The sequence below is a fragment of the Alosa pseudoharengus genome, unplaced genomic scaffold (assembly GCF_046254945.1).
Source record: "Alosa pseudoharengus isolate Yale_2024_CS ecotype anadromous, Long Island Sound unplaced genomic scaffold, YU_APseudo_1.1 YU_APseudo_1.1_scf_1, whole genome shotgun sequence".
NCBI classification, from domain to species: domain Eukaryota; kingdom Metazoa; phylum Chordata; class Actinopteri; order Clupeiformes; family Clupeidae; genus Alosa; species Alosa pseudoharengus.
Window position 1 is genome coordinate 23,201,543 of NW_027468564.1, and position 144,179 is coordinate 23,345,721.

Genomic DNA, 144,179 nt, shown 5'->3' on the forward strand with positions numbered 1-144,179 from the left:
AATTTCAGCATAACATTTTGAGTAGGCCTTGAAGTCAGCCTTTGTTCAGGTCTGACGATTATTTATTTTGGACAATGGATTTGTGGGTATTGAAGTTTATTTGAGCTGCCTGAGACACTGTGTTGCGTTTGTTAGTTAGGACATAGCTCCGCGATAGCAGAGTCAACTCTACTTTCGTTTTGACATGTCTGAGGTATCTACAACTACGTGTTGCGTGACGGTCCGTTGATGCAAGGATAATTGTCTTGTCGGCTATTTTTAGTTAATAAATGAAATTAAATTTGAAAAAAGAACGGTGACCTCTATGTAGATACGGCCATAGACATGACTGGTGCGGTTTTGCATTCACATACCATGAAGTTTCGTCCCCTTCTTCAAACTAACTTTCTCCTTGTCTTCCAATGATTGGAGCTAAGTAGCCTAATCAATAACATGTTAGCTTTAATGGACGAAGCTGAAGTTGGCCGCACATTCAGAATGCGGTGTAGTCAAGTTTCCGTTCCACCTTAAATATTGCAATTTTCTACCGACAGGGGGCAGTGCTGACTGCAAATACGCGATGACACTGGCATTTGCCTAGTAGCAGACGAACATGTAGGCTACTCCTCACAGACGAATAAAAGCCTTTTTTTCTGGTGACTCCATTGTGGACCAATCTTTAAGTAAATGATACATGCTTTCTGTCAAATAAATTGGTTCATATTGCACTTGTTTTGGGGGGGCTTTTCTGTTTCTTCTTTACATGAGCTATATTTCATATTTTACAATTTATGCACTAGATTTGATACCCATTGCTCACACATGATTTGCCGTGAGATATTACACAACATCCCGATACTACAGTCTCTGAGCTTTCATTTGACACCATGTATGGCCAATTTCGTCGTGAAAATTCACCCTTTTATTACAATTAAAATTCCATGAGCTGTTTTTCATATTCCACAATGTATGCACTAGACTTGATACCTATTGCCCACACAACATTTGCCGTGAAATATTACACCACATCCCGATACTACCGTCTCACAGCGTTCATATGACACCCAGCATGCCAAACTTCGTCGTGGAAAATGGCCATTTTTCTTACATTTAAATTACATGAACTATATTTCATATTCCACAGTATATGCACTAGATTTGATACCTATGGTCCATACATCATTTGCCGTGAAATATTACACCACATCCCGAAACTACAGTCTCTGTGCTTTCATATGACACCTTGCATGCCAAATTCCATCGTGGAAAATGGCCCTTTTTCATAGATTTAATTTACATGAGCTATATTTCATATTCCACAATTTATTCACTAGATTTGATACATATCGCCCACACATCATTTGCCGTGAAATATTACACCACATCCCGATACTACAGTCTCTGAGCTTTCATTTGACTCCATGCATGGCCAATTTCGTCGTGGAAAATGGGCATATTTCATAGATTTAATTTACATGAGCTATATTTCATATTCCACAATTTATGCACTAGATTTGATAGCTATAGCCCATACATGATTTGCCGTGAAATATTACACCACATCCCGATACTGCAGTCTCTGAGCTTTCATATGACACCCTGCATGCCAAATTTCGTCGCGGAAAATGGCCATATTTTATTTACATGAGCTATATTTCATATATTACCATTTGTGCACTTGATTTGATGCCTATAGCCCACACATCATTTGCCGTGAAATATTACACCACACCCCGATACTACAGTCTCTGAGCTTTCATATGACACCCTGCATGCCAACTTTCGTCGTGGAAAATGGCCTTATTTCATAGATTTAAGTTATATGAACTATATTTCATATTTTACCATTTGTGCACTTGATTTGATGCCTATTGCCCACACATCATTTGCCGTGAAATATTACACCACATCCCAAAACTACAGTCTCTGAGCTTTCATTTGACACCATGCATGGCCAATTTCGTCGTGGAAAGTCACCCTTTTATTACAATTAAAATTACATGAGCTGTTTTTCATATTCCACAAAGTATGCACTAGATTTGATACCTATGGTCCATACATCATTTGCCGTGAAATATTACACATCATCCCGAAACTACAGTCTCTGTGCTTTCATATGACACCTTGCATGCCATATTCCATCGTGGAAAATGGCCCTTTTTCATAGATTTAATTTACATGAGCTATATTTCATATTCCACAAAGTATGCACTAGATTTGATACCTATGGTCCATACATCATTTGCCGTGAAATATTACACCACATCCCGAAACTAAAGTCTCTGTGCTTTCATATGACACCTTGCATGCCAAATTCCATCGTGGAAAATGGCCCTTTTTCATAGATTTAATTTACATGAGCTATATTTCATATTCCACAATTTATGCACTAGATTTGATACCTATGGCCCATACATCATTTGCCGTGAAATATTACACCACATCCCGAGACTACAGTCTCTGAGCTTTCATATGACACCTTGCATGCCAAATTCCATCGTGGAAAATGGCCATTTTCCTTACATTTAAGTTACATGAGCTATATTTCATATTTTACAATTTATGCACTAGATTTGATACCTATAGCCCATACATGATTTGCCGTGAAATATTACACCACATCCCGATACTGCAGTCTCTGAGCTTTCAAATGACACCCTGCATGCCAAATTTCGTTGCGGAAAATGGCCATATTTTATTTACATGAGCTATATTTCATATATTACCATTTGTGCACTTGATTTGATGCCTATAGCCCACACATCATTTGCCGTGAAATATTACACCACACCCCGATACTACAGTCTCTGAGCTTTCATATGACACCCTGCATGCCAACTTTCGTCGTGGAAAATGGCCTTATTTCATAGATTTAAGTTATATGAACTATATTTCATATTTTACCATTTGTGCACTTGATTTGATGCCTATTGCCCACACATCATTTGCCGTGAAATATTACACCACATCCCAAAACTACAGTCTCTGAGCTTTCATTTGACACCATGCATGGCCAATTTTGTCGTGGAAAGTCACCCTTTTATTACAATTGAAATTACATGAGCTGTTTTTCATATTCCACAAAGTATGCATTAGATTTGATACCTATGGTCCATACATCATTTGCCGTGAAATATTACACCACATCCCGATACTACAGTCTCTGAGCTTTCATTTGACACCATGCATGGCCAATTTCGTCGTGGAAAATTGGCATATTTCATAGATTTAATTTACATGAGCTATATTTCATATTCCACAAAGTATGCACTAGATTTGATACCTATGGCCCATACATTATTTGCCATGAAATATTACACCACATCCCGAAACTACAGTCTCTGAGATTTCATATGACCCCCTGCATGCCAAATTCCGTCGTGGAAAATGGCCATATTTTATAGATTTACTTTACATGAGCTATATTTCATATTTTACCATTTGTGCACTTGATTTGATGCCTATTGCCCACACATCATTTGCCGTGAAATATTACACCACATCCCAATACTACAGTCTCTGAGCTTTCATTTGACACCCTGCATGCCAAATTTCGTCGTGGAAAATGGTAATATTTCTTACATTTATATTACATGAGCTATATTTCATATTCCACAATTTATGCACTAGATTTGATACCTATAGCCCATACATGATTTGCCGTGAAATATTACACCACATCCCGATACTGCAGTCTCTGAGCTTTCATATGACACCCTGCATGCCAAATTTCGTTGCGGAAAATGGCCATATTTTATTTACATGAGCTATATTTCATATATTACCATTTGTGCACTTGATTTGATGCCTATAGCCCACACATCATTTGCCGTGAAATATTACACCACACCCCGATACTACAGTCTCTGAGCTTTCATATGACACCCTGCATGCCAACTTTCGTCGTGGAAAATGGCCATTTTTCTTACATTTAAATTACATGAGCTGTTTTTCATATTCCACAAAGTATGCATTAGATTTGATACCTATGGTCCATACATCATTTGCCGTGAAATATTACACCACATCCCGATACTACAGTCTCTGAGCTTTCATTTGACACCATGCATGGCCAATTTCGTCGTGGAAAATTGGCATATTTCATAGATTTAATTTACATGAGCTATATTTCATATTCCACAAAGTATGCACTAGATTTGATACCTATGGCCCATACATTATTTGCCATGAAATATTACACCACATCCCGAAACTACAGTCTCTGAGATTTCATATGACCCCCTGCATGCCAAATTCCGTCGTGGAAAATGGCCATATTTTATAGATTTACTTTACATGAGCTATATTTCATATTTTACCATTTGTGCACTTGATTTGATGCCTATTGCCCACACATCATTTGCCGTGAAATATTACACCACATCCCAATACTACAGTCTCTGAGCTTTCATTTGACACCCTGCATGCCAAATTTCGTCGTGGAAAATGGTAATATTTCTTACATTTATATTACATGAGCTATATTTCATATTCCACAATTAATGCACGAGATTTAATACCTATTGCTCACACATCATTTGCCGTGAAATATTACACCACATCCCGATACTACAGTCTCTCAGCTTTCATATGACACCATGAATGGCCAATTTTGTCGTGGAAAACCCCCCTTTTAAAGACTTTCAAGGCATATTTTGGATGTTGAGGCATTTCAGCACTATATATTGTCCAGACTTCTCATAATGCGTCTCATAATGCATTTGGCGTTGGAAATTCCACCGCATCTGAAAACTACACTCTCCTCTTTACAATGACACCCTCCATGAGAAATCATATAGCATACAATGGCCGTTTTTTTTTTCAATTAGAAGTTCCATGGCCCATTTCTGTTATTGTAGTTTGTATGCATTGAAAGTGGTCCCTATCATTTGCAGACAATTCCACTACATATGAATAGAAGAGTGTGTCCTCTTTCATATCATATTGGGGGCCAAGCAGCGAAGCAGATTTTGGGGGCCAAGCAGCGAAGCACAATTGTGTTTTTATGTTTTCCTATTATTGGGGGCCAAGCAGTGAAACTGTAAAGGCACCCACTGCGTTTCTACCTTTTCCCTTTTGTTGTTATTGGGGTCCAAGCAGCGAAGCTTCAAAGGCACCCATTGTGTTCGTTCCTTTTCTTATCATTTTTATTGGGGGCCAAGCAGCGAAGCTGCGAGACACACATTGTGATTCTACCTTTTCTTATTATTACACATCTTTCCTCTATCATGGGAGTCTATGGCAGTGTTATGTCTGACAGTTTTACGACAGCCGGCTTTCGGACTGTCGAATGACGTACATCCGGTGTTGTATGTGTTTTACGTTAGTCAAATAAATGAATGGATATGGCGGACATGTGTCTCTCTGATGCTGTTTGAAAACACACATAACAGGCAGCCCATAGAACTGTGCAGTAAAAAGTTGTGAAATTTGGCACACTTCTACTCAGGCCATTGGTCTCAAATTTTGTCCATTTGTCACGAAACATGACACAAATGATCTTTTGACCAAGCCTCACAAATGTTACGAGACAGATTTTAAATTTCAAAAGTATCTGCCCGTGACAGCCCATCAAAAATGGTGACAAAGCCACCAAACAGGAAATCAGCGTATATCCCTTCAGTGCCTAAACATATAAATTCCAAACTTAGTACATCATTACAATCATTAATGCAATAAAAGCTTCAGAGGCCACAAACTTTCACCAATCTTGACAAGACTTGGCATATATGATCTTTAGATAAAGCCCAACAAAAGTTACTTGTCAGATTTTTGAACACTAATGGCGCTAAAGAAACAGCAAGTGAACTCACATGTCAGTAACTCTTTCACAATTCAAACTCAAATTTGGTATGAGGTGTCAGGGCCCTGACCACACCCACCAATTTCCACGCCTCTAGGTCTAATCCTCTGGCGCCACCAACAGGTCAGAATTCATAATTTTCATCAGAGTTACAGGAGATGAGCTTATATCTCAGCAACGCCTTCACATATCGAAACCAAACTTGGTACAAGGAATTGGGACCCCATCCTGAGGACGCGCAATAAATGTGTCATCTTCTGATCACTAAGGGGCGCTATAATCACAGGAAGTAGGCTCATATCTCAGCAACGCTTTCACGAATAGAAACCAAACATGGTACATGGACTCATGGGTTCAATTGGATTGGATTAGACTGGACTAGACTAGACTGGACTGGACTGGATTGGATTGGATTGGATTGGACTGAACTGGACTCGACTGGATTGGATTGGATTGGGACCGGGTCTTGAGTCCGTGTACAAAGTTTGGTTTCTATACCTAAATCCATTGCTGAGATATGATTCTACTTCCTATGATTATAGCACCCCCCCTAGTGGTCAAAAGACAACAAATGTATTGTGCGCCCTCAGGATGGGGTCTGAAGTCCATATACCAAGTTTGGTTTAAATCGGTGAAAGTGTTGATAATTACAGCACCCCTAGTGGTCAAAGGTCACCAACATTTTTAAGAGTCCTCCTGAAGGGGTCACGAGTCCCTGAACTAAGTTTGGTTATGATACATAAAATTATTGCCGAGATATGAGCTCACTTCATGTTTGGCGGCTTCGCCGTCAATTTCGATTGGCTGTTACGGGAGAACGGTTTTAGCTTTAAAGACAAGAAGCACAACCTGTATGAGGCATGGTCAGAAGATCATGTTTGTCAAGCTTGGTGACGATCAGACAAAATTTGTGACCTGTGAAGCTTTAGATTCACTTTCGCTGAAATCCAATATGGCGGAAAATTCATCATGGCGGAAAAAATTACATCATAGGATGCGTCGAACTTGGCTTGGTCCACGGATTCCAATGACACATATTTTTAGTTACATGCGTGAATACATGTCCAACTTTGGCCTGTTGGTGGTGCTAGAGTGCTCGAGGTGCCGACAAGAAACTTGGTAAAATTAACCAGGGGACTGTGCCTAATTAGTGTGCCAAATTGTACAAGTTTTTAGCAGACGATTCTATGGGCTGCCATAGACTTCTATGGCGGAATAATAATAATAGGTAAACATAGAAACACAATGGGCGCCTTCGCAGCTTCGCTGCTTGGCCCCCAACTAAAAAAAACAATATGTGGCTTCACAGCTTCGCTGCTTGGCCCCCAATAAAAGGGTGATTTCCCACGACGAAATTGGCCATGCATAGAATCAAATGAAAGCTCAGAGAATTTAGTATCGGGATGTGGTGTAATATTTCACGGCAAATGATGTATGGGCCATAGGTATCAAATCTAGTGTATACATTGTGGAATATGAAAAACAGCTTATGTAATATTAATTGTACAAAAAAGGGTGAATTTCCAAGACGAAATTTGGCATGCAGGGTGTCATATGAACGCTGTGAGACGGTAGTATCGGTATGTGGTGTAATATCTCACGGCAAATGATGTGTGGGCAATAGGCATCAAATCTAGTGCATAAATTGTGGAATATGAAATATAGCTCATGTAAATTAAATCTATGAAAAAGGGCCATTTTCCACGACGAAATTGGCCATGCATGGTGTCAAATGAAAGCTCAGAGACTGTAGTATCGGGATGTGGTGTAATATTTCACGGCAAATGATGTGTGGGCAATAGGCATCAAATCTAGTGCATAAATTGTGGAATATGAAATATAGCTCATGTAACTTAAATGTAAGAAAAATGGCCATTTTCCACGACGAAAATTTGGCATGCAGGGTGTCATAGGAACGCTGGGAGACGGTAGTATCGGGATGTGGTGTAATATTTCACGGCAAATGTTGTGTGGGCAATAGGTATCAAGTCTAGTGCATACATTGTGGAATATGAAAAACAGCTCATGTAATTTAAATGTAAGAAAAATGGCCATTTTCCACGACGAAATTTTGCATGCTGGGTGTCAAATGAAACCTCAGAGACTGTAGTTTCGGGATGTGGTGTAACATCTCACGGCAAATTATGTGTGGGCAATAGGTATCAAATCTAGTGCATAAATTGTAAAATATGAAATATAGCTCATGTGTTAAATCTATGAAAATGGCCATTTTCCACAACGAAATTTGGCATGCAGGGTGTCATATGAGAGCTCAGAGACTGTAGTTTCGGGATGTGGTGTAATATTTCACGGCAAATGATGAATGGGCCATAGGTATCAAATCTAGTGCATAAATTGTGGAATATGAAATATAGCTCATGTAAATTAAATGTATGAAAAAGGGCCATTTTCCACGATGGAATTTGGCATGCAAGGTGTCATATGAAAGCTCAGAGACTGTAGTTTCGGGATGTGGTGTAATATTTCACGGCAAATTATGTATGGGCCATAGGTATCAAATCTAGTGCATATACTGTGGAATATGAAATATAGTTCATGTAACTTGAATGTAAGAAAAATGGGCATTTTCCGCGACGAAATTTGGCATGCTGGGTGTCATATGAACGCTGTGAGACGGTAGTATCGGGATGTGGTGTAATATTTCACGGCAAATGTTGTGTGGGCAATAGGTATCAAGTATAGTGCATACATTGTAAAATATGAAATATAGCTCATGTAAAGAAGAAGCAGAAAAGCTTCAAAATCTGCCCCCCTCTCCAAACAAGTGCAATATGAACCGATTTATTTGACAGAAAGCATGTTGTATCATTTACTTAAAGATTGGTCGACAATGGAGTCACCAGAAAAAAAGGCTTTTATTCGTCTGTGAGGAGTAGCCTACATGTTCGTCTGCTACCTAGGCAAATGCCAGTGTCATCGCGTATTTGCCGTCAGCGCTGCCCCCTGTCGGTAGAAAATTGCAATATTTAAGGTGGAATCGAAACTTAACTACACGGCATTCTGAATGTGCGGCCAACTTCAGCTTCGTAATTTATGGCGACCTAACTAGCAATGCATCTGTATGACCCTACATGATTTCTGTTCAGCAGTCCGAAATAGCTGTTTTCTAACCAACGCTCATTAAAACGGCAACCTAACTTCATGTTGATGGTCATCTCCGACTGTGTGCAGGGGGGCGTTGTCACACCTGAAAACAGACTGGCAGATCCATAGACTGGGCAGATCAGTCACACACGCAGAGGCGCAAGCGAGGACCATGGCGGAGAAGTTTTAATTTTAAACTCTCCGACTTTCTGCATCTAATAGGCTAAGCTAACTATTCCGTCAGATAGCTATTTGTGTCAAAAGAAATACACTTACAATTTGAAGCATTTTCAAGCACTTTATCCGAAATGCAAGCACTTTTCAAACCTTGAAAACGCAACATCAAAATTCAAGCATTTTCAAGGATTTCAAGCACCCGTACGAACCCTGTGTCATGTACATGCAAGCCATTTCTGTCCACTAAGGGACCGTTCGTTATTTATAAACGGGGTCACCGGAGGGATTTTGAGTGCTTATAACAAAAGTTGCATGACCCTCCCGTGCCTGCAAGAAAATTTTCAACGACCCTCTATCAGTCTTTTCAAAAAAGACATGACCCTCCCCGGCTAATTGTCGATACCTTCCACCCTCGCTACAAAGCGCAATGAAAACACATCGACGCAAGCTATCGTTCTGAACTCACCCTCTGCTTTCTGATCTTACACATCACACTTCACCAAGATGGTGGCCATTTCAGTAGATTTACTCACTAACATTGTTGTGGAAACACAATAAGCATGGAAACTAAATGTACACTTCCTGCAACTGCATTAGCCTACTTGAAATAAGTTACTCCTCTAGTAAGTATTCACATGAATTAAAACAATAAAACATTGAGACCATTCAACAAAGCACACTGGGTAATAATAACAAATTCAACACATGAACTTGTTGCTATGGACTCGTCTCTAGGCTTCCTCAGTCATTGTAGGCTAAAGCTGCCGAAGCTGAACATTATCCATAACTCAATTTGTCAGACGAGCGTCAATTTGGGAGCTTGCTACACTCCTTCCTTCTCAAATGACTTGAAAAGGCCGTTTGCACAATTTCACAAATAATCACAGGGACCGAAAAATACCTAACATGCCAACTTTTTCCGTGTTTAGGCCTGGACTAGGCTTGAACTTTTCCCCACTCTTGCCGTTTTAATATTTTCCCGTAGAATATCCCATATTACTGTAAATACTCTCATAACATTAGTCCTGCATTCTGGCCTGTCTCTGTGTTGTCCTGTTGTTACCCTTTGCCCTTCCAGTGAAACAGATGTATTCAAATCATCGTTTTGCCTGCTTGAATGCGAACTCAGAGTGATATTAACCTAGGCCTATTTAAGTTAACGACGTGGTTGTTGTGAGAGCACGATTTGTTGGCGCTTGCAGTGTTCTGCCGTATAGGCTATGTCTACGTGCGCACCTGCCAGGCTAAGAGCCAAAGAAATACCCCTGTATATTCACTCCAAGTTGACCTACCATAACTTACCAACTCTACATTGTAGACCATAAACTGGCTATTTATATGACCAATGTATTTGTTCAACTTTATGAAGCAGAATTACGCACTGCTACTTGGAACGTAACACATTTTTGTTGGCAGGAGAGAGAATGACAGCGATTAACAAATTACACTTGTTGCTGGTTACCAATAAATAGGGCCTACTATATATTTTTTTGCAAACAACAAAAACAGAAAGGATGGAGACAGCAAAGCTAGAGATGGGCAGGAACAAGGTCAATTGGTAGAAATGCTTGTCAAAACGTTAGGAGCTGGATGTGTGGATGAATGAAGCACAAGTATGCTTTATAATCATGCACACTGTTTAAAGTGAGGCTACACGGTAAACTACAAGTAAACCAAAGTTAAATTTAGCTTTTTTAGGGCTGGATAAAGTTGACCAAATGGATATAGGCTGTTAGGCGTGAATAAAGTAGGCTAATTTGTTGCTCCAACCCTTCCAACGTTAATGGGGACGGATGTTGACATTTTCCGTACTTTGCGTGAGAAACCCGGGAAATCTCCCTTATTTTCATTGTTCAATGTTGACAGAGCTATGGAACGAAAGAGAACGTTATATGGCGACAGAAATCAACAATCAAACAAGCCACTTTGATTTTTTGCTGTTTTCATTAATACAAAAGATGGGTGACCCCCCCTCCTAGACAAAAAAAAGTTAGGTGACCCTCCCCTCAACAAAGAATAAAAAGACATGACCCTCCCCTATTTTCCTCCGGTGACCCCGTTTATAAATAACGAACGGTCCCTAATTAACTAGTGAGTCATTTCTGTGTGAACTAGTTAACTAGTGACAGCCAAAATGCCCACTAGTTAACTAGTAAGGCCCAAATTCTCTCTAGTTAACTAGTTCATATGTTTCATATCTTACTAGTAACTTGTGCAGTGCCCGTTCAAACATAACATGCTATTCCTGTAGCCCAATTGCATGCCTGCAGGTAGGCCTGCTTTAAAAATAGGATGATAGGGAAAAACGTAATTCCAGGTAAGCATTCAATAATGAAGACAGATAATATAATGATATACTAAATGTGAAGTGAGCAGAATTTAAGTTGCATGTGACATTTTATACAAATCAAAATGACATAATCCTAACAGCTGTATAGTCTTAGAGAAAACAAACCATTTTGTAGAATGATGAATCATCATATGAAATTTGCAATGGTGTGACTCAAAAACAGTATCTGGTGGCCTATAAGTGACATCCCAGGTAAAAAAGTAGTATACTTTAGTGTGTTAGAAATATGATTAAAGTATATGAAGTATAAAACAAGTATGCTTACACTTTTTGTACTTTATGTAAAGTATGTTTAATGTGTACTTTTAGAAAGTATACTTCAAAGTAGATGTTATTAAGTTCAACTTCAGTGTACTAAAAGTAAATATACTAATTTATTTAATATTCAAAGTGTTTTTCTAATGTACTTTTAAGTGTACTTTGTTGTTGGTGTATTTTAAATGGTAAAGAAGTTCATTTTGTTTAAGTGTATTAAAGTTAGAGTTGTAATATAGTGTACTTATGGAAAGTATATTTTTTGGTAATAGATTGTTTGTATAGTTTCATCTAACTTTTAATAAAATACTAATGTGTGTAGCCTATAGGTCTGATATGTCAGCTGCATGGATGGCTATGTGCCATAACCTAGCCTACAGAGAGACACACAGATCAATTTTGATCATCAAATAATATTGTTTCTTTTGTTGATTTTGTGTCTTAGTAAGTAGTTTGTGATGTAGTAGAGGTTGTGAGAGGATGAATGTGGCATTTTGTTAAATTTATAGGCAACACTGGGTGGCAGTCCAGTTGACCAATCACGATGGCTGTTTGAATTTGAAATGGAGTGGGCGGGTGTGTGCACCTTTCGAGCAAAACGTGGTGTGAGCAAACATTAACGTTATTTTATAGTCTATACTTGTAACTTTATTTGCAAGACAGATGGACTGCAGAGACCAGAAAATGCATACGTTTACGGTCTGTATAAGGTTACAGGTTTGTCAAAATTAAAGATACTAACGTTATAGATTCTAGTCATGCCAGATACGTTGGTCCTACAAAGCCAGAAGGACTCGTCATATGAGATATCAAGGGCTGACCCAGAGGAAAGAAAATGTTAAAATGAGAGCTCTCTTCTCTTTCTCAATTGTTTCTCCTAGACAATAATGAGATCACAGTGATATAAAAATTAGATTATTGCTTTTGTCTTCCACTTCTCAGGTTTGTCTCTGGAGCAAAAGAGTTAAGTTATCTCAGTTTAGACTCCCTTTAATCTACAAATGAGATCTCAACAATATTTTAAATAATGCTCAGTGTTGTCCAATTTATACATCTCATATTTTACTCAGGCTGATCCACCAGAGAGCTCTCTCTGTAAACTCACACAATTCTCATTTCAGATCTATTTGGTAAATCTCAGATTAGGCTCCATCAGTTCTGTAAAAGAGATGTCTTCACAAGCTTGAACCGTTCTCACTCTAGTCATCTCAGTTTAGTCCTTTTTTGATTTACAAAAGGAATCTCAGCAAAGGCTTATACAATACTCAGACTTTCTCAATTTATATATCTCATATTTTATCAGAGAGCTCTCTAAGTGAACTCATGTAATGCTCATCCAGACCTATTTGTTTTATAAATTAGTCTGATCTGTAAGAGCTCTAGCTGTGGTACAACAATTCTTAAATGATTTTCATTGGCTTATTCGTTTTAATTGCACATATTTTCAAGTTCACATTTGCAAACAGTAGGCCTACTGTAACCATGTGATGTGACCACCACACATGACGATGGCTCTGACAGAGGCCTCTTAAAGGAATTATCCGGAGTAAAATGCACTTTATATCAATTTACGGATGATTGGGAGTACATACGTTGAGTTGACATCAAAATCATGTCATTCGGATGTGTTTTGAGAAAGTTCGATTTTACCGGTTTTAGTCAAAACTCGGTAGCCTGGAAGTGACCCGGGCATGTCATTTCACAGCTACAAAATGCTATTTTTATACCTCTTCTACAGTTCCAAACAACATTACACTTACGTGGTAGTGAGTAGAGGGTCCCTAAAGCCAAACCGAAGTATCCCGAGGTCTTTATGTGGTCGGATAGAGAGTCCAGAATGAATTTCATCAAGCCAGTACCTTTCCGGAAATGTTGCTGCTGCAGCTGCCCTCTTTAGGGGAAAGTCCGTAGGAGTCGATTGCCGAGTGTGGAGTAACACGCTCTGGAAATTCACAATTTCGGCGCCGTTTAAAAAAAAAAAAAAAAAACCATAGTCCAGTATTTCTTTTGAAATTGAAATGAAGTTGTATGCAACAGCAAACCCTGGAGGACGTGATTTCATACATGACTGGTCGACGTGAAAACATGAGGTAAGTGTAATTGATTGTGTATTTGTCATACAAGTCATAAATGCGTGTTCATGTTCTGACAACCTCTCTCCTAGCAGCGATGGAGCCTACAGGATGTAATACCGCTAAATCACGTTTCATGTCATTTAAACGTCGCGCGCATAACGTTGCGGTGACCATTACAGCACTGCAAAAACTGCTTATCTAATAACTTTAATAATATATAAAAGTGTGAAACTTTAATAATATGTGACCTTTATAGCTATGTTGTACTGTCAATTACATGTTATGCCTGTCATGTTAGATAAAACAAAGATGAAAATAGTTAAACGAAAATGTGCTGGAAGTGGCTGTGATATCCCCATAAAGGTACAATCTACTCCAATGAACACCTAAACCTGTTATTCTGCATAGTTTTGTGGTTACCACCCACACACAAAATCAAAAGACGTACAGCCACATTACTGAGTGATTGTTTTTTAATCCTCCAAGTCAAATATACTTCCTTGTTTGTTACTTCCTTGTTCACCCCTATTTAATACACTGGTCAAAAGTTTGGGCTCACTTAGAAATTTCCATTCCACTCCATTATAGAATACCAGCTGAGATCAGTTGCATTGTTTTTTTAATCAGGGCAACAGTTTTTAGATTACATTATGAGCTTACATAATTGCAAAAGGGTTCTAGACTGTTGCGGAAATGGCTGATCTTTAATGCAATACAGTATCTACATTGCCCATTACCAGCAACCATTCATCCAGTGTTCAAACGGCACATTCTGTTTACTAATTTGATATCATTTTAAAAGGCTTACTGAAAAAACATTGGAGAACCCTTTTTCAATTATATAAGCACATAATGTAATCTGAAAACTGCTGCCCTACTTAAAAAATAACAATGCAACTGATCTCAGCTGGTATTCTATCTATAATGGAGTGAAATGGAAACTTCTAAGTGAAACTTAGAAAAGTAAAAGTTGAAATGTGGAGTGAACTGCCCACCTTTCTCAGTGTGACCTTTCAAGTAGGGTCTTCCTCAGACTGGGGTCATAATCAGATTAAGAAGCAGGTCTTTCTTTCCTGAATCTAAAAAGATTAAACATATGAAATTGTGAAACTTACCATCTCTCTTAGGGAATCACAGATGTTCTTGATATGAGGGTATAGAGAGGCTGTGAGTCTGGTGTCAACTGTGCATAACAGAAGTCAGTGCTGGTTACTTTAAGGAGCACAAACCTGTTGGACAGGCTGCACATTGAGAGGCATACTCTATTTTATTCAACTGAGGTGGGATAACAAAATGGAGCATGCCTCTCTCACTGTTTGTAACGCATGCTTGGCTCACAGCATGGGATACATAAGGGAGGTCCAAACGTAGGCAAAAGTACATGTAATATGCCCCCAACTAGATTACGCAGTGCTGCCAAATAATCAATGTCATGCACTTCCTCATTTGACAATGGCTTTAAAATATCAGCCATTCTAGGTGTCACAATAGTGGAGACTCAGGTTGCAGTTTAGTGCTGTTTATTAACAGACATCCAACAGATGACAACTTTGGTCCTGGAGCTAACTTACATGCAGCTGCACATTATCCCATGTATTCCAATACGTGCATTGTATCACAGTGACGTCACACAGGACGCCATACCCAACTAATCAATCCTAGATTGATAGATAACAACTAGACATCACTACATCTCCCCTTTCCAAAAGAGAAAATGAAGAATGTTTTGTCTGCCTCTCTAGTTAACATTTCCTCAGGACTGTTTAACGCACAAAACAACTTTGCATTTTTAAAAACATTACAACATTAAACATCTGTTGCTCTCCTTAACTCCACCCTCGCCATTTTGTCATATTAACAGACAAAATATTTTCTTGTTTTTCTTTTTTTTTTATATTTTTCTAATCAACGTAGGGTTTATTCTGCCCTCAAACAGTCACTGTACGCCCTATTTTCAATATTCCTTTGTTGCTCTTTTCTGAACATAAGAGTCTTTTAAGAGTTTTTGATGAGTCTTTGATTGTCTTTGATCCCAGGGCCGGAGTGGGGCCACTTTTCAGCTCGGTAGTTTCAGGCCCAAGACCGGCCCAATTTTTCCATAGTGGTGGAAATTGGATAAATGAATGTAGTTTTTATTAGTATGGTTCAACAAATGTATAAAGGTTATATAACTAGATGTACCGCAGAGCGGTACAAAATATGACCGCCGACAAGTCCAGCACATTTTTTCCAGAAAAATAAGTCACGCTTGTCAAATTGTGTTAATTTCCTACTTTGTGTTTGTTTGTGTGTGTGTGTGCATGTGGGTGTGCCTGTGTGTGTGTGCCTGTGTGTGTGAATGGGTTAACATGACCCCTGGAGGCAAACATATGCAAAAAATTGGTCATCCTAGGCCCTACGGTTCTCAAGACATTCACAGAAAACTCTGTTGGTGTACGGTCACTAAATGTACACATAAATTAATTTATTGTACGGCCCCCCATGAACGAAAGTCCACAAAACTTGGCATGCATTCGGAGGGTGTCATAATGATCCTACACTTTCAATTTCGTGCAGTTTTGACCATGTCAGCCAGAGATATTGTGACACCTGATTTTTTGGTTTTTAATTTTTAACAAGGTGGCACTATACATGAAATAAGTGGTAATGGGATGGGTTGACATGAGCCCTTAAGACCAACTTACAAAAAAAAGGTGGTCCTCCTAGGCCCTACGGTTCTCGAGATATTCACAGAAAACTGTGTCCGGCCACCTACAGGCCAGTTGGTGTACAGTAACATAAATTAATTTATTGTATGGCCCCCCATGAACGGAATTCCACGAAACTTGGCGTGCCTTCAGAGGGTGTCATAATGATCCTACACTTCCAATTCCGTGCAGTTTTGACCATGTTAAGTCACAGATACCTGTGATTACAACACCTCATTTTTTCTTTTTTCTTTTTAACTAGGTGGCGCTATACATGAAATGAGTGGTTATGGAATGGGTTGATGTGGCCCCTTAAGATCAACATACAAAAAAAAAAAGGTGGTCCTCCTAGACCCTATGGTTCTCGAAAATATTCACAGAAAACTGTGTCTGCCCTACCCTCCTTTCGGGGGTAACAAAAAACGATAGTTACATGCTTTCCATGTGGGGCTACATGCCCACCAAGTTTCGTGTACCCGGTCTTTCAGTGTCCCGGGAATCCTTGACAGAAATTTGGCCATGCGAAAAAGAAAAAAGAAAAACCTATATGACCGCCGCTTCACTGCGTGGCGGTCATAATAATTCACTTCAACTGAGAAGTTAACAAAAAATATTCCACTATTCCACAAGTTAACAAAAACAGAAAGAAAGAAAGAAAGAAAGAAAGAGTTTGAAATGTAGCCTATCCCACGCTTCCACAAAGAGGCCTATTGAACTAATGTTTAGGCTACATGATTTTTGCATGGGTATAGCTACTGTATATTGTTTGGTGATTTAGCCTAGGCTACTCCTTTACTACACCCTCTTCTGAGCAAACAAGGCATATAGGTGTATCATGTAGCACAGGGGTCCCCAACCTTTTATGTACCATGGACCGGTTTGATTCCCTTTTTTTTTCACGGACGGGGGGGTTCGGGGGTTCCATGTTCCATTACTTGAAAATAACTAACTCCAGTTATGTATGAACAGTGAAGGTAACGAACTCTTAAAAATGTGAAAAACGTGAACTTGAAGAAGTGAAAATTGAACAATATGAACTATGAAAATTGAACAACTTGAAGCTACATCTATCAAGTGTGAACATGCTTAACAAAATATGGGAACAAAACATGGGAACTAAACGTGCATTACGAATATAATCAGTGGAAGCCCTGTGCTTGTTTCCCTGCAACAAGAAGGTTCCATCTGGGGGTGATGGAAGACAGTGACACCCTCAGTGTGTTTGAAATGTCCAGTCGATTGCGCAATTTGGTCTTAGTTGCAGTCATTGCAGAAAACCCGGCCTCGCATAGATACGTGGTGGGAAATGGTGGCAACGTTTTCAGCGCTTTTACGGCTATCTCGGGATATTCTGCTTTGGTTTTGATCCAAAAACCTGCCAGAGAGGTTTCCTCATACACACTCTTAAGACCACCGTCATTTGCAATTTCGATCAACTCCTCTTCCTCCTGCGCTGACAAGTTAGGACTATTCGGGATATTGACAAATGGGTTGCGGACCCACTGATTGGTTTGCCGTGGATCTTTGGAGGATGGGAAGTAGACTAACGCTCAAACTCATTTGAAAGTGCAACAAGGTGATCGTGCACCAGCTGCGAGAGAAAGGGCCCGGCCTCAGTCTCTCCCAAAACCCCCACTACTGTTTGGAACATATCAAATACACCCCGTCCCCATAAATCAAGCTTGGCTTTAAATGCAGCGACTTTATCTGCCAGTTTAAAGACAGTCGTCATTCTCCCCTGGAGTGACAGGTTGTGTCATTAAGCAACCCGAATATGCCACACAGGTAAGCAGGGTCGGACTGGGAACAAAATTCGGCCCTGGCCATTTTCTTCTGGACCGGCCCACTACTGGACCGACGACCCCCCCCCACACACACACACAAGCCCACGATACCAAAATCCCCCCCTGATTCCCCCCCATAAATAACAAACACACAGTATCATGCTGTAGCACTATGACGATCTCCATGCATGTTCAGTAGCCTATATTTTTCCTTTAGTCAAGCAGTGACATGTGGTTTAATCAGTGTTGGGCAAGTTACTTCAAAATCGTAATATACAATTATGTAATATACAATTCAGAGACAGTAATATTATAATGTAATGAATTACTTTGAAATGACAGTAATAAGTAATACATAATATATTAAGGAACAATCATAGCCAGAATTTTGTTAAAAGAAGACAAAAGGTCAAAGTCTGGTCAATTGTGATAGAAATGCTGTAACTTTAGGCTTAGGCCAAACAGGCAGATTACATCTTTATAGTTGGCCATATGATGACATACTTAGGTTAATACTGTATTTCACCAGTTAGGGCACCAAAATGGCCAGCTGCACTGTGTAGCCTATCTTGACATGTCTTTAAGTTTTGGGTTACAATATACAGGTAGTGGGCTCTCTGTTGATTTTAATGAGTAGGCTTAAGCCTAAAGTTACATTAGGTACATATTACATAGAAGTTACTGATAACGCTTTACAAATGGTCAACAAATCATTTTTTTTTTTCCCCGTCATCTACTTCCTGAAATTTTGGTCAACGATACCCAGGGCACCGAAACACCGGGGCACATGAAATTTGGTGGGTATGTAGCCCCACTAGACTTTTACGGAAAAAATTTGTTTGGTCCCCAGGGGCCACTCCCCCTCCGCGCTGGGCCCCCCGAAACCCAAAAAATGCAGTTTTTCCTAAATAACTACCTGAACCGTGGCACCGAGGATGAAGACATTTTTATGGTATGTTGGTCTCAAGGGCCCACATCAACCTAGCCCATAATCACTCATTTGTGATTTGCACCCCCCCCCCCGGTAAAAAATGAAAATGCAATATCATTCTGCTTTAATCGCCCCTCTCTTCAGTAAAGACGTTCAGAACTGCACCAAATTGTATGTGTATGATTAACCTGACATTCTCTGGGGGTATGCCAAGTTTCGTAGAATTTCAATCATGGGGGGGTCTAAAAAATTAAGTTATGTGTACATTTAGTGACTGTACACTCATTGGCCTGTAGATGGTGGTGCACACATATACACATGCACACACACACACAGGCACCCACTAGGGCTGCACGATATATCTAAAATCTATCGTTATCGCGATATCAACGCTTGCGATGGACATACCGCAAAGATTACTTAATTTTCGATAAATGTTGATACATTTTCTGTGCCGTGCGCATTCCATGGCCTACAGTCTATGATGTATTCACATTCTGAATGTCAACATATTTGACCAAACCGATGCTGTCATCCAGCCCTAGAAGCCCGTCCCCTACCAGTTTAGGTGTGTGGTGTTTTAGGTGTTGAGGTAAGAGCTAAGTCGTGATGGCTGAAGATAGTGAGTCAAGCGAGGTAGGCTACACTTAGGTGAAGAGGAATTGGTGACTAAAGCACGTCTGTTATATGGAAATATTTTGGTTTTATAAAGGACGACGTATTACAAACACAGCGCCAAATGCGTCCTTCTCCACCGTGTTAAAATAAACAATTTCTTTCGTTGTTGTTATAGGATCAGAAGATAGCCTATCTATTTTCACTGTAAGGCTTGTATTTCATGATTTGCATTTAGCAAAAGCCCCAGACAGCAGCAGAGAGGTAATCAGGATTCGTTATTTGTAAAAGTTGTTTAGCCTACTTCGTTAGCCTGGACTGTGCGATCGCAGCCACTTACTTTCACTTTCTGCTGCCCTCGTAGTCGGCATGCCGGTAGCCTAATAACGTGGGATGCGCAGCGTATGAGGTTAGACTGGGCTACTTAAGATTTTAGATGAGTGACCGCCGCGATATAGCTTAAGTAGGCCTAGTTTTTTTGCTAGGCCCAGCGAAGGCTGGCAATGTGGAATATTCCGCTGGTTGGTGCACAAGTATTCAGATTGGCTGTCTATCCGTCTTTTACGAGGATTTTCTTGGAGCACATCTTCCACACAACTTCGATAGCCTAGTCAGTAGGTATCTTAGCTGTCCACTTTCATCAGGCCATATAAAGCCTAGGCTACATAATATACTGCTCAAAAAAATTAAAGGAACACTTACAGTTTTTCACAATTGTTAAAACCCATTTTTTGAAACCTTCCACCCTTCTCTCCATTCTCAAACTACATTCACAGAATGTCTGACAGTTCTTGCAAAATAAACCACTCGCCTTAAAAGTTTTTCTTATGCTCAGAACCAAACAGTGTCAGAGCACCAATCCAGTGTATGATTGAAGTGTCCCCTTAATTTTTTGAGCAGTATATTTATATTGTTTATGTAGAAAAGTAGACATTTATTTCTGTAATTAGACATTTACCCCCCCCCCCCCCCCCCAACCCTACAGTCTATGTTAGCAGCAAGTATAATGGAGAAAAACATTAAATATTTAAATATCGCAAGTTATATCGTTATCGCAGTACTCAATAATGTTATCGCATATCGCATGTTTTCCTAATATCGTGCAGCCCTAGCACCCACATACTATCGGTATTAGAACGGCCGATACATAATTACAAATTCAGTAGGATTAAAAGAAAGCCAAAATAAATATTCATCATCATCATCATGGCTGCATTTCCAGTATTGGCGATAAGTAGTCGTTTGTCCACTAGATGGCGCATCGTTGCAGTGAGACGTAATTTTGTTGGAAGTTAATCTAAAGTGGGTTGGAAAGACACTACGCTTCCTACAAGGACAAGACTGTAGGCTACAGTAGTTTACCGCAGAGAACGTCTAAGGGTAGGATGATTTCTGCATGACATGTAATTCCCATTTCCTCTTGAAGCCAAAATAAATCTGAGAATGTTTATCGGACATGCTTGTTTTTTACTGCAGGTAGGCTACGTTAATCCTATCAATAGCAGAACGTAGGTAAAATAATGTTACCGTTAGCATGGTTGAGTGATGGAGGCCAATTTGATTATTGATGTATTTGTAGAAAACCATAAATGCGTTTATAGGCTACCAAGCAAATCGATAACAGCACTAATTGTATCTTTCGACTGTCATCTCATTTGCTTATGACCATAACCTAGGCTACTAACAGGAGCTAAGTGAGTTAGCCACAACACGTTCGCTACGTGATGTTTTTTTAATGGAAAATATATAGGCTACCTGAAAGATAACCTGTCTATGATGCATCCTAAACACCGGGCTGGGACATTTCTGCTCAAGGTCTCAAAAAGCATCTGAGTCAACGTTCATTCCCAAACACCCATATAGGCTACTTCAATCCTCTATTTTCAAAGGTGATTCAAGTAAGGAAGAGCATGGCTCAAAGTAAAGTAACTGAAACTACATAAATTCTTCAAAGTGAATAATTTGTGTCAACTCGCCGCAATGTAGATTTATTAACACACCCGTGATGATCTACATCTCCATTTAAACCAGATGTTATAGAGCGCACGTTGAGATGTATTCAGGGCAGGGCTGTACCTACACATATTTGTAGCACTAGAGCGCACGTTGAGATGTATTCAGGGCAGGGCTGTACCTACACATATTTGCACGTGCTACAAAAATCATTCTTTGCGATGGATGATTTAGTACCAACGTTACACCGGTCAGATACAGTTTTCCCTATGGCTATTCCATGAGACTGAGGCGCTTTTTGTTTGTTTGAAGTGCGTTTTTAGGGTGTGAGAGGGGAGTCTATGTGCTTTGATTCCAGCTTGGTAGTTGTAGTCTATGCGATTAAAAAACACGTGTGTGTGAAGTATCCAAACAATGATAACGCTTTCATTATGGCTGCTTTAGCCACAGACCTTGAGCTACTGTACAGTGGGTTGGGTTCCATTTAGAAGTGTCCACTTCATTCGCCCTTTCCGTGATTCACACAGCTACGTAAAATGTATTACTACTGATATGCAAAACTATTAACTTTTCGCCAAGAGGTGGCAGCTTGATACTGTAAGGTGTAAGCCATTGGTTCCAAAGGAGATTTTATTTGGGTCGCCAGTGTAGCCTAGTGACAATTTGTGTTGTGTAATAGGCCTAGCATAGGGCCTACCTTATATAGCTTATAGTCACGGTTTTGTCATAACTCCCACTGTGCATTTTTGCATTTAGAATAGCTCTAAAACCGGGGGGCGAACACGTCGCAGGGGGGGGGGGGGGGGGCGCCAGTGCGTGGATATCTCAATCGCAAAATTAAACAATATTTCTATCGGGCGCCTACCATGGACTAGGCTGGGTGAAAATGAAAAGATTGCGTCAAAAGATTGAGCTTAACCATGGACCTCATAGTTGCAAAATGCAAGGGAACATGAATCAGCATATTATTTGCACAAACAATAACGGACAGTAGCTCTTCAACTTTGCCCGTTAAAATGTGTATGAACAGTCTCGCAATGCATTTCATGAAGGCCCTTTTGGACATGTCAGTTATTTGCACCACTGTGTAAAACGGCATTTTGTTTTAGACTACTGGTATTTAATTTGTGCATTGACAATAAAGCTGAATATCATTTGAACTAGATGACTAAACTTATGCATAGGCCTATGTAGAAGAAGAAACATTCACAAAAATCCATGACATGACCTCTCTTCTTGATAGCTGTTGAAAACTGCATGGAACTGACAGGGATTGTTTTGTTTAATAATAAATAAATAAATACATTATGCTGCTACCTTCTGCTTTTCCCAAATACAATGTAGCCTACAGGTGTACCTTTCATCAGTCCAGTTGCAATGGATGGACTGTGATGAACTGCCCTACTTGTGATTGTTTAGAGATTTTAAAGGTTTTATAACAATGCTACAAATTTTTTGGCCCAGAAACAAATCTATTCACCTTTGCAGCGCCAGTAGTCTACTTTGTGTGCGGAATGTGTGCAAACACACATTCCAAACAAGCATACACAAAAGTTTCAAGAGTGGGGGATGGAGTAGAAGATGGAGACAAATTAATTAATATGATTTATTTTTGCGGAATGGATGTACAGGACTGAGCGGCGGTCATATTTTGTACCGCTATGCGGTACATCTAGTTTACAAATTGTTTACAAATGCTTAAATGATTAATTGTGTGTTCAAACATAGTGAAATGAAACATAATGAAGACTGAAACAGAATAGAAAAAGATATTCAAAAGCTTATGTAAAGTTGATCAAAACGTCACATGCAAGCATATTTCAATACAATAATTACAATAACTGTACATAATGTTCAATTTACCCTGTAAGAAATAGGAAGATGAATGTTATAATTAAATGTACAAGAAGTAAAAATGAAGCCAACAACACATACAGGACATTATAGGACAGAGGTTTCTGTTTGTGGTGCATCTGAGGCTACGGGTGTTTTCACATATAGTTATTATTCAGTATTCTGACTCTGCCCTTCTTCGTACTTCTGTTCAATTTTCATTTTCTTTCAGTATGTCGTCTGGGTTTGTGGTGTATTCGTAGGTTTTCTCCGTCCAATCTTTACCTGTCCAATCAGTGAACAGAGGGAGTGGCTGAGAACGATGATGTTAAGGTTGTGTGTTAGTTTTGGCGACAAAAGGAGAAGGTAAAACTGCAACTTATTGTGATAAACAGAAATAGCAACACCTGCAAACGTCAAAAAATGCAGTTGGAAAAATGCAGAAATTTATTTACAGTAAACGGTATTCATTGTTTCCTGACTGTTGATGCTGTTTATTGTCAGTTTGTGAAGATAAGGAGAAGTAGGAAGTAACGTTTGGAATCTCTGATCAATGTGATTGGTAAGGCTGGACCAATGATTTCAAAGTATGTGACCATCGTGATGCAAGTGTTGCAAACGTTTCCACATAGAGAGGTGAGTTAATTTGAGTGAGGACTTTAATCTCTTTCTGGTGCACTTCAGCTCTGATGGGGCATCAGTTTTCTTCCTACTTCCTACTATAGCTTCCCTGGGGGTCTCAGACCTCACTGCCTAAGATTATGGGCTGTGTAGTTGCTCTGGGTTAGTTAATTAAATCATTCATTATCAAAACCCAATGTGGCCCTTGAGCCAAAAAGTTTGTCCACCCCTGCTCTATATTGTATCATATCAGATATGTTGCAAAAGTCATATTTAGTTCATTTATCATTGCACTTATCAACTGTAGGGGGAGCCCAAGAGCAAATCTTCTTTAATGCTGCTTTAATTATGTCACTTCCCCAAAATGCAATCTTTTTGGTAATTACCACCGTCAGGGATGTCAGGTAGTTCAATATATGTTCAATAATAACAATCAGAAACACAAAGAAGTACTTCAGATAGTTGTTGTCCTCAAGAAATGCAACTGGGAAAACTCCACTCATAAACCCAACCAGGAGAGTCAGATAATCCAGTTTAAGTAAAATCACTGCAAGCACAAAGAGAAACAACCATTTCAGATAATCACCCATTTCTTTCTTTACCATTGTATCAAGTACAATTCCTGAAACACCTAGTCCACTCATGAACCCAATCAGTAAAGTCTGTAAAGAAGGACCACTCAAACTTAGCTCTGTTCTAGACTTGATGTTCTCCCTTAATTTATTCAGTGTAGCAGCTGCATTTGCAATCCTTAGTGTAATTTTACGTTTCATCTGCTCCTTAAAAGTCCACTCCCTTCTTCTTTCCATGTTTTTCATCACTTGATAGAATTCTGGACTTTTTCCTTGTTCTGCTTCTCCTGAGCATCCATCCAGTTTTAGTCTCTTCCGCTCCTGCTCCCATAAAGTTAAAATCTGCTCATGCAGGCCATGGGAAAAGGAGTAGCCCATGCTCTTCCTCAGAAACACCTCTATCTTCTCCAACAGTTCCTTCACTTGTTGGTGTCCTTGTAGATCTCTATTATTAAAGATGTGATATCTTCCACCAACACTTTTCACCAGAGTCTGTAGTCCAGAACTTTCATTCAGAAACTCCTCGACTGATTTTCCTTTCATCTGGTCTCCTCCAGTGAACAAAACAATGGTGAACTTCAGGGCATCCTCACCAAAACTGTTCTGGATCCACTTTACTTCATTGCTGTCTTCTTCTGTGAATCTACCCAGGGGAATCACCAATAAGAAAACATGGGGTGCTTCATTTTCTAAAAGCCATTCACATTCCCTTGTGATGCCTGGTGTGTCAATTACAGTGACGTTTCTTCCTTCCACAACTCCACTTTGACTCTTGCAGTATTTGGTTACTGGTAAAGCAGATGCCTCAGATTTAAATGCCTCTCTGCCCAGGATGGTGTTTCCTGATGCACTCTTCCCTGCTCCAGTCTTCCCCAACAACATCACTCTCAGCTGTGGAAGTTCAACAGGACCTGTGAGAATATAGTGATGATGAAATGCAAGTGTCATAGAAGTCATGCTTTGGTTCATACCACCGCTTTCTGTACAGGAATGGGTTTAGAACAATTTTGATGAAGGCGCGAGCCTGGAGCTCAAACCCAAAAACCCTTGTTGCAACTCTTTTTGTAAGCCTCAATTACCCTTGTTAGAGATTAAAAAAAGAAGACTATAGACATCCCACCAATTAAATATACATATCATTTTACTACAAAAGACTAGTTTTATTAAAATGGTGTAAAATACATTGGGTAATTTTGATAGAGTAGAATACAGTCTCTGAAAATCCTCTCCTAGGGGCCGTTTATACGAGAACGATTGAGAAGGAAGACAACAAAATATTTTATCATAAGTGCCTTTCGTTTACACGGCGACCCCGCCATCGGGGCTTGAAGACGCAAAAATCTGAAGACTCCTTCCAGAGTGTAGAGTTTTGAAGACGACCCGGGTTGCGTCTCCCTCTAAACGGCTAAACCAAAGATCCTTGATTACCTCTCTGGCTAAACTGTCAAATTAGAATGTCTGCGCGTGATGTACCGGGGTTCTATCACACCACCACCCAGCGGTCTGGAATGCATATCCAATCGAATATCACATGCTCTTGCGTCTTCATATAAACATAGATTTCCCCCTGAGAATGCTCGTCTAAACACGAATAAAAAAATGAAGACGAGACGCCACTTCTGCGTCTTCTCTTTTCATCGTCACCGTATAAACGTAGCCCTAATGTATATCCGAAAATCATCAAAATCTCTTTTAATTCACATAAAACCCAATTTTTGGCATATTTGTCTACAAGAGAGAGAAAAATGTGGAGTGGGACCGGTTTTATGGTATTTTATAGAGATGTGAGCTGAAAGGGCAGCCAAACAACATGTGGGATGAATGCGACACTGATACACAGAATCATGACTTTCAACTTTGATTATGCTCTCTGTAATTATGTTAAATTAGATTAAATTCTCTCCTCCTGGCTCTCCCCTATTTTATGCAAAGGGTTTCTCTTTGTACACAAACCATAATGAAACAGGGCTCCATCTGGATTAAGCCACACAGTCAACGCAATGTAAACTAGATGTACCGCAGAGCGGTACAAATTATGACTGCCGCCCAGTCCAGCACATTTTTTCCACAAAAATAAGTCACGCTTGTCAAATTGTGTTCATTTCCTACTTTGTTCCTTTTTTGTGTGTTTGTCATTGAGTGTGTGCAGAGTGAGTGGTTGTTTTTGTCTATATGTGTTTTTTGTGTGTGAATGTGTGTGTGTGCGTGTGTTTGTGTATGTAGGTATGTGTGGGTGCATGTGTGTGTGTGTGTGTATGTGTTTGTGTGCGTGTTTGCACGTGTCGTGTGTGCATGTGTAGTGTGTGTGTGTGTGTATGTGTGTGCGCATGTGTGTGTGTGTCTTTATCTATGTGTACATAAATAAAGCAAATCAGGGAACCACCTACTCTTTGCGATAAGTGCCATGGGATATTTAAAAACCATCTCCTGCAGTACAGTGTCCCTGTCACTCCAATAGGACATTGGGACTGATATACCAACACCGCTTCCAGCAGGAACCTACTCTTCCAAGGAGGTTTCTTATCCAAGTACTAACTAAGCCCGCTTAGCTTCAGTAATTTTAGCAAAGTTAGGGTATCTGCTGGTCTGGCTGCTGGCTAAAAACAAAAGGTGAAAGGCATATAGGATTCTAACTGTCTCACTGAATTGTATTATATACACTTAATTCTCACTGGTATCGGCTAGACAACAAGTACCGAGATTAGTTCATAGATTTCGCATGTAAAATACATTTTATACAACCCCAACCCCATCTTGCCTGTTCATAATTCTGAGAAATTCTTGAATTGTGTGTGCATGCGTGCATGTGCATGCATGTGTACATATGTCTACTGTGTGAGTATGTGTCATACATATGATTACTGTGAATGTATGTGTGTGCGTGTGTATATGTTTATGCACATTTGTGCATATGGAATGGATTAACATACACAAAAAATTGGTCATCCTAGGCCCTACGGTTCTCAAGATATTCACAGAAAACTCTGTTGGTGTACGGTCACTAAATGTACACATAAATTATTTTATTGTATGGCCCCCCATGAACGAAAGTTCATGAAACTTGGCATGCATTCGGAGGGTGTCATAATGATCCTACACTTTTCAATTTCAATTTTGACCATGTCAGCCAGAGATATTGTGATTACAACACCTAATTTTTTGCTTTTTAATTTTTAAGTAGGTGGCGCTATACATGAAATGAGTGGTTATGGAATGGGTTGACATGGCCCCTTAAGATCAACATACAAAAAAAGGTGGTCCTCCTAAACCCTACGGTTCTCGAGATATTCGCAGAAAACTGTGTCTGCCCTACCCTCATTTCGGGGGGGTCCAGTCCAGCGGGGGGGCTACAGATGAAAACGAAAAACAATGGTTTCATGCTATCCATGTGGGGCTACACGCCCACCAAGTTTGGTGTACCCCGGTCTTTCAGTGTCCCGGAAATCCTTGACGGAAATTTGGCCATGCGAAAAAAGAAAAAAAAATAATAATCTGACTAAACCTATATGACCGCCGCTTCGCTGCGCGGTGGTCATAATAACAAGTAATCATATAGGCTACAGCTGTCGCCTACTTTGCCCCTTCCTGTTCGGTGTTGAAGAGAGGTCACTATTGGTTTTCATATTGTTCACGTCACTATTTGCATGAGCCACGACTAGAAAGACTTGCGATAATATCAAACATATCAAAAGACTGACTCCGACTGACTTAAAACCGTTAAGATTGGCACCTTACACTTAACGATCTAGTTGATGGGAGCGCGCCGCGATTCCAGTACAACTCCCATGATTTCTGTCCGACTTTGGAAATTTAGTCGCCGACTGTAAAAACAGACCAAAATCGTACAATGTAAGGCCGCCATAAATCGCAAGGTAATTCAGTCCTACTTCAAGCAGTGCAGTGGGGTGTTTCATTTTTAAGAGCCTTCTCATGTTGGATTTGGTCCTCAATGATTTGAAACCATTTTGTTTTTTTGCAGTACTTGCATTTAGCCTTTACAGTTTTGCTCTTCTGGTCGAAGTGCATCCACACATTGTTCATCTTTCTGCTGCTCATGTTCAGAAACTTCTTGAAATTAACTTCCAAATTGTCTTGACACCACTCTCACTTTTCTTGTCACTTCTCTTTGAGGTGTTTTTGGACTTGGGGGTTGGGGATAATAGGTGGGAGATGGGGACTACCCCCTTACCTCCCAATCAGATAAGCCAGTTACTGGGGTAAGGGGTCAAGGGGGCCCGTCAAGTACATTACCGCGGCAACTTCACTCATGTAGCTTTCCGTGCAGGCACAGGGCAGAGGGTCAAACAGCCAGATATATTACAAAAGAGAAGGGGTTTATGACACTACCTATTCGTTTGTGTCTCATGACGTCACTGTAGCTTTGCGCCGCCATCTTTACGACCGATTCGGGCAGCTCAGCCGCCCAGTGGTCACACAACAGCTGACCGTCTGAGAGCTAACAGCTGATAACCCACCACAAACTGTTCCCATAAAGTCACAATCGCCTCGTTTCCCTTCCCTTCATGTTCTTTAAATGAGTATAAACCATGGAGTGTATAAAATACGTATAAACATATCTTACATTAAAGGACATTATCCAGATTAATGACAGCAAGCTGTGAGCTAAATGACACTAAAATGAGTGGTAGCCTAGCTTGTTAGCTTAGAACTCACTACATGTATATAGTAAGAGTAAAGTACCACCAAAACCATACATTTGAATTGTTTTTACATAATACTTATATTTCCCATGATTAAATATAAATCCTTGGTGGCCAGGTGCCGCACTTTCACGTTTTTGACCCATCCAGCCACAGCATATTGATAGGCAGGGGAGAGCCAGTTGAAACACTTTTTAATTAGACGTAATTTAGTCCATCCCAGGAGAGTTAAGTGTTTAACTTTTCGTGTGTGTGTGTAACTTATTTTAAACCTGGCCGTAGCCATTTCATGATTGGGTGGGAGGGTTGTGATGATCTAAATCCTTATGTTGTGTTGCGTCTTTGCTATGAATTTTAATTGCAGTGTGAACATGTGCAGTGCCCTATGGGGGTAGTGTGTGCTATAGGCTAGCTTTTGTGTTTTCGGTGTAGCCGGCTTCATAGTGGTGTGTTGTTCGCCCAGGCTGATAGCATTTGGCTTTAAGACACTTTATGAATCCCAGTCTTGACATGTTTGGTAGCTGCATGAATTGTACTAAATAAAGAATACTGTTTATACATCTGTGCTGCTTTTTATGTAGAGTATTCCTCTAGTCACAACAATCTGACCTCACATTCTAGGTTTATTACAGTATCATAAATAAATAAATGTTCTTCCTTAAAATACAGGGTCATATGTATTGGCACCCCAATGTTAAATTCCAATAGAGGCAGGCAGATGTTTATTATAGCCTATCTTGTTGTTTTGTAGAAATAGTACACTTGTATGACTTATCCGTTGACAGTATCCGTTGCCTTTCTAAAATATTTAGCAAACTCATCCCCATCAACTTACAATGGGCAATCTTTGAATTTTAACAGTCTTGGTTTTATTAGGAATTCTGTGTGGATTTGGGCATGCCTCAGACTCGTGGTGTGATCAGTATCGGAGCGAAATTGGAGCGGAACAGAGCGGCCGCTCTGGCTTCTAAATTAAGAAAAGCTCTGCTCGCACTCCGCTCCGCTCACTAAATCTGGCCTTGATCATGCAGGACATTTCAGAATGTCGACTGTGTAATCATAGTCATATTTTAGAACCTTCAAAATCAAATAACTGATGCAACTGAGATGGAGGACAACTCCACGTAGAGTAGAACATATTGTCCGAAGCAACTTACATTAGATGAGGAGATATTAGCTGAATGTCACAAATACATTTTAGAAATTGCTTGGCATCATTTATTCAATGACTCTCTACCAAACTTTGAGGAGGACGAATTGTTTGATAAATCAGCCAGTAGGCAGGGATTAAAGTGAAAAAAAATCGTTTGACTGAACTTTTTTCAGGCCATAAGTCATACGTTGTTCATATCTACCTATAAAGATAGCACCCCTTTTGCTGTCGCGACCTATTGGTTTTTAATGTACAAAAAGATGCAAACAGTAAAGTAAAGGGAGTATTCGCCTTATTCACACGGCGGCCATTGTTTAAACCAAAACGAGGCTGCAGGGTACACTTACTAAATAATTAATGCCACCTACAGGTGAATGCATAGAACATAACAATCCCATGGTTTGTGTACCCTGTAGCCTCGTTTTAGCCGCCAATGGCCGCCATGTGAATAAGGCGAATTGATTCTTGATTCTTGATTGAGATTGAGATTGAGTTTTTCTGATGAACAAAACAATATTTCAGTACCATCCCTGACCATTGCTGACTAGCCATTGCTGTTCTTTTCTACTGCAGCAATATTGAAGAAAGGCTTTAACTTACACTCTTGTTTAATTACTTCAGGCCAAAAGTGTTTGCAAATCAAGACTTCCCATTTCCTCATCAAAGTAACGAATCAGAACATTCGAGATATTGTTCATATTTCCATGGTAATTTTGAGTTTTACAGACAGCTCAGTATTCCAATGAGCAGCAATACTGTGTGTGCTCATGCAGGAGGTCTGCGCATTTGACAACGACAATCTGGAGAGGGCGCTTTTGTTTTCAGCAACAGATTGTATAAGGTTGACAAGAGGTTGCGATATGGTGAGGGACAGGTCGTGTTGCGCTATGAAAGAACATGCATAGCCTACTTTCTGAGAGCAAAAACGGTCAGCCAGCCATAGATAAACGTAGCCTACCTCTGTCGTGGTGGCTAGTTGCACCAGGTAGGGAAGATGTCCTGAAGTGCACGAACGTTAACCTTGGCGGTCTTCTGATTGGTGGCGTGCTAAAACGTTTTCCTATTGCATCCATAAACAATTTTCTTGCAGCAAACCGCTTAAAAGCAAACCTGGCACTTTCATTTCTTTACACCATGGCTTGCTAGTTCTCCCCCGTTTTCAACAGCCGCCCATCTCCATCTTATTTTTTTAAACTTATAACACCTGTGCCTTCCTTTAGCAACAACGCATCCATGACAGCTAGTGGCCTTGCCAAATAGACGCACACAAATCATGACGCTAATAAGAGGTTCTGGTAGGCCTACTGGTTATGGTTTTGTGCTATAAATTAATAAAATTTTATAGCGAAGTTTTAAGTTGACTATTTTAAGTGTATGGTTATTTTTTGTCAACATACACTTACAACCTACTGTCGTTAAAAGAGGCCTAAGCAAAATAGGCTACAAGGCATGTCTATGCGTCACAAGCACGACTGACCCCCTTACTCAACAGGTCGCGATGATGACAATATTATTATTATTTTATGTTAACACGCTCAGTCAAAACCTTCCGTCGCAAATTGTGAAAAACAAATTGTTGTACATATCATAACAGACGGGATAATATTTTGCATAGGCTACGGGTTATATTGCGTCGCTTTACACATAATGCTAGTTGCGTTGATTAAAAACTGTAACAATAATAGGTTGCATCGGGTGGCATAGCAGGCTGTTCAAGTCATAGGTGACACCCAAAATGAATGACCTCCCCTGACAAGAGTTCGCGATAGTAGGCTAAGAAATTGTCTACATCAGTGTTTCCCAAAGTCTGGGTCGCGACCCACGGGTGGGTCGCAGGAGATTTTATTTGGGTCGCCAGCACAATTTATGTTGTGTTATAGGCCTAACTGATACCATTTGTCATTTGATACCAGGAAAGCTAAGTTTTCTATTAGGATGTAGATTGTTAACTACCACAGTCACGGTTTTGTCATAAAAGCTCATGAAACTGGCGCATGAAACTGGGGGAAGAACGCATCGCAGAGGGGATGCCAGCATGGATATCTACCTCTCAAAATGAAACCGTTCTGTGGGGCGCCTGCCGTGTACCTCGCAGTTGCAAACTGCAAGGGACATGAATCCGCCTATTTGCACGAACATTAATAGATACCAGCTCCTCAATTTTACCGATTCAAATCAAGTGACCGCGCTGTCAACTAAAGCATCCATAGACCGGACATAAGGCCATTCAATTTGCATACAGTTTCGATTGCAGATGCAATCTTTAAAGTTAATAGCAACCTCCTCACATTCTTATTTCTGATTTAAAATGCACAACAGTACAGGAACAGCTTACTATGCTGACGAATGACGACTGCACAACATGCGAAAATTTCCCCTACTCTCGGATGCGCATTAAAACGTACAGTATCTTTTCAGTAGTCATTTCCAACTTTTCACGCTGATGGTGCTCAAAATGCAACACAACCGTGTTCAAAGCAGGGATCCTATAGCAATGTATGGTTGGGGGAGGCATAGAAAAGTTGGAGAACCTGTGGCCTAAAACAATATTGGTGGTTGCAGGGTAGATTTGAAGTGAAATGGGTCGCGATGGTCTGTCATTTTTAAAAAGTGGGTCGCCAGAAAAAAAGTTTGGGAAACACTGGTCTACATTGATGCACGGAAAGAACCCTGATAGCACAGGGGCGTTGAATCCACGTTGAATCAACCTCTGCCGCTTCAAACAAACGTGGATTCAACGCCCCTCAACGCCCCTTTGCTATCTGGGAACACAGCCTACGCTTCTTCTCCGAATTCGCAAATAGAGCTCACAATGTATCGTATCCAAAAAAGTTAAACGGATTGGCCAACCTCATCAGCTGTCTCGATTGTGTCACTACAACTTTTAGACCGTTAGTCCTCCAGACGTGTTCTCTTTTTTTTTTAAGCAAACGCCCCAGGCCAATAAAACAAGCGTTTAGCTACAACATAAACAAAGCGAAACTCATGGCTGACGTAGCAGCTATCTTCTTGAGCGGTCACTGATTGACACAGAAAGTTCTCAAGAACACTATTAGGTCTTTAAACATTTACCATCACACACATTAATTCATAATATTAGTTGCCTTAAAAAAAGGAAAAGAAAAGGTGGTAGCCCCCCCACCCCTCCTATTTTTTTTCTCATCGGATCTGCATCGATCTCAAATATGGCATTTCTAAAATCAAATTGACGGAAATCCGTCGTAGGACGGAGAACTTTAATCCCTGCCAGTAGGCCTAGTAGACAAATAACTTATGGCCTATGGTCTGTAGCCTACTGCAAAAACGAATGTTGGTGGCTATTTAAACTAGCGGGTGTTTTAACAGCTGCAAGAAATAGAGTCTTCATGGTCACCATGGTTTGTAAATCATACATCCCTATTGTACTGACCAATTCCCTAGCCATGCCCATCAAATGTAAATAAGCCTATTTGCCTATTTGCAGCCATTGTGTAAACCAAAACATAATAATAATAATAATAATAATAACTAGAAAATGCAATTCCAGGGAATTACCATTGCATGTAAATGCAAAAAAGCTGCTGTGTATAACATTATATTACTTACAGTATGATTATTCAGATTACATAGTCTTACCGTATTCTTGAAAACCACTTACTTGGTTAGATGTTAGCTTAGAGTATATGACAAGTCAGTAAAAATAAATTGTCAATTCAATATTGATCAACATTCTTTGTTTTAATACAGCAGAATGATACTCAGAATACACTAATGAACACTTACCAATGTAAGCTTGAAGTAAAAATCACAGTTGTGTATATATATAAAGAACTTGATAATGCCAATCATATTATCCTAAGACAGATCTATTTATCAGTGGTAAAACTGAACTGGCAGCAACAGCTAGAGGCCTCAGTTAATGGTATTAGGTCAAATTTGATGGTGATATATACACTGAAGAATAAAAGTCAGCCCTTCAGATGATCAGTTTTAGACAGAACTTAGGTTAAAATCTTGTTTTTCACACAGCACAGCTCAGGTCTAAAAAGAGAGATCTAACAGCACAGCTATGTTTTACAGTTGTTACAGCACAGGTATGATTCAGAGGTATGAATGATTCACAAGTATACAAGTTACAATGTCTCAGTAGATCTCGGATAAGTTTCAGTATGGTTAAATGGTATGTGCACAGATATGTTGAGATATGGTCACATGTTTGTAAGAATGTATGTTAGTAGGTATGTTGCTAGCAACATTGTCAGAGATGTATGGTTGACAGGTGTGCACACAGACAGGGACACACGTAATGTCATACACGGTCATCACCACTGGTCTGGTCTGGAACCTAAAAGACAAAAGCAAACAAGTTTAACAGTTATACCAAAACAATACAAGGAATGTCTGCAATTGTACAACTGTTCAATACAACTCATTTATTTAAGTGAAGTTGTTGCATTACATTAGGCTGACACATTTTTAACCTAACGACTAACATCGTAAACAGTTTAAGCTTTAAACAATTCTCTCAACAATTCTAGGACAATAAAATAGGTAGAATATAATCCAATTGTTGTACCATCAAGCTACTGGTAGTTAAGCTTAAATACTAGCCTATAGTATTAAATTGCAAACAAAGCAGAATTCTGTGTTTTATTGTTTTCAGTTTAAGGATAGTTGATAGCTAATCATATTTTTTTACATATAAAACGTTAACAGCTTAGAAAACTTTGCAGGCAATGGGTTTGTTGTTGCTGTTGATAATCATATGAGTAAGGACGGATCATTCTGATACTAAGCATCTTGATAACCAACTGCTATAAATTGAACAGCATGCTAGGTCTGTCAGCCACATTTTTTCCTACAGATTACAATGTACTACAACTGGAAAGCTTGATTCTCGGGCCAGGCTACACTTTAATTTATAGACCAGAAATGAGTAGGCCAAGTAAACATTGTAGCCTATGTTGACAACACAAACATTATAGCTCAACTTATGTAGTGTGTTTTAACAAGACTTTAGTCGTATGGTCCATTTCCTAACAGTAGCCTATTCATGGCTTTCATAAGGTCCCTTTCCACAGGAGTATTAATAAAGCACCAATGCATTCATAATTTAGGTGCTTGATTGTATACACCTGTGGAAAGGGACCTGATGAAACCCATCAATAGACGAACTATAGCATACCGTGATAGTGTTCACTTAGGCTACGTAAGAATCAGGAGCGTAGAATGAAAACGTAGCCTGGCCTATTTGATACACAAACAAGCGGTGTACAACGTTAAACATTTGTTAAAAATAAAAACAGGAGCATATTTGCTAGCTTTAACTAAAATGTGAAAGGTAGAAGCTATAACGTTATGACCATCAACAAGTAGCTAACGTTATTCATGCCATGAATGAAACCCATGATGGGTTTCATCAGGTCCCTTCACACAGTAGGCTAGCCTAGCTACAATCAAGCACCATTCTGCCGAAAGTGACCTGATAGAACCAGAGCCTAGTATCTATATGCCTAACGTTACTTCTCTAGTTTACGTTAACGTTGTAGTTAAAACGCTGATGGTTAGTAGGCCTATGAACTAATGCACTAATTAGTGCATTACGTTTGCTTGTCGTTCGCTATCGAAACCTACAGCTAATCGGTCACTGTAAAGTTGACGACATATTAACGTTGATTAACAGTGGGTTTCTTTACATAATACATATCAACGTAGCAAGGTTCTAACGTCAACTATTTCACTAACGTTACCTAACGTTATAACGTTAGTTTAGTTATTTGTGACCCATCATTTCATACATATAACGCTAACGTTACATAATGTTTGACGACATAAATGACTCAAATACCAAAAAACCGGAACACTTACCTTGTCTCTAATTAGAGAAATGTGCCTCTGAAGGTTTACGAGCCAATAAAGTGACCACGGCAGGCGAAGACGTCCAGAAGATTCACAGCTCCAGCGGTAGCTCGCGTTCAGCTGTTAATTATTTTCAGCTGCAGATCACGTCATAATGCTTAAAGTTGCCGCCATGGAGGTCAATGTTAAGTCAATGGGAATTTATTGCTCTTTTATCGTAAATATCTCAAAAAGTATAAAGTTTACAAATGTAAAATGACATTGTACAATTGTCCGTTACAAGACCTTTGTATGAGTGTTTGAATGACGTCAAACGGTACAGTGGTTTTAGTGTCATTAAACGTCGAATTTGGTCGGAAGAAGAATAATAATAAAAACAGATAAGAAGAACAGTGATAATAGTCCATTGCATTTACATGCAATGCAATAATAATAATAAGCTTTATTTGTATAGCACCTTTCATACACAGAATGCAGCTCAAAGTCCTTTCCATTTGGAGCATGTAACACAATAATAGAGTCAGTCAGTCATTATCGATCACTTTCACTTTTCTTCATTGGTGTGGCCGTTTATGATCCAATCAGCAAAATATCATAAATATAGAAAATAACATTTAACACAGTTATTAGAGAAGAGAGTCATTCCCCTTTGTTGCTGTGGCCGTTTATGATCCAATCAGCAACATATCAAAAATACTATTATACTACTATGGATATATAAAGGCTTTGCTGACAAATGCCTGAATCGTTCAGTTTTTGCAGAAAGCACGAAACTTGGTACAGGTATACTACCACCCCTAGTGATCAAAAATTGAAATGGGCCCCAACACATAGCGCCCCCTAGTGGCCCCTATCTTGACTTCAAATATGGCCACCAAAATATGCCCTTTTTTCTACTTTTATAATGCTATGCTGCTTTTATGATGTGTTTATAGCCATCTTTCAGCATTATGACATACATAATGAGACAATCATGCATATTTAAAACGGCAGACATGTTGTATTTTAAGGAAGTAGCCATACATTCTGACATTAAGTCAAAAACTGGGGTGCGTTTACGCTATGTGTGATGTTTCGACTGTGTGACTAAACTCTGCACTTGCCTGGGCTCAATCCTTCTAATTTGTCCCCTAGAGGCTGGCATGCTAGCAAGGAGGCTAAAACCCATGGATGCTAGCGTCTAGTCTCTCAAAGAAACATATGATGCCTTTTGGGAAATTAGCTATTTTGTCTTCTATCCTAGAGTTAGATAAATTAGTACATACACCCAGTAAGAGTTAGATAAATGAATACATAACCCAGTCCAACACATCCTACTGTTAGCCTAATTCAATTGAGGTGGGTGGGGCCAATTAGCATATGCTAAAGTTTCTTTTAAGGCTTATAGTGATCGTTTGAAAAGATCCATTTTGTTTTATTGTAGTTTAACATTTTGCATCCCATAATATGATTATGCCTGTCAATGAAGCTAATTTAAATATGTAATACCTTATGAGTTTAGCTCCCTCCTGACACATTAGGGCTCATGCTAGTCAGTGAACCAGCACTTTCAGGACACTGGCTAGTGCGTTCAGCGCCCAGTCCTTGGGTGTGCTTTGTGGTGGAAACGCCAAAAGCTCAAGACAGGTAAAGTTGAGTATCGTCCAAATAGCAGTTATAATCAAATTCATGGGAGCGAATGGTCTCACCCAAGGAAGTGTGTAAATAGAGAAAAGTAGGGGCCCTAATACTGATCCTTGAGGCACACCTGTGGTGAGGTCATGTGCCCTTTAAGGTAGGATATAGACCAGTCAAGGGCTTTCCTAGACATCCCAGTTCAGATAGTGTAGAAATAGTATTGAAGGCTGCAGATAAGTCTAGTAGAATGAATACTAATGACTTAGCAACTTAGATGAAGACTTAGCTACTCTCCATGCTTCAGTCACAGACAGAAAAGGAGTTTCAGTAGAATGACTCTTGAAAACAGACTGCATAGGGTCTAGCAGGTTGTTCTGATATAGTCGACTTGCTTGAAAACCACTTTCTCCAAAAACTTTGACAAGAAAGGAAGAAGGGAGATAGGTCTGTAAAAACAGGAATGGTTTTAGAGGTGGTGGCAAACGATACATTTTCCATCTTTATCCTCCTTGACTGATTTTTTACTAGTTTCACATTTGGCTAGGGTCAGTGTCACTACTGGTAGCATAAGCCAGTACCTGGAGCCTACAAATGTTGCACAGGTAGTCCAACTCCTCCAAAATGGCACACCAATACGTTTCATTGCCAGAAAGATTGCTGTGTCTCCCAGCGCAGTCTCAAGAGCATGTAGGAGATTCCAGGAGACAGTTGCTCTAGGAGAGCTGGGCAGGATGGTAGAGGGTCCTTAACCCAGTATCTGCTCCTTTGTGCAACAACAAACAGTAAGAGCCCTGCCAGAGCCCTACAAAATGACCTCCTCCAGGCTGCTGGTGTGAATGTCTCTGACCACACTGTCAGACTTCATGAAGGTGGCCTGAGGGCCCGATAGCCTCTGGAAGGACCTATGCTCACTGCCCAGCACCGTGCAGCTTAATTGGCATTTGCCACAGAATACAAAATTGGCAGATTCGCCATTGACACCCTGTGCTTTTTACAAATGAGACCAGGTTCACCCTGAGCACATGTGACGTCTGAAGATGTCTTGGAGAATGTAAGGCTGCCTGCAACATCATTTAGCAGGACTGGTTTGGTGGTGGGCCAGTGATGGTCTGGGGAGGGATATCCTTGGAAGGACGCACACACCTCTACGGGCAAGACAACTGCACCCTCACTGCTCTTAGGCATCAGGAAGAAAACCTCAGACCCATTGGCTGACCCTGTATTGGTGCAGTGGGCCCTGGGTTTCTCCTGGTGCACAACAATGGCTGGAAACATGTAGCGAGAATGTGCAGGCAGTTCCTGGAGGATGAAGGCATTGATACCATTGACTGTCCCCCCACACTCCCCTGACTTAAATCCGATTGAACACCTCTGGGACATTATATTTTGGTCCATCCAACACCGCCAGGTTGTACCACCGACTGTCAAGGAGCTCAGTGATGGCTATGTCCACATCTGGGAGCAGATCCCGCGTCATCTTAGATTTTCGGGGGGTCTTTTTCAATTCAGTCCTCTGTGGATTGATAATTTTCATTCCCAAATAACGAAGTGGCATCCTTTTTGTTCCTAACATTACCCAGTCCATATCAGTTTGAATCCTACCTTACAGGATGCTCATTTAGCGTATCATGGCTTGGACAGCTGTCCGCACCTCACCATCCCACCACAGGGGTCCCCCAGTGCTCAGTACTGGGCCCCCTTCTCTTTGGTATCCACACCACTTCTTTGGGACAGATTATCCATTCACACAGCTTCTCATACCACTGCTATGCAGATGACACACAACTTTTAACTGTTCTTTCCACCTGATGACCCCTTGGTCTCAGCACGGATCTCGGATTGCCTCTCAGACATATCTACATGGATGAAGGCACACCACCTTCAGCTAAACCTCAAAAACCAAACTGCTGGTCCTCCCAGCTAAACCTACTGCTCCCACCTACTCGAATGCCCTCATACAGGCATATATGTTACCCCCCCCGACCGTTGCGCTCTTCAGACAAACATCGTCTAGCTCTGCCACCGGTACGCTCAGGTCAATCCAAACCTTTTTCATCTGTTGTTCCTCGTTGGTAGAACGCGCTACCAGTTCCTACTAGAGCAGGGACAACCCTCTCCATCTTCAAAAAACCCAGCTCTTCAGAGAATATCTCCTATCGTAGCACTACTTACAACTATTCTAACTATTACTCTTGAATTTCCCCTTGGGGATCAATAAAGTATCTATCTATCTATCTATCTATCTAACTAGCTAATTCTAGCACTTACCACCTGACTTGACTGTAGAAAAACGGCACTCACTGATGCACTTTTCCCTATTGTACTCTACTTTTTTGAATGGTTTTAAATTGTTATAGAATTGTTGAGAGAATTGTTTTAAAAGCGTTAAACTGTTTACCAGGTTGTAAGTCGCTTTTTCTAAAAATGCGTCAGCCAAATGTAATTTAATGTAGATATCCAGCATGATGTTTTTTCCCCATTGAGATCTGATGTGTTTTATTTTTTTAAATGTATAATTTTTTTGAGCAGTGTATAGTAAGAGTTATGGTTTGCTCAGAAAGAGAAGAAGGTAGAATAAGAATTTATTGATGATGTAGGTAGTTACTTCAATTAACCAAAATATAGAATAATTGGCTTATTTTCTTACACATAGTGGCCATATTGGAATCTTACCAGATTATACTTGATGCGTCGTATATTATTGAGGTTGTCATGTGATAAAATGACTGTTCAAACTTTGAAATTGTTTTTGGATGATATTTCTATCATGAATAACAATTGAGATGGTCTATATTTTCACATTTGGTATCCGCCATATTGGATTTCAAAATCATGTCAATAGCTTCCTTGGCCCTAAAAATTGAGTATTAGAACTTAAAATACTTTTTTATCTTGTTTAATTTTTAAGTTGTATCAACAATTCTATTAACTCATTGAATGCCAAGCTGTTTTTGGGAGCTTTGTCCTAGAGTGCCAGCAATCTAGACCATTGTTGATGATTTTTGTACAGCCACAGCATATTCTCTGTTATAGCTATGAACACATACAATAGCTCGATTAAAAGGCAAGACTTTAAGCTCTCGGTGGGTGCAAACCGTGTATTTCTACACGCCTCTGTTCCTGAGAAATCCCAAGCTAAACAGTGGCTAGTTTTCATCAAAATCGCTATTTTTTTTCTAGAAATGGAGATATAACGTCTTTCATGAAATACGTAGTGTTGCCTGTTACTTACTTGTGTAAATTTTCCGGGGAGTGATCTGTGAGACCTGGCGAGACTGCCACCTAGTGATAGACCCACGGAAATGGCCTGGTTTTGACCTGACGTGCATGCGTCACTGATTCGACCCAAAGCGGCAACCGAGTTATGATAAACTGTCCAGATAAAATGTCCAGATTGTGCGTTTTCATGAGTTTCACGATCGTCATATATTTCATTTCCATTCATCACAGAGTTCCCAAAATCACATATAAGGTGTGTTAGAGTGTCTAGTTTCGTAATTTAAAAAAAAAGCTAAAAACGTAATATTGCGTTTTTGGCACTCAACGCATGGGAAGGAAAAACGTAATATTACGTGTTTGGCACTCAATGAGTTAAGAATGGTAGCCATATTTGAATTCAAGATGGCGGTCACTAGGAGGCGCTATGTGTTGGGGTCCATTTCAATTTTTGATCACTAGGGGTAGTAGTATAACTGTGCCAAGTTTCATGCTTTCTGCAAAGACTGAACGATTCCGGTGCTTAGCCTCTGTACTACTAGGCTAACAAATGCTTAGTAATAAATGCTTATGTTGATGCAGACTCCAAGCAGCCAGTCTTAGCTTGTTCTTAGCATATGTCACAATTATTTGACTTTATACACAGACATTCAAGACTGGCAGTCTTAACCCCCTTACCCCCACAAGCACGCCATATGGCAACTGTGGCAAGGAAAAACTCCCATATTCCAGGAAGAAACCTAGAAACTTCTCCACTTTGCTTGTGGAGCACTTTGTGTACAATTAAAAGATTAGAATTGGATGATCTAAGTTTCCTTTGTGGTTGATAAGATATCAAAAGCTCAGAGATGTATGAAGGTGCTATGTCATTCAGAGCTTTGTAAGTAATTAACATAACCTTAAAATCAATTCTATAGGAAACAGGGAGCCAGTGCAGTTCAGGCCAACACAGGGGTGATGTGTTCTCTCTTCTTGGTCTTAGTTAAAAGTCTAGCCACAGAGTTATGTATGAGTGCCAATTTCTTTAGATGTTTTTTGGGAAGACCAGTGAAAAGTGCATTGCAGTAGTCTAATCTGCTAGTGATAAAGGCATGAATGACTTTTTCTGCATCTTGTTGAGTTAAAAAGGGCCGCACTTTGGCAATGTTTCTCAGGTGGAAATAGGCTGTCTAAGTAACTTTACTGATATGGGGCTTAAAACTTAACTCTGCGGAAGCATATATATGGAAAAGAGCAGGGGACCAAGGCAGCTCCCCTGGGCCACACCAAAAGGCAAGAAAAATGTTTTACAGACACATGATCTCCTAGACTGATATAAAAATCTCTGTCAGTAATGTAGGTTTGAAACCAGTTTAGAGCATTATCAGAGAGACCCACCCACTTTGCAAAGCGGTGAATTAGGATGCTATGATCAATGGTGTCAAATGCCGCACTCAAATCTAGAATAATAAGGATTGAGACTTTGTTTGAGTCAGTAGCCAGTCTAAGATCATTGACTATTTTTATTAGAGCCGTTTCTGTGCTGTGATTTGATCCTAAAACCTGATTGAAATTTTTCAAGGATACTGTTTTCGTTGAGGAAGGTATTTAACTGATTACAAACGGCTTTTTCAAGTACTTTGCTCAGGAACGGTAGGTTTGATATAGGCCTGTAGTTGCTCAGATTAGTATGGTCAAGATTCAACTTTTTAAATTCTAAATGTATCAACAGTAAGGCAAAACAAATAGCCTAGTAGCCTAATGAAACATACAGATTGATGCAGTATCTTTGTAGCCTAACAATATTAAATTAATCTGTCACTATGCCTATGTTTGCAAAGAGGAGAACATTTTAATTTGATTCACAATACCATTACAAAACATTGTGAAATGTTCAAAGAGTACGTTTTAAAGTCCGCACATCCAAATGTCTGACCTAGGAGCAGGACAAACAAACGACCAGACAAAAAAGAGAAAAAGTCCGCTTCAACCAGGGTTTTCTGCTCCCACTTGTTTTTATCAGACGTGATTACCCGAAACGTCACAGAAAAATAAAAACAAGTGGGAGCAGAAAACCCTGGTTGAAGCGGACTTTTTCTCTTTTTTGTCAAAACATTGTGAAATGCCACAAAAAATGGTTTGTGAATAGGTCTTAGTGAGTAAGGAGTCCTCTCAACTTCTTTTAAGCTGTCCCAGAGGTGGAAAGTTGCGATTCGTTGGGGGCAGGGCCGGATTAACAATTCATAGACCCCTGGGTACAAATGTCTGATGGCCCCCCTGCCATCAGACATCTGTCAGTTAATAGGCCTATATTGTGAAGATTTTTCTTGCCATCTAAGGCACGAGCGCATCTGTGAGGCCAAGCCTCACCAAGTAGTCCGTTTGTTTACAACTAACATTACATTTAATTAAACTGAGTATAGGCTATGACGAAATAGTTTTCAACATTTTGAATATCAGTGTCGGGTGAATTAGGAAATGTTCTCAAAGTAGCCTTATGGCTGAAAGCTGTTTGGGATCCCCCCTGCCAAGCAATATAACCATACAAACGCGCGGCCTGCTCATTCATTGTTTCAAAAGGAGTAATTTCGGCTTTGTCAGAACTTGCCATTGTAGGCTATGTAAAAATACTTCCAAAACTAACAAAAAATATTTTTCTTCTTTTAGTTAATTGAAAGTTTCCAAAAAGTTAAAAACAGATGACATGATGCGCGTCACTGACATAATGTGCAAATAATATTGCCCAGATATTCCAATATATTCTAATACATGTGTTTATTTTAGAGTGAAAATTTGAACGTCATTTTTGAGCAATTTTGACAGCCTTCCACCTAACCCAGGTGAGTTGGGGATGCTAAAATGCGTGTGAAATAGCACCATTGAGTAGCCTATGCAAAATAGCCTTAAAATCGTTCCGGCGCCACTCTATTGACAGGCTATGGATAACAGGCTGGTTGCAACAATAGCAAAGTATGCATATGTTGCACAGAATTTACAATTAAATTTAGCTTTTGTGCATGGTAGGACTAGGCAGGCACATTGCTAGGAGCTCAACAAATTGGAAACTTAACCCTCTAACCGCCCATTTCGCAATATTGTAACAAGCGTCATTACTGAATATAACAGACGATAGACGTGAGTACAGTGTAAAATCTCATTTGTACTCTTGACCACTAGTTGACAGACACCCAGAGCTTCGATTCAAGCTCAACCTTTTTTTTCAAAGTTTTCAGGAAGCATGTGAAAAACACGCAAGAAACACACAAAGAAGACGTGCATTTCCTCCATAACGCGGAAGCGATGCGGGCCATAGTTTTGCACAAATTGAAGCAGAATTACACCAAATGTTGAAAAAACAATATACGTGTGATGAAGTCTTGGATCTATTATTCACCTATTCTGATTCTGAAGGAGAATATCTGCCTTTTGGAGAATATGATCGATCATCTATTGACTGATAGTCACAGTGCGTCTGTGAATGGAGGTGCATCTTTGCGACAGTGTCCACTAAGCATACCATGCTTATTTCGACCCTCTGCCCAACATAGCTGGAGGTGCCAGTGGCAATAGTGATGATAGTGTCCGTAATGGACGTGCTATAGACAGCAGGGGTTGAAAAAATAGGGCTCTGAAGAACTACAAAGTCACCCGCGATATGGAACTGATTTGACCAGGCTACTTTATTGTATGTGATTAAAATAATAGTTTACTATTGTTGGTTTACATGTGACTGTTTTCCTGTTCATTTGTTATGTCGGTGAAATGACAAAAAAGAAAGTAAAACTGCTCAAATATGTTCAACATCTAGTATTTACTGAAATGTGCATAATTCACGATGGTTACCATCCAGTGACGTCATAACATGCAAATTAGATGAGTAAATTTACCCCCTTCATAAACTTCTGTTCATACTCTGGGGCCTTTTGAAATTTTGAAGTAAAAATCCAATTTATTCTTTTCAAACCCAGACATGAAATGTCCTATGTAAGAGGGGATTCAGGGGTTTCTCCAGGGGCATCACTAGACCTTATTCACTGGGGCACGTGCCTTAGTAAAAGTCTCCAGTGCCCCAGTAAAATTATAGCACTGCTTCAGCTGGAAACGGCATTCATGAGTGCATCTCGTGCCTGCTTTAGTCATGACTCGAGCCTGTCACTTACCAGCCAATAAAAAACAAACAAGGAAAAAAAGAAAGGGGCCATAATAGCCAATCAGGAAATAACACCTCTGTAGCTGGGTAAGATTGAACGCAACAACCAATGAAAATCGTTCACATGATTCTTCCGAGTGTTTCGTTGTACAGTGGAAACCGCTGGAGCTCATCACATCACTTTGAGCGCAAAGTAAGTCGTCCCCTGTTTTAATGTTACAACAAATTCACAACTTGTTTGACAGAAAATATGACAAAGTTGATCGACGTTAGAGAATGTTGCCCACATAATTAGCATCTATTTTTCAATGCTTAGCAAATTTGTAGCCTAAATTTAGCAACAGTTTACCAGCTTGTGCTCTCTCCCTGACACACACTCACACCATGCGTAGTCTGCATGCACACATGCGGACAATTAATAATGATTTACGTATAGTGTAGAGAGAGTCCTGTAAATGTAGCCTATACTGTTTGTGAAGCTGTCCTACTGTAAAACTAAACATAGCCTTCTGATAAATTATTCAGAGATGGACATCAGAAAATTCTTCCTGAACAGAGGCAGAAGGAGAGAAACAGTGAGGAGAGATGAGGAGGACGAGGGAGGTATGATAATTGCCCACATTAACGGTAACATTAACATTTATGTTAAAGTGCCAGGGCCCAGTTTCCCGATAACGCTCTTACGAGGGTTTTCGCTCTTACGAGGGTTTTCTACGATTCATCTTACGATCGTTCGTTTGGTTTTTCCGACTGTTTCCCGAACATGCTCGTAGCGTGAACGCGCGTGCACTGCTCTTAAGATGCTCTTAAGGGGAGCTGTCCACGTTAATAGTTCTGAAATATCCTCTGATTTGACGGTGATGTCAGGTGACTGCACGTCACAGCTATAGCCTACCATTTAAACTTCGGATCTACACATTAATTCACATCAATACGAAAATAGAAACACTTTGACATCTGCATGTAAGCATCCCAAGTAGGTTATATACCACACAGAGACATAAATAATTGTAATTATTTTAAGATTAGATTGTTGCACCATGCAATAATTTTTCGCTGTGTCACTTAAGAACACGTTTGAAGATAAGAAAGAAGTCGAGTAAGAAAGAGAGGAAATGTGTAGGCTTAGATTTTGATGCAGTAGGCTACAGACTAAACCACATGTTGCTTTCTCTGCTTTTTACCTCATAGGCCTAATAAAATATAGCCTTCACTTAGCAAAGATAATGTCAAACTATTCTGGCAACGTCTCATTTCATAACTTGATTGCATTTTTGTCCGCTTTTCATCACATTATTATGACCATTAAATGTAGGCTATTTTGCACGCTAAAATCTGATTCATCACAGGTAAACACAATAAAGAATGGGAACGTAAATTGGATAATGTATTCTAAGTTGTAATTCCTCTGTATGTCCTGTTGGTGACCTCAGTGAGAAGTACTGTTAAGACGCTCTTAGCCGGTAACGAGTACTCTGGAGCACCCGTAGATCTACGAGTGTTTTCACGACGCTCTTAAGCTACGATGGTTTCGGGAAACAGTCGGCAAATCTTAAGACGTTCGTAAGAGGGACTTTACGACGCTCTTAGGCTTAAGATGCTTTCGGGAAACTGGGCCCAGTGCTGTGATTTGATCAATGGTTTAATGGCAAACTTAAATACGTTTGCTGCATTTGCAAATGTAGCCTATAATAATCTAGACCGACTCTGTGTAGATTATAGGCTACATTTGGAAATTATCACCAAAAGTCAATATGAAGGCTTTAGTAGGCTATTTAAGCTACAAAGAACTGCAGTATTGCCAGGATGACTATGCCTGGGAGGATGCCTAGGAGGGAAGTATATCTCAATTTTGACTAAAAAATAAGCTTTCCCTCGTGTTAGTAGGAAAGCCTATTAAATTCATGCAGTGAGTATAGGCCTACTTATGCCTATGTGTTTGGATGTTGCTGGATAGTGGTTCTTACAACAATTGAGGGAGAGAGTGCTGGTCCTACAGTATGACAGTGACAATAATGATTTTGAAGCTTGTAGCCTACCCGTAGGCTAGCCATTTATTTCATATTGCGCGCACATTTATTATTATTTTTATTTTTTTTATGTATTGGGAGTTGGGGGCCTGTGCCCCAGCAAAGCTCTAGGTCTAGAATCGCCCCTGGGTTTCTCCACCGAAAAATGTTTAAAAGTTGGTCACGCAACTAGGCCTACCCAAAATGGACAGGATGTGGACAGGAAGGAAATGAAAGTAATCTACACTGGTGTAAAAGGCATGTATGGTATCATAGTTTTTGTAAAGGTCTGATATTCTTAGGCCTATGAATGGTGTGCCTTCTCACAAAAGCATAGTCACTGAAAAGGTGCGGTCTACAATCATTGTGGAGACTTGGAGAGGCTTGGTAGGTATATAAGAAACATTTGAAAGCTGTGATGACAAATAAAGATGTTTCCATTGATTATTTAAAAAGGGTATGAATAATTTTGGACACACCATTTTTCATTGTCTTACAACCTTTTGGCATGTGGCAGTGTAATTTTCAGTCAGAACAGACATATTGGTTAAGTGAAAACCATATTTACCATACATATTTAAATCCATATGTATAAAGTTGTATATGTATATGTATCCATGGATAACTTTACTCCTTTACTTTACTCCTTTACTCCTCCTGTGACTTAAAAACTCTATGACTTGTCTTTAGATTTGAGAGGGTTTGAGACTGTAGTCTTTCAAAAATCTTCCCCAAACCTTTGAAAAGTCTTTTGGTGGCATAAAATGTACCTTCAGAGTGGGGAAATTGGTGGTAGACATGCCAGAACAACCACCCATGCACCAGGACACTCAGAATCATCAGCAACATCCATGCAGTACCTGAATTTACAGTGAATACAAAAATACAGAACACATAAATAAAAAATGTTATTGCAATGTGTGTGGGGTGTTCACATGTGTAAATACACATTTAATGCAATACACATAATCACCACTTAGTCATTACAAAAGGACAATAAAGAGGCAACATATTTTACCTGATCTGCTCCACTGAAGTGAAATGACTTTTTCTAGTGACACTTTTGGTTTCTGATTGTGTCTGACTAGTTTATGTGGAGTAAATGCTGGTGTCTTGTAGTGGTCTGCCAGATGAGTCACACAGTAGGAGGCTTTGCAAGTTGTACAATATTTTGCAGCATTGTTGAGATTCCCAATGCATATGTCACATTTGTTGCTGAGTTTGATATCCTCAAACTGATCACTATAAATAAAATGTAAGTGTTGTCAGTTTTAATAGCTTTAAGGTCTAAATTCAATCATAAATTGTATAAATGGTTATGCAATACAAATATTCATACACAAAGAAGAAATAAACTAGCAAATAAGGACATACTGTAATACCCCCAATTATCACCACTTTTGTTCAGAAATTCTAAAACAACAATGTTTAACACTTCAAAATAGCATTTGCTAAATTAACCTTACATTTTTCAATAGCCATAGGTGTGTAGATTTGAACAAAATCTGTTTTGGTTCTTAAAGGGAGCATTTACTGCCTGAAATATCCGATTTTGTTTACCACGCTCGGAGTTATAGTGCTGGCCTGATGGGTCGCCTATTTACGCCATTTCAACGGCACATGAACGGTTAGACCGAGAATTCTCGTCATGAAATTAAAATTCCACTGGAGCTCTAAACGTTTGTGTACACGCAGCCTTATAACACTGTTTACAGCTCTTCGAGTCACGGTAAAATGTAATTTTTGGTACATAGCTAATTTAGATACACCTATGGTGTGGGTGGTTGCGTTTCTTTAGGAGTCCGCCGTCTTGGTTTGTATAGAAATGGATGTTAAGTGACACAATCATGCAAGACGGCGGAAATACGGGACTGACGGTAATAGGGGGAGTTCCGATACATTGGTGCTGTCCGATGAAAACCATGTAAAAAAAACCATGTGAAATTCTGTCATCTGATTTTTCAGTATCTCCATTTATTGTCAGAGCTGTCCATCAAGCCACCTATCTCCTGCTGTGGTGGAAGCTATTAGTCTCACATGTTTTTCTCAAAAAGACTCTCTGGAAGCTACATCATAGGATTTTTTGCTTTAAGGCCTGTTGCTATGCATCTTCCAGTGGTGGCAGTATTGAGCCAAATTGCTTGCTTGCACAAAATGCACAGACAGATGCACAACAAGTTTACTGGCCACTACCGGAGCTTACGGATGCTAAAAAACTTCAGTAATTTTTGTGTTATTTATTGTCAATAAACTACTGGTTTGACAATGTCTTGCAGAATTTCCTTTAGTGGACTGCCAGATAAGTCACACAGAAGGAGGCTTTGCAAGTTGCACAATATTTTGCAGCATTGTTGAGATTCCCAATGCAGGTGTCACATTTGTGGCATCTTCAAACTGATCACTATAAATTAAAATGCAAGTGTTGTCAGTTTTAATAGGGTCTATCATATCCATCAGTAACATCATAAATTGTATAAATGGTTATGCAATAAAACATTCACTGGAGTTGGGGTCAATTTCTTCTGATCTGTCAATTTCACTAGCCTGGTAAACCAGACCCTGGAATCTTTCAGATTAAGGGTCTGGCCACGAGTAAGGAAAATGGCCCAATTCGAGGGGCGGCACCAAGCATGCATTTGAAACTCTCACTGCACGCAGTTGGATAACGCTTAAATTCACGGTGTGACGTATCCAGTTCTTGCAAAGGAACGATTTGAGGGCGATTTTCTGCTCCTCTTTTAGTTGAAAAGCCAAATCTAAATCCTTTATTGTAGCGGCCAAAGCCGTTTCAAACAACTGGTGTTCATCGGTAGCTATCTTGCAATGTTTTCTAGATGATTCCGGACGTCGCAGCACCGTTGTCATCAGTGCAGCTCGCCTTTGTCCCGCCTACACCGATTTGATTGGTCCCTCTCGCTCGAGAGGTAGAAGAAATTTGGATCATTGCTCGTGGCCAGAGTATCTTGCGGGCACAATTCAAATTGTGCTCTCGCGAGAACTCTGGATTTCCAGGGTACAATTTCACTGATCATCCAGACAAAAATGTTAGATCTCAAAGAAGTAACAAACTGACAAACAAGGACATACAGTGGGGAGAATATGTATTTGAACCCATGCTAAAGTTGACTAAAAAGAGGAATATAAAATAATCTGTTAGAAATTGATCTTAATGCCTTAATTAAAAAAAAATGATTAAAAATCCAACCCGAACACCAATTTTAGTGAATGAAGAATGTATCGTAAATAAATAAATGTTCTTCCTTAAAATACAGGGGTAATAAGTATTCGACCCCTATGTTAAATTCCTATAGAGGCAGGCAGATTTTTTTATTTTGATAAAGTTCCCTTGGCCTTTGGAATTAAAATATCCCTACATCACCCTTGGCATGGTGTTTTTTTTTTTTTTTTTTGTTAAGTCTATTAGGGACCGTTCTTTATTTAGAAATGGGGCCACCGGAGGAAAATAGGAGAGGGTCATGTATTTTTATTCTTTGTTGAGGGGAGGGTCACCTAACTTTTTTTTGTCTAGGAGGGGGGGGGGTCACCCATCTTTTGTATTAATGAAAACAGCAAAAAATCAAAGTGGCTTGTTTGATTGTTGATTTCTGTCGCCATATAACGTTCTCTTTCGTTCCATAGCTCTGTCAACATTGAACAATGAAAATAAGGGAGATTTCCCGGGTTTCTCACGCAAAATACGAAAAATGTCAACATCCGTCCCCATTAACGTTGGAAGGGTTGGAGCAACAAAGTAGCCTACTTTATTCACGCCTAACAGCCTATATCCATTTGGTCAACTTTATCCAGCCCTAAAAAAACTAAATTTAACTTTGGTTTACTTGTAGTTTACCGTGTAGCCTAGCCTTTAAACAGTGTGCATGCTTATAAAGCATACTTGTGCTTCATTCATCCACACATCCAGCTCCTAACGTTTTGACAAGCATTTCTACCAATTGACCTTGTTCCTGCCCATCTCTAGCTTTGCTGTCTCCATCCTTTCTGTTTTTGTTGTTTGCAAAAAAATATATAGTAGGTCCTATTTATTGGTAACCAGCAACAAGTGCAATTTGTTAATCGCTGTCATTCTCTCTCCTGCCAACAAAAATGTGTTACGTTCCAAGTAGCAGTGCGTAATTCTGCTTCATAAAGTTGAACAAATACATTGGTCATATAAATAGCCAGTTTATGGTCTACAGTGTAGAGTTAGTAAGTTATGGTAGGCCAACTTGGAGTGAATATACAGGGGGATTTCTTTGGCTCTTAGCCTGGCAGGTGCGCACGTAGACATAGCCTACGGCCGAACACTGCAAGCGCCAATGAATCGTGCTCTCACGACGACCACGTTGTTAACTTAAATAGGCCTAGGAGGTTAACATCACTCTGAGTTCGCTTAGCTGGTTTGATGTTCATTGAGTTCAAAATGGTGTATTGGACACAAGGTTAGACAAGGTTATATGGCCGCCGAGTGAAGGGACTTGCCAAAAAGGACTTTGGTACTACCGCAAACTTGGTCCAAAACATATCATGTGTAGTACCATTGGAGAGCTCTGTTTTTTTTTTCTGTATCATGCTATGTGATCCATATATGGACACTTCCTTTGTATTAGCAACCAATGGCGAAAGTTCAACGGTGAGTCTAGGCTGAGAATGGAATCTCATTGGCTGTGTTTCAAGGCTGTTTTCTCAAAATGAGTTTCCTCTCCCACTCTGAGCACGAAATCTCCACTTCAGAAGCACTTACATACACCAAACTTTCTAGTCTTATGCTTAACTATATATTAGAATAGTGAACACAATGAAAACATAATTTCATAAATCAAGATAACTAAGTTACTGTACAGTATCTATTATGACTGAGTTCATTTGGCTAGGTCATTAACACTGACTTTGCTTGAAGCTGGTTCATTTTATTGATTTATGTAAATTACAAAGTAGCTTATGATGTAGTAAACTACTTTTGTGAAATTCATGTAACTACGTTCTGAACATCTCGCACTGCCATCGCCCGATGTCATTTCTGAGTCATATCACTCTCTGTCTCTCTTTTAACTCATTGAATGCCAAGCTGTTTTCGGGAGCTTTGTCCTAGAGTGCCAGCAATCTAGACCATTGTTGATGATTTTTGTACAGCCACAGCATATTCTGTGTTATAGCTATGAACACATGCAATAGCTCGATTAAAAGGTGAGACTTTAAGCTCTCGGTGGGTGCAAACCGTGTATTTCTACACGCCTCTGTTCCTGAGAAATCCCAAGCTAAACAGTGGCTAGTTTTCACCAAAATCGCTGTTTTTTTCTAGAAATGGAGATATAACGTCTTTCATGAAATATGAAGTGTTGCCTGTTACTTACTTGTGTGACTTTCAGGGAAGTGATCAGCGAGACCTGGCAAGACTGCCACCTAGTGATAGACCCACGAAAATGGCCTGTTTTTGACCTGACGTGCATGCGTCACTGATTCGACCCAAAGCGGCAACCAAGTTATGATAAAATGTCCAGATAAAATGTCCAGATGCGCATGTGCGTTTTCATGAGTTTCACGATCGTCATATATTTCATTTCCATTCATCACAGAGTTCCCAAAATCACATATAAGGTGTGTTAGAGTGTCTAGTTTCGTAATTTAAAAAAAAAAAGCTAAAAACGTAATATTACGTTTTTGGCACTCAACGCATGGGAAGGAAAAACGTAATATTACGTTTTTGGCACTCAATGAGTTAAATGCCTATTCCCTGAATGGTAGGCTACAATTACTAGGCTATGTGTTTTATATAAAGGCTAATATCAAAACAAAATAACCCAGGCAGTCTCATCTAGGATATAACACAGGTTGTGTTAAATAGAAATAGACAAGTTGGTTCTATTTAGGGAGGTGAATGTGTGTAAACATCTGTAGATGACTCAGAAATGACATCGGAAGACAAGGAGTGAATAGTGGCAAGAGGCAAGCCGAAGGCTGCTGACAAGGGCCCGACGCTATTGTAAAGCAATTTACAAAAGATTCACTGAACAAAAATGCTGATGTGGTACATGAAAATTTAGCTAAAAATGTGGAGAATGCAATGCAATCAAGCATTTTGGACGATATATTGTCACAAGCTGGCAGAATAGGCAACAGGCCGATGTGCGTTTTATTTGGAGACTGTTTTGCGAGACAGAGACTGTGTTTGCTGCTGATATTCTGGGGATAGGCTACAACATAGCCAATGTACGACTTTAGCCTTTTAATATATTTGCTGCATTGGATCAGTCTTTCTAGAACAGGCAAGGGCTTTCTAGCCTCACGTCAGCAGCGCTGCATCACCCATATAGTCAAGTCAAGTCAGTTTTATTTGTATAGCGCATTTAACGTGCACAGAGTGCAACCCAAAGCGCTCCTACATATAATATAGCCTACATTAAAACAACCAGCGGATGGTGGGCGGGTGCGGTTTTGAAAATTGGTCAAAAAACGTTGGTGCTGATGGATGGCTGATGGATGATAAGTTTTGCTATTCAGTTATGGTTGAAATAATAGCCCATCAGCGCATCTAAGTTGAAATAATAGCCCATCTAGCGTGTGTGCCTCTCTCTCGCTCAGAGGGGAGGGAGAGGCTGAGGGTCGATCCAGCATGGATTCTAAACTCTGTGGTGGATAGGATCTACAAGTAGGTGTTAACAATACTACTACGCTAGGTCGAAGTACTCCTAAGTGCTATTGCGCCACACATTGTAGTTCTCCTGTTTATTTGCTTGGAAAATCGCCACGCTTCATGTTGCATGGCCGTAGACATTAGGGCTGCACGATATATCTAAAATCTATCGTTATCGCGATATCAACGCTTGCGATGGACATACCGCAAAGATTACTTAATTTTCGATAAATGTTGATACATTTTCTGTGCCGTGCGCATTCCATGGCCTACAGTCTATGATGTATTCACATTCTGAATGTCAACATATTTGACCAAACCGATGCTGTCATGCAGCCCTAGAAGCCCGTCCCCTACCAGTTTAGGTGTGTGGTGTTTTAGGTGTTGAGGCAAGAGCTAAGTCGTGATGGCTGAAGATAGTGAGTCAAGCGAGGTAGGCTACACTTAGGTGAAGAGGAATTGGTGACTAAAGCACGTCTGTTATATGGAAATATTTTGGTTTTATAAAGGACGACGTATTACAAACACAGCGCCAAATGCGTCCTTCTCCACCGTGTTAAAATAAACAATTTCTTTCGTTGTTGTTATAGGATCAGAAGATAGCCTATCTATTTTCACTGTAAGGCTTGTATTTCATGATTTGCATTTAGCAAAAGCCCCAGACAGCAGCAGAGAGGTAATCAGGATTCGTTATTTGTAAAAGTTGTTTAGCCTACTTCGTTAGCCTGGACTGTGCGATCGCAGCCACTTACTTTCACTTTCTGCTGCCCTCGTAGTCGGCATGCCGGTAGCCTAATAACGTGGGATGCGCAGCGTATGAGGTTAGACTGGGCTACTTAAGATTTTAGATGAGTGACCGCCGCGATATAGCTTAAGTAGGCCTAGTTTTTTTGCTAGGCCCAGCGAAGGCTGGCAATGTGGAATATTCCGCTGGTTGGTGCACAAGTATTCAGATTGGCTGTCTATCCGTCTTTTACGAGGATTTTCTTGGAGCACATCTTCCACACAACTTCGATAGCCTAGTCAGTAGGTATCTTAGCTGTCCACTTTCATCAGGCCATATAAAGCCTAGGCTACATAATATACTGCTCAAAAAAATTAAAGGAACACTTACAGTTTTTCACAATTGTTAAAACCCATTTTTTGAAACCTTCCACCCTTCTCTCCATTCTCAAACTACATTCACAGAATGTCTGACAGTTCTTGCAAAATAAACCACTCGCCTTAAAAGTTTTTCTTATGCTCAGAACCAAACAGTGTCAGAGCACCAATCCAGTGTATGATTGAAGTGTCCCCTTAATTTTTTGAGCAGTATATTTATATTGTTTATGTAGAAAATTATACATTTATTTCTGTAATTATACATTTACCCCCCCCCCCCAACCCTACAGTCTATGTTAGCAGCAAGTATAATGGAGAAAAACATTAAATATTTAAATATCGCAAGTTATATCGTTATCGCAGTACTCAATAATGTTATCGCATATCGCATGTTTTCCTAATATTGTGCAGCCCTAGTAGACATTTCTATCAACTACTCGTGCAACTGTATTTAAGTCGGGAAAACGTGGATGTTTTTGATTACTTCTACGGCTAGTTACGGCAAAGCCTGCTAGCATAGCAACATGCTAACACAGTCCAGCCGCGCACCAGAGCGTTTGAGTGCACGTACCGACACGGGAGAGGTATGACTCAACTCGTGAAAGTTAAGGTAAGAACATATATTACTACTGACATTGGGTGGCGTGTTCCTTTAAAGGAGCCACACCACTTTTATGACACTATGGCATATGAATGCTGTTCTGTTGACTAATCATGATATCAAATTTTATACCTTGTCTATAGTGGCTGGTGAAAGAGTTGAGTGGCTTTTTTTTCAATGGTGCTTCTAAGAGGCCCTGCCTCTCTGGGATGCTCTTTTTCATACCCAATCATGTTGCCAGTTACCCTAATGAGTTGTGAAACATTCTTCTTTTTGTTTTCTTTATCATTACACAACTTTTCCAGCATTTTGCAACTTTTTTTGAAACATGTTGCTGGTATCAAATTCAAAATTAACATAATATTTTCCATGAAACAGTCAAATTTGTCATTTTCAATATTTGATATGTTGTCTGTATCCTTTTTGCAATCAAATATGAGATTCAGGGCCCTATTTTAATGGTCTAAAACGGAAGTGTCTTTGCACAAAACGCAATTCACTTTATGGGCGGATCTCAGGCGCTGATGCTATTTTACCGGCGGGATATTTGACTGTTGCGCCCGACGCAAATCTAAAATGGGGTTGTCTGAAGTAGCTACATTAATCATGGGTGTGGTTTGGGCGTAACGTGCAATAAACCAATCAGAGCGTCATCTCACATTCCCTTTAACAACAGGCACGCTTGTTCCATAGCTGATTGCTATTATGGTGGCGTATTTGCCAGGCGCAGCCAGGAGCGTTCACAGCGCTATAATCACTGTTCAGTTGGGAACAGTTAGCTATTGATTTTTCATCTTGACAAAATGTAATACAGAATTGTCACGAAGACATACTTTCCGATGTTTTGGGATCATTCTCACTGAATCACGAGGTTATGAATGCATGGTGATATATTTGCAATGTACAATGTAATCTAACATTACCTCTCTATAGACAATGCATATCTTCTGTCAGTTAATCTCTTCTCTCCCGTGCTGCCGCTGGGACATTTGGGTTAAATGGCATCGGCATGCAGTTCAACATCACGTCTCCTTAAAGGTGCCATGTGTAATGTCCGCCAAAAAATCAATTCATACTCCACATTCCATAAAAGATGGGGCAGTATACCTCCAGAATGTGAGTTGGTCTACCCTAGAGTAACAACCGAGACACGTGTATTGCAGTTTGGCTGGCGGTTATGTTGCCCGCATACCGCCTCACATGGCCGAAACTGGTATTATGACACCTGTCGGGCTGTGGCTAGTAATTTAGCATGCTAATTTAGGTTGATCTCTCTGCAGCACTATACCTTGTCATTTTTTTAATGACATCATCGTCCTTATTTCTTCTCATTCTTTTGATGCGTGTAGCTCATTTTTTGGATATTTTTACCTCAATTCTTACACATGGCACCTTTAAGTCCTCTAACATTTCCTAATTTATGTCATCAACACATCAGTGATTCGTGAAAATGTGTACGCTAGATTTATGCCTATTTTTTCACATGGACACCACACTGATTTCCCTCGAGTGGTAATATTTTTCTTTGAAATTATGTATGGTTTACAGAAATTGGAACTACATTGTATAGATGAGAGGAGCTAAGTGTGCGTTGCGCAGCACAGGCGGCCAAGCAAGGGCTTAGTTTAAGTTGACCTAACTTTCAACTCTGCACAGTATCCCATTAACTGTGTGACAGTAGACTATTTACAATATTTTCTGTAAAGCAGAGTTTGTAAACACGTTATCATCAACTTAATTCACGCACAACATTTATTTGAGCAGGAGAGAGAATAACAATGAATGGATGCAGCAACTACAGAAATTGTACAGAAATTGTAACCATACTTGCTGCTTTCTTGTACTATCTGTTGCTGGTTAACAGCACATGAAAAGCTGATTTAAGCTAATTCACTAACTCAAGACTTCAAGGCCATCATGGATATAAAACGTTTTTTGAAAATAACGATGGAGGGAACATAGCAAAGCTTGGAGTTATTTCAGATGGGCTACAACAAGGTAGGCAAAATTATGGTGCTTAAAACCTTACACAACGGTAAATTGGAACAAAACTAAAAGTAACTTTAGCCTTTATAGGGCTGTAGCCTATAAAGTTGTCCAGATTAATAGGTCGTAATTAGGCGTTGTTGTAAAGATATTGCATGTAGATGTTGTACTATATAGGCTACTAAATATTTAGGTCACCAATGCACGAACAAAACCGGGAAATGGACAAATATTATCAAGGCTTTGAATGTTTCCGTCTGTGCACGGGGGTGTCTGTAGATTGGTGTGCAACGCATTCATTCATGCAGGCCTGTGGTCATGCATGCGCCCTTAAAATAGCATCTGCATTTTCGCCACAGACTTTAGACCAGGGAGTTCCTGGTCTGTGGCGGAATTGTTTTCTGAAACTGCAAAATATCAACAGTGAACGTTTGTGCCGGAACACGCCCCGTCTTTTCGCTGAACCGCCCCCGTGGGCGCAATCGAATTCCCTAATTTACAGGCATGTACCTGTGGAGGGAAAATTCCAATATGCGCTGACTGCAAAATAGGAAAGACAAACGCGCGAGTATACAAAGTCAATTGCGCCGGGACGGAAGATAGAGCCCTAAGAGATTTACAGATTATTACATTCTGTTTTTATTCGCATTTTACACAACGTCCCAACTTTTTCTGTTTTGGGGTTGTAGTTACGTCGTCTCCAGCAACTATGCTTCTTATTATGACCGCCGCACAGCGATTTTTTTTTCTTTTTCGCATATCCAAATTTCCGTCAAGGATTCCCAGGACACTGAAAGACCGGGGTAGACGAAACTTGGTGGGCATGTAACCCCATATGGATAGCATGGAACCATCATTTTTCGTTTTGATCTGTAGCCCCCCCGCTGGACTGCACCCCCGAAAGTAGGGTAGGGCAGACACAGTTTTCTGTGAATATCTCGAGAACCGTAAGGTTTAGGAGGATCTTTTTTTTTTTTTGTATGTTGATCTCAAGGGGCCATGTCAACCCATTCCATAACCACTCATTTCATGTATAGCGCCACCTAGTTAAACACAAAAAAGTAAAAATGAGGTGTTTTAATCGCAGGTATCTGTGACCTAACATAGTCAAAACTGCACGAAATTGGAAGTGTAGGATCATTATGACACCCTCTGAATGCACGCCAAGTTTCGTGGAATTCCGTTCATGGGGGGCCACACAATAAATTCATTTATGTTACTATACACCAACTGGCCTGTAGGTGGCCGGAGACAGTTTTCTGTGAATATCTCGAGAACCGTAGGGCCTAGGAGGTCCACCTTTTTTAAGTATGTTGGTCTTAAGGGGGCATGTCAACCCATCCCATTACCACTTATTTCATGTATAGCGCCACCTAGTTAAAAATTAAAAAGCAAAAAATTTGGTGTTTTCATCACAATATCTCTGGCTGACATGGTCAAAACTGCACAAAATTGAAAGTGTAGGATCATTATGACACCCACCGAATGCATGCCAAGTTTTGTGAACTTTCGTTCATGGGGGGCCTTACAATAAAATAATTTATGTGTACATTTAGTGACCGTACACCAACAAGGATTCCCGGGACACTGAAAGACCGGGGTAAACGAAACTTGGTGGGCATGTAACCCCACATGGATAACATGGATAGCATGGAAGCATCGTTTTCATTTTGATCTGTAGCCCCCCCGCTGGACTGGACCCCCCGAAAGGAGGGTAGGGCAGACACAGTTTTCTGTGAATATCTTGAGAACCGTAGGGCCTAGGATGACCCATTTTTTCCGTATGTTTGCCTCCAGGGGTCATGTTAACCCATTCCATGTGCACACATGTGCATAAACAGATACACACGCACACACATACATTCACAGTAATCATACGTATGACACATACTCACACAGTAGACATATGTATGCATGCATGCACATGCACAAACACACATACGCAGGCAAACACACAAGCACGCACACACACACACACACACACACACACACAGATAAACATAAACGTGTACACGCACACATGCACACTATTCAAGAATTTCTCCGAATTATGAACAGGCAAGATGGGGGTGGGGTTGTATAAAATGAATTTTACATGTGAAATCTATCAACTAATCATGTTTTGGTACTTGTTGTCTAGCAGATACCAGTGAGAATTGAGTGTGGCTAATGCAATTTAGTGAGACAGTTAGAATCATATAGGCCTTTCAGCGGGATTTATTTTTGTGTAAAAAATGTGCTGGACTGGGCGGCGGTCATATTTTGTACCACTCTGCGGTACATCTAGTTACTTTTGGAATCTGATCCCTTATCATACCTGTTCATCCTTACTCGTCGCTCGATTTATCGTGACTAAATTTAAGATGGCTGCAAACGCTAAACTTCGTGAGGACTGTCTTTATAAATCGTCTTCTAAGTAAACTACCAGTGTTTTTTCAAAGTTCTCAATGTCTCGTTTTAAATGTCAGGGCTAGGGCTGGGCGATAAAACGATGGCGATATGGATCACAATAGACATGATAATTAAAAGAAACACGCACCTCCCGCCGTTGTCCATAAATAAATAGGCTAAATATATCTTGCATTCTAGTATGTGCAACTCTACCAGAGTAGACGATAGAAGTAGGCTTACCTCAACAAAGACTCTCAATGAGTCCTTGCACCGTGCACTCTCTCTCTCTCCCTCTCAACAGGCGCATCCCTACAGCATGCACATGTAATCCAAACATTCACAATCGTGCAAGACGACTGGCTAAATTGCTATTAAATCTGGTTAGCATCATTAGCACGCTTTGAAACTTAAAGGAGAATTCCCGTGTGATATTGACCTAAAGTGTGTTGAAACATGATACCGAGTGTGAACGTATGTCTCATAGCCCATCTCGGCTTGTCCCCTGCACTCCAAAATCTGGCGCTAGTTAGCCGATGCTACCAACAGCTTTTTCAATTGTGGTGCTTCGGCATCGGGCTAGCCATGCAAATAAATCACTGTTTTACACCATTTACGAGGCTCAATGTATCTCCACACTTCATTGGTAGACTACCGAAGGCCCTGACATTTAAAACGAGACATTGAGAACTTTTAAAAAGCACTGGTAGTTTACTTACAAGACGATTTATACAGACAGTATCTTCACGAAGTTTAGCGTTTGCAGCCATCTTGAATTTAGTCACGATAAGTCGAGTGACGAGTAAGAATGAACAGGTATGATAAGGGATCAGATTCCAAAAATAATTCCGTGGAAATGCATGGATTCCAGTTGCTGCTACTGGAAGAAACTGGAATCCATGCATTTCCACAGAATTATTTTGCAGTGCAGTGATTTATTTGCATGGCTAGCCCGATGCCGAAGCACCACAATTGAAAAAGCTGTTGGTAGCATCGGCTAACTAGCGCCAGATTTTGGAGTGCAGGGGACAAGCCGAGATGGGCTATGAGACATACGTTCACACTCTGTATCATGTTTCAACACACTTTAGGTCAATATCACACCGGAATTCTCCTTTAAACACACATGGGGAAACTGAACAGTGTAACCAGTAGACTATGATAAACTAGCAAATTAAGCTACTTTGTTTACAATATTTCCAGGCTTCAATTCAGTGCTGCTCATTCAGACTTATGTGCACATTTACTTATTTGAGTGTTTTTCATGATTGTGTTGCTATTTCTTTTCCCTGTTTGCTTTGATTGATAACTGAGGTGATTCAAATCAGAGGAAGGTTAAGTTTAAAATAAAAGTGTTTAAATTTAACTTTTTTCCCCTTCTGGTCCTTATCTGAAATAGATAAAAAAAATAAAATAAAGTTGAGCCTCATAAATGGTGTAAAACAGTGATTTATTTGCATGGCTAGGCCGATGCCCCCATTGAAAAAGCTTTTGGTAGCATCGGCTAACTAGCGCCAGTAGGGGTGGGCGATATGGACAAAAAATAATATCTCTATTTTTTGTGATTTTGACGATAACGATAATTAGTCGATATCATTTTAAAAAAAATTTGTTAAAGTCTGAGTTACTTTACAGCTCATTATTTATGAATAGCATCATTATAATAATAACCAATAACCTAACCTGTGACTTTTTAACCAAATCAACCAATGCATTGTCACTCTATGACACATTTCCAATTCTGCCCCCACTTGTGTGTGTGGCAATGACATGGTCTAGCCAGCTACATTAGAAAAGATGAATAGGCCTAACAGTTTCCCAAGAGAAAGTCTGAAGCTGAAGTTCCTTTCAAACCTTTACATAGGATTCACTGTAAAACTAAGAGCAGACCAACAGAGTAGCCTACATCTCAGTTATTTCCTTCTGTTTTGTTTTAGAGCAATCATGTAGGCTAGCATTCCAAGTTACAGAATAGAAACGAATGTGTTAGCTTATGGCTAATGTATATGAGAAATCCCATAGAGATGCTAACAGTTAGCATAATCGGTAAACATAGATATTTAGAGCGAACTTCAATCCATTTACAAAAGTTACATGAGAATAGTTATTTGTTTACAACTGACTATTAAAATACTCAAAGGCTAATGTTTTCTCTCCATATAATACCGTGTAGGAAAAAACGTGACTGTCTCATCAATGCTACTTGAACAGAAGTAGCCGCATAAAATCCCAAGTAGGCTACTCTCGCTGCACAAAATAAACATTAGGCTGCGTGGGACAACGTTGTGACCCACTAGTGATCACGTGATACTTGCTCTGCTGCACTTCTCCCGCATAGCCTACCTCCTGGGAATGTATGAGTCTTCAGTGCGTGATTTCGAGTGTTTTTCCCCATAAGTATTTTAAATACTCGATAATGTAAATTTGCACATCGTTAAAACAACAATCACGCCACCCCTAAGCGCCAGATTTTGGACTGCAGGGGACAAGCCGAGATGGGCTATGAGACATATACGTTCACACTCGGTATCATGTTTCAACACACTTTAGGTCAATATCACACCGGATTTCTCCTTTAAGTGAGAGACAGAGAATCACACATATGTGTGTACACCTCAAGATTATCCTACATAAACCCATAAAGAGTAAGTAAATTAATGGGAGAAGAACGAGGAGAACACTCACACAACAAACACACACACACACATCCCAGATAGCAAAGGGGCGTTGAGGGGCGTTGAATCCACGTTTGTTTGAAGCGGCGGAGGTTGATTCAACGTGGATTCAACGCCCCTGTGCTATCTGGGATACAAGATCAATAACACACTAAACACACACACACACAAATTAAGAATACTCACTCATGTTTAGAGTGTTCTGCTGGTCCACTGCTAAATTCCGGAGGATTATGCTTGGACACATCACTCTTCATGGACCCATAGCTGACCACTGAAGATGGGAGTCTGTATGTCTGTGATCTGGAAGTGGAAAGCGCAACACAAAGCTTATTCTTATCTTAAACTCAATAAAGTGATGAATTGTTAGTTATGTGCTCCAATTAACCAGAGTAACCAGTATTGCTACATTGGGTGTGCCAATTAACCAGAGTAAGTATTGCTTCAACACAATTTGGGGGGGGGGGGGGGGTCAGCAGGAACCTCTTAAATATTTAGTGAGAAGGGGTGTGGCTGGTAATCAGGGGTGGGGGGAAATGTTTAAATTCTGGCAGTTAAAATACATATCCCTATCCATTTTAACGCAGTTTAACACATCTGTATTGAATTGAATTGACTTTATTCTCATGTCAGGCATGAAAATTGTCTTCGGTCTCACAGTATAGACATAAATCCATAAAACAGTGTTCACTGAGACACAACATATCCACAGGATAAATAAATAGGGCTTGGCTGCACAGCCACCCCCTGGCAGATGTGCAGCTTCAGTATGTACCTAACTAGGCTATGTTTATTTCCCCCCCAGTTTATTGACCATACTAATTGCATTTGGTATGAAAGAGATTTTTTCTTTGCCATAGGTACTCTACAGCGCCGCCCTGAGGGAAGCAACTCAAACTCAGTGTGGAGGGGATGAGTTTGAGATCATCTAAGATTAATTGGACTTTCCTCTACCGCGGCGCCGAGATCATCTAATGTTTTTTGTTGGTGACCTATAATCTTCCCTGCTGTTTTGACAATTCCAGTCAACCTGTTTTTGTTGCATGTCACAACTGACCCCAAGTTTTTAAAAAACTCTGACGCGTTTCGGCAAACAAGCCTTCATCAGGGAGTCAAACAGTTCTCAACAGGAAAGGAGAGGTTTTTTAAAATAATAAGTCAACCAATCAGGACTCTCCACATTGCAGATGTGCTAGTCAGGTGACAAGTGTAAGAGTATACAACAACCAGCAGGTGTCATCCTTACATCCCTGTGAGAAATAAATGTTGTATACATCCATGCATACAGAAAAGTTAACATTCAGACACATTATTGTCAAATTAAAAACTAATATGTAGAGAGTGAACCCAAAAACCCCCCAATAAAGACTCTGAAGTCAAGGTCCTCATTTAGGCCCGGATATTTAGTGGCCTGCAATTTATAAATCCAGAAGGTTTCCTTCTGATTTACTGTCTCTGTCTATCACCTTTCCTCAAGGTCAGTGGAATGTGATCAATCCCACAGGCCTGTAAGGTGGACGGGTCACTACTATGATGTTCCATGTAGTGTCTTGCAATTGGATAGTTAATGTTGCCAGTGCGGATTGCATATTTGTGTTTAGCCAGTCTATCTTGTAATCGTTTTGATCTTCCTACATAGAAAACATTTCATGCAGGGCACTCCAGTCTATAAATGACAAAAGAGGTTTTACAATTAATGAAATGGTTAATAATGAGTTCTTTTTGGGATACAACATCCTGGAAAGTTTTGGTCTGCATCACATTAGAACAATGATTACAGTGGTGGCATTTGTAACAACCCTTGGGCCTGGTGCCCAACCATGTTTCTTGGCAATCTGGTTTGAGGTAGCTGTGGACCAGTTTGTCTTGCAGAGTAGGGCATCTTTTAAAACTTATCAGAGGTGGTTCAGGGAAGAACTGGGTCAGTAGGCCATCACTCCCAATAATACTCCAATTCTTTTTTATAATTATTTTAATTTGTTCAGCCTCTGTGCTGTACTTAGTGACAAATATTGGTCTGTCTTTTGTCTGTTTGTGTGTGTTTCTTTTCAGTAGAGATGACCTGGCAGTGTGTTTTGCTCTAGAGTAGGCATTCTGGAGAGTAGTGTTCTTATATACCCGTTCCAAAAATCTTGTCATCATCTCTTTAGAATTACGATCAAAAACCTCATCTTGGTCACAAATTCTTCGGACTCTTTGGAACTGCCCAAAAGGTACATTCTCTTTAAGCCAATTGGGGTGGAAGCTTTTAGGATGTAGAATGGTCTTTCTGTCTGTTGGTTTCCTATATATAGAGGTATGTAAAGACCCTTGTTCATCTTTAAAGATAGTAAGGTCCAAAAAGTGAATAGAGTCTTTACTATATTCCAGGGACAACTTAATGTTATGGTTAATGCTGTTCAGAAATGAATGGAATTCTTTTAACTCTGTTTCTGACCCAGACCAAAGTAAGCAAACATCGTCAATATAGCGGCCCCACCACACAATATACTTATACAGAAACACATTCTTTTCACAATTTAAAACAATGTCTTCTTCCCATTTGCCCAAGTAAAGACCTGCATATGAAGGGCTATAGCACACCCCCATGGCACACCCTTTTATCTGTTTAAAAATCTTGTCCTGGAAAATAAAGATGTTATTAGTCAATGTACATTCTGTCAATGAAAGCAGAAAGTCAATAGGTGGCATCTCCGGTGCTGGTCGTAGACTCAAGAAATGTGAGAGTGCTTCAAGCCCCTGTTGGTGTTCAATGTTGGTATACAATGCTTCCACATCCATTGTGACAAGAAAAGTTTCAGTGCCTACATTTTGCAGTTCTTTGATCTTGTTTAAAACATCAGATGTATCCTGAACATATGCAGGGAGGGAAGGTAAAAAAGGTTTAATGAAAAAGTCAATGTACTTAGATACTGATTCAGTGAGGCTTTCATTTCCTGAGATGACTGGTTCAAAGCAGCATATTGAACCAATGGGCAGAAAGTAGATTTAGGCTTAAACTGCCATCTACTGGAAAAAGAGTCTGTCTGACCTGTGTCTGTGAAGCTCGCAGAAGTGGTGGCATTCTGCTTGTACCATGTCTTAAGGTGTAGATTCCTGTAGAATCGGAAGAGGTAGATCTTTGTATCAAACAACTTAGCAGTTTTTTTTATATTTGGAAACGAGCAGAAGGTTCAACAGATTCAAGGGCATCGGACTGGGGGGAAAAGTGGGAAGTACTAGGGCCCCAATGGAGGAGAGGGCCCTTGAAAAGTGGAATAAGGGGGGGCACAACATTTTCACCAGACATTAGTATTAACTCAGGTACTGTAATCCACACATAAAAAATCCAAATAAGTCCATAAGTAGAGTCATGTGTAATGAAGTGGAATGACACAGGGAAAAAGTATTGAACACACTAAGAAAAAGCACTAAAGCAAGGAAAGGGAAGGAACAAGCTGGAATCTGTAAGTAGTTAGAGAGGAATTATCCCTTCTATCTGTGCAAATTAATATAAGCTTGGTTAGTAGCCTACATATAGATGGGCTATAAAAAAGTTTTTCATTACCAAGGTGTCACACAAGAAACACTTCATGATGGGTAAAAGCAAAAAGCTCTCCCAAGACCTTTGCAACCTTATGGTGCTGATCCACTAGCACTACACTACATGTTGTCGTGTCGCATTTCACTCTATTCCCATGGGTGACGTCAAGTGACTTTAACGCGCCCGCAAAGCATTCCGGGAAGGCAGCGCTGCATTTGAAAAAATTACGCTCGTCAAAAAGCTGGCCGATGCCCATCTTTATGCAAATTAATCCGTTGAATGCCACGTGACTATCCAATGAAAGCACGAGGTTCTAGGTCCTTTGTTCTACCACAATGGTGCCTGTGAAACTTCGGTTTCGCTTACAAGACAAATTAATGTTTTAACGATCTCTTCCACGACCACCTAGTAGTCCATAAAACAAACAAAACTAGGATTTGGATGAATATTGACTGTTGGTGTTTCTGATGAGGATTTGAGATTGCATTGAGTAGTTTAAATAAAAAAAGATTTCAAAATGGCTTACATAGTTTGTATAGGCTATTAATGTGTTGAATACTGTTAAGTACATGCCTAAAATGATGGTCCATTTGTGGAAAAACACTTAAGGTACGTTAAAACGAACTGAATATGAGCTGCTAACTGACATTTTAAATGACTGAACAAGGGGAGGCAGCGCGACCCGATGCGCATGTCATGTCGTGCTAGTGGATCAGTACCGCTATTGTTGCAAAACATGGAAGGAACAACACTGCATTATCAACTGACCATGCACAGGATCTCCTCGCAAGATTTCTGACCAGGGAGTCAGAAGGATAGTCAAAAGAGTAGTCCAAGAGCCAAGGACCACTCGGAGAAATCTCCAGAAAGACTTAAATTCAATTAAATCCAATTAAACAGTTCTGGAAGTAACTAAAGATCAGGATTCACAAGAGGGACCCCTGAAATCTGTTTAGAACAATGGGCCAAAATCACAGCTGATACTGTGACTAATAAGTTTTGTCATACAAGAATTGTCTTGAAGCTGTCATTACAAACAAAGGCTTTTCCACAAAGTAGCCTATTGTTGTCCGCCTGCACGATTCATAAGGTAACCACAAATTGTTGTGCTGCTGGTGCAATGTCTTTCTCCAAGAAAGCCAAGTCAGGTTACCAAAAACAAAGGCCACAACAGGAAAAAGAGAGAGATCAAAATGAGGGAAAACATATGCTAATAAACTTCTTTCCAAAGAAAGGTCAGCACAAACGTCAAAACACGAAATCCCATGGTATTAAACTGTTTGAATATCTCTGCAATCATTAGTGCTAAAACAAACTGAGGCAACCCATTGAAATGGTAGCCTATCTCTTGATCCACCCCATCCCCAGCATGATGTCCCGCTCCCGCCCGCTAAAGCCCGCATGCAGGAGGGATAGCCTATTCAGTTTTTCTTTCTGTCTCACGAAAGGAGCACAAACACCTGAGAAAGACTCCAGATGTCAGTTTCTTGGTTCTGAATGTAGGCTAACAACTGAAGGCCTAGTCTGGTGCCCTCTTCCTCTGTCATGCTTTCGATTTTTGAGTTTTGACAATGAGCAGCAGGAACAAATTGAACCCACGTAAACGGCAATATAGACTATAGGCCTGCTATCCATCAGTTATGCTTAAACCCCGTTTTTAATGCTGCCTAACAGAACATCCAGCTGAACTATAGTTATGAACAGTACTTTAATCATTTCCATATTTAATTTTACGCACATATTTAATTTGCGGGAGTGCAGTGAATCATCGGTTTGTCCCGCACCCGCGAACGCACCTCTCTCATCTAAGCCTGTTTGAGTTGTGATTCACTCGGATCTTTCACCTGTATCTTTAAATTAACCCATGAGTCGCGAGTCTCTAGTGTCATTAACTCGGATCAGTTGAGTCCTACTACAAAACCTCCTAGCCCTAGCCATCGTAGCTGCCAAAAATGTAACAATTTCGTAGGCAACCACAACTCCACAAATCAACTGAAGCGACTGAGTGAGCAGGCAGTCCGAGATAACTGGTTAACTTCCCGCAGAGCCGGAAACATTGCAGACTCACAGACCATGGGACTTAGATTGGAGCGGCTGAGTAGCAATCCGGGTTAGTCGGATCAGCCGGCCGGTTAGGCTACGTTGAGTACGAGTCAGTCGAATCAGCCGGCTACGTTGTCATGAGTGGATCTGCGAGAGCGAGTAGCTCCTCCTCGAGGTGAAAAGCAATTCCACAACAAAAGCCATTTCTTTCACTTCTGAAATAACATTCAATGTTCTGCATGTAGCCTAGACATACTTAGATTTGGTGTATAGATGTAGCATATTAAAATGCAATTAGGTCGTGCAGACAGTCCGAACTGCACGCTCATGGAGCTGCTTGAGTATCTACCCGGGTCAGTTGAATCAGCCTGGCAGGCCGGTTACGTTGTTATGAGTGCGAGTCAGCCGAATCAGCCGGCTACGTTGTCATGAGTGGATCTTTAGAGCAGTGAGTAACTCCTCGTCAAGGTGAAAAACAAATCCACAACAAAAGCCATGCTTTAACTTCTGAAAAAAACATATGTTCTGCACGCATAGCCTACTTAGGTCGCAAAGACAGTCCGAAACATTGCAAGCTCTGTATGGAGTTGCTTGAGTAGGCTAGCCTACCTGAGTCAGTCGGATCAGCGGGGCGGGCCGGTTACGTTATGTTGAAATAACATATGTTCTGCACGCATAGCCTACTTTAAAATGCAATTAGGTTGCAAAGACAGTCCGAAACATGTGAAGGTATATTGGGTGCAAAAGTGGCGAGCACATTTAACTGCAGATTTTGCATGTGCACACTAAAGTCGTAAATGTGTAACAGTAAAGTTGAAGTTGTACATATTTTTTTATATCTTGTTAACACAAAATAGGGGCTACGGGTTCACAAATCCTTTTTACAGGTACACAAATCCTATCCTGTGAGTCACAACTTTCAAGAGTCACGCACTCGACACTTTTGCTCCAATCGTTGCAGCGCAGTAGGTGCGAAACACATTTGCACATCCGTGTTTCATAATCTGAGAACATACACAACATTCGTGCATTTGTAAACCCAAATGTGAACTAATGCATCCGAAGTTGTGCATCTGTGAAATAATTTCTCATTAATAAAATTCTACAGATCGCTTTGATTTTCTTGCACGACTACAAGTCAATTGATACAAGTGCTCGAATCTGCTTCTACGAGTGACGAGTGACTTTTGCTCCTAGCTAGGTGATATAATAGGTGCAAAAAGATTTGTATGTGTGCACGTCGAGCAATCGATCGAGAAAACAAGGCGGCCGGATCTGGATCCTGGATCACGCTCAGACTACCATTGCCTGCTCATAAAGTAAGTAACCTCAGCATGTTTCCTTATCAATGAAGGACACACGATTTATAGTTTTTCTTTGCACAAAGAGAGGAAAAAAATGTTGCGGTGTGCGGTGTTAAGTTCTACGACCTTATTATTCATAATGTCTGCACAGCAAACAATTGCTAACTTGCCTTGCACTATCCAATAGTCTTCGTGCAAGATACAAGTCAGCTGTTCGAAAATTGCAGAACGATTGTGTCAGATTGTGTGTCCTAACGATTTTGGACGGGCAGTGTTATATTTCTGTACTTCTAAACTAGTTATTTATCTAGCGATAGCTAGCTTGATCTGGCACTGGAGGATTTAGCAAGCAGGTAAACTAAGCTAAACATAGCTGTCATGATAATGTAAACCAACAAACAAGATAACTTTCTTCATATTATTATCATGTTACTTACCTTATAAGCAGGCAATGGTAGTCTGAGCGCGATCCAGATCCGGCCGCCTTGTTTTCTCGATCGATTCGCTCGACGTGCACACATACAAATCGTTTTGCTCCTATTATATCACCTAGCCAGGAGCAAAAGTATCGTCACTCGTAGAAGCAGATTCGAGCACTTGTATCAATTGACTTGTAGTCGTGCAAGAAAATCAAAGCGATCTGTAGAATTTTATTAATGAGAAATTATTTCACAGATGCACAACTTCGGATGCATTAGTTCACATTTGGGTTTACAAATGCACGAATGTTGTGCATGTTCTCAGATTATGAAACACGGATGTGCAAATGTGTTTCGCACCTACTGCGCTGCAAGGATTGGAGCAAAAGTGTCGAGTGCGTGACTCTTGAAAGTTGTGACTCACAGGATAGGATTTGTGTACCTGTAAAAAGGATTTGTGTACCTGTAAAAAGGATTTGTGAACCCGTAGCCCCTATTTTGTGTTAACAAGATATAAAAAAATATGTACAACTTCAACTTTACTGTTACACATTTACGACTTTAGTGTGCACATGCAAAATCTGCAGTTAAATGTGCTCGCCACTTTTGCACCCAATATACCTTCATAGAAACATTGCAAGCTCTGTATGGAGTTGCTTGAGTAGGCTAGCCTACCTGAGTCAGTCGGATCAGCGGGGCGGGCCGGTTACGTTACGTTGTTATGAGTGCGAGTCAGCCGAATCAGCCGGCTACATTGTCATGAGTGGATCTTTAGGGGAGCGAGTAGGCTAACTCTGTCAAGGTGAAAAGCAAATCCACAACAAAAGCCATGTGCTTTCACTTCTGAAATAACATATGTTCTGCACGCATAGCCTACTTTAAAATGCAATTAGGTCGCGAAGACAGTCCGAAACATTGCAAGCTCTGTATGGAGTTGCTTGAGTAGGCTAGCCTACCTGAGTCAGTCGGATCAGCGGGGCGGGCCGGTTACGTTACGTTGTTATGAGTGCGAGTCAGCCGAATCAGCCGGCTACGTTGTCATGAGTGGATCTTTAGAGGAGCGAGTAGCCTAATTTCTACTCGTGTCAAGGTGATAATAATAATAGGCCTAATGAGAATAATAGTAGTAGTAGTAATAATAATAATAACAATAATAATAATTTATTCACTGCAGGGCATTTCTACGTTCCTGTTTCTATGTCTACATTGAAAGTCAATTGCTTAGGCTAGGTTAAGACAATAAATAAACAGTCTGGCTCAAACTGCTTTCTTTCCCGTGAGTGGGTGGAGGTTTTGATGCTATTATATTAGGCTATTTTATATTATATTATATTATATTATATTATATTATATTATATTATATTATATTAGACTACCTAACAGTATAGCTATGATTAATAATAATATTAGTTGCCTAGTATTAGCAGCCTATAATACTTATTAGAATAGATTCCTAGTAGCCTACTATTAGTATATAGTAGTGGTAATAAACATTGTGTAGCAGAGTAGCATTAGACCTAGGCAAACTTTTCTATTGTTAACAAAACAACAACAAATAATTAATTATTATAATATAGGCTACCCTCTCTGTCAATAAGATCAACGTTTCTGAACATGAGCACCAAAAAGATGAACAATGTGTGGATGCACTTTGACCAGAAGAGCAAAACTCTAAAGGCTAAATGCAAGTACTGCAAAAACCTGGTTTCAAATCATGGAGGATCCACATCCAACATGAGAAGGCACTTAACGAAATGAAGCACCCCACTGCACTGCTTGAACGTAGGACTGAATTTCTTTGCGATTTAGCAATACTGACTCAAGTGACTCAAGTGACTCATTCAACCCGGATCAGTTTAGTGAGTGACTCAGAATAACCCGGATCCTTAAAAGGAATCGAGTTTGACAGGCCTACTCTCATCCCATCCGCTCCCGCAAAGAGCTTTCAAAAGTTGTCCCGCGCCGCACTCTTTTGCGTCGGGACCCGCGGGTCTAGCGTGGGAGTGCAGACCTCTACTTCTAGTAACACTGGATTGGGTATGTGTGCTTGCCTCCATACTAGAAGTTGATAAAGTGCCATTGAGCAGCATCACTTATTGGTGGTAGAGCCGATCCTCGACATCTAGAAAACAGAGTTGCTCTGGCTAGAGTTCTCAACAGGTCGGGTCGGCCCGACAAACCCGACGGGACCCGCAGGTTCGGGTCGAAAATATAAGCAAATGATTTAAGTCGGGTCGGACCTCGGGCTTAATCTTTTCTGCTTAGTGAAAAACATTTTTTTTTATTAATCATCGCAGCTATTTACCGTAAAGAAAGTCTGCTGCTGCGTGCAACATGCATCATGGAGAGGGGCAGGGACAGACCTGCCGCTGCGTGCACGCCTTTAGCCTGGAGAAGAAGATGGAGTTGGTGAAAAGTAGGCTAAACTTGCCGCAGGTGAATTCACCGTTGCTACTACAGGAGTGAGAAAATCAGAGGTCTGGAAGGTGTTTGGAGTGGTGCTGGATTCTGATGGAAATTCTACAAGTTATGTGCAATGCTCAGGTGTTGATGAAATATGTGACCCTGCAAGGCGAAACCAGTCGCTTTGGTAAAATTGACAAAAATTAAGTTATCATATAGTTAAGTTATCAGTTCTCATATGAACGACCATAAACTAAGCTTTCCAACGATATGTATATCGAGGGTATTGCAAAAAGTATCGCTAAAATAATTGCATCCAAAGTTGGCATGGTACTTCCGTCACGATATGCCAGAAGAGGAGAAAATCACCGTTTTAAAGGAACCATATGTAAGAAATGTATTTCAATTAATCATAAAATGGCCCTGATATGTCACTAGACATTAAGAAATCATGTTAATTTCAAATACTTATATCACTGACAACAGTAGTCCGGCCAGAATATTGTCATTTAAAAAGTGAAGTTGCAGCCCACAACTGATGTTGATGTTGTGTTTTGTCATGTCATGTTGTCTTTTGGCCTGATGCGCCACCCTCCACCTATTTACTAATCACAAAGTCAGTAGTGTTTCGGCATCCGGGTTGGCAACCTCGAGTCTGGGGGGAGGGGGAGGGGATACACCTCTCTACAGTAATTTGAAAGTGATTGCAGTACCAGTTTTGGCCACAATCTTACATATGGTTTTTTTAAGTAAATTGTCACGCTAATGTGTTAAATCTTCACCTAAATAAAGTCAGGGTTTAACAGTGAAAACGTAGCCTATGTTTTACGTCGGGCCGCGGACCGGGTTCGGGCAGATAATTCATGTTGATGTGTCACATCGGGTCCGGGCTTTAAAAGCCACGGGCCGGGTCGGGTCTTGTCACAATACCAAAATTATGACTTCGATACAATACCTGCCATAAATATTTTGATATTCGATACTGAAACGATATCAAAATCCTAAAATATCTGGAAAAGAAAAGACACATGCCTCCTCCAAGTGTATTGAGTCATTTGTGTTGAATTTGGTGCACTTTTGGTCAATTCTGGGTTTTAAACTTATAAACTTCCTACATAATTATTATTTTTGTAGCCAGTAAAATAATAGTTTGTGTGTGATTAAGTCCTTTATTGTTTGTTATAGCTCATTTATATTGTGTGGTGTTTTGGCAATAAATTACCTTTAAATAGCCAAAGTAGGCTAGATCAAGGTCAGTGTTTAAATTACTGCATGCAAATCACTTAATGCTATGCAGAAGAGCCTAATCTTTAGGCCATCTGATGTAGGCTACCCTAGGCCTTCCCGTGTTTATGAGATTTGTTTGACAGTTGCAAAGGAAAAAAAGTGATGATAGTCCTCTTTGCTCCCAGTGTAATTTAATAAGTATGTTGCAAGATCTGTGTGCATTCCTAGGTCTATTTCTTTGATAGTTAACATCATTTGCTACCACATAACAAATACCAACAATTCAAAAGTTTCTTACAAACTTTCCTGCATACTTCTTAAATGTGCTGCAGTCAGATGGGTGTCCTAAAGACATAACTAGATCTTGAGCATCTATTACCAGTGTTGAATGAGCAGTTTTTGCAGTGATCACTACGACATTCCACATAGACAGCACTTGAGTGAGGATAGACTTATTTCCACTTCACAAATAACCATCACTATCTGCAATAGCTACAGTACAGGGACATTAATCATTTCATAGCTGAGGATTTGTCCTAGGTCCACTTCCCTTTCAGCATCATATGCAGTAATGATGCACTGGAGAATGTTTCCTTTTGTTGCACTATAAAGGATATCTTGTCTAAATTGTTTTGCAAATAATGCAATCTCCATAGCACTCTTCAGCACTCCTCAAACATGCACACTCTTTCATTGTTCTGCATGGCTGGAATTTGAATGATAGGAAAGAGCACCAGTGAGAAGTTTTAACTAGGCTAAGGATATCTTGTCTAAATTGTTTTGGTGTTTTCAGCTAAAACAGCTATTCCCCAACTCCTCAACTTCACTGACCCCAACTAGATCGGCACGTAACTTGGGTGTTGTAATGGATGACCTAATTAACTTCTCTGAGCATGTAGCTTCTATTGCAAAATCATGTCAGTTTATGCTTTACAACATTAGTAAGATCAGACCTTATCTGACACAAGACTCCAGACAACTTCTTGTTTAAACCATGGTCCAGTTCTTGAATTGGATCTATCTATCTATCTGTCATCTCCAAGCTGGACTATTGTAATTCACTATTAGTTGGCTTACCCGCTTGTGTAATAAGATCATTACAGCTGATTCAGAATGTTGGAGTACGCCTGGGGCCTCATGTACAAAGCTTGCGTACGCACAAAAATGCTGTGTACGCCACTTCTCACGCTCACGTCCGGATGTACGAAGACTGACTTGAACGTGAAAATGTGCGGTCCTCCAAACTTCATGTCTGGCGTACGCTCATTTCCAATGTGTATCGTCAGTTGGCGACACTTAGAGGCAATGCAGCGCAACAACATTAGGTGATCGCAAGTCTAGGCCTTTATTTGCACAGTAGGCATATATTGTGAAACGTGGTTTATTAAAAATTATAACTCTTCGAAAGTAGGCCTATACTGTATGTTTCTATATGGACATGCAACATGGGCAAATTCTACTAAGTTATGCAACAACCTATGTATAATGACAACTGTAGACTTATCAGAGGATAAGAATTAAAAGGGAATGTGAAACCTATAGCCTACACAGCGCCGATATTTGGTTACACGATTGTTGATGACTGGCTTAACATTTCAGATTTTGAAGAGCTTTCCACAAAACCTGTGATAAATGGGGTCGGCTTCACACATTTGCCCATGCCTTAACATTTGCTGAGTGTTTTCCCTTCATATCTCCGATAGTTTTCATTTTAAAAGATATACATATGAGACAGGATCATGCATGTGAATAGATAGGCTGACTAATAAGCGCGAATATAAGCTATTTCCCTTTGTGTGATTGACTGCATGGCTACTTTGACTTTCCTCTAGCATTCATATTATTGTCACACTTGTGTGGAAATATAGGGATATGATCCAGAAATCGTAATGTTGTGGCGAGGTGGTCTGGATCAACTTAGTTTATTCCATTCGGGTGCACGATGTGTGGTACTTGGACACGATTGATATAGCCTAATGATTTTTTAATAAATGCAGTTATGTTGTAATGGTCCAAATGCATTCAAACCCAATAATGCGAACCCTGTCACCTACTTGCAGACCAATAATTCTGCCACGGTCTCCTACTACTGTTTTTTGTTATTAATTACAGACAGTGTTGGGCAAGTTACTTCAAAAGTGTAATGCATTATTTATTACTTGTTACTGTCATCTCAAAGTAATTTGTTACATTACAATATTTCTGTCTTTGAATTGTAAGGCATTACACTACGTTTACATTACCTTTACCAAAATAACAGGAAATATGGATTTGGTGTTCTCAATAGATCTTCATGTGTTCAATGCAGCTCATTACACGGCATAATGACTGAGCTAGCCTTAAGGCTAACAAAAGAACAATATAATGGTTGCAGTTATGGCTCATGGGACAATGTAGGCCCCAAAGACCAAAGGTCACTCACAACTTAATATAGTCAAATATAGCCATAGTGAAATTGTATGTTGACTTTAATGGTTCTTATCATTGCTGGTTGCCTTTCCTTCCACTTACAGTGGTGTAGACTTAATGCAAATAGTTTGAGAATAATGGCTATGATCTTTGTCTGTAAAAGCAACATTTTAGTTATTCTCACTGCTTGAATGAGAAGTATAGCCTAACCATGTTAGATCTGTTGCATGAATGGCAGAGACAACTCAAATTCCCTTTCTACAGTCATCTAAACAAGGCAATTAAATTCCAGGACCAGCATAGATGACTTTTTTAATTCTTGGATAATCTTCTCTGGTGCCAATTGAGCATTTCTCAATTTTGGATGAAAAAGCAAAGAAACTTCAGTTACTGAGAATTGTACCGAGTAAAACATTACTGAAATTGTATTGGTAATGCCTTACATTACTGCATTACAGCAAAAAGCAATGCATTACTGTAATTATATTACTTTTTTAATGAATTACTCACAACACTGATTACAGATGATAAAGACCTAAGATTGTTGCCATTTCGTCAGATAAGCACTTCTACCTCACATTCGCTAGAAATAAACTTTTTTTATTAATTTTATGATTTCAATGATTAAACTTTGGAACAGGTTTGAGTATGAATGGATCCACAAATGAGTTTTCATTGTGATAAATATTGCAGGATTGGCCATTTTGTCTTCGCGGAGGTCTGCGCTCTCGAATGTCCTTCTAGTTAGCATATTAAAATGAGTGTGATTGAGGGAGGAGAGAGGGTGGAGTGTAATGCTCGTGCATGTGAGAATTTAATTTCAAAGAAAAGCTGCGTGGAATGCTGCGTATGCACATTTTCATACATCAGGATTTTTTTGTGCTTAAGCTACTTTTCAGGTTTGCACTGCAATGTTTTAGTATGAATTCCACGCAAGTCTTTGTACATGAGGCCCCTGGTCTTCAATCAGCCAAAGAGGACACATGTAACTCCTCTCCTAGTTACTCTCCATTGGCTCCCTTAAGTAGCCAGAATGAAATTTAAATCTCTCACTTTGTTCCTATAGGACACTGACTGGATCTGCTCCTAGTTATTTTAATTCAATAATCAAGGCATACATCCCCAACCGCCCACTGCAGTCTTCTGATTAGCGTCTGTTATGTCGACCAGTCATAAACACTAGGGGCCCTATCATGACATTCAAAAGTGCATCGTCACTCGTCAAAAGTCTATTCAAATTTACTCTGTCTATTCAAATTAATCACTGAACAAAAATGCTGATGTGGTACATGAAAATTTAGCTAAAAACGTGGAGAATGCAATGCAATCAAGCATTTTGGATGATATATTGGCACAAGCTGGCAGCAGAACAATTTCAGCGCGGTATTGCGAATAAATTATTACTTAGTATTGAGCATAATAATAAAAGTCCCACAACTCTAGCCATCATAGTGCGAGAAATTCCCACACATTTTACAGCGCTGTCTGATGTTAATCTAATAATGGAGCACCCTGAATGTGGAACTATTGACTGAATGGACCAACTCTGACTTCAGTTGTACCCCATGCAGACCCAGACAGCAAAATATATTTGGGCCAGATTTGGTCCAGATCTTCATTAGCATTTGGCACAGATCCACTAAACGGACCTGCCACAGGGTCATTTCTTCCAACGGGCCAATACCGGAACAGGTTGGAATTACGGATCAGAGACAGATCTGGGCCAGAACTGGCCCAGTACAGTTATTATTGCATTAATTATTAGAAATAAAGTCGTAATTTTGAGATTTAAAGTTGTAATTACGACTTTAAATCTCATAATTATGACTATAAATCTCATAAGTACGATAATATGTGGGATAATCTCATAATCTGATAATTATGTGGGATAATTATGGGAAATAATAAAAAAAAAGTGGGATTTGGCAGGTGGGGGAACCCTAAAATCCAGTGTCATGCAACGGGGAAAAAGGACTCACTGCTGGAACATATTGAGTATTGTGGTATAGCAACACTTTTTGGACAAGAATTGCTAGCTTCTTTGTCACCTCTGTAAGGCAAAAATTAACTCACCATTTATTTTAACAATATAATTGTGCTATATCGTTGGTATGAAAGAATTTATTATTTTATTTATCTGAGGTGGCAGAATTGCGTTCCTGCCTGTTCCCCCCCACTTTAACCCCTGCACACACACACACACACACACAAAACAAATACTCACTCAGGTTTAGAGTGTACTGCGGGTCCACTGCTGAATTCCAGAGGATTATGCATGGACACATCACTCTTCATGGACACACAGCTGGGCACTGGAGATGGGGATCTGTTTGTCTGTGATCTGGTAAAAGGAAAGACGGACACAGGCTTTTTACAAAAAAAAGACTGAATATAAACTTCATTTTAGCGTCAAAGCAGGGTTCCCACAGAAAGAAAAAGAGAGAGAAAGCAGAAACACGCACATATAATTCAATTATTACAAACAACTATTATATTATAAACAATTTGTTTGATTTTGCATTCATTTTACTAATGAAATATAAAACAAAACGGCCCTGAGTTTGGCAGTGATATTGTAGAGCATGCCCAGTATTGCACAAAAGAATTGCCAGCGGGAAAATTACATTACAAAATATGTTAAGATAACTTTTTTCATCTTTACCATGTATTTCTGATTATTTGAGTTACATTTACTTACAAATCTTATTTGGCTGAACAAAAGGTTCTATTCTATTCTGATACACACACACACACAAAACAAATACTCACTCAGGTTTAGAGTGTGCAGGCTATACTACGAATCTTGATTAGTGGGTTAGCAAGGTATTGTAGCGTTTCACCAAGAACCAGAGTTCATGAACTGGTTTATTGTATAAAGCACACAATGCAGCATGTAACACACAGCGGACCGTGTCAGGCCCAGAACCGAAAAAGGCAGAACTTTCCAGAACAGTAGCCTATATTCCCCGGGGGTCCCGCCCCCCTCTCACCAGGCTGCCAACCATGAGTGTGCCCGGGGTTATGCATAGCGCGGGCACTCCCTGATTGACAGCCGGTCGCTACAGTATGTTGCTACGTTAAGCTACGTTAGTGTTTCCCAAAACCATTGTAGCAACGAACGTTTGCATCCACTATTGTAAAGTTGTGTAGTTACAGCTACACCTCTCGACCTGTGGTAAGTAACTAGATGTACCGCAGAGCGGTACAAAATATGACCGCCGCCCAGTCCAGCACATTTTTTCCACAAAAATAGATCACGCTGAAAGGCCTATATGATTCGAACTGTCTCACTAAATTGCATCATCCACACTCAATTCTCACTGGTATCTGCTAGACAACAAGTACCAAAACATGATTAGTTCATAGATTTCACATGTAAAATTCATTTTATACAACCCCACCCCCATCTTGCCTGTTTGTAATTCTGAGAAATTCTTGAATTGTGTGCATGTGTGCGTGTACACGTTTATGTCTATGTGTGTGTGTGTGTGCGTGCTTGTGTGTTTGCCTGCGTATGTGTGTTTGAGCATGTGCATGCATGCGTACATATGTCTACTGTGTGAGTATGTGTCATACGTATGATTGGGTATGAAAAAGAGCATCCTAGAGAGGCAGGGCCTCTTAGAAGCACCATTGAAAAAAAAGCCACTCAACTCTTTCACCAGCCACTATAGATAAGGTATAAAATGTGATATCATGATTAGTCAACAGAACAGCATTCATATGGGAATGTGTGTAAACATCTGTAGATGACTCAGAAATGACATCGGAAGACAAGGAGTGAATAGTGGCAAGAGGCAAGCCGAAGGCTGCTGACAAGGGCCCGACGCTATTGTAAAGCAATTTACAAAAGATTCACTGAACAAAAATGCTGATGTGGTACATGAAAATTTAGCTAAAAATGTGGAGAATGCAATGCAATCAAGCATTTTGGACGATATATTGTCACAAGCTGGCAGAATAGGCAACAGGCCGATGTGCGTTTTATTTGGAGACTGTTTTGCGAGACAGAGACTGCTTGCTGCTGATATTCTAGGGATAGGCTACAACATAGCCAATGTACGACTTTAGCCTTTTAATATATTTGCTGCATTGGATCAGTCTTTCTAGAACAGGCAAGGGCTTTCTAGCCTCACGTCAGCAGCGCTGCATCACCCATATAGCCTACATTAAAACAACCAGCGGATGGTGGGCGGGTGCGGTTTTGAAAATTGGTCAAAAAACTTTGGTGCTGATGGATGGCTGATGGATGATAAGTTTTGCTATGCAGTTATGGTTGAAATAATAGCCCATCAGCGCATCTCTAGTGTGTGTGCCTCTCTCTCGCTCAGAGGGGAGGGAGAGGCTGAGGGTCGATCCAGCATGGATTCTAAACTCTGTGGTGGATAGGATCTACAATTAGGTGTTAACAATACTAATCCCAAGTGCTATTGTGCCACACATTGTAGTTCTCCTGTTTATTCGCTTGGAAAATCGCCACGTTTCATGTTGCATGGCCGTAGACATTTCTATCAACTATTCGTGCAACTGTATTTAAGTCGAGAAAACGTGGATGTTTTTGATTACTTCTACGGCTAGTTACGGCAAAGCCCGCTAGCATAGCAACATGCTAACACAGTCCAGCCGCGCACCAGAGTGTTTGAGTGCACGTACCGACACGGGAGAAGTATGACTCAACTCGTGAAAGTTAAGGTAAGAACATATATTACTACTGACATTGGGTGGCGTGTTCCTTTAAGACAATCATTGGCATGAGTTCTGGAGCTGTCTAACTTGATCTACAGTAACTGCTGTGTAGCCTACATATATATATATATATATATATATATATATATATATATATATATATATATCGCGATATATAGCTCCGTTTTAAAGAAATGCTTTTAAGCCTAAAGACCATGTTGAATTTTGTTACAATTTATTTCAAAACCGGATTAGTCTGGAATGGCTAACTATACACGGGAATGAATTACACCTTTGTGTTCGGGAGGTCTGCTGTTTACTCTGATATATGGTTTGTCATGTGTTGCGAGTGTGTGACATATTCCACCGAGAGGAATGGATGTGGAGATGGGCGCAGAGAATAATTATTAAATATTGTGAACCGTTTATCACACCAAGTGGCTAGCACTGTTTAAAAGAGGAGAAAAGGCTCTTTCATGTGACACATGTGTGATTAGTACTTCTCGAGGAGTTCAACAGAGAAAAATGGGTGAATTTGGACGCACTTCATACATATTGCAGTGTAAAAAAAGTGAAGCGCTGCACCAGCTGCAGGGAGAGCTGCGGCACACTGATAGTTATTATAGGTCACTTCAAATCAGCGCAATTTATCCTTATAGGCTACTGCACATTACATGATCTGTCCGATACTCTTTCTTAATTTTAACCGTCAGGGCCTACAGTATACAAATTTCACCGTATCTGATTGTATATTTGGGGTGTGCTAGCTCTTACCTACCCCAGTGATTTGTATGTGACTTGTCTGTTCTGAAAACCTATAACCCTTATGAAAAACAATTGGCCTATTTTAAGGAGCTCCAAATAAACAAAACCTGCTGAAGTAGCCAACAGCATGTAGGCTAATGATTCCTAAAACATACCAAACTAAGTCCATTCTGTAGCTATTGAAAACTGTAAGCTATTGAAAACTGTAACCCACCCTCTGAAGTATGAGGGGCCGTCTAGGCCTTAATTCATACTTGGTCTTACACACACTATCATAATCTTGCACATACACAACTATACTCATGCACACTCACTATTATAGTCATTTTACATGTATGTATGAGAGGGTATAGTCGTGTATGTGAGAGAGTATAGAGTATAGTAGTGTATGTGAAAGAGTATAGTAGTGTATGTGAGAGAGTTTAGTAGTATATGTGAGAGAATATAGTAGTGTATGTGAGAGAGTATAGTCGTATATGTGAGAGACTATAGTAGTGTATGTGAGAGAGTATAGTAGTGTATGTGAGAGAGTATACTAGTGTATGCGAGAGAGTATAGTAGTGTATGCGAGAGAGTTTAGTAGTGTATGCGAGAGAGTATAATAGTGTATGCGGGAGAGTTTAGTAGTGTATGCAAGAGAGTTAAGTAGTGTATACGAGAAGGTATAGTGAATGCAAGAGAGTATAGTAGTGAATGTGAGAGAGTATAGTGGTGTATGCGAGAGAGTATAGTAGTATATAGAAGTAAATGTGAGAGAGTATAGTGGTGTATGCGAGAGAGTATAGTAGTATATGTGAGAGAGTATAGTGGTGTATGTGAGAGAGTATAGTTGAAAAGACTCCCTTATATATATGTTTATATATATATGTTTATTATTAATATATTGTTTCTTATTCTGTAATGTACATTTAATTTAAACCGGCACAAAGTCCTTGGAGAAAGTGCTGCAAAGAAATTGTAGGATTCTATGGCTGTCACCAAACCACGCCCAGTTCACCTACTGGGAAACCCGTAGCTCCAGAGCAGGGGCTCAGACTAGATAAATTGTTTGCTCGCCCTGCATTCATTTATTTGTTCATCAACCCTGCACTCCAGTGTGTCCTGTGTCGTGTGCGTCTTTTGAGTTAACCACACACATACAAAACCCAGTGAAGAACAAAGAACTAAATGGGAAATCAAAATAAACTGCTTGTGTTGCACCGAAACCCTGCCATCTCTGTGTCAATCACTCCATACCAGTGAGCCTTCTAACCGGGGCTCTGCCTGCTCACCACACACTCACTCTCCTCGACCCACATCGCCCCCTACAGTTCCTTCAATGGTCCTTCGAGCCGGAGGACTGAGTGAGTGATACCATGGCAGGCAATGGTTTGGAGTTACCAGAGGGAAGTGCAACGGATAGAAACACTCCTTCAATCAAGTCCCAGAGTGCATTAGAGACCACCAAGTCTAAGCGAGAGAGGCGCCAACCGGACCGCTATGGCTTCCCGGCTCCTGATGGGAAACTCTCCAGTAAGCCCAAGAGCCTCCCTCATCACAGCCAAGCAGCCGAACCATTTCCCATCACGACTGCTGCTGCGCAGGCAGATACCCTGGGACACCCCGATCAACACCCTTAAGAGGAGGAGGAGACAGCAGTGGAGGATGGCGATGTAGAGAAGGAAGAGGAGACTGCAGCCATGGAGAGAGAAGTGGAGGAAGAAGAAGAAATCACCCACAAATATGTCCAACCCGAAGCAGCGGAGGAGCAACCAGCTCCACAACCAGCTCCACCCTCACAGGGAGAGGTGAGACTCGACAGATCTAGAGGCAAGAGGGATAAGCGTGAGTCATTACCTAAGTCAAAGAAGGCCTCCTCTTATACTTACACTTATGCCAGTGGAAGTTCCCGAAGCTCTCGTAAGAGCCACCAGATGGAGCTCACCCCTCTACAGGCAGCCATGATTGAGGAGAGGAGGAAACTTGGAGAACTGCACGAGATCCAAAGTCAGATCCAGGAGGAACAGGCCTTAGATGACCGGGCTCAAGAACTAGACAGGCAAGCACAAGCAGCGTTGAAGGAACGAGAGAGGTTGACCCGATCCATGACGCTACAGCGACGGCTGCGTAGAGTTCAGCGAGAATTGGAAGAGGCTCGGCTAATAACCTCGTTCACCGGAGAAGTGACTACTGAACAACCACCTGCTCCACCTGCTCAGTCTAGTGTTTATAACCCCCCTCAAGGGTTGGCCCCTCTTTCCATGAGCTCAAGAGTTTTAGATGCAGGTGAACCTGTCGATCTGTTCTCAGTGCAGCGTGCTCCCTCTGCTGGTCCTCAAACATCTGCCTTCAATCCTGTTCCAGTGAATCAGCCAACCACTACTTTGTTCCAATCCTTACCTCTGGCTCGAAGTCAGCCTGTCAATACTTTGAGTAAGTCTGGGACTCGCTATCCAGTTCAAGGGATCCACCCAGTAGTTCAGACATCTAGTCCAGAGCAGGCCGCCACTCCCTCACCTCCTTCGTTCCACCATTTAGTGCGGACCGGACCTCGTCCTGCCAAGAGTCAAAGACCCTCAGATCCAGTCCCTGAGAAACCAGCACCTCTTTCCTTGCTTAAGCCCGTTGAAAGGGCGTCAGAGGGAGCTAGCATCATGGAGCTGTTAGTGGCCACTGCTTTTGGCATCCCAAAGCCAAGACTGCCTTATTTTGAGAGTGGAAAGGAGAGTGACTTTGTTCTGCTTAATATGGCGTTGGAGAACCTGTTAGATATCCACGCTCACCTCTCTGAACAATACAAGTTCCAGGTCCTCATGGACCACTTGAGGCTGCCCAGTGCGTACAAGCTAGCAAAGTCTTATATGCACGCCTCAACTCCCTACACATCTGCTCTTGCTGCCCTTAAGGCAAAGTATGGCCAGCCACGGCAGTTGGTACAAAGTGAAATAGCCAGCATCCTCCATTCACCACCTGTCAGATTAGGAGATAGCAATGCATTCCAGGACTTTGCTCTTTCTGTACATTCATTGATCGGCATGCTGCGATCAGTGGACGGTGCAGGTGGAAGTGAGTTGTGGTGTGGCTCTCATGTCGATAGACTACTTACCAAGCTCCCCCTTCACTACCGGGACAGTTTCGTTGAGCACTGTTTGAATCGTGGCATCCTGAAAGATGGCAAAGAACAAAACATACACCTTGGAAGACTTCTCTGCCTGGCTCCAGGTGAAAGCCCACCCCAAGAGTATTGCCCAACAAGTCTCAGTCCCTACTTCAATGGAGAGACGAGAAGCAGTCCAAAAGATCCAGGGGAGAAAGGGGACACCTACCACTATGTACCTGAGCAATACAGCCACCGTGGAAAGCCAGCCTAGTGTCCAACAGGGCCGCGGAAAGAGGATGACCATCTTTGGTAAACCCAAGTTCCAACCTTTCTGTCCATACTGTAACAACAATAACCACTTCCTGGGAACCTGTCCAAAAGTGAAGGAGTTCAGCCCATCAGAATTGAGAACATGGATAGAGAAGAATGATCGTTGCTACAGATGTGCCCGCTGCCATAAGCCAGATAAATGCACCCTCAAAAAGCCTTGCAACACCTGCAAAGAGCTGCATCTCACCATCCTGCATGGCATCGCACATCAACTCTCCACCAGCTCAAAAAGCCCTGGGAACTCTGCTACGGCAGGCATTCTCAATGTGCTCATCCGTGCACCTTGTGCCGAAGACGCACTGTACATCGATCAGCCAAACCGATCTCCTCGTGTGATGTTGAAGGTAGTTCCAGTCTCCTGATCAATGGCCGGCAGAGGTTGCAAACTTATGCCATACTCGATGATGGCTCAGAGAGAATGATCATTCTGACTTCAGCAGCGTCCCAGCTACAGCTTAAAGGCCCAGAAGAGATCCTAAATCTCAGAACTGTGCGGCATGAGGTAATTCCCATGAGTGGTGAGACCATCTCCTGTCATATCTCCCCTGTGAGCCAGAAGAAGATTAGGTTATCCATAGCCAATGCCTTTACTGCCCCGGTCCTCAATTTGGCTGAGCATTCTTGTTGTGCCTCTGACCTGCAGAGGGAGTATTCCCACTTGAGAGGCTTACCCTTACCAGACTTTGTCCATGCTCGGCCATTAATCCTAATAGGCTCAGATCATTCCCACTTGTTGGTGCCCAAAGAGCCTGTCCGCATTGGACCTTATGGGGGACCCATGCTGTCCATACTGCTCTGGTATGGGCTGGGATTAGTGAGGCCATCAGTGGTGACATAAAGTCTATGTTTCACCAAGTACATCTACTCCCTGCTGACAGACCACTACTCAGGTTTATCTGGCGGGCTATAGCTCAGGCAACTCGCCCAAAGACCTATGAGTGGCAAGTGTTACCTTTTGGCACAACTTGTAGCCCTTGTTGCGCCATTTACGCCCTGCAGCGTCATGCAAAGGAGCACCTGGAGAGTGACCCTGAAGTGTTGCATTCTGTCCTCAGAGCTTTCTATGTAGATAATTGCTTGCAAATCTTCGACACATCAGCCGCTGCCAAAACCCTGCTGGACAGACTCCGGGCCACACTGTCCAAAGGAAGATTCGAAATCTGCCAGTGGGCGAGTAATGACTCCAGGGTGGTTGAACACCTCCCCCCTGAGGCAAGATCTATGAGCACTGACTTGTGGCTCTCACAAGCGGGCGTTGATCCCCAAGAATCCACCTTAGGCTTGCGTTGGAGCTGCCTTCCTGATAGCCTGGGATACAAGCACCGGGTGACGCCCATCAAGATTCCCACACTCCGCCTCATCTACCGCACTCTTGCCAGTCAGTATGACCCATTAGGATACATCTTACCTTATACCACCCGGGCGAAAGTGCTGGTACAGGATTTGTGGAAAACCAAACAAGGCTGGGATGACCCCATCACTCCATCCGAACTGGCTGATCAGTGGCTGAAGTGGGAAAGTGAACGGTCTGTCCTCCCAAGCATCAGACTGCTTCGCTGTTATGTGCCCCCTTGTGCCGACCAGTCGGATGTGTACCGAGAGCTTCATGTCTTCTGTGATGCTGCAGAACGGGCCTACGGCGCTGTGGCTTACTTACGTGTCCATGACGACCAAAATCACATTAATGTGGCCTTCATCATGGTCCGCTCCCGAGTGTCACCAAAGAGACAGTTGTCAATGCCCCGACTCGAATTGAGTGCTGCCTTATTAGGGGCACAGTTAGCCACTACCTTGAGGTGTGAACGTACCTTACCCTTGGCCCGAACCATCCTTTGGAGCGATTCCACCACAGTGCTGACTTGGTTGAAATCTGAGTCATGCCACTACAAGGTTTTTTTATCGGCACCCGGATCGCAGAGATCCAGGAACTCACAGACTCTGATGACTGGAGGTACATTGACAGGCCAAACAACCCAGCAAATGCCCTGACCCGAAACTGTGTGACTTGGCTCAACCCAACTGCTGGACGACGGGGGCCGCTCTTCCTGCAGAAGCCTGACAATTGCTGGCCTGTTGCACCTGATGTTGCCCACTCATCACCACCAGCAGACAGCACTGAATTGAAGAAAGCTGCTCTGTGCCTGAATGTCTCTGCTACTGTCAGTGCACTGCCAGATGCCTCCCAGCATCAAAGTTGGAGTGACCTTATCGCCGCCACTGAGCAGGCATCGACACAGTCCAATAAATCCTCCACAACAGCAGCTGAAGCCTTGCTCCTGCAGCAAGCCCAGGCGTCATGTTTCCCTGAAGAACTTGACGCACTCCAGAAAGAGAGACCTCTCCATAGGCACAGTTGAAAAGTTATGGTAAAAAACATTGTATCTGTTCATTTAAAATAATATGACATACTTGTGTGTGGTAGCAGTATTCAGTTTTTCAATGTCACAATGAAAACACATAACAAGGGCAACATTGGAAAAATGCTGCATATAGGCATGAAAGAACTCCATTGAAATGAAGGGCAATCATAAAGTAAAGTATTCATTTATACAGTGCTTTTAGCACAGAGTGAGAGGTAAAGCACTTACACATTGACAACATGTTGTTCAACATTCATATGACATATTTATTCTGCTCTTACTGTATAAGGTAATTGCTAAGACACTGCACATATTTATATTTCATTTATATTACTCTAAGCCACCTTCTGCAAACCAACTGTTTACTAACTGTCTACACTGCATTATATTTCTTGTCCTGTCTATGCACCACCTGTCTATACTTTATATGTCACATTGCACTTTTCTGCCTTTTTGGCACTTCTGGTTAGACGGAAACTGTATTTGGTTGTCTTTGTACTTGTGCTCTGCACAATGACAATAAAGTTGAATCTAATCTAACCATGCCAATTTTATTAGAACATAATATACATTTAGCCTATGCCATTGATAATGTCCCTGTGCATTTTGAGACAAATAACACATGAAAGCAGGAGGGACAACGTGACTTCAACCCATCACAAATTCCAGTGAATATCAGTGAACCATGTTCAGTCAAGAGCCGATCTCATCGAGCAACAATGCAATCAAGTAAAGAGGTATTCATTATCAGTGTTAGTTTATTAGCCTTATTCATTGAAACAGTGTGTGACCTCTGTTCAATTTGCGTAGCTTATAGACAACTATGGTATCGTGTTGGAAGATGGAAAAAGAACATATCACTGGACCACAGAACTAGGCTCTACTGTGGGCCCATAAGGTAGGCTAAGCATATGGTCTCCAATCATAGTTATACTAGGACTACAGGTTCTAATCGATCATAGGAATATTTAATGATTGAATAGCCTATCCAAGACTCCAATACCATTGTGAAATTAACATTATCCAGGCCGAACCTACGACTGCAAGATCCAAAATGCAGATGTCTATCCTTTCACGCCACCCTGTCGCGCTTCAACAAATGTAAGTATTGGCCAGTATTTATATGTATTTGGTGTGTTTCATTAAATGTGCAACTTATTTGTTCACATTTCCTCGGTTGACGATTTATGCTTCACTGATTAATTAGTGTTCAATAGCATGTGACGTTATTATTAAAATTATCATTATTATGCCTATTATTATTTTTATTAATAGCCTACTAATAATAATAATAAAAACATACATAGCCTATTGAAATTACTGCCTATTGTTATAATAATAATAATAATAATAATAATAATAATAATAATAATAATAATAATAATAATAATGATATCATAACTCCTGTGCCTAGGAAACGTGTAGGCTGAATAAATCATAATAAACTCGTGCAATGTCAAATTTCATTACTTTTACATGACTTCATGTGTTCGGCTCTAACCGACATAGTCCGACATTCTCCGAAAACATCTGCAACCATTGTAGTCCAAACTATGTTGGTTGAAATCAACATGGTTCAAACTCACAAAGTACTATGTAAGTACAACGGTTTTGGGAAACAGTCGCAACTTACATGTTGGTTAGTTGAACGATGCATCGTACCACGTTAGTAAAAAGCTAACCATAGTTGTATGGGAAATGCACTTCTGGTCGGGAGCAGGTTATGTGCTAAGTTATAGCTCAAATCTTGCAAAACTACCGCCAACTGACCAATCAATTATCTTGAAAAATGAAGTTATCTGACTTGTAAGATTCTGTCATATATCTTACAGACGGAGCTCCGTCTCTCCAAACAGTTTGGATCTCGCAGGCAGTTTAACAGTGTTATGCGTGCAAATATGCCACTATGGACGTGCATACAACCTCGATTTTTTAGATTTTTTTTTGTTTCGTACATATAAATGTAAATTGTTTAACCATCCAAATACCGGGGAAACTCTACAGATAAAATGCGTCATAACATGCTAACACTAACACTAAAAATGTCATCTATATGATCAAATGCCCTTGTGGACTTGCATATATTGGAAAAACACAGCGCTGTTTAAAAACATGCATTGCGGAGCACAGAAGTGACATACGGTTAAATGATGAAAAAAATCCAGTGGTAGTTCATTTCAATACATTGAAGCATAATCTTTCCACTCTTATATATATTGAGATTGAACAAGGGCCTAATGTACAAAGACTTGCGTGGCAAAAATCTAGAAAGTAGTGCACACACAAAAAAAATAGATGTATGAAACTGTGCGTACGCAGCAACTTTTCTTTGTATATCCCAATTAATGTGAAATTAAGCGCACTTGCATGAGCATTACACTCTCTCTCTTCCCTCATTCACACTCATTTTAATATGCTAACTAGAAGGCCACTCGAGAGCGCAGGCCTCCACAAAGACAAAATGGCCTACCCCGCAATATTAATAAGAATGAAAACTCATTCTTAACTCATAAACTCATGTGCATTTTAATAGAATACATCTTCTAGGAGACTGAGGCAAAAAGTTTTATGACTTCTTATAGGCGCTTATATTTTGTTCACAAAAAGCAATATCTCCTTACACATCTGTGGGTGTCAATGTCAGCTGAAGTCAACATAAAATAATTTGCATTAATTTGAATGAATTTCGCATTAGGCTACACTGTGAACATGAACTTTATTAAGGCTAGTTGTCAGCGCAAGTAGCCTATTAGAGCGCACTGTCGGGAGAAGCATGATTTAGGCTATATTAATATTATTAACAACACTGCCATCTGCTGGTTGTTCAGTGGAGGGTGTCTTCGCATTCAAATCTAGTGGTATTTATTTGTGGATCTTGGTGTGCAGTAGGAATGTCTCAAAATGACGTCATCGACATAAAAGCAAAAAGGAGATTCACAAATGCAGATTCCACATACAAATTCAAGCATATTTATTTTCAAATCTCGAAAATATATTTACAAAGACACGTTTATTTACATAAATTTGTTTATGTAAATTTGTATGTCACATTTTTATATTTGTATTTTGTATTTGGATATTTATAAATGTATGTATATCTATATATATCCTTTTATATAAATAATTTTGAGACAATCCTCACTCCATATATTTCAAGTGTTTATTTCTTTTAATTTTGATTATTATAACTGACAACTAATGAAAACCACAAATTCTGTATCTCAGAACATTAGAATATTGTGAAAAGGTTCATTATTGAAGACACCTGGTGCCACACTCTAATCAGCTAAGTAACTCAAAACACCTGCAAAGGCATTTAAATGGTCTCTCAGTCTAGTTCTGTAGGCTACACAATCATGGGGAAGACCGCTGACTTGACAGTTGTTCCAAAAGACGACCATTGACACCTTGCACAAGGAGGGCAAGACACAAAACGTCATTGCTAAAGAGGCTGCCTGTTCACAGAGCTCTGTGTGCAAGCACATTAATAGAGGGGCGAAGGGAAGGAAAACATGTGGTGGAAAAAAGTGTACAAGGAATAGGGATAACCACACCCTGGAGAGGATTGTGAAACAAAACCCATTAAAAAATGTGGGGGAGATTCACAAAGAGTGGACTGCAGCTGGAGTCAGTGCTTCAAGAACCACCACGCACAGACATATGCAAGACATGGGTTTCAGCTGTCGCATTCCTTGTGTCAAACCACTCTTGAACAAGAGACAGCGTCAGAAGCGTCTCACCTGGGCTAAAGACAAAAAGGACTGAACTGCTGCTGAGTGGTCCAAAGTTATGTTCTCTGATGAAAGTAAATTTTGCTTTTCTTTTGGAAATCAAGGTCCCAGAGTCTGGAGAAAGAGAGGAGAGGCACAGAATCCACGTTGCTTGAAGTCCAGTGTAAAGTTTCCACAGTAAGTGATGGTTTGGGTTGCCATGTCTTCTGCTGGTTTTGGTCAACTGTGTTTTCTGAGGTCCAGGGTCAACGCAGACATCTACCAGGAAGTTTTAGAGCACTTTATGCATCCTGCTGCTGACCGACTTTATGGAGATGCAGATTTTATTTTCCAACAGGACAGCACCTGCACACAGTGCCAAAGCTACCAGTACCTGGTTTAAGGACCACGGTATCCCTGTTCTTAATTGGCCAGCAATCTTGCCTGACCTTAACCCCATAGAAAATCTATGGGATATTGTGAAGAGGAAGATGTGATACGCCAGACCCAACAATGCAGAAGAGCAGAAGAGGTGTTAACTAATATTACTACATTAGGTCGAAGTACTCCCAAGTGCTATTGTGCCACACATTGTAGTTCTCCTGTTTATTTGCTTGGAAAATCGCCACGTTTCATGTTGTGTGACCTTACACATTTTTATCCACTACTCGTGCAACTGTATTTAAGTAGGGAAAACGTGGAAGTTTTTGATTACTGCTATCTTCCTCCCTCTATGGCTACGTCTGAGCCCGCTAGCATAGCAACATGCTAACATATTCGCCCGCGCACCAGAGCGTTTGAGTGCACGTACCGACATGGGAGAGGTATGACTCAACTCGTGAAAGTTAAGGTAAGAACATATATTACTACTGACATTGGGTGGCGCGTTCCTTTAAGGCAGGTGTCTGATTACTAGGCCTAAATGGTCATGTGATATAGGCCATCCCTACCAGTTCTTATTTGCCTCATGAAGATCTTTTGAGATCAAAACGTCCCTTTTTTTAGGATAAATAAAGTATAATTTAGTATAAAAGAGCCCATATACATTGTGCAGATCATCTCCTTCTCCCTCTCTGACACGTTTTGTCTGGCACCTGTTAAAAAATATTTTGGATGTGCACCCTTTTCCACAAATAAGAAACCAGAGTTCCCACAGACAGAAAGACAGACAGAGAGAGAGAGAGAGAGAGAGAGAGAGAGAGACACACAATGACCCCATACGTTTGCATTTGAAGACTGATAGGAAATTAGTGGGAGAAGGAGGTGGGACTGGGAAACTCACCTTTCATGACAATGTGTTGGAGATCCATGAATATCCATGTTTATGTAATTCTTCATTGTCTCACAGCCATATGCTGCAGACTCTGGTCTGAGTGTCTCACTGGGACCTGCAGCCTCCTCTCTCTCCTGAGAGTCACTCATCCCAGCAGCAGGGATAGGCTCTCTTAAACTGAACAGGAGAAATATGGAAGAAGTCATTTTGAGTTCTATTCCAACAACAAAGATAAATATAGCTGCAAGCAGCAATGCGGGGGCCTAGCAATGCGCTATAGCTGGAATGGCGTTGCCATGGCATGAGCAAGCACTCACAGCAAGTTTGATTGCAATTGGATAAAGAATGGCTGAGAAATAAGCTCATTTACTTTGTTACAGCGCCCCTAGAGGCCAAATTGCCCCAATGTCTTTGTGAGCTCTCACAATCAGCTACCATGTCCCTCTACCAAGTTTGGACTTCATACACAAAAGTGTTGTTGAGATGTGAGCTCAGTTTCCTTATTACAGCACCCCTAGAGGCCAAATGAGACCATTTTCCTTGCATGTCCTAATAATCAGCTAATATGTCCCTGTATCAAGTTTGGACTTCATACATTAAAGCGTCTCCAAGATGTTAGCCCACTTCCTGTTTTGCGGCTTCATCGCCATATTTGATTGGCTGTCATAGGCCAATAAAGTGGAATGGAAAATGGAAAATATGACAACTATCGTTTGTGCCAAGGATTCAGAGGCTACCTCAATTGTGAAAATCAGACAAAAGAGTCAAGGATCATTCGCATTAACGCATGTCCAGCATTGAACTGGTGGTGGCGCTAGTGTGTTCAATGTATATGCATGAAAATTGCTGTGAATGATTGGGACAGTGTCCTGACTAATGGTATCAAGATGTGTTATGTTAACTCAAAGCGTCACCGAGATGTTACAGTGGGTCCCGGTTAAAAATTGACACTTCATTCACGATCAAGGTGATTCATGCAGCTGGGTGAAATGTAAGTACAACTGCAGCCGCTTGGGGGCAGCATAGTCCGCTGTGGCGTTCCGCGGTCGAACCGGACAGAGCGTTCGACAGCAAGGGCTGTGATTGGCCGAGTTTTCAGTGTGTTTCTCTGTGTTTTTAGCAGCCCCTGCAACATGCTAGTCCACTGTAGCCTATAAGCTTTGTACATACTGTAATGTTACACATAGTTTTGGATTCAGTGGCAAGATTTCTTGATTGTACAGTGCCTGTCTCTCAGTAATGTTTTAAAATGAGAGCTTCCTCAGCTGGCAGTAGGCTACTTTGTTGGCAGTCATGAGAAGTTCGCTTGCTAACAGAACATAAATATGCTGCCCAGAAACCTTGTGAATAGTTCTGATTTTTTACTACACTAACGAGGTTGAAATATAGCCTTTGCCTACAGCATCTCCTTAACAGTAATGTTAACAAAATGACAGCATTCATATGACAAAGGAAAACGAATTCGGTCACTCAAGACTGCCTCAGCAACCAGTGTAGGCTACAGTCCTACCCAATAGGCCTACTCGAAGCAGCTATAGCCTAGCGTTGTCTGACAGTCGAGTGGGTTAATGCACGTATTTCCGGAACAGACGTCAGAAACTTTCAGGCAGTTCTGAGTTCGAATCTAGGCAGGGATGTCAAACTCAGGCCCCGGGCTGCTTATTTGTGGCCCGCGAGGTCATTATTCAATCTGTATTAGAAGTTTATACAGCGCATCCATATCTGAGCTGGCCCGACAGTATTCTCTTCAGCGCATCCGCGTTAGAGCTGGCCCAGCACGCTATTCTATTCAGCGCATGAGCGCAGCCCAGGGCAACGCAGCCCATCAAGTTGCTACATACTGTACATATAGTGTATCATACACCTATAACACTTCAAATCCCAAAATGCGTTGCATCGTTAATGCCGCCTTTTCTGTTCATAAACAAAACACGTATCCATGCAACCAGACAAACTATCAATTGCTCAACAATCCGTTTGCCGTCGACATCGAAAGCGCACTAACCAGCATCCAAATGGAACTGATTGAGCTCCAGTGCAGCGATGCGCTGAAGTCAAAATAGACACTGTAGTCCATGAGCCACAGGGGGTCGTCACTACCACTTGGGGGGGCAAATTCTCACTATATTTTTCTGAAAGCTACATATCTCTGGAGTATAAAATGGTATGCTAGCAAGTTGGATCTTGTAGCTTTGTGGCTGTACAGGCCTTCAAAGTTGATCTCTGATTTGAAAAAAAAAGAAAATCCGCCTATTGGCTTTTTTTGTTAACACACTCATAAGAGCCCAGAAAATAATCCAAATCGTATTATTACTGATGCATATGTGGTGTTTGATGTTGGCATACATATTTTGACTCATTATGTGATTTTGCTCTTCATTTTTGTTGATAAAATTCAAGATTTATGTGCAAAAAAAAAGCTAATTTGAGTTTTCAGAGCAACATGTTATGGCAATACCTGAATGCAGACCTTATTGATCATTACTATTCTACCTTCCTTACTTTGTGAGTTGAAATTAATGTTAAATGATGACATACATAGATCTGCAGTACAAATGTTTTTTAAATTGTAGCTGAAACAAGTACAAACCCTGCTGGCATTTCAACATTAATTCAACGGTGAATAAACGTTATAAACGTTTAAAAAAAAAACCTTATAACGGGTGAATCAACGTTGAATTATGTGTTGGATTTGCAAATTGAATCAACGTTGATATCGCAACATTATTTCAACATCCGCCATTTCAACATTGGTGCTGATTTCCTTGATTTCTTATTTTACAACCATTTGTCAACATTTTACAATTAGCATTAAAACAGTGTTTCAACATTAACACAACAACTGACATTATTTCACCTATAATTCAACATTGATTTTCTTGACCTTTTTACAACCAACGTTGTTTCAATGTTTGTCTACATACCCTTTTACAACCATTTAGCATTAAACCCCCCTTTCCCCTATATTTCAACGTTGAAGGTCGGTCGTGTGCCGGCTGGGAAGGATCTTTAATCTATTTATTGAATTCATCATCAGAACAGGAGCACAGAGGATGCCATCTCTATGGCACTTCACTCTGCCCTGTCCCACCTTGACAATAGCAACACCTATGTAAGAATGCTGTTCATTGACTTCAGCTCAGCGTTCAACACCATCATCCCCTCCAAACTGATCACCAAACTCAGTGAACTGGGCATCAATACCTCCCTCTTTAACTGGATTCTGGACTACTTGTATTGCATTCATTGTGTCTACACTTGAGATAAATAAGTTTGTTTTTTCTTTTATCGCATACACATATATTAGATGTTTTTTCTTTACCTTGACCTACTTCCATCTTCATCAGAAGGTCACACGGTGGAGTAGTGTGACTTGTTTTTATCAGCTGATGTTGTTACGGAGGTTTGATCCACCTGTCACCTCCTGCTGTCAGTCAGCCGCCCCCCAGGACGGCACTCCAGGTATGGGAGAGCATATATGCTCCCTCATCTCTGTTCATCGTCTTTGGGCTCCGCTTTCTTATTTCAATCGCCTCCTTTATCCAGCGGTGGTATCGGTTGTTCTCCTGCTTAATGACTCTGGCATGCAGGAGGTGTGGTCCACCTGTCAAAAAACTGACAGGTGGATCACACCTCCGTAACAACATCAGCTGATAAAAACGCGTCACACTACTCCACCGTGTGACCTTGTGATGAAGATGGAAGTATACGTTGAAATATGTCAAGGTAAAGAAAAAACATCTACCAATATATGTGTATGTGATAAAAGAAAAAACAAACTTATGGATTCTGGACTTCCTAACCAACAGACCTCAGTCTGTTAGGTTAGATAATCGCACCTCCTCAACCATCGAACACCAGTGTACCACAGGGATGTGTGCTGAGCCCTCTCCTCTACTCCCTCTTCACCTACGACTGCACACCTGTACATGGCTTTAACACCATTGTCAAGTTTGCAGATGACACTACGGTGATTGGGCTCATCAGCAATAACGATGAGACGGCCTACAGGGAGGAGGTCCAGCACCTAACATCGTAGTGCACTGATAACAACCTGGCTCTCAACACCAAGAAGACCAAAGAGCTCATTGTGGACTTCATGAAGTCTAAAGCTAGCACACACACACCCATTCTCATCAACAGGACTGAGGTGAAGCATGTCACCAGCTTCAAGTTTCTGGGTGTCCACATCTCTGAGGACCTCTCTTGGACCCTCAACACCTCTACCCTGATCAAAAAGGCTCACCAGCGTCTCTTCTTTCTGAGGTCCATCTGTCTCCTCAGATCCTGTCGAACGTCTACCGCTGCAACATCGAGAGCATCCTCACCAACTGTGTCACAGTTTGGTATGGCAACTGCTCTGGCACCGACTGGAAAGCACTGCAGAGGGTGGTGAAAACTGCCCAACGCATCACTGGTTCCTCACTCCCCTCCATCGAGGCCATCCAGGGCAATCGATGCTTGCGTAAGGCGCGCATCATCAAAGACTGTTCTCACCCCAACCACAGACTGTTCACCCCACTCCTCTCCGGTAGGCGTTTCAGGTCTCTCCGCATCCGAACCAGCAGGTTCAGAGGAAGCTTCTTTCCTGTGGCTGTCACCCTACTGAACTCTAGCTCTGCATCCCTGTGACATCCAACAAACTTAGCCCCCATCACCTCCTGCCCCGCCCCCGCCTGATGCCTCCTTGCCTGTGCCTGTTGAGGTGTCCACGACCATGGCAACCTTGACAGGGACAACAAGGAGGCGGACATCCCCTAGCCCCCCCACAACTGCACTACCCTATCCCACCCATCTATCCCATCCATCTATTTATTTACAAATGTACATACTGTAATTACACTGATACTGTACATAGCCATATTCTACTGCTTTTCATCCTGCACGTACACTTATTATTAATACTATTGTAATGTTACTGTTTCTGCACTACAATGGTACTGTTACCACACTGCACATAGTTGTACATACTGTATCTGTCTATATGGTTCAAATATAGACAGATACAGTATGTATATATTAAATATCCATATTTATTCAGTTTTTCTGTAATATATTCTGTTAATACACTGCATATATCTATATTGTTCTCACTACTACTATAATGGTACCGCCACTACATTGCACATACATGTACATGTTGTTCATACATTGTTCATATTACAGTACATAGCCATATTTATTCTGCTCTTATAAGGTAACTGCTAATACACTGCACATATTTATATTTAATTTATGCTACTCTAAACCACCTTCTGCAAAACAACTGTATAGTACTGTCTACACTGCACTATATTTCTTGTCCTGTCTATGCACCACCTGCCTATACTGTGTATATCACATTGCACTTTTCTGCTTTTTTGCACTTCTGGTTAGACGCAAACTGCATTTCGTTGTCTCTGTACTTGTTCTCTGCACAATGACAATAAAGTTAAATCTAATCTAATTTAATCTAAAAAATTATCTGCCTCTGGTTTGCCTCTTTACGGATCATGCTATGAATAGCAGCAGCAATGTCTGCATAAGTTGAGACATTGTTATTGACCTTCTGGACCAGAGACATTCCATCAATGATTGTTGCTGTATTATATTCATCTGGAAGATTATCTGATAGTGATGCAAGTTTCTGCAAATGTTTTGCAAGTGCTGCTTTAGAGGTTTTCCTTGGGGTCCCCTCAGGTATCGCCAATGACCATGGTTAAGGTCCAAGAGGGTGACAAAAGACTTCTCTCATGTCCAGTCTTTCACATGATGGTCTTGCCATGTGCCTGTGTTTTCTTTTTTGACTCATGCTCGTAAATGTCTTTAATTTTTGCTTTGTCAATGTATCATGGAATTTGTGCTTAGGTATATCTTACTCCAGCCTCTATGTCATGATCTTTGCCTGTAGTATGAGCCTGAATCAGATCATCCCTAACCTCTTGTGTTGCTTTGCCTGCTATAGATATGCAAATTAACTCATGTTCCTCTGAAAATGGATTGATCCAATTTCAGTTTCTGTCTCATCTGTGTAGAATTTTTAAAACTGTTGTAAATGTATGTCCTTGTAGATCAAGTCTTGGAAAATAGTTATTATTTCTTTTCAATAGAAATGATGTTAACATCAGATCAAAGACAATTTTAAGTATGATAATAATAATAATAATAATAATAATAATAATAATTGTACATGATAACAATGTGTAAAGTATGAATATTTTCACCAACCGGTTCATCTACATCTCATTCCCACATTCTTACTATTCAAAAGTACAACTTAAATGTATAATGTAGATCATTTTAGCACCTGTGATGCAATTACCATAATTTCCCAACTATTAGCTGCAGCTTATACATTGATTTTGCAAAATTTCTTCAGCTATATGGTTAATACACGGGGGCAGTTAATATGGTATATGGTTTTGTTTCTTTTAACTTGCATAAAACACTGTCCTGTGGCTTATACACAATACGGCTAATACACAGGAAATTACTGTATGTATTTCATGTGCCCTGGACATTATAAAATTATAATATTTATGTTAAGCTGGGTACATGGTGAAGAATTTTCATATGGTATTCCTTGAATGTAAAGGTAATATGTGATTGGTAATCATGATGTTTTGATCTCTTGGAATATCTCTTATGGGTAGTTTCAATAAAATACTAATTTACTGAATTTTGGGGTGTTTCCGAATAGTACATTTACAAATAGTAAATAGCATAGCAATGCAGACCTATGTAATCATTTGTATTTCAAGTCTCTGCTGGGAGGTAGGAAGGTATAAATACATTGATTAATGAGGTAGTGGGCATTTCAATTAGTGCTGCAACACGTTGTGTCTCTGAAAATGTAGATTTGCTCATTATTACACATAAATCTTGAATTTTATCAACCAAAATGAAGGGCAAAATCACATAACGATTCAAAATATGTATGCCAACATCAAACACCACATATGCATCAGTAATAATGAGGTTTGGATTATTTTCTGGGCTCTTATGAGTGGTTTAACAAAAAAAAGCCAATAGGCGGAATTTCCTTTTTTCAAATTAGAGGTCAACTTTGAAGGCCTGTACAGCCACAAAGCTACAAGATATGTAGCTTTCAGAAAAATATAGTGAGAATTTGCCCCCCCAAGTGGTAGTGACACGCCCCTTTTTGGGCCTGTGGCTCATTGACTACTGTGGGTGCCGCAGAATTCCCACGTTTCCTCCCCCAGACAATGCCGCGACTCCGTCAGCAAGCCGCTCAGACGCTGTCAATCATCGGAAGCACGTATCTATGCAAACAACTTTTTTCTCTGATGAAGGCAAATAAAACGCCTGTCAGTAGTCGTCTATCAGACTGGCACCTTCACGCAATTCTGAGGATTTCCTCTGCCCAGAGCTTGATTCCAGACATTAACAAGCTGGAAGCCAGGTGTCTGGCTCGCACCAGTGTGAGTAGCCCATGAACTGTTAATGAACTGTCATGAACTGTTAATAGTTACAATTACAAGTTTGATAGTTGTTAAATGTTATTTACAATTTTTATAGTTCACCTGCAAAAATAGGCCAATATATTTTTTCTATTCAGATATTCAATATATTTTTTTTATTAGGCTATATTCAGAAATGCCTGCATTCTATTTTTTCTTGTGTGTATACAGTTTTAATTCAATAAAAACATCGATTATTCAATAAATGTTGAGCTTGGCCCGTGACATACTCCCAGTTCTTAATTTTGGACCCCTGTGAATTTGAGTTTGACACCCCTGCAATAGGCCTACTCGAAGCAGATAGCGTTGTCTGACGGTCGAGTGGGTTAATGCACGTATTTCCAGAACAGGTCTGCAACTTTCAGGCAGTTCTGAGTTTGAATCTAGGCAGGAGTAATGATGCAACGGTTTTCCTTTAGAAATCTTTTTTATTGAATCGAAGTTGTAGCCTACTACAGACATTCGATGAAGTGTTCTGCAATGAGTCTGTTTTTAACCCAGCTAAAAGATAGCCCAGTAAATAAACTAAACTTATCCCAGTAGCAAACAGTTTTTTTCTGGATGTAGGCTACTTTGAAACTTCTGCGGGGTAACGTTCTTTATAATGAGCGCATACGGGGAGTAAAACGACTTGTTGCCGTTTTGGGACATAAGCTACGTTAAGCTTTTTCACGTCAAGGTGGTATTTGTTGTTACATTAGCTTCAGAAACACTGCTTCAGAAAGCTGCAGGGGAGCAGCGCGGGGCACAAAGTAACGCGGGGTTAAATGTAACATGGACTTTTTTCCTAGTTGCAGATGGTTGATCGGGGCATGCTTGGTCAGTTAACCACATTACTATGAGACGGTGTTCCACAAATTTTCAGTCAGTATGGACGTGTTTTTATGTAGATCTACAGCAAAACGTCTTTTGAAGGCATCAAAGTAAATAGGTGCTAGGCTAGGCCTACTTGTCTTTCGATTGAGTTGTGGGTGCAGCTCACTGACTAATAATCGTCTTGTAGGCTACAAATGAACACCGTTTTGAAACATGTAGTCAACACATAGCAGGAGCCATCTTATCTTAAAAGAAATGTGACCCAGCGGGGTTACTTGTAACGTTACAACTGTAGGCTACAATGATTGCAATACAAAAATATGTGTGTTAGTTTAGTTAGTTTTGTGATGTTTTTGATGCACTTTTGCCTCATGTGTTTTCAGGTTTGAGGGCTTTTCTTGGCAAGATTGACCTTGGTTAGACTCTGCATATGTTCTGTTTCCTTATGGAAAGTAAAGTAAATTTTCGCACCTGAATGCATGTCCAACATTGGGCTGATGGTGGCGCTAGAGTGTTCAATGTATCTGCATAAAAATTGCTGTGAGTGATTGGGACAGTGTCCTGACTAATGGTATCGAGTTTTGTTATGTTAACTCAAAGCGTCACGGAGGTTAGTCCACTTCCTGTTTGGCGGCTTTGTCGCCATATTTGATTGGCTGTCACGGGCAAACAAAAATTAAATTGAAAAATCTGACAAGTAACGTTTGTGTGGCTCGGGCAGAAGATCATCTCCGCCAAGTTCCGTGAAAATCGGATGACATCTGTGACCGCTGAAACTTTTCGTTGAGTTTGGACTAAATCCAATATGGCAGAGGTCCAATATGGCGGAAAGTGACGTAATAGGGGTCATTGAATTCAGGTCCTGGAATTCCAACAGTGCCTCATTTGTGAAAATCGGACGCACCATTAAATGGTCACATGCGTGAATGCAATCCATTCGACCCAATGGTGGCGCTAGAGTGTTGGGCATAGAGTTCTGTAAATTGGTAAAAGTGATCATGGGACGGTCCTGAATCAGTGTGCCAAATTTCATAACTTTAGACCCAGCGGTTACATTTTCGGCCAAATTTTGACCCGTTGGTGGCGCTAGACGACTGGGTTTAGAGATCTGTAAATGAGCGTGAGTGGTCAGTTGAGTGTCCCGAAACTTTCTGCCAAAAAATCTGCACTTTTTAGCCAGGCGTTCTATGGGCTGCCATAGACTCCAATGGCGGAAGTATAATAATAATAGGAAAAGCTAGTAACTCAATGGATGCCTTCGCAGCTTCGCTATCTGGTGCCCACAACCTTGCTGACATCCTTTTCAAACAAATCAACCAGAGCTGTAGATAAAACAGAGTGGCGACACTTCCATAGAACTCCACGTTATGCTGAGCTCAAAAGTTTGACATTCATGGAGTTGGCCCCATTCACTTCCATTGCTTTCCTGATATTGTCTTTGGTAAGTACACGAAAGTGCAATGTTTTTTAAATTGTCATATTTTCTATACCAACTGTACTAGTAGATGCTGGTATATGTTCTTTGTGTTTTTTTTGTGCTGCTTGTATAAATGTTATAATAGCTTAAGTGTTGACCAAAATTTCAAAGCCAGTAGAGTATCAAAAGAGTATATACTATACTATACTATACTAGTGTCCACGACTGGTGAACGAGGGGATTTCAGTTATGAATTTCAGGGGAAGCACTAGGAGCAAAATCTAGACTACTGTAAGTTATTGTTGTTGTTACTGGTGCATGGCTCTTGTGTCCCTTGCCAGCCCAGTCCTGTGCCACTATCACTGTTCCAAACGGGACAGTGGCACAAGTGGTAGGTGAGTGTGACATGAGCATGGTTGTGGGACAGTAATGTGTGTATAGTAGCCTACAGTAGGAGTTTTTGCTCCAACTGATGATCGATTTTCAGTAGTGCTGTCAGTTAAACGTGTTATTAACGGCGTTAACGTAAACCTATTTTAACGGCGTCAATTTTTTTATCGCGAGATTAACGTTCTTTTTGGTGTAACAAACTTTGTAGTTTTTTCACAAGCTGTTGCAACAACTAGTAACGTTAGACACCTACAACACCACACTGGATCTACCTGCATGTAGCCTACATGCCCCCTTTTAGGGGAAAGGGAGCTGTTTGGATAATGGAAACCTATGAAGTGGGGAGCGAAAAGAGGTTATACTTACTAAATCTTGAAACAAACGTGAATAAAAGGCACAAAATAAGGTTGGTGTAAGAGTTATCTGTGTGTTTGTGGGATTAATGTGACCATTATGGTCCTATTTTTTGCTCTTTCCAGTTTAGCCTACTAACTGGAATGTGTCACGAATGTAGGCACAGTCAAACTGTCCATGGCTGACTTTAATAATAATATAATAATAATACATTTTATTTAAAGAGCGCCTTTCAGGACACCCAAGGTCGCTTTACAGATAAAACAAATAGAAGGGAAAAAAAAAACTAAGTTCGGCAAGCTTAACTTTACATGTCATAACATCAACTAAACATAAGTCACACATTCATTCTGTCACTTGTAATATGAACGTAGCCTTTTTCCTACAACTAAGTGAGATAATTGGCTATGCCTGTTATACTTAAGTTCCACAGTTAGCTAGCTAGCAAGCTAACCGTTTTACATGGGATATGGTAAGTGTGGCTAGTACGTGGTGGATGGGTTGTAATGTAGCCTGACATTGTTTCGACATGAGTAAGTTACATACACATAATTGTAATACAACATAAATTTATAACTGCCGTGTTAGTAAAATTATTGAATGGCCTGTAAATTAATAACTAGATGTAACGTCAAGGTGTGATTAGGCTATCTGTCTTTCCCATTAGAATCAATAGGGCGTGATGCAGATTAAATGTAGCCTATCTGATGATGCACCTTTAGTAGGCTACGTAAAGGCATGCTGCACACACTTGTTTGGGCTTACGAGCCGGCCAAAGAGTAGATTCGTACAATAAACACCAACGCAGTTCTGAACTTCCGGTCAGCTGAATGGTGTTTTAAATTGCTGTGGACACCGATGCCGACATGAGTGCGATGCACTCTGCTTTCGATATTCATTTACTGTAGCCTACATTAGATTCCATTCTTTTCAATACAACTTTGCACACCAGCATCGCACTTTGCCGCGTGTAAATCACGATTCAGTTATATTTGGTCGATGCCGCTCCATAAAATCCATTGTTCATCCAGTGTTTGCGTGTTAAAAACTTGATGTGTGCGGCGCTGATGTGTGTGGCAAGTGACCATAGACTCTAGGCCTATACAATGGCAGTGCACTCATGTAGAAAAGTTCCTTATTTTCAACTGAACTCAAAGATAATGAATATAGTATTTTATGTTTGTTATGCCCTTTATTAGCTATATTTCGGAATAATATATTGTGTTGTCTCAGGTCTGCTGCACATCTTTTGAAATTTGATTTGAAATAATCAAATAGACCTACGTCTTAAGTTAATGAAGTAACTTGCTTTGCTTTCATTTGAATCCTAATCAAGTAATACAATAATTGCTTTATATTGTTAACATGGACTCCTGGAAAGTTCAGAAATGCAAAATAATAGAATTTTAATCATGCGATAAAATATGTGATTCATCGTGATTAACTATAGGAATTCAGCGATTAATCGTGATTAAAATTTGTAATCGTTTGACAGCACTAATTTTCAGGTTTCAGTTCATTTATTTTTCAGTAATTTTGCATTTCGTGTTGGTGATCTTGATGTAAAAAGTTTGATTGTTTTGTCTGCCAAGTAATTAGTTGAATACATTTTTGCATGGAAGAGACTGACGTGACAAGAGGGCATTAAGTCAGTGATCTTTGTAAGTAGGACAAATGTCTTTTTTGGATAACTGAAAATGTCAGGTTAATAGGCCATAGATCACTCTGAAAGTGATCCCCAACAAATAATTGTTCATGTTATTGTTATATTTTTTGTGTGGATGTGTGGCACCTCCAACCAGCCTTGCAAATGGTTGGCTGTGCATGGGTACTCTCTCAAAAATAGGGGTACAGTTGTAGTTTTGTTCTTTTAGGTAACTTTTGACCCTGTACCTTTATAGGGAACATAATTGAGCCACTAACGTACTAATATGTACCATTTCGGGACCAATAATGTACATTTACTAAATACACTCACAAAGGGACCTTATTTGTACCTAAGGGTACAAAAAGTCCATGGCCTGCCACTCAAAAGTTGTTGGGGGAGGAGATTCGGGAGCAACCGTTACTTATTTCCTTAACTACGTCTCACTCACCAAGTAATGGAGCAACTTAGAGGAGCTTAGTGTACTTGTAAGAAATGCAAGTACCAGTGTGTACCTAAGTAAGTACAAATGCTTGTTGCTGGTGCAGTACCTTTTTGAAGAACAATAAGGTACCCATGAATGCAGGTACTTTTTTGTACCCTACCCATCTCCCAGATATCCTTACATGGGCAAAGATGATAGCTTTGGGTACACCTTCATCTTCATCTCACCACACAAACTGGAAAGGACACTGGATCTAGTGTCCACACACAAACAGGATACAAAATGCATACATTTTGACAATGTATGCATTTAAGTAAAGTAGCCTATATGTGGCGTGATACAGGGAAATACAGGAACCTAATAACAGCTAGGAAAAACACGTTCAATGTTAGAACTACCAAAGAACATATTTCCGATGTTTGCAGACCAATTATACTCGCAATATGTAATGGACACTATAATGTAAGCATGCTAACACATATTATTACACGGCTTTTCATAATGCAGCAGAATGCTCCATTCACTTGAATGGGCCTTCCCAACGTTTGGTGATCTGCTAATTCTCGATAAGTATAACAGCTAAGTATAACAGACCGCTGTCAAGGAAAATGGGTTTTGTGCTTCTGATTTACGTCTTTCATATCACTACGCAAGGACTGGAACTTCATTCAAAAGTGAAAACAGACAGTTGATCAGCTGTGTTCTAATGAATGTTTGATTCAAGTTCAGCGTGTGCTGTTGCGAACTATTTGTTTCTCAGCAAAAGCCACGATGAAATGGTAACAAATAGGCTATAAACAAATAGGTCCCTTCAGGGTGGAACAAGACCCCTCCGCTGCGTGTGAACCACGTGACCGCATGGCGGCGACATCAAAGAGTGCCGTAACTCTATTTATCTATGGCTCTGATATCAACATTTCACAGGAAGTTCCCCAGCTTCAGAGGATAGACTGACTTGTTTATGTACTGTTTCTTGATTTAGGGTATTCGATGTTTCTACTATAGCAATTTTCTATTTTGAATATTATGGTCTAATTGCTGTTGCCATATTACATGTTTATACAAATAGGACATTATACACACATTTAATAAAATAATTCACTCTATGTTTTGAGTTTCACCTGCTTCTTTTTCTGGAATCCATTTCCTTGAAGTTCAAGCACTAGACTGGCTGGTCTTGTTCAGGCTCTGGTGTTTAAATTGCAGCCACAGTTCTGAAAGCATAACAACTCATGAAAGATTAACTCTTTCACCCCAGTGGATCTCTTGAAATCTAAATTGTAGAATGAAGGAAGAATAAATAACTTCTTTTCACATATGCTCTTTTACTTATTGCCTATTTATTTACTGTATATGTGTGTTTTGTCTTATTGCATTTCTTATTGTGTTGTATTGATGAATTTGTGCATACTGTACATGTGAAGTTTCAATTTTATTAGATCCATTGTTCCATCAGAGTAGCCATCCATCCCCACAGATAGTTTTAGATTTTAGATTTAGCTGCCACTCCTAAAGTGATGCTGGCTCTTTTCTGTCAGACTTGAGGATGGTATTATCAGAGTGGCTGCTATGGTCTCTGTCTGTGGTTGGACGTATCAGTGGTTACTGTGGTCTGTATTCGATAGATAGATAGATAGATACTTTATTGATCCCCAAGGAGAAATTCAAGATATTCTGTTTCAAACATGTTTGCAGTCCCCTTATATAAGTGGTGTTTGCTTGACGACTGCTTGTAAACTATCTGCATCCTCCTCCACCACCACCAGCATCTAGACAGTGGCAGGGGGAAGGAGATGCTACCCCCCAATATTCAAGGAAATTTGATATTCAAGGAAGTTGGTGCAGATATCTCAACACAAGTGTTTGACACGCATATATTTTGATTCTGTCATGTGATTTGCCAGGACTGAAGCTTCAGAATGTTTCACAAGTCAGGTATCTGCATATGTAACCTGCGTTGTGTTGAACCTGCGCGATTCAGCCCTGCAAACGCCCGGACTCGAACCCGCAAACAGCAGCACCTCGGATCAGGAGGCAAGCGCGCTAACAATTGAGCCAATAGCCCAGGCTACTGGCTCGCATGCCAGCAGCACTATTGAGGCGTCGGGGAGTGAGGTTTACCAACGTTCCACAAGCACAGCTAAGCTAGCTGGCATCCATTACACATACCTGACAAGGATCATCATTCCCTGCATCTGAACTCTCACAGATGTTACAGACTGAGAGGCCTATTAGAGCTGTGATCTAACATTTATCACCACACCAATTATGGGTTTTGTTAATTATTTCAACCTAATAACGAATGTTGATGAAAATACAAACCCAGAGCAACTATATAGCTCATAATCCAAAGCAGTAGCCTAAGGTCTGAAACTCCCAGAGAAGGTATAGACCCCTTCAATATTTGTAAACATTCAGAGCTTTGGTTGATTGTGCGTGTAACCTGCGCGATTCAGCCCTGCACACACCCGGACTCGAACCCGCGAAACAGCAGCACCTCAGATCGGGAGGCGAGCGCGCTAACAATTGAGCCAATAGCCCAGGCTACTGGCTCGCATGCCAGCAGCACTCTTGAGGCATCGGGGAGTGAGGTTTACCAACGTTCCACAAGCACAGCTAAGCTAGCTGGCATCCGTTACATGCGCACAGCATGGGGTCAGAGAAAAGAAGCAGCTAATAGACTTGCATGTTGAGCTATCAAGGTATGTACGGTCAGTCATTGTCACCCAACAACTGAACCGTACCTTAAGAAATAAGTATTAGCTAATGGTGTTTGTCTGCCTGTCTGCTTTTCAAAGCACTTTTCGAAGCTGCCACCATCATACCCCTGCCAAACAAATCATCACCATCATGCTTCAATGACTACCGTCCTGTAGCACTTACGCCCATAATCATGAAATGCTTCGAACGGCTAGTCATGTCAAGGGTGTGTGCTTAGCCCCCTGCTCTTCACACTGCTAACACATGACTGTACACTCACAGCTCCAACCATCTGGTGAAGTTTGCGGACGACACAACACTGGTGGGCCTCATCACTAAGGGCGATGAGGCTCACTACAGAGAAGAAGTAGACCTGCTGGCTAAATGGTGTAAAGACAACAACCTCCTGCTGAATGTCAGCAAGACCAAGGAGATTGTTGTCAACTTTCAGAGAGGCCACAAACAACTGCCACCACTGTCCATCGACGGAGATGCTGTGGAGAGAGTGAGCAGCACAAAATTCCTGGGGGTGCACATCAGCGACGACCTCTCCTGGACCACCAACACAGCATCACTGGCGAATAAAGCCCAGCAGCGCCTCTACTTCTTGTGCAAATTGAAGAAGGCAAGTGCCACTTGCTCCCACACCACCAGACTTGCAAGTAGCTTCATCCACCAAGCAATCAGGATGCTGAACACTCTACCCACTCTCCCATCACTGACAGCCCCCCCACCCACCAGCCAGCCAGGAACCTAGGATCCTGTCTACCCAACCCCCCCCCCCCCCCCCCCCCAGGACCTCCCCAGGACCGCCCTGTGGAACTGCACTGTGACTGCACAGTCTAACGTGTTGCTGCTTCATATCAAGCCTGATATACTTGAAATGACTGCATATCAATGTAAATATACAGTACACACAAGCACAAGTTTAAACTTCATGTAAATGTTATCAATGTTATTTATCACTGCCACAATGCTGCTGCTACTATTACTCTGTCAGAAGGTTACGCTAGGACTATGTAAATATACAACACAACTACCTCTATTTTTTTGATATATGTTCTATATTTCTATATTTTGATACATGTTCTATATTTCAGTCTCGCACTTTAATGTCTGTATGTGGTATGTCTGCATATTTTTATTTTTATTGTCTATGGCTATGTCTATGTCTAAAGTATGTCTATGTCTGTATTTAAAGTATGTCTATGTCTGCATGGGAAAGTAAGAAACGAAATTTCAATTCTTTGTATGACCAGTGCATGTAAAGAAATTGACAATAAAGCCGGCTTGAGACTTGAAAAAAAAATGAAATGTCCGACAAAATTAAGTCCCTCCGGTCAAATTGTCTAATTAAAATTGGCTAATAATCCTGTCCCCCTAACGCAATCTGAATTTGAGAATAAACTTGAAATGTAGGCCTATATTAAAGCCAGAACATTCTTTGGCTAAGCACTATTTTCTTCAAGCGGAAACTCTGGTGTGAACAGGAACAAAATTGAGCCCCATCAGAGCTGAAGTGCACCACAAAGAGATCCAAATCCTCTTAAAAATGTGAATACAACATTAACTGAGTTTTGTTTTGGTACACTTTCTGGTCCCCTTTTGGGTAACTGAGTTCAATTATTTTAAAAGGGACTAAATGAAAACACCCAGAGATGCTTCTGGCTCTTTTTCCCTGCCGGTTTACAGCTAAATTGGGATATATGGACGGAAACTGTATAGTTGTAGGTACTGTATATGGACTAGAGTAAAAGGTAGATTACTGGCTCAAAAACATACTTAAGTAATGAGTACAGCTTTAATATGAAGAGTACTCGTTCCTTGAAAAAAAAAATCGTTTTTGTGTTACAAGTACTGTAGTTACATTACTACCCACCCCTGAGAACAGGTCCATTCTTTTTTTAATTAATAATTTGTATATTTTTTATGTAGAGTTTAAACAAGAATGGGATGGGCCTTTCTAAACACTTAGCCTGTCTGAAGCATTAACGGCATCCTTTAGTTAAATAATAAACGGTGAGGATATTTGAACCCCTGGTACAATTAGCAATGTATGCTTTTCGTACCCTGGTGTAATTATAAGTGAATGTTATTTGTATGGCATACACAGCAATGTGTTCTATTAATACCCCGTCTGGTACAAATATCAATGTATGCTATTTGTACCCCGGTGCACACAGCAACGTGTTCTATTAATAACCCGTCTGGTACAGTACAAATATCAGTGTATGCCATTAGTCCTGTAATAAAAAAAGAAAAATGAGTAATGTGTTTTGTTGTTATGTCACAGTGTGGCCTATGTTATTCATACCAGGGGTGCAAGACACTCTGAATAAGGTATGCTGTTTGCATCACTATATAATTACAAGTGGATGCAATTCGTACCCTGTTGTATAGTAATGTGTGCTATTTACACCCTGGTGCGTGAACTAGCTTGTTGCAATCAAAACTTCCGTTTGAGAACTAATTTCTTCTTCAAGTTGTGCGCCTTCTCTGCAGCAGCATTGGTACACATGCACACTTACACTTCTGCTTATCTCTGCCAAAACTTTTTACACGGAAATTAAACCCTGGTCTCCCATGTATGCAACAATGAGGCTAACCAACAAGCTATCTACTTGCACGCCAAGCTATCTACTTGCACGCCAAGATGAGAGTTTGCAGGCAAACTTATAGTTCATAGGCCTGAGCACCATAATCACAAAATTTCTGTTAACTAACAAACTGACGGTTGTATGTATTCACTGAACAAAGATTTTATAAAATAATCTAATCTAAACTATCTATTTGTTGGACTCCGCAGACATCCACTTATTACTGACACCCGTGTGTCAACCCTGTCTGAGCCCTGTTCAGAGTGACCTCTATGAATCAACTTCACAGAGGTCTATTTCTGTGTGCCTGTTTCTTTACAAACAAGATCACATTGCACAATGGCTTTGCTTTTGACATTTTGGTACATGTAGCAGGTCCCAAGCCTGCGTGATAAAAAGCACACATTCACACTCTAATTCTTCAATCGTGAGTGGAGATTTGGATCATTCTCGTCTCACTGAATCACGTTTCCAGACCAAGGCAGCCCATAAACAAACCACTGGGTTTGTTATGCCAGTGTTTTTGTATAAGTATAAGTATATATACTCTTTTGATCCCATGAGGGAAATTTGGTCTCTGCATTTATCCCAATCCGTGAATTAGTGAAACACATACAGCACACAGTGTACACACAGTGAGGTGAAGCACACACTAATCCCGGCACAGTGAGCTGTCTGCATCAACAGCGGCGCTCGGGGAGCAGTGAAGGGGTTAGGTGCCTTGCTCAAGGGCACTTCAGCTGTGCCTACTGGTCAGGATTCGAACCGGCAACCCTCTGGTTACAGGTCCGAAGTGCTAACCAGTAGGCCACGGCTGCCCACAATTGGTAGCATTGGTATCCATTTTGCATTGGTAGCCATCCACGTAAATGTGTAAAAGCGCTGAAAAAGTGAAATTTTCATAATTTGTTGTCTTTATATTTAAAACTCACATTTAGTGTATTGTACTGTCAATTACATCTTATGTCTATCATGCCAATGGTAATAAAACATACAAATCAATTATCCTGATCTACATAGACATTTTGTTTAGATAAAACAAAGATGATTATTGTCTCAGAAGTGGCCGTGATATCCCCATAAAGGTACAAACTGTTCCAATGAACTTATCCTGTTATTCTGCATAGTTTTGTGGTTACCACCCACACAGAAAATCAAAAGATGTACAGCCACATTCCTGAATGTTTTTTTCTTTTCCATCCAAATCAAATGTACTTCCTTGTCTCTCTATTTGCATGTTGAAATATTTGGTGGGCTACAATAATATTGTAAACAAACATTATGATCGTAATTATCATGTCTAGATTAATCTTTAATCTTTAATGTTTGGGATGTGAGTAGACATCCAACGTCAGTCATCACCTGTTATTTTAAAGCACATTGATTGAGCAAAGCATTAGCATTTTCAGTTCAGACTCAGTTTAGAGTCAATTACTTCCTCTCAACACAACTTGTGCCACAGTGTCCCCCTCAAAAAATTTATATGTATGAAAATCACCTGAAAAGTACAGTCTTCTTAACATGACTTAACATTAAATGAAAGAATAGTCCCACACATCCCACAATGATGAGTAGTGGTTCAAAATATTCAGTAACCTTAAAACGTGGAATGCACTGCACACCATGTAGTTCCTATTGAATTTTTAATTTGTCAGTGTGTATGTGTGGTCTACCTCAGATTGACATCATAATCAGATTAAGATGCATGTCTTTCTTTCCTGAATCTGAAAAGATTAAACATATAGAATAGTGAAACTTACCCTCTCTCTTAAGGAATCACAGATGTTCTCGATATGAGGGTATGGTGAGTCTGGTATCAAGTGTACATAAAGGAAGTCAGTGCTGGTTACTTTAAGGAGCACAAACCAGTTGGACAGGCTCCACGCTGAGAGAGGCATGCTCCATTTTGATGAACTGAAGTGGGGAAACAAAATAGAGCATGCCTCTCTCAGTGTTTGTAACTCACATATGACTTAGACCTTTACTTTTAATCTTGTATCTCTTATAGTCATTGTCAAATAAATGCTCTATTTTTTCATTTTCAGGGCACTCTGGGGAACCCATATGTGGGAATATAAGGTGTAATAATAATTGCATTTGTATTATGTCAGCCTTTATCAAGGAAAACTTACTTATAGAGCGCCAAAAGATTATACATGTCTCATGACGCTTTACAGAGTGTCAGACAATCAGAGTAAAGAAAAGAAGAGAAGGCCCATGGCTAACAGGAAAAACTTCCTAGAATTGGAAATTGAAGAAACCTCGAGCAGATCCACAACTCAAGGGCCTGACCAATCTGCCTAGGGTCAGTTAAAGAACAGTAAGGTCTGTATACATGCATAATTTAGTCAGATGTAGAGAATAGAACATGGTGTTTAAACCCACCTGAGGTGTATGTTACAAGAGGTCTGATAATGCATATACGGTATGATAATGCATTAATCCTATTTAGTGTCAAAGTTCAAATAGTCCAGTGTAGGAAATGGAATTGTCCAGGGGGATAAGGAGTTGTCATAGGCCAAGTGGTGGGTCGGCAGTACAGGCCAGGAATCCGGGCAGGTGGTGGGTCGCAAGGCTGTACGGGCCCAGACAATAATAGGCGATGATGGTAGGGATGGGACTTCAGGTGAGATGAGTGAGATAAGGGTCAAACACACGGATGGCTGATGACTGGTGATGGTATACCTCACAAGTGAGGTAAGGGGGGGAAAAGAGATGTAGAGTGGGTTAATATTACTATAAATCAAATTGGTTAATATCAATAAGTAAATCAGTGGTACTATATAGTGTTATACCTGTTGGTTATACCATAGTGAGAATAGGCAAGAGAGAGAGGGAAGGGGAGAGAGGAGAAAGGGGGGGTTGTACGGCGTGACACATGAAAAGTCCATGACAGCACAATGCTATATAGCAGCATAACTAAGGCATGGTGAAGGGTATTTTGCTGTTTCACAAAAAAATATATATTCATGTCATCAGGTGGATGTGATATCTATTCTCTGCAATGTTTTGATTGTGACGTAAGTAATTTTTACTTTAATATATCTAATATTTCCTAATTAATGTAGAACTATTTGTTATATTGGTCATTGTAATGATGCTTTTTTGTCTGTGTTTCAGATAAAAGACAGGCTTTCCAAAAAAAGGCACTTTTAAGAGCCATTCTTTTTTTCAATTTCTCCTCTGTCTCTTTTTTGTTTCTCTCTCTCCCTCTCTTCCTCTCTCTCTCTCTCACTCACACACTCACACACATACATGTATTTTGTTTCATTATAATGATATATGATTAGCATATTTGATGTAGGAACAGCTGGTTACATAGTGTTGTACTAGATAACCTGGATTGGTCACACATATATCAATCACGACATAGCTGAAATTTCGTCTATTACATGATAATTGTTGTGGAAAGACTGAAAGTGTTTTATGGTCAAGAAAAACTCTTAACAGGAAGGAATTTGTATTTTTATACAATGGTTATTCTAATCATTCTTTTCTTGTGTTTAGAGAATAAGGCATGGCTGGCGGAGGGTTAAAAAAGTCATGACAGGCATGCCATGAAAAGATATTTAATGGCTGCAAGGTCTACCCCTTGTGCAAGTAAGGCTGAAAAAAAGGAAAAATTCCAGATGGAGAAGGAGTCCTGGGTGGCTAATAAGAAAATAAATCAGATAACATCACATTTAATGGATGATGCAGTGATTTTGGTAAGTGCTACTTTACCATAGTACGAAGAAGTAAAAAAAAAAAACAAAAACAAAAAAAAAACATCCCTGTGGACAGCCAAGGCTCCAAAAACTCAACAAAAACATTCTAGTCCAGGCTTACCCACTTTTCATGTTCTGGCCCTATGGCTGCGCTCGGAGAATCACATGTTTGTTTTTTAAATGGGACGCAGGAAGAAAGCCGGAAGGAAGAATTAATGAATGAACAGCGGTTGGAGGCGATCTGCGCTTTCTGATACCCTCCTTTTGGTTAATTCATACACTGGATTTATCCTCTTCTTTAAGCCCGATATAAGGAATATATGACCGTTTTTTCCGCATATCCTTCAGATGATTTCGAGGTGAGATCTATCCTTTTTCCTTTTTTTGTGCTTGTGGAGTTTCAAAAACTGTCTTGACATACCCTCGGATTTATGGATTATTATTGCTGTGGATAATTTTTTGTTGTTGTTACCTTTTCCGCTCTGTTTAATGGACTGAAACAGCGATTGTTGCGTTTTGCAGTGTTTGGACAATTATAGACTCTGGCCTATGGGCTTATCTCTCTCTCTCTCTCTCACATTCTCACCCTCACCAAAGCACTTCAATAAATCTAAGCATGCTAGAGATTATCTGTGAATGTGCGTTTCAATGAACCGATGACGTTAATTTGGTGACAACGAGCCGAGCCGAGCTTGTTATACCTTTTACCAAAGTTACTTTGAATTTAATTTTAAACAAATGTCATCCCCTCTGGTCACTGTTTCCACTTTGACAGTGGCCACTGGCCAGGCATGGAGTAATGAAAATGAGATATTAGATGGGCGGGGCTATAGGCCTATAGGCTCTTCATACCAAAATCATGCGAACCCTCATTACTGTCGCCAGACGATTATACTCTCATTGTTCCATCATTATAGTTTGCCTGGCATACATTAAAGGGAACACATATGTATTATGTGTTAAGTATTTGTTTTAATGGATATTAAAGAAATGGTAGTGTTGGGAATCTCACAGGTGTATTACAACAGAAAAGTACAACTAAAAAATCTGTATAAATTGCATACATTTATGTTGTTTATTGTTGTTGTTCAACCAGATAGAGGACAGAGAGGACAGAGCAGAGGAATGAGATACCATTATCTTTCACCAGTTACACCTTACCAGGGGGCAGAAGAACTAAATATGCAACGGACACAATACAACATTGATAAAATAGACAGAAATACAATAGTAAATAAAATTTAGAAAAATATATTTTTGAATGAGTTACTGACTAAATAAAAACAAATACAACACTATTGGCCTCAATAATACTGTGCACTTCTAAAAAGTAAATGTGCTGTATTTCTAGAGGAAGACAAGAATGCAGGTGTAGCACAACCTTGAATATACCTATAGGTTCATGTAATCGTACATACTGTACTGTAGACCCTAGCTAAGGCAAGGTAACTTTATCTATAAAGCACCTTTCTAGCACTATGGTCATTGAACATGTTTTACAAATAAGATAAAAAACAGAGATGATTCAAAATCAAATGAAAACAAAATGAATAACTTAGGCTCTTATCAATTGAGCAGTGACAAAAAATATTGCCAGACAGAATCCAAGTGCAGTGGGCATAGTTGTAGTCATGTGACCTGTGTTACAATGAGGCATGCTGTCCTTGAACTTTTTTATGTCCTTTTGTAGTCTGTCTACTTCCTTCTGTAAATTCTGTCTCTTTACCTCATCTTCTCTGATGATCTTATCCTTCTCTTCTCTTACCTCCCTCAACATTTTCGCTCTTTCTTCGTTCATCTGTTCTACTGTTGCCTTTAGGTTTTTCTCAGACTGCTCTTTGAGTTGTCTCTCTCTCTCCAAGGCCTTCTTCTCCTCTTCCTCTCTAATTTGTGTCTCTCTTGCTGCAGACTCTCTCTTACAATCTGCTATATTCTTCTCTGCCTCAGCTGTGATGTCTTGTACGGTCTTGGTGAGGTTTTTATGAGCCTCCTCCTGTAGTACATTCTCTCTCTCCAAGGCCTTCTTCTCCTCTTCCTCCCTAATCTTCATCTCTCTTGCTGCAGACTCTTTCTTGCAGTCTGCTATATTTTTCTCTGCCTCAGCTGTCATTTCTTGTATGTATGGTCTTGGTGAGGTTTTTATGAGCTTCCTCTCGTAGTTGTTTCTCTCTCTCCAAGGCCTTCTTCTCCGCTTCCTCTCTAATTATCATCTCTATTCCTGTAGAATCACTCTTACAGTCTGCAGAGGTGGAGAAATATAAACACTGCATTACTGACAATGATGACACACACACACACACACACACACACACACACACACCTCACAATAGCAAAAAATAAAATCTGAAACAAACAAATCTCTAACTACATTCACAAAACTTCTGACCACAACCTTGAATATACCTATATAGGTTCATGCAATCATACATACTGTAGACCCTAGCTAAGGTAAGGTATACTTTATTCATAAAACACCTTTCAAGCATTACAGTCTATAGTTTCTGCTGTTCAGCAACCTGTTTACACTCTGAACTAGCTAATATTGGTTGTGTCACATCATTTGAAAGTGAAACACTTGCCGTTTGTGGTTACAATAATGCGTCACAAGCACATTGCATTTACACAATTGAGATTTTTAATTTTCAATTGAGAATTTCAAAATTGCTAAAACACTAAACTTCATTATCAAGGGCTGTATTCACAAAGCCCTTTATCTTACCACTAGGAGTACTCCTAAATCGTACTAAAAGATTTTAGCTAGAAGTTTTCTCTTAAAAGTTATTCACAAAGCCTTTCAGACCTACTCTTAGTAAGGAAAAATGACAACTCCTAAACTAAGAGTGAGTCTTGGATGACGTCATTACTCATGCACGAGCTTGACTGAAGTGGCCACCTTGATTGGCTGATGATTGTAACGCGGGAATGATTCCAAACACCTCCCTTACGATGATGAGTGACAGGTGACAGGTCTGAGAATGCGTGCGCTACACAAGGATGGAAGATGATGAATAACTGAATAAAAAGGCCTAGCCTAAATGAATAAAGAGTAAGGCGAAACAAATAGCCTAGTAGTTGCAGCCTAATGAAACGATTGTTGCAGTAGCCTATCTTTGCAACATTATTAAATTAATCTGTCACCATATGCCTATGTCTACGTTTGCAAAGAGGAGAACATTTTAATTTGATTCACAATAAGACGTATTTACATGTTGAGAATGAGTAGTTTTGGTTGTTGGTGGCGTTATTGCATCCCTTAGTTATGCCTACAATGCAAAATTGTTCCCTCGCGATTGGAAGCTCCTAGCCGCATAGGATTTCAAAACATCGCGACGCGAAATGCCACAAAAAGCTGTTTGTGAATAGATCTTAGGGAGTTAGGAGTCCTCTCGACTTCTTTTAAGCTGTCCCAGACTTAGGTGCTACTTTTAGGTCTAAAATGCTTTGTGAGTTACTTTTAGTGAAAAATTAGGAGTCCTAAAGTTAGGAGTGACACGCCCATTATTTTTAAGAGCTGCTCCTAAATTCGCCAGTTAGGAGCTACTTTTAGCCTTAAAATTCTTTGTGAATACGGCCCCTGAACCATATTTTCAGTTGCCTGAACACATTTCTTAAATGGACCCACCTTTTGGCAAAACCTTAAACAGTTTTCACATATAAATCACATTCACATCACATCACAGATCTCATAGACTTTTTGCAAAACTCTAAACATATTATCATGGAATAGGATACATTTTGACACATAAGACACATTTTGCATTGTAGTTGTGTTTTACATGTGGCATTTGTAGTTACCGTTGTAGTTTACCATTTGTGGTTACCATTATGCATCACAGAAGTGTTCAGGCAACTGATAATTTGGTTCAGAGAATAGAGTTTAGTCTTTTAGCAATTGTGGAAAAACTTGTCAGTCATGGCACACATATTTAATTTGGACCTTTACTGTAACATTCCACATGAGGAGCATGCTGGCCTGTCATATCACAACAGGTCATTTCATGTTGCTATGCTACCGTTCATGAGTCCACTACTGTTGCGCTGTCGAGTCGCTCAAAAGGGAATAACTTACCAGTGAACATTGTCCATCCTATAATGGAGAGGATTAAGAAGATGACCAACAAAAACAAAACAAAAACAGCAACAATTTTTTTTTTCGTCCATAACTTTTTGATGAATCCTGGTAGAAAAACAAAATTCCATTGTAAAATATCAACATATAATATGAATATATTATGGTGAATGAATGAATGAATTAATTAATTAATTCATTCACTAATTTCAATCATCTGTCTCAGAATATCAATATTTGAAGAGTTAAGTGCCAAAACGCAATTTTAGTGAATTTTCATAAATAAGATTTTTACATTTTGTTTACCAAGTAATTTCAATACATATAATTGGGTACTGTTATTTGATTTATCTTTACTCAATCAAAGCAACACAACTGCAATGTTATTGATATTACCTGAAATACACAATTAAATAGCCAAACTCTTAATTGAATGGGTTTGGCAGTCTAGATATTTTCACAGACTGTGTTAACAATCAAATTAAATATGAGGAAAACTCACCATGCCATGCCCTCTCATTCTGCATGTTGCTGTTCATGTTATGCTTGAGAGGAAATGTTCAAGAAAACAATAATACATCAACATAATCAACCTCTCAGTAATCTGGTTCTTCTGGTTACCAGATTGTGTAGTGTCACACTTACAGTAACAGGCATCATAATTCCCTCTTTGTGAAATGGAAACTGTCAAATCATGGTGTACACATACAATCATTCATCTTAAGATAATTTGTACATTTTCATGAGAACATTTTTTATTGACTCCATCATGTATCATCAAATATGCATTATATGAACTTCCTGATAAAATTCTAGTGAAAAGTTCAAAGGTACATCCACAAATCATATTTCATTTCATGGATATCAATCAATTAACCATAACCAATTATGCCACACTTTATACTTGACACTTGTCATAATCTACTCATGGTAGATGCACAACCAATTTTTTTCACTGATGTGTCTCTTTGTATCTCTATTTTGTAAACCACAGAAAAAGTTTGAACTTTCAGTATAATTGTGATCTTGTCTCTCTCCACAAACAGGACAGATTGAGAAATCAGTTAAAAAAAATAATTGAAGATTATTATTATATCAAGAAAACATAGAATCACTATGGGTTGCCTCGCAGCTTCGCTGCTTGGCCCCCAATAATAAGAAAACTAACAAACACTATAGGTTGCCTCGCAGCTTCGCTGCTTGGCCCCCAATAATATAAGAAGTTTATTTTATATAGCACCTTTCTCAAACCCAAGGTCGCTTAACATGGTAGAAGGAAAGCATAACAATAGACAGACAAACAATAACAAAACAATACAACATATATCAAAAATATACCACACATGTATAAGAACACATAGAAAAGAAGTCAAATACACACTGTTCCGTGGAAGGTTTTTGTCTTGTTAGTTGTGGTGCATCTGAGGCAAAGTGAGCAAATATACAATATCCTGGATTTACAATTGGCCAAGTGTTGCTGGCTTGCCCTTTTTATTTAATCTGTCTATCTGTTTAATCTTATATTTTATTGTCTCCTCTAATTTGTTTTCAATAACAACACCTGCAGTTCCAAAACCTACAATCGGAACACTCAGACAGACAATTAGGAATGTCAAATAATTCAGCATAATTCCAGTCACAGCAAGCACACACAGAGATCACCATTTCAGATAATACCCAAACAGTTTTCCCTCTATTGTCATTCCTACCCTATCAGCTGAGTCATAACTCCCACTCTGCTCTGATCACATGGTTCTGGTCATCAATTGATCTGTTCAATATGCAATATGTCAGAGTCTGAATACATCTCTCACTCTCGATCTCTCTCACTCTATTTTGACAAGTTTCACCTCAAATTAATGTTCGGTATATCTTCTCTATATCTTCTCTAGTTCTTGAATTATGATGCAAATTAGCAAAGCTCCAAAAAATGAAAAACATTGGGCGATCACCACAATCAGGAATGTCTGGTAGTTCAGCATAAGTCCAATCACAGCAATCACAAACACAAAGAACCACTTCAGATAAGTGTTGTCGTCCACAAATGCTACTGGAAAAAATCCACTCATGAACCCAATCAGGAAAGTCATATAATCCAGTATAAGTCCAGTCACAGCAAGCAAAAACAGAAACAACCACTTTAGCTCATCACCCCTTTGTTTCTGTTTTAGTGACTCAACTCCAACAAGTGAAACACCTGATCCACTCACAAACCCAATCACTAAAGTCCGTAAAGTAAGATAACTCAACCTCAGCTCTGTCCTAGACTTGATTTCCTCCCTTAATTCATTCAAAGTAGCTGTTGCATTTGAAATCCTTTATGTAATTTTACGTTTCATTTGTTTCTTAAACCTTCTGTCCATATGTTTTATCACTTGATAGAATTCTGGACATTTTCCCTTTTCTGTCTCTGGTGAGCCCCCATCTAGTTTCAGTCTCTTCTCCTCCTCCTCCCTCAAACTTATTTTCATCAGTTCCTGCAGGTCATGTGAATAAGAATAGCCCATGTTCTTCCTCAGTAATAGCTCTATCTTCTCCAGCAGCTCCTTCACCTGTTGGTGCCCTTCTGGATTTATGTTATTAAAGACGTGATATCCTCCACCAGTGCTGTTCACCAGAGTCTGCAGTCCAGAACTTTCCTGCAGAAAATCCTCGACTGATTTTCCCAGCTGGTCTCCTCCAGTAAACAAAACAATGGTGAATTTCTCTCTGCCCAGGATGGTGTTTCCTGATGCACTCTTCCCTGATTCAGTCTTCCCCATCAACATCACTTTCAGCTCAGGAAGATCAACAGGACCTGTGACAACATAGTGATGATGAAATTCTCAGAAGTCAAGGTTTAGTTCATAGCCTGGTTTACTGCACAGGAACGGGTTTAGAAAAATTATGATTTTCAAACTCAAAGTCAAAAGTTAAACAATAAATATCACAGTTCTAGGATTTGCAATAGCAAAGGTGCCCAATGCATATTTGTAATATTGACAATTAGTTGTACGAAACTTATAAATCAATTTTGATTCCATAGAATGTCAATATTGTTAAATATAGACATATAGATTATATGTACCTTCAGGGTGGAAAAATAGGAAGAATCTGCCATACATCAGTGACATCAAGACGCCCAGAATAAACAGCATCATCCATGCAAATCCTATGTTTAGATTAGTGGATACAGAAGTAAGCATATGTAATACATATGGGGAGTCCACACTTGATTAAATTGACAAATACACTTTTAATACAATACACATAAACAACACTTAGTCATTACAAAAGGACAATGAGGCAACATATTTTACCTGATCTGTTCCATTGAGGCAAACTGACTTCTGCTGGTGACACTTTTGGTTTCTGGTTAGGACCAACAATTTCATGTGTAGAATATACTGGTATCTTGTAGTGGTCTATCACATGATTCTCACAGTAAGAGACTTTGCATGTCGTACAATATTTTGCAGCATTGCGGACATTCCCAAGGCAAATGTCACATTAGTCACTCCATTTCATAGCCTCAGACTGATCACTATAAATCAGAACACAAGTATTGTCAGCTTGATTCTTTATTAGTATTACTATTAGTTATTATCCACTGCGTGGTTGGATTTCCCATTGTCCTGTGTAATTTAGAATGTGCACTAACATATGTTATTTGAACACCTACGAAGAAGATCCATTGTTTTGGCCGTATCACACTTGTATATCAATTTGCCGAACTCGTTGTAAGGTTTAAATTAACGGAGTGCCTATTTACACCCCTGGTACGAATAGCCTTGGCCACACAGCTGAGCTATTCACACCCTGTGATATAACAACTAAAAGACGCTCACATGCACAAAAAACATGGCGGACATTTGTTTTTTTCATCAGCAGAAAGTGAAGAATTCTGAAAGGTTTCGGCACTAATATCTGTTCAGATTAAGTTTTAGATTGAAAAATTGTGTTTTATTTTCATAATCTTGGTTCAGTGAACACATACAACCGTCAGTTTGTTAGTTAACAGAAATTTTGTGAATATGACGTTCAGGCCTATAAACTATTCACCCCTTGCATGTGACGTCACGTTTTGTTCGCACCACAGCAAAATAGCCTAGTGGACGGCAAGAACACGGATCAAATCAATGGGTTGTAATGGGACATATCGCACAGCTAGGAGATTATAGTGAGATTTAACCGTAGTAATGGCCTTCCACGACTGCTGCCTTATTGTGGGAATACAACAACTAGAGATGTAACGATTACCGGTATAATGATAAACCGTGATAAAAATGTTAACAATTACCGTTTTCTTTTGAAATATCATAATTATCACGGTTGATTACCACGGTGTTGAAACCGTGTGTTTAATCCTTCCCAGCTTCATCCGAGCCTGCTTTTGACATACAGTAGGCCTGGTACAATGAAGCAAGGTACCCTACTGATTCTGTTGTCTAATTGATGGTTTTAACTGCTATTTGGATTAGGATACAACTGATTTTAAAAGGCGGAACATTTTAACCGCAAAACTTGCACTGTATGATTTAGCCACTCTGCGTCTTTTTATGTTCGCGTCCACATTAAATCCATTCCACTCACGTTATCAGAAGAACACAGTAGGCTAGCCTAAAGTTTTATTTCGAACACTTAATTTGGTCTCACTCTGGGTAGGAATTTCACGGCGGCCACGTTGTTGCCCCTTGCATTGGCCGTGATGTCCCTTTGAAAATCAGAGGTACAGGGCACGGTGGCCTTGGTGCCCTTCTTTCAATATTCTGCTTTGCGTCCTACTAATAGCGATTTTTATTTAGCCTATGGCCTGTCAAAATATTCACAGCGCAAATTAATTTAGTCTTTTACGCAGTGGAGAAAGTGACAGCGCAAGAAAGAAAGTGCGTCTAAATTCATCCATTCTTCTCAGTTGAACTACTCGCGAAGTAGCCTACTCATCACACAGACATCACAAGTATCACATGAAAGAGCTTTTTCTCAGCTTTTAAACGATGTTAGCCGCGAATTGCTGAGGTGAACGGTTCGCGAGAAAAGTAAATAATATAATTCAATTTAATCATAAATTCTACTGAAGGTTTTGCGTCCATCTCCCTACCCATTCCTCTCTGTGCAATACTTCACGAACCTTTTGTTTAACACATGACAAACCACATATCAGAATAAACAGCAGACCTTACCGAACACAAAGGTGTAAAGCAGTCCCCTGTACAGTTAGCCGTTCCAGAGTAATCCAGTTTTGAATTTGCAGTAAATTTCGACATGCATGGATGTCTCCAAATTTGGGCTTTAAGTTTTACAATGTGTTTAAATTGTTCCACATGATTTCATAACGGGCCAAATACAAAATAAATGTTACAAATATCGCCTAGATATCGGTAAATCAGAGGACAGCTGACTAAGAGTTTGTGAAAGTAGATCACAAAATGCTAAGCATGCATCTAGGCTATTTGAGTTTCTTAAAGCTGAACTGTGTTCAAATTGTTCAATACATGATTTCATAACAGGCCAAATATAAAATAAATGTTAAATATAGCCTAAATATTAGATGATCAGATGATTTGCAGTTCTATGTAATATGTCATGTTCCATGTTTTTGTAATGTTTCATCCAGTGATGCAGGTCTACTGCAGTGAATAGGTTATACAACTTTGATCATTTTTATAGCCTACTACTGTATAGTTAACTTTGGCCTTGATGCCCTAACATGTGGCCTTTGTGCCCTCCACCAAATATGCCCAACTGAAGGCCAAGTAGCCTTGCCCCCAGAATGGTGAAATTCCAAGCCTGGTCTTACTCATTGGATCCAAATAACAGTAATAGCAACCTCCAAGTAATGTTAGGGTATGTTAAGCTATAAGCACATATAGCCAATTAAACATAAAAAACTGAACGGGACACTTTTTGAAACTATTTCAGCTTGTGTAGGCCTATCAGTGCTTTCTGAACATATTGAACACACTTTTAAAAATACCGTGATAATACCGAAAACCGTGATAATTTTGGTCACTATAACCGTGAGGTTAAATTTTCATACCGTTACATCCCTAACAACAACATCCCATGTTCTTGCATAGATATATTTTGGTTTGTTTTCTTTGTGTTTCGGGAGTATTTCAACCACAATTGCATACTTATCTCGTCAGTGTATGAAGCACAGCAGCGGTTGCTATAGCAACCATAGACTCTGAACAGGACGGCAGACTACAAGCACTTAAACAGATAATACCGTTCAAGGTTTTTTTAATTTCCTATTTCTTTCAATTCTTTAACTTAAGACATGTAAGGAGTAAGTTTATTCGCTGGGCAACGTACAAACTGACGAGTTACATTAGCCCTAGCACTACTATGATAAACGTTAGCTAGAATAGCTAGCTTCTAAGTGTGGCAGCTAAGTTATTATTTCATGTTCTGATATGACATTCTTAACGTTTTGACTATGTTACAACTGATAAAAGCAAGACAAATAAAGTAACCAAATCGCTTTGCAATATTTTAGTCCAGAAATACTTATGGGTGGTAATTTACCATAATGTTAATTACAGTAGCCTAACGTTACGACCTAACGTTATCTCCCCTTGCTGTTACCACCAGTTTGAATAACTTTACATTTGCGATCATGACCCATTTCATCTAACAACACCATAAGCATCTTTCTTTGACTATCAGACCTTAAACAGCAATACATTGAACTACAAAGATGTTATAGTAATGGTGTTCCCTTCATCATAATCATTATGACATAATGTAATTTGCCGTCTGTCTCCTATCTTTTTGCCGTCCAGCATGGAGCCGTCACGTGACTTAAGTCACATGTCTGCAAGGGGTGAATAAGTTTACCTGCAAACACCATTACTTGTGGAAGAAGATAGTGCAGTGGTCACAGACCTGGGTGAGCACGTGGGAGACTGGGGTTTGATTCCCGTGTGATGCATTTTGGCAGAGTGAGTGTGCATGTGTACCAACGTGTCTGGAGAGAAGGCGCACAATTTGAACAAGAAATCGGTTCTTAAACGGAAGTTTTGATTGCAACAATTAGCTAGTTCATGCACCAGGGTGTAAATAGCATACAGTACTATAAACACCAGGGTACGAATAGCATCCACTTCTAACTGTACATTGATGCAAACAGCATACCTTATTCAGAGTGTCTATTACACCCTGTTACATAACAACAAAAAAATAATTTTTTTCCAATTATTATTACATTGTGTGATCAATATGCCAGAATAAATGCACAGGGGTGCAAATAGCATACACTTATATTTGTACCAGACGGGGTATTAATAGAACACATTGCTGTGTGCACCGGGGTACAAATAGCATACATTGATATTTGTACCAGACGGGGTACTAATAGAACACATTGTTGTGTGCACCGGGGTACAAATAGCATACATTGATATTTGTACCAGACGGGGTACTAATAGGATACATTGCTGTGTGCACCGGGGTACGAATAGAATTCATTTCTTATTGCACCAGGGTACAAATAGCATGCACTGCTAATTGTACCAGGGGTTAACTGTCACGTTGCATCCAAGCCCTAAAATACAGACGTTCAGAACATAGAAACATTTAACATATGATGGAGGTGGCTTTTAGCTAGTTGGATGGCAGTAGGCCTAGGCTAAGTAAAATAGCGATATTTCAAAGATAAGGTTAATCGGAATCCTGGGATATGCCCGCTTGACAATGGGAGAGATGGAACTAACGACTGGCCTTAGCAACCATCCATTTAGAACTAGTAATGGCAGTTTGTCCTGCAAGTTGAGAAATTAGTTGATATGTGACGGAAAAAAGTAGTTTTACAAACAAAACAGTTTTAGCGATTGAAACGTTTAAATTATAACAGGAAAATATAGCTGCAAGCAGCAATGAGGGGGCCAAGCAGATAGGCCGGAGTAACCATGGCAACGAAATGCTGTTAGCTCAATGCTGCAATCAGACGTATGGCCATAAGCTGTCAAAGCAAGTTTCAGGTCTAGCACGTCAAAAGTTACAAGGCAAAATGCATTTTTGCTAATTGCAGTGACCCTAGAGGTCAAAGGTCACACAATTTCTTCGGCATTCACCTGATGGGGTCATGAGTCCATGTACCAAGTTTGGATTTGATACATGCAAGGGTTGCTGAGATATGAGCTCACTTCCTGTTTGGCGGCTTCGCCGCAAATTTTGATTGGCTTTTACGGGCGAACGGTAATACTTCCGAAGACAAAAAGTGATAACTTTTGTGAGGCTTGGTCTGAAGATGATCTGTGTCAAATTTGGTGGGAATCAGAAAAAGTATGTGACCCCTGATACATTTTAAGTGTTTTTGATGAAATCCAAAATGGCGGAAAATCCATCGTGGCGGAAAATGACGCCATAGGGTGCGTTGAACTCGGCTTGGTCCAAGGATTCCAACAATACCTGACTTTTGAAAATCGGACCAACAGGTCAAAAGTTACGTGCATGAACGCACATCCAACTTTGGCCTGTTGGTGGCGCTAGAGGGTTCAAGTTGCCGACATGAAACTTGGTGACATGAATCATGGGACCGTCCCCAATCAGTGTGCCAAATGTCCCAACTTTTTACCATACGGTTCTATGGGCTGCCATAGACTCCCATTGCATATAATAATAACTAGATGTACCGCAGAGCGGTACAAAATATGACCGCCGCCCAGTCCAGCACATTCTTTCCACAAAAATAAATCACGCTGAAAGGCCTATATGATTCTAACTGTCTCACTAAATTGCATTATCCACACTCAATTCTCACTGATATCTGCTAGACAACAAGTACCAAAACATGATTAGTTCATAGATTTCACATGTAAAATTCACTTTATACAACCCCACCTCCATCTTGCCTATTCATAATTCTGAGAAATTCTTGAATTGTGTGCATGTACATGTTTATGTTGTGTGTGTGTGTGTGTGTGTGTGTGTGTGTGTGTGTGTGTGTGTGCGTGCTTGTGTGTGTGCCTGCGTATGTGCCTGTGCATGCAAGCGTACATATCAAAGTCAAAGTCAAAGTCAAAGTCAGCTTTATTGTCAATTTCTTCACATGTTCCAGACATACAAAGAGATCGAAATTACGTTTCTCACTATCCCACGGTGGAGACAAGACATATTTTACCAATTTTAAGTCCACAGACAAACATAACATTCAAGTAAACAAAAAAGTAAGTAAATAAGTAAATAAGAGGGCACATATAATAAAAAAATAAGAGCAGCAAAATTTGGTTGAAATTGTGCATAGACAGTCAATAAAATAAAATACTAGTGCAAAGTCAGGCCAATAAGAGGCTGAGGTAGTTCTGTTTGACCTAAGTAAGAAATAAAGTGGCATAGTGGTGCAAGTTATGTAAGAGCAGCAGAAGTGTTGTGTTTTCAGGACAACAACAACAAGTTGCAAAGTGTACAAGTGTGCAAGTGGAGTGGTGCAGGCGGCCATTGTGGGTCCAATGTCCAGGATGTTATGTAGCTGAGGGTGGAGGGGGGAGAGGAGGGAGAGAGTTCAGCATCCTAACAGCTTGGTGTATGAAGCTGTTGGTGAGTCTGGTAGTGCGGGAGCGCAGGCTTCTGTACCTCTTCCCAGAGGGCAGTAGATCAAACAGATTGTGAGCGGGGTGACTTGCATCACTCACAATTTTGGTCGCCTTGCGGGTGAGGTGGGTGGTGTAAATGTCCTTCAGGGAGGGGAGTGAAGCACCAATAATCCTTCCAGCTGTGTTCACTATGCGCTGCAGGGCTTTCCTGTTGTATTCAGTGCAGCTTCCGCCCCACACAGCGATACAGCTGGACATATGTCTACTGTGTGAGTATGTGTCATACGCATGATTACTGTGAATGTATGTGTGTGTGTGTGTATCTGTTTGTGCACATGTGTGCACATGAAATGGGTTAACATGACCCCTGGAGGCAAACATATGGAAAAAAATGGTCATCCTAGTCCCTACAGTTCTCAAGATATTCACAGAGAACTGTGTCTGCCCTACCCTCCTTTCGGGGGGTCCAGTCCAGCGGGGGGGCTACAGATTAAAACGAAAAACGATGGTTCCATGCTATCCATGTGGGGTTACATGCCCACCAAGTTTCGTGTACCCCGGTCTTTCAGTGTCCCGGGAATCATTGACAGAAATTTGGGCATGTGAAAAAAAAAAAAAAAAAAAAAAACAACCTTGTAGTGCATTAACTTCTGTGAACAGACCACCGTGGAGTCCATTATCCCGCTTATTCCACTGTTGCCACTTGCGTTGTGTTCATTTCCTGTTACAATTTAAACGTTTTAATCGCTAAAACTGTCTTGTTTGTAGAACTAATTTCTTCCGACACATATCAACTAATTTCTCAACTCACAGGGCAAACTGCCGTTACTAGTTCTAAATGGATGGTTGCTACGGCCAAAGGCCAGTCGTTAGTTCTATCTCTCCCGTTGTCAAGCGGGCGTATCCCAAGATTCTGATGAACTTTAGCTTTGAAACATCGCTATTTTACTTAGCCTGTTGTCATCCATCTAGCTAAAAGCCACCTCCGTCATATGCTACAATGTTGCAATGTTCTGAACGTCTGCATTTTACAGCTCGGATGCAACGTGACAGTTCATTTAAACTTCACAACGAGTTCGGCGAATTAATATGCAAGTGTGATACGGCCAAAAAAATGGATCTACTTCATAGGTGTGCAGATAACATACGATTAATGGTCGTTCTAAATTACGTAGGACAATGGGAAATTCAACCAAGCAGTGGAATAAAGGGTCTATAAATTGTCGCAAAACTTAACATATTTAACATATTCCTAAAGTCTCATTTCAGGCCACAATGATAGGCCATCCCTTTTTAATAACCTTTCAGAGATACAAGTGTTTAGAGAAAGTTGAAACTGAACCTTTTTAAGTTAGAACTATCATGACGTTGACTACAAGATGCTGTCAAGATCTAGAAATCAAGATTGTACTCATGTACAAGTTCAATGTTCAATTTAAATAATGGATTTTGTTAGAGCCAACGTTTGGCTATTGACGAACGTTTGCAAGCTGGATGCGTGGACTCTGTAGAAGTTTGAAACGATTGGATCTGATTTCACCCAATCGCTAACGTTTGGCCGTGACGTATGTTATGCGCCAGCTCGATTGTGAAGTAAGCTACACTACAACACTCAGAAATTGCCCACAACAATCATTCCCCACCAAAGCGAACAAGATGGATGTACCATGCCAGCTTTGCGATACAAATGTAAGAGTTAGTGGAAGAATATCAAATAACTATTCAACAGTAAGGTTGAAGATAACATATTGTAACGCCGATGAGAAGTGGTAGGCGCCCGATATTGTTTAATTTTCCGATTGAGATCCACGCTCTGGCTATTCTAAATGCAAAAATGCATCAGGGAGTTATGACAAAACCGTAACTGTTAACAAACTAGATCCTAATAGAAAGGACGGGGAGGCTGATATATCGTTCCAAAACTCCGGTAGTTTATTTCCTATAGATGTACAGGCTAGTGCACGGGCAACAGGAGGTGTCCACTACAAAACCACAAAATGATCGCTGATAAATCACGGTCTCAATCACTCGTCATTCACACTCATCGGCCAACAACACAACGCAACACAACTCAGTCGCACGTAATCCACTTCTACTCTGACTAAACTTAGACGTCTTAGAACCCCCTATTCTATTCCCTCCCCTTAGCAATCGCTAACCTATCCATACACCTAAATATTCCCTCCCGGACACCTCCCCCCAATCAAAACACATCAGAACTCATTGACACATTCCATGACACAGGAGGGAGAGGGAGACACAAACACTCGCGCACACACACACACACACACGCCGGGAACACAGGGGAAAGCCCAACACGGGGGCAAATAGCCTCGGCGATACAATATCATCACAATTGTCAAAGCTAGATGTGATCATCATTGAAAACACGCCGCTTCATTCATACCGGGTCTGCCGCACATGCTGTAATTTAATATCGAGGCTACTGCGCGATACAAATCAAACGTTTCCCAAATCCCATAGTAGGGCCACGACATCTTTGCCCGAAATAAAATGTGTTAAACACTCCTTTTGTTCGGAGTTCAGTTCCTGAATATTTGGAAGCGTAGCCAGCACGGACTGAATTGCTTCATTAACTTATACCATTGCCAAACTCCTCGAGGACTACAATTCAAACACAGCGCAGAATCTCGACGTCGTCTCTCACAACTCCCGCCTCCTGCTTGCTGATTGGCGCGGAGTCGAATCTACCGCTGCGAACGAGGCCAATGGCCGGAATCCCAGAAGGAGTCGTGGAGGGAGATGAAAATCGAGCGGAAGTACGTAGGAAGGCAATTAAGGCCAGGCTAGGGGAAAGTTAAAATACGAGATAAACCCGGAAAAAGTTGGCATGTTAGGTATGTTTCGGTCCCTTTGATTATTTGTGAAATTGTGCAAACAGCCTTTTCAAGTCATTTGAGAAGGAAGGAGTGGTAGCATGCACGCTCCCAAATTGACGCTCGTCTGAGAAATTGAGTTTTGGATAATGTTCAGCTTTGGCAGCTTTACAATGACTGAGGAAGCCTAGAGACGAGTGCATTTAGTTTCCATGCTTATTGTGTTTCCACAACAATGTTAGTGAGTAAATCTACTGAAATGGCCACCATCTTGGTGGAGTGTGATGTGTAAGATCAGAAAGCAGAGGTTGATTTGAGAATGTTAGCTCATGGCAATGTGTTTCAATGCGCAAAGGAGCGCCGGCGGAAGACATCGACATTTGGCCGTGTCATGTCTTTTTTGGAAATTCTGTCGGAGGGTCATTGAAAAATTTCTTACAGGCAAGGGAGGGTCATGCAACTTTTGACTGCAGCACTCAAAATCCCTCCGGTGGCCCCTTTTATAAATAATGAACAGTCCCTTAGTTTCATCATTATATGGCATTATAGCGTCAGGGTCACAGGATTCCTCAGATAGCAAACTGGAAGTATGACTTTTTGATGTTTATGGATGTAACTTTTTGTACTTTTTTGGACTTTTTCGGATCTTCTGAGCTTGTATGTCTAATACCTCAATAAACTCAGTTAAACTTACTTTGTCTGTTCTGCACTTGAGTCACTTAGTCTCAGTGGCCTAGTGCAGTGTTTCCCAAACTTTTTTTCTGGGGATCCACTTTTTAAAAATGACAGACCATCACGACCCATCTCACTTCAGTCAGATCTAACATGCAACCTGCATGCAATCATATTGTTTTAGGCAGGTTCTCAAACTTTTCTTGGGGGTATTCTTGCATGCTACGCAGTCGTCACTCTTCAGCGTAGTAAGCTGTTCCTATATTTCTAAAGAGAGATGTTGTAGACTACGTTGCAGACAAATGGATCCATAACACCGTCAATTCCTATGTAAACATAGCAAGTAAGTCAAGTCGTTATATTGTAGCCTATTTGTGGAGGTTTCTTTATTTGGAAAGTTGAATGCGCATTTTCCTCTGGAGTTAAACGTTTGTTTGTAGGCCGTATACCAAGAGCTGTTGTCCATTATTGTTCGTGCAAATATAGGCTGATTCATGTTCCCTTGCATTGTGCAACTGAGGTCCATGGCTATTCTGTCTTTCACCAAACCAAGTTCAATCAAAAATCAAAAAATAAATCGCCGGCAGATCAAGCTGGGTTCACCCAGCCTAGTCCATGGTAGGCGCCCGATATTGTTTAATTTTCCGATTGAGATCCACGCTCTGGCTATTCTAAATGCAAAAATGCATCAGGGAGTTATGACAAAACCGTAACTGTTAACAAACTAGATCCTAATAGAAAGCTGTTAGCTTCCCTAAGCTACAGGTATAAGGTAGGCCTATTTACAACATAAATTGTCATAGGTTATGCTGGCGACACAAATATAATCTCCTGTGGAAACCAATGGCTTACGCCTTACAGTACAAGCGGACTTAAGATGCCACATTGTGGCGAAAAGTTGTAATCAAATTCACGCAGCTCCGTGAATCACAGAAAGCGCGAATGAAGTAGTCACTTCTAAATGGGACCCACTACACAGTAGCTTAAGGTTTGCTAAAGCAGCCATAATGAAAGCCATAATGAAGGTGTCATTGTTTGGATACTTCACACACACGTGTTTTTTAATCTCACAGACTACAACTACAAAGCTGGAATCAAAGCACATCGATTCCCCTCTCACACCCTGCATGCACTTAAAACAAATAAACAGGCGTCTCAGTCTCATGCATGTATAGCCATAGGCAAAACTGTATCAGACCGGTGTAACATTGGTAAATCTTCCATTGCACAGAATGATTTTTGTAGCACGTGCAACAAATAATATTACGATTATGTGTACAGCCCTGCCTTGGATACATCTCTCAAAGTGCGCTCTAAAATATTTGGTTTAGATGTAGATCATCACGGGTGCGTTAATTTTGAAAATAGAGTATTGAAGTAGCCTGGGTGTTTGGGAATGAACGTTAGCTCAGATGCTTTTTGAGACTTTTTGTGGTCTTAATGCAACACTTTACAAAGCACTGACAGGGCCACCAAGGACTGTGACCAAATCAACAGCAGAAAAAAACCTATTTAGCAAGCAGAAATGTCCCAGCCCGGTGTTTGCATCATAGACAGGTTATCTTTCAGGTATATTTTCCATTAGAAAACCATTGTGTTAGGGAACGTTGTGGCTAACTTACTTAGCTTGTTAGTAGGCCAGAATGAGATGACAGTCGAAAGATACAATTACAGTGCTGCTATCAATTTGCTTAGTCGCATTTATAGTTTTCTACAAATGCAATCAAATTGGCCTCCATCACTCAAACAATGCTAACGGTAACATTATTGTACCTAGGTCCTTATTGATATTATAAGATTAACGTACCTGCAGTAAAAACCAAGCATGTCCGATAAACATTCTCAGATTTATTTCGGCTTCAAGAAGAAATGTGAATTACATTTCATGTGAAAATCGTCCTATCCTTATTAGACGTTATCTGCGGTAAACTACAGTCCTTGTAGGAAGCGTCCATTGTTTTTCCAACCCACTTTTCCAACAAAATTACGTCTCACTGCAACGATGCGCCATCTAGTGGACAAACGACTACGTATTGCCAATACTGGAAATGCAGCCATGATGATGATGATGAATATTTGGCTTTCCTTTAATCCTACTGAATTTGTAATTATGTATCGGCCGTTCTAATTGCCGATACCGATAGTATGTGCGTGCCTGTGTGTGTGTGCATTTGTATATGTGTGCACCGCCATCTACAGGCCAATAAGTGTACAGTCACTAAATGTACACATAACCTAATTTTTTTTAGACCCCCCATGGATGAAATTCTACGAAACTTGGCAGACCCCCAGAGAATGCCAGGCTAATCATACACATAACATTTGGTGCAGTTCTGAACATCTAACTGAAGAAAGGGGCGATTAAAGCAGAATGATATTGCATTTTCATTTTTTACCGGGGGGGTGCAAATCACAAATGAGTGATTATGGGCCAGGTTGATGTGGGCCCTTGAGACCAACATACCATAAAAAATTCTTCATCCTCAGTGCCACGGTTCAGGTAGTTATTTAGAAAAAACTGCATTTTTTGGGTTTCGGGGGGCCCAGCGCGGTGAGGGAGTAGCCTCCGGGGACCAAACAAAAATTTTCTGTAAAAGTCTAGTGGGGCTACATACCCACCAAATTTCATGTGCCCCGGTGTTTCGGTGTCCCGGGTATTGTTGACCAAAATTTCAGGAAGTAGATGACGGGAAAAAAAAATAATAAAAGAAACTTTGACAATCCCTATATGACCGCTTCGCACAGATCAGAGCAAAATAAAATGTTTTTTTAGAGATTTATGTTGCGGTGAAAGGTGTGAACTTACAGGTGAGCACGAGAGAAGTTGAGATCTTTGGACATGGACTTCTCACTGAATACAGCTGAATCAGCATCGTCATCGTGAGTGCTGCCAAAACAAAAGTCATGAAACACTTTATTAAAACTCAATATGCTTGTTTTTTTTCTACAAATATTGTTCAAGTAGGATTAGAGGATACTTAAGAGTTAAAGAATATACTGACCAAACACAACACATACAGTACTGTAAGACCAGACCTTTACATTGAGGACTTTCTTCTCTCCACATTGTGAAATACAGATTTTTCTTCAACTGCTTTACACACAAAAGCTTTGCATATCGTAAAATGGCAATATAACCCATTACCCCATATAATACAATAACCCCATACCAAATCTCAAAACTATACGGGTCATTCCGTGTCTTGGTTTGTCTACCAAATATTTACAGTACCCTCCAGAATGTTTGGTTGGTAAATTGACTAAAAACAAAAAATAATGTTTTGGTGATTTATTGTAATCTTGAATTTCACCTTGGGGATCAATAAAATATATCTATCTATCTATCTATCTATCTATCTGTCTGTAATCTCACAATAAAAAACAACGAGGGAAAATCCAACCTTCAAAGGAAGCAAATGTATTCAGAGAAAAAGGAAAATCTCTTAAAGAAATACATATTTTTAACAAATATGCAGAGCTCAAATATTGGTACAACATTAATAAAATATAATATGTAAAGACATACATAATCATTGAAACCAAATGCATACAAAAACAAGGTAGGTAACACTCTACGGTAAGGGTACATGAATCATCAGGAATTTACATGAGTTCAAAGTGTCTAATTCATGACCGTATGCATGAACAACACATAAACTAAAGCATTAGTTATGGTGGGTACATCATTATGATTTATGATTGCATGATTACTCATGTGTCCATCATGTCTGTTGCCCCTCAACTAAAGTTGTGAATAATGATATGTATTTAGAGAACTGCACAAGTTGTGTTCAAATTAGAAATTGAGTAGAGGCAGCGACATTTTTGGCAGAAAAAGAAATCAGAAGAAACCTTTCTATGTCTGCTCCCCTCAACTTAGGTTCAGGTGTGCTCATGGGCGGGGCCGCCACTCAACAGCTGATCGGCTACACTGGTGCCCATATTTTCTTTTTGACTTTTGAACATGCAACAGGCACGCAGCATATTCCACCCATCCCAACACCTCTGACACTAATCACAGACCCTCTCCTAGCTGACTTCTCACTCATCTTTTCAGTGCATTTGGCCTCTGCCCTCCTTTATTGTTTTGGCTTCCCTAGGCCTAAACAAACAGCAATATTTCACAGGCCTTGGTTTGGGACCCACTATTGATTTAGAAAAGGATTGAGCAAAATTTGAGATGGTGCTGCAACAACCATGTTTGACACAGAATGACCCACACACAAATTTTCAGCCTTTGATTCAATTTTCAATTTCATAAAAAAAAAGATTTTCTCCCCTTCCTCTCTGTGCTACATTGCCTTCAATTTCTGTTGTTGACCAGGGGTCACCTGTTGCCCATCTAACCCAAGTAAAGCCCATGTGGGCCCAACCTGAACGTGTTGGGTGGGGATCTTGGCTGGTCACCTGCACACAGCCGCATACACCACAGCCAGATGGCTGTAATATCACTTGCAACAATTCTCAACACTGCTTTGAAATGACCAACCTCTCTATGTCCTAGAGTGGAGACTACAGGGCTGAAGCAAGCAAGCACCCAGTCTCCACCCTGACTCTTATCATGAACTTAGCACTCACCGCCAGGATACGCTGATACCAGCGAGACTATATGTGTCACCATGCTGACCTGGTCTAATTGGATAAACTCCCATAATCACAAACCACTGATCTCAGTGCAGTATAGACCTCTTAAGTTCACCTACAAAGAGGAACCAAAGCAGCATTCATTACCCACATATGACCTCAGCTCAGTGTAGCATGGGCAACTTGAATTGCCCTGCTTTAGATATGAGACAGGCTTCATTTTAAAGGACAACTCCGCTTTTAACATACTGTTTCTTGAGGTCACCAAGAATTGTCGGTGTGAAAACAAAGAATGGTAGCTATTGCTTTGATTATAAAAAAATGCCCCCAGAGTGTGGCACTATAGCTGCAGTAGCTCAACCCAGATACCATTTTTTGTTATCGTTGCTGTTGTTGTACCGACAGTATTTGGTGACCTTCATACAGCTTGTTTAGAGTCTTACAAACATGATTCAGTATGGGGTCACATGACATTGGAGAGGCAAGAAATCAGCATGGACAACATCCAAACCTTTAGGTTAAGCAGCTATGAAACATTGATTTTGTCCATGGTTATTATTCATAAATTGAAATTTAAGACTTTGTGTACATAAATCTTCCTAGACATTATTATCTACAAGCATATACTTTTATTTAGAAAATGTGCTTATACAGTATGTGTTATTTCATTCCACCCTCAATCCATATACCAAAACCTACCCATACAATTATATTTCACAACAAAATTATAAAAGTCACTCACCTTGAGACCTTTTTTATTTACAGACATATTCCATCTGTACTGGCTGATACTTATTTCAGAGTGAACTTTGTGTTCCTGCAAGAAGCTGTTATAAAAGGTTTTACAGCTTAGATAACTTCACACAGCACTAAAGTCCAACCTTCAGTCCTGAAATTGTTTCCTTAAAGAAACAGCACATAGTGTAAATATACATTCGGTAGGAGGGGTATGTTACAAAATTACTTAAGAACTTAAAGAAAGTATTTTAATAAAGTTACTTAAAAGTTCCGCTATACGATCCATTAGTGAAGTCCACAAAATACATACAAAAAGGTCAAACATGGGATAGCAGCAATACACACACAAACAAACCCAAACCACACGTCCAGATTGATGCAGGCTGTGTTCTGTGTCCAACTGTTGGTATGATGTCTGCAAAATGTTTTACAAAATTCGGCAGAGTAGTTGCATGCACATCTAACCTGATTTGAGGCCAGGGGCCAAGATTAAAGCTGAAAACATGGGTGAAACTACTATCATCTGAGCCCATTAGGCAGGCCATAATCACATCCATCAATAGTGGCAAGTGTCTTTTAAAGTATTTTTGCTGGAGGCAGGGACAAATGTACATAACCTTATTTGTGTCATTGTGAATATAAACTTCTTTTTTTGCAACTATTTGCTACAGCCTTAATAGGATGATTCTAATGTCCATATATTTTAATAATGTCTTCTCCTCAGTAATCCTGACAAGACTCCCTTACATAGTCATTTTTCTCATCAGTTGTTCTGTCATACACATCCCAAAAAGCCACAATAAAGAGTAATGAGAAAAAAATAAACATTATCAAAAAGAAAGTAACACTTACCCATAATCCTTAACTGCTGTAGTTAAGACCATAACTTACAATTTTAGGTTCAGACCACATGTTATTGAGTTGACTTCAAAACCAAAGTTGAAACACTGTCAAGTTGAAAATGAGCTCTCCATACTGACATCTGCAGCTGAAGCCTTGTTAATGCAGTAGGTACCATGTCAGTCTCACAACCTGAAGGTCATGAGTTTGATCCTCACATGGGGCATGATGTTTTTTTTATGTACTTGGTGATAAACTATAGTTATCATGGTTGCCCAAAAGAACTTATTTAACTTAAAAAAAATATTCCATGGTTAATTTTCATAAAGGAAGCTAGGTTAGCAGTGGATGTGTCAGAAGTAACTACACATGCGGAGATGAGAAGGGCATGTATCAACTTATCTAACTTTGGGGAATATGGTGAATAAGCTAAAATCCCCCAAAAGTCAGTGTGTTCCTTTAAATACGTTTCGATTCCTACCTAACGGAGTGAATGGGAAATTACAAACCAGATCAACGACATTCCTGAAACCAAAAAGCTGAATGTGTGTGAGAGGTCGCAGCCTATTAAGACCACTCAGTTTGTAAAGATGATCTGAACATTCTCCACTGGGAAATGCTTCCAAATTGCAAAATGATTATAAACTAAACTTACAGTAAGAAAACAAAGTATTTACCTTACATTTACATATTCTTCCAACTGCAATACTTTGATGTTTGCAAGCAATACTACTTCCATTTACCAAAGTTACTTTTGATTTTGAAACAAATGTCATCCCCTCTGGTCACTGTTTCCACTTTGACAGTGGCCACTGGCCAGGCATGGTGAAATGAAAATGAGATATTAGGTGGGCGGGGCTATAGGCCTATAGGCTCTTCATACCAAAATCATGTGAACCCTCATTACTGTCGCCAGACGATTATACTTTCATTGTTCCATCATTATAGTTTGCCTGGCATACATTAAAGGGAATAAATATGTATTACTGTATGTGTTAAGTATTTGTTTTAATAGATATTAAATAAATGGTAGTGATGGAAATCTCAGAAGTGTATTACAACATAAATATATAAGAAAATCTTTATAAATTGCATACATTTATGTTGATTACTGTTGTTGTTCAACCAGATAGAGGACAGAGAGGACAGATCAGAGGACTGAGATACCATTATCTTTCACCAGTTACACTTAACTACCACCAGGTGGCAGAAGAACTAAATATGCAATGGACACATGCAACATTGATAAAATAGACAAAAACACAGTTAACGAGTTACTGACTAAATAAAAACAAATACAACACTATTGTCCTCAATAATACTGTACACTTATAAAAAGTAAGTGTGCTGTATTTCTAGAGGAAGACAGGAATGCAGGTGTAACACAACCTTGAATACACCTATATGTTCATGTAATCGTACATACTGTAGACCCTAGCTAAGGCAAGGTAACTTTATTTATAAAGTGTCTTTCTAGCACTATGAACATTGAACACATTTTACAAATAAGATTAAAAAAAAAAACAGAGATGATTCAAAATCAAATGAAAACAAAATGAATAACTTAGGCTCTTATCAATTGAGCAATGACAAAAAATGATGCCAGACAGAATCCAAGTGCAGTGGGCATAGTAGTAGTCATGTGACCCGTGTTACAATGAGGCATGCTGTCCTTTAACTTTTTTATGTCCTTTTGTAGTCTGTCTACTTCCTTCTGTAAATTCTCTCTCTTTACCTCATCTTCTCTGATCTTCTTGTCCTTCTCTTCTCTTACCTCCCTCAACATTTTCGCTCTTTCTTCGTTCATCTGTTCTACTGTTGCCTTTAGGTTTTTCTCAGACTGCTCTTTGAGTTGTCTCTCTCTCTCCAAGGCCTTCTTCTCCTCTTCCTCTCTAATTTGTGTCTCTCTTGCTGCAGACTCTCTCTTACAATCTGCTATATTCTTCTCTGCCTCAGCTGTGATGTCTTGTACGGTCTTAGTGAGGTTTTTATGAGCCTCCTCCTGTAGTACTTTCTCTCTCTCCAAGGCCTTCTTCTTCTCTTCCTCTCTAATCTTCATCTCTATTCCTGTAGAATCACTCTTACAGTCTGCAGAGGTGGAGAAATATAAACACTGCATTACTGACAATGATGACTCACACACACACACACACACCTCACAATAGCAAAATCTGAAACAAACAAATCTCAAACTACATTCACAAAACTTCTGACCACAACCTTGAATATACCTATATAGGTTCATGCAACCGTACATACTGTAGACCCTAGCTAAGGTAAGGTATACTTTATTCATAAAACACCTTTCAAGCATTACAGTCTATAGTTTCTGCTGTTCAGCAACCTGTTTACACTCTGAACTAGCTAATATCGGTTGTGTCACATCATTTGAAAGTGAAACACTTGCCGCTTGTGGTTACAATAATGCGTCACAAGCACATTGCATTTACACAATTGAGATTTTTCATTTTCAATTGAGAATTTCAAAATTGCTAAAACACTAAACTTCATTATCTGAACCATATTTTCAGTTGCCTGAACACATTTCTTAAATGGACCCACCTTTTAGCAAAACCTTAAACAGTTTTCACATATAAATCACATTCACATCACATCACAGATCTCATAGACTTTTTGCAAAACTCTAAACATATTATCATGGAATAGGATACATTTTGACACATAAGACACATTTTGCATTGTAGTTGTGTTTTACATGTGGCATTTGTAGTTACCGTTGTAGTTTGCCATTTGTGGTTACCATTATGCATCACAGAAGTGTTCAGGCAACTGATAATTTGGTTCAGAGAATAGAGTTTAGTCTTTTAGCAATTGTGGAAAAACTTGTCAGTCATGGCACACATATTTAATTTGGACCTTTACTGTAACATTCCACATGAGGAGCATGCTGGCCTGTCATATCACAACAGGTCATTTCATGTTGCTATGCTACCGTTCATGAGTCCACTACTGTTGCGCTGTCGAGTCGCTCAAAAGGGAATAACTTACCAGTGAACATTGTCCATCCTATAATGGAGAGGATTAAGAAGATGACCAACAAAAACAAAACAAAAACAGCAACAATTTTTTTTTTTCGTCCATAACTTTTTGATGAATCCTGATAGAAAAACAAAATTCCATTGTAAAATATCAACATATAATATGAACATATTATGGTGAATTCATTAATTTAATTCACTAATTTCAATCATTTGCCTCAGAATATCAATATTTTTAAGAGTTTGGTGCCAAAACGCAATTTTAGTGAATTTTCATAAATAAGATTTTTACATTTTGTTTACCAAGTAATTTCAATACATATAACTGGGTACTGTTATTTGATTTATCTTTACTCAATCAAAGCAACACAACTGCAATGTTATTGATATTACCTGAAATACACAATTAAATAGCCAAACTCTTAATTGAATGGGTTTGGCAGTCTAGATATTTTCACAGACTGTGTTAACAATCAAATTAAATATGAGGAAAACTCACCATGCCATGCCCTCTCATTCTGCATGTTGCTGTTCATGTTAACCTTGAGAGGAAATGTTCAAGAAAACAATAATACATCAACATAATCAACCTCTCAGTAATCTGGTTCTTCTGGTTTAGGCGGGTCAATATAGGGTTCAACGTCAAAAAAATTGATACAAAAGGTTTTTTTATGGATTCTGGTACTTGCTAAATAACATACTAAAAATCTAGTAAAATCTGACCTTGGGAAAGGGGTCATTTTCAAAATGGCTGTCAACAGGTTAGAATGGCTATATCTCAATTACTATTCAGCCTACAGGGGTGAAATTGATATCAAATGATGGTCAAATTAAACAAGAATAGGATCATCATGCCCTGATGAAGACATGGTGTCGAAACGCGTAGGCTTGTAGCCAGAATTTAATAAAGGCTTTTTAACTTTAGTAAGGAGTGCCTCAAAAGTTGTCTTTATCTTTTCATGGTAGTTTGGACGCCCTAGTTTTTTGATGAGCACCCTGTTTTTACTACTTGGATAATTGACCCAGTGAAGCATTCCCTTCTCTCTCTTTGGTTAAACAAGAATAGGATTTTAAATGTTAAAATTGAAAATGTTTCAATACTCTACCTTTTTCAGCCATAAATTAAAATCAATGTGTTTTAATACAGAGCAAATGCAATACAGGATTATTAACCATCTCCATGGCATGGAGGAAGATAAGACATGTCTTAACTGGTGTTATATCTCATCTAGAGGTTATATGCTTTTAGAAAATATATGGTTTGGGGTGTTTAATCTGTTTTGCCTGGACAATATAGGCTAAAATGTATCCCCTTTACACTAGATTCGCCTATACAGAATAGAGGGCAATGCATTGTTCATGGCATGAAGGAAGATGGGACATGTCTTAACTGGTGTTATATCTCATCTGCAGGTTATATGCTTTCAGAAAATATGTACTTTAGGGTGTTTGATTTGTTTTCCCTGGACTGTACATGCCAAAATGTATCTGCTTTACACTAGATTCACCAATACAGAATAGAGGGCAATGTATTGTTCATGGCATGGAGGAAGATGGGACATGTCTTAACTGGTGTTATATCTCATCTGCAGGTTAAATGCTTTCAGAAAATATATAGTTTAGGATGTTTAATCTGTTTTCCCTGGACAAAAGAGGCCAACATGCAGTGCCGGCCCGAGCCTTTTGGGGGCCCTAAGCAGAATTTGATTTGGGGGCCCCCTCCCACAACGCAGAGTCACCTGTGCTTGGCGATAATTGACAACTTCACACTATAATGTCATATTATAAATTAATACAGTGAGGTTATGTATTAATACAGTGACTGATTATGAACTACTGTCCCCCTGGATGCATAAGGACTCGGTAGGCTCATTTAGTAATCCATCCTTGCTCACATGCCAAAAATGTTTTGGGGCTTCACTCTAGACTTCTGGCCCCATGTGCTTGGTAAACCAATGTATTAGTTGTTATTTACCCTGTCACCTTTTAATCTTAGAGGGTACTAAAATCACAGATTTATTTGAAACATTCATATTGAAAGTGAAGCACTAAGGGTGGTTTACTGAAGTTGACAAATAACAAAATACAACAGCATTTGCATTTGTTGTAAACAAGTACATCCATTTAATGACTTGTTTTTCAACAGATTTGCAGAACAAATGTGCATTAAATGAGCAATCTTCAACTACAAAATAAAACCAAAATAGACAAACATTAATAATCAAAAATAAAATGTCCCAAAAAATAGACACTTATTCCTACTTCGTTCCTGGCTTTCATCTGCAACTCTGCAGTGGACGAACCTGCAATGATTAAATAAATACATAAATAAATAAAACAAAAACTATGTTAAATGTGTCATGTCATATTAATGTGTCATACTATGTAACCATTTGCCATCAAGAAAACCTCACCTTCTGTGTCATCAGCCATGGAGGCAGACACTTGATGAGGTAGAGTTAGGTAGTGGTAGAGATGTGCTCCAAAGTACTTCAACAGTGTCTCTGAAAAAAAAAATATTGCATAAGTGCATATTTGATCGAGCAGAATGAGTTTATTTTGCTATCATTACTTACACTCATCAACAAGCAATTCCACATGTAACAATTCATATTCTATTGGCAAATGAGGCATAATCAAAAGTATACTTAATCGCAGTGGTGAACGCTTAACATGGTGATCTACTGCAGCCTAAATATTAGGGTAGCACCGCTACATCACTTGTCACTATCTTAATCAAATGTAAGTCTATTTCCATCACAGAAGTCTCCCCACCCAACATGGTATATTTTCTCAAACACTACCATCTCTCTCCAAAGATCTTAGAGCAGAGCGCACGTACTGTTCCATCTTTGCCTATGAAGCTGGGCCCACTTCCCCGATAACGACGGAGACACGCTCTTAAGAGGGTTTTCTACGATTCATCTTACGATCGTTCGTTTGGTTTTTCCGACTGTTTCCCGAACATGCTCGTAGCGTGAACGCGCGTGCACTGCTCTTAAGATGCTCTTAAGGGGAGCTGTCCACGTTAATAGTTCTGAAATATCCTCTGATTTGACGGTGATGTCAGGTGACTGCACGTCACAGCTATAGGCCTACCATTTAAACTTCGGATCTACACATTAATTCACATCAATACGAAAATAGAAACACTTTGACATCTGCATGTAAGCATCCCAAGTAGGTTATATACCACACAGAGACATAAATAATTGTAATTATTTTAAGATTAGATTGTTGCACCATGCAATAATTTTTCGCGGTGTCACTTAAGAACACGTTTGAAGATAAGAAAGAAGTCGAGTAAGAAAGAGAGGAAATGTGTAGGCTTAGATTTTGATGCAGTAGGCCACATAAACCACATGTTGCTTTCTCTGCTTTTTACATCATAGGCCTAATAAAATATTCACTTAGCAAAGATAATGTCAAACTATTCTGGCAACGTCTCGTTTCATAACGTGGTTGCATTTTTGTCCGCTTTTCATCACATTATTATGACCATTAAATGTAGGCTATTTTGCACGCTAAAATCTGATTCATCACAGGTAAACACAATAAAGAATGGGAACGTAAATTGGATAATGTATTCTAAGTTGTAATTCCTCTGTATGTCCTGTTGGTGACCTCAGTGAGAAGTACTGTTAAGACGCTCTTAGCCGGTAACGAGTACTCTGGAGCACTCGTAGATCTACGAGTGTTTTCACGATGCTCTTAAGCTACGATGGTTTCGGGAAACAGTCGGCAAATCTTAAGACGTTCGTAAGAGGGACTTTACGACGCTCTTAGGCTTAAGATGCTTTCGGGGAAGTGGGCCCTGGAACGTTACCGATGCCCAGAGTCGCTCTAGTCAGTGGGTTGGGGTTGGGACTGGGAGCCTGGGTTACCACTATGTCACATATTATAGAACAGTAATTAACTATCAACACTTTCAGGTGTGAAATCAGAAACAATCCCTCTGTAAATTTAAGGTAAATTTGCCTTCAGCTACGTTTTCATGTAGCTACTGTAGTGCTAATGTCCACTTCAGTCAGCTAGCTAACTTTAATTTACAACATAAGCCCACCTATGGCTAGGGTACATGCTTGATTGAACATCCAAAACAATCCCAATATCCT

The 144,179-nt window shown here is 40.1% G+C and overlaps 1 protein-coding gene across 4 annotated transcripts; it reads right to left on the bottom strand.

Moving 5' to 3' along the window:
- Positions 1-23,306: 23,306 nt before the first annotated feature.
- LOC143123306 (uncharacterized) lies at positions 23,307-111,915 on the bottom strand. Of its 4 annotated transcripts, XM_076284636.1 has the most exons (9): positions 111,861-111,913; positions 105,925-106,017; positions 92,286-92,453; positions 78,298-78,414; positions 62,932-63,048; positions 48,382-48,605; positions 48,134-48,223; positions 24,622-25,651; positions 23,307-23,860 (listed from the first exon to the last, which is right to left on the bottom strand). In XM_076284636.1, the coding sequence occupies exons 2-9, from the start codon at positions 105,945-105,947 to the stop codon at positions 23,776-23,778; spliced, it is 1,854 nt and encodes a 617-aa protein (XP_076140751.1). In that variant the 5' UTR covers positions 105,948-106,017; positions 111,861-111,913; the 3' UTR covers positions 23,307-23,775. The 4 variants fall into 4 exon arrangements, with proteins under 4 accessions (XP_076140751.1, XP_076140725.1, XP_076140733.1 ...); XM_076284610.1 differs by having other exon boundaries at positions 23,767-25,651; XM_076284618.1 differs by lacking the exon at positions 105,925-106,017 and having other exon boundaries at positions 23,767-25,651; positions 111,861-111,915.
- Between the last annotated feature and the right edge of the window lie 32,264 nt (positions 111,916-144,179).

Excerpts from the sequence above, each read along its gene's own strand:
- LOC143123306 (XM_076284610.1), bottom strand. The coding sequence starts at position 105,947 with ATGGATTCCAGAAAAAGAAGCAG. Across the intron at positions 92,454-105,924 it reads GATTCCAGAAAAAGAAGCAG|TTTAAGAGAGCCTATCCCTG; the intron begins GTGAAACTCAAA and ends TCTCCTGTTCAG. Across the intron at positions 25,652-48,133 it reads CCAATTTCCCCACTCTGAAG|GTCCTGTTGAACTTCCACAG; the intron begins GTACATTTTATG and ends ATATTCTCACAG.